This window comes from Bos indicus, chromosome X (assembly GCF_029378745.1).
Source record: "Bos indicus isolate NIAB-ARS_2022 breed Sahiwal x Tharparkar chromosome X, NIAB-ARS_B.indTharparkar_mat_pri_1.0, whole genome shotgun sequence".
Classification (NCBI taxonomy): Eukaryota; Metazoa; Chordata; class Mammalia; order Artiodactyla; family Bovidae; genus Bos; species Bos indicus.
In genome coordinates, this window is record NC_091789.1 from 38,784,086 (window position 1) to 38,924,037 (window position 139,952).

The 139,952-nt window shown below is 54.0% G+C and overlaps 3 protein-coding genes across 23 annotated transcripts; 2 read left to right on the forward strand and 1 right to left on the reverse strand.

Annotated features, from left to right (window-relative positions):
- Window positions 1–4,576: 4,576 nt before the first annotated feature.
- Window positions 4,577–66,446, forward strand: ATP2B3 (ATPase plasma membrane Ca2+ transporting 3). 10 transcript variants are annotated; one of them, XM_070785166.1, is made up of 23 exons: window positions 4,578–4,815; window positions 22,232–22,410; window positions 22,837–23,163; window positions 26,594–26,791; window positions 27,019–27,276; window positions 27,482–27,607; window positions 27,731–27,856; window positions 30,574–30,615; window positions 31,727–31,891; window positions 32,181–32,395; window positions 32,881–33,123; window positions 33,448–33,689; window positions 35,995–36,229; window positions 40,881–41,060; window positions 41,177–41,264; window positions 41,946–42,052; window positions 42,864–43,055; window positions 44,428–44,641; window positions 45,362–45,573; window positions 46,738–46,845; window positions 48,204–48,386; window positions 53,386–53,472; window positions 63,580–66,446. In XM_070785166.1, the coding sequence occupies exons 3-23, from the start codon at window positions 22,956–22,958 to the stop codon at window positions 63,898–63,900; spliced, it is 3,750 nt and encodes a 1,249-aa protein (XP_070641267.1). In that variant the 5' UTR covers window positions 4,578–4,815; window positions 22,232–22,410; window positions 22,837–22,955; the 3' UTR covers window positions 63,901–66,446. The 10 variants fall into 10 exon arrangements, with proteins under 10 accessions (XP_070641270.1, XP_070641267.1, XP_070641265.1 ...); XM_070785165.1 differs by lacking the exon at window positions 4,578–4,815 and adding an exon at window positions 21,805–21,964; XM_070785164.1 differs by lacking the exon at window positions 22,232–22,410.
- A 4,525-nt stretch (window positions 66,447–70,971) lies between these two features.
- On the reverse strand, window positions 70,972–80,614 carry CCNQ (cyclin Q). Of its 11 annotated transcripts, none has more exons than XR_011565427.1 (7): window positions 78,942–80,328; window positions 78,674–78,864; window positions 77,555–77,738; window positions 76,150–76,282; window positions 74,514–74,691; window positions 73,624–73,659; window positions 70,972–71,409 (listed from the first exon to the last, which is right to left on the reverse strand). XR_011565427.1 is itself a non-coding variant. In XM_019956220.2 (7 exons), the coding sequence occupies exons 3-7, from the start codon at window positions 77,722–77,724 to the stop codon at window positions 71,380–71,382; spliced, it is 657 nt and encodes a 218-aa protein (XP_019811779.1). In that variant the 5' UTR covers window positions 77,725–77,738; window positions 78,674–78,864; window positions 80,365–80,611; the 3' UTR covers window positions 70,972–71,379. The 11 variants fall into 11 exon arrangements, 9 of the variants coding, with proteins under 9 accessions (XP_019811779.1, XP_070641247.1, XP_019811773.1 ...); XR_011565426.1 differs by having other exon boundaries at window positions 70,972–71,469; XM_019956220.2 differs by lacking the exon at window positions 78,942–80,328 and adding an exon at window positions 80,365–80,611 and having other exon boundaries at window positions 70,972–71,469; window positions 74,514–74,741.
- Window positions 80,615–123,926: 43,312 nt separating this feature from the next.
- On the forward strand, window positions 123,927–131,674 carry DUSP9 (dual specificity phosphatase 9). 2 transcript variants are annotated; one of them, XM_070785435.1, is made up of 4 exons: window positions 123,927–124,037; window positions 129,080–129,481; window positions 130,664–131,113; window positions 131,364–131,643. In XM_070785435.1, exons 2-4 carry the CDS (start codon window positions 129,115–129,117, stop codon window positions 131,534–131,536), a joined length of 990 nt encoding a protein of 329 aa, XP_070641536.1. In that variant the 5' UTR covers window positions 123,927–124,037; window positions 129,080–129,114; the 3' UTR covers window positions 131,537–131,643. The 2 variants fall into 2 exon arrangements, with proteins under 2 accessions (XP_070641536.1, XP_070641535.1); XM_070785434.1 differs by having other exon boundaries at window positions 123,932–124,037; window positions 131,272–131,674.
- The last annotated feature ends 8,278 nt before the right edge of the window (window positions 131,675–139,952 follow it).

Genomic DNA, 139,952 nt, shown 5'->3' on the forward strand with positions numbered 1-139,952 from the left:
GAGCCATGTGCCACACCCATGTGAGCACCAGGGGGCGCACTCCTAGGAGGTTCAGGCCTCATGTGGACAGGATCCAGTGCCATGTACATCCACCTGTTCTGGCTTGGCCTAGGCTCCCAGCGGCGTGTCCACCCAGTAGGTCCCCTTGTATGCCTGCAGAGCCATGCCCAGATCGTAGCATGCAAGCTCAGGCTACTAGGAAGGACCGGGGACACAGCCGGTGAAGTCGGGGGACACAGATCTGCCCTAGAGAGGACGAAGGGAGGACAGTCCTCAGAGAAATGCCCCTTGGGTGGCAAGCCCATTGGGCTAAGCAGGAGGCAGGCTACCTCCAACCTGACGTCTCTGCCCTCGTCCTGCACCAGGGTCCTGGGCACTGGGCAATGGGAGCCAGGGCTTCCCTGAGCAGCCATGGGCCACTGACAGAACACGAGAGCCTGGATCTGTGTTTGAAGCCCCTGTGTGGTCTTTTGTCATGCTGGTGGCCCCGGGCAGCTCATACCAGCCCTGACCTGGCAGTCCATGCTGGGTCCCTTCAGTGCTAGAGCTGCCCAGGCCCTCTGGGGTGACAGGGGCCCTGTGTCACCCCTGGCAATGACGCTCTGCCCCAGGGGTCTGGCGTGGAACTGCTATCGCCTCTTCCTGAAATTCCTGCCCTCCTGAGACTGGAGCTGACGGAGGTGGGGGCCAGCAATGGATGAACACCGCCCTTCCCAGGTTCTCGGATTGGGGCCCTTCCACCCTTTGGGCCCTTCAGGAGGCAGGTTTTTCCTTTGGGGGACAGGAGGTGCTGTTCAGTGTGGTTGGCCCCATGATAGAATGCCACTCGTCGGCATCATAGCACTATTCTGGGCCATGTGTTCTATGGCCCCGGTGATCTCTGCTGAGCTGGGCAGGCTTGGGGCAAGGGCACTGGTGGGGGGCCAGGAGTCAGGGCCTCGATCAAGTCCCCTCGCTGGCGGGAGCTTAGGGCACCAGATCCTGGGGCACGGGTTCAACTCAGCCCCGCCCCCGCCCCCGCTGGGAATCATGCATTCTGTCTTCTCTCCCGGCCGCCCTGCCCTTCCTTCCCTCCCCACCTCCATCTCCCTCGGGGACATGGGTGCCTTGACAAGCCAGTGGGACCCATATCATAATGCTGGGAGGCGCAGAGCCGACCCCTGGGGTAGGGCCCCTGGGAACATGGCCCATGGACCCGGTGTGTCACCCTGCACAAGAGGTGCCAATACCCCACAGGCAGGACCAGAGTGCGGCTCTCAGGGACCCAGGGGACCACCCAGGCCACCCCACCATCCCACCTCCCCACTGCAGGTTTGGAAACCGGTTGGAAGGGAGGTCTCCGTAGCCAGAGTCCCAGGTCCAAGACCAACAGTCCTCTTAGCGTCAGTCGGCTATGGGGGGAATGGCAAGGTCCGAGATGACAGCAAGAAGAATGCGAAAGTGGAGAGTGACTGGCCTTTGAAAACAGCCTAAGGCCACATCTCTGGCAGCCCACAGCCTGCCAGGTACAGAGGGCTGTGATACTGGGCTGTGAGCTGGGGTGGGGAGTGATGGGTGGAGGGAAGTCCAGTTCCAAAGCCACAGTAACCTCCAGGGAAAGAGGGGGGAGGGACTGGGTCCAGCCAACCTTGAGTTGGACCGGGTCCAGCCTGTCCTTGGGTACAGCTTGGACATGAGGTGAGAGCTGGAGAGGGGGCAGGGGGCGGTGTGGGGCCCCCTGGGGAGCTCTGGGCATGCAGGTGTGACTTGCAGGAGGGATCTGACCCTGAGAGTGAGCTGGGGCCAGCACACACACACACACACACACACACACACACACACACATGCACACACAGGGCAATGAAAGTCATGGCAGCAGCTCGCTGGGGGCGGGCAGTCCCGTGAACAGAGAGGCCACCAGGGGCTGCCTGAGTGACCCAGGGCTGGGGTGGGGGACATTTCCCAGTCCTCCTGGCAGGTCAGGTGCCTTCTGGATGTGGCCGGGCCCTGCTGGAGCCTAATCTCAATCCACCGCTGGGGTTTAGACAAGTTGGGGCTTGTCCGAGGGGCAATCAGCCAGGTGTCTGAGGGTGGGGGCCAGGGCACCGAAAGGGACAGCCCCTCCTGAAGGGCCCAAGGGGTGGAGGGGCCCCAATCTGAGAACCTGGGAGGGGGGTATTCATCCATCGCTTGCCCCACCTCCGTGGGCTCCAGTCTCAGGAGGGCAGGGTTTTCAGGAAGAGGCGATGGCAGTTCCACGCCAGACCCCTGGGGCAGAGTGTCATTGCCAGGGGTGACACAGGGCCCCTGTCACCCCAGAGGGCCTGGGTAGCTCTAGCACTGAAGGGACCCAGCATGGACTGCCAGGTCAGGGCTGGTATGAGCTGCCCGGGGCCACCAGCATGACAAAAGACCACACAGGGGCTTCAAACACAGATCAAGTCTCTCGTTCCTGAACACAGGAGTCCAAAATCAGGGTATTAGGAGGGCTGCAAAAACTCACTCCTGCCTCCCTCTTAAAAGGACACTTATCACAACAGGTAGGGCCCACAGCTCGAGATGGTATGGCCCCTGCAGCCTGGGGTCTTCTCTGCCTGGTTGTCCTGGCCACCCCTGCGTCTGGGCCCTGGGGGGCACCTGCTCGTACCTGGAGCTGGTGGTCAAGCTGGGTTTTCATTGAGATGGGTGATGGGGTGCAAGCCTGACCCAGCCATCCACACCAGGGAAGAAGAGCCCCGAGTGCTCTGAGTATGAGTGTGTGTGTGTGTGTGTGTGTGTGAATAACTGAGTGCATACAATTGTGCACGAGTATGCGACTGTGTGTGAATAACTGGAGATGAGAGGGTAAAGTTGTGAGAATAACAGCATGTGTGCATGTGGGTGAGTGAGTATGAGTGAGCCCTGTGAGGCAGTAAGTATGGCTATGAGGAATTGTGGCTGAGCACTTGTAAGTGTGCACGTGTGAGGCTGTGACCATGGGTGAGCTTTGGTGTGAACGTGCATGCATAAGTGTGCATGTGTTCTGAGTGAGCATGTAGGAACATCAGTATGCGGGAGCATGTGTGTCACTGTGAGTGCGTCAGCATATGTGAGTGGCAGCATGTGTGAGCGTGTGTGTGTCACCATGTGTGTGTCAGCGTGTGTGACAATGTCATCGTGTAAGAATGTGTCCGCATGCAGGAGGATGTATGTCAGCATGTGTCAGAGTGGGTGTGTGTGTGCGCGCGCGCGTGCACCCACGTGGAACGTCTGAAATGAACCAGATCTCAAGGGCTGTCCAGAACTTCTTGCAGGAGGGACAGACTGTGACAAGGTGGGACTGTCCCCTGACCTGGGGAAGACCTCCTGCAGTGCCTTTGTGGCCTTTAGGTCCTGCCATCCTGGCACCTCCTCCCCGAGCTCCCAGCACCATCTTACGTCTCCTGCGGCCTTTACCCCAAGTTCCATGTCTTGAGTTCAAGCTCTGCCCACCAGCTCCCTGTGTCAGGGTCCCAACCACACCCCCAGCACCCAGCCCAGGCCTGGCACTCAGGATACCCTGGGACCCTGTTTGTCTGAGGCAAGAAAGAATTAGTGGCTGTGCCTGGGCCTTGTCTCCCTGCCTGCTCGAGGGTGATGATGCTCACTGGGGCCTGGCCCTTGTGTTCCACACACTCAGCCCCCGTCCTGTGCCACCCCCACCCTGTGGCACTCTGCTCACTGCTCACAGATGGTGGCAAAGGCCCAATCGGGGTATGCAGGCACTGACTGCCCCTGGGGTTGGGCAGCTTGGGGCTTTAAGGACCAGGGGCAGGGCTGGCCAGCTCCCACCTGGCCACTGGGTGGCCATGGGCACACACTTGAGTCTGTCTGCGGATGTCGCTACGCGTTTGGCCATACGGTGGCGATGGGGAGGAGGGGGTCTTCTCCACACTAGAGTTTGGTCTGTGTGTCTGTTTCCACGTGTCCGTGAAGGTGTGCTCTTGTGTGTCTGCCTCTGGGTGTTCACCTGTGTGCAGGATCGCCCTGGGTCCTGTATGATGATGTTTGTGTGATAACCTTTGGGGTCATCGACATTGAGACCCTGTCCCAAGCTCTGGCCACGCTCCCGGAAAACTGTTTAGATGTCTTAACTTCCAACCGTTAGCAGGTAGTTTCCTGAGAATAACCAACACCTCTGAAGCTACGGGATGGGGGTCGGGAGCCAGAAAAGAGCAAAGACCCCCAATTACAAGTTAGCAACTCAGCTTCAAACCCCATTCGACTGTCAAGGAGACAGACTCCGGGCGGTGCCCTGGAGAGGGACAGGCAGCCTGCCACTCTCGGCGCCCTTTCTCCCGGGTGCCAGGGTCCCCCAGTACCCAGCCTGAGCCCACCCCCATCCTTGGCAGCCGCCCTCCGGGGGTCAGTGCCAAACCGAGAAGGGCAGGCACCCCCGCGCGTCCTGGGCGCACACTGGACGCGGAGCTCCGGAGTCCCGTGGCTTGCGCCCCGCGGCCCCCGAGCCGCGCGCCGCCCCCCGCGCCGGCTCCCTCCTCCCTCCGTTCTCCTCCTCCCTCCCGCTCCCTCCCTCCTCCCTCCCTCCGGGCTCAGAGCTGCGGCTGGAGCCAAGCGCGCCGCGTCGCCTGCCGCTGCCGCTGCCGGTGCAGAGCGTGGGGAGCACTCAGCCGCAGCCTTCGGCCGCCGCGGAGGGTCGTGCAGGCGCTGCCGGCCAGGCCGCCCCGTGCCCGGGCCTTGCGGTCCCCGGAGCCGATCGTGGCCCGCCGGGCCGCCGGGCCGCCGGGCCGCCTGCCCGCAGAGACCAGAGACAGCGCCCGCCTGAACCGAGGCCGCGGGAGCGGCCGTGCCCATGACCGGGTAAGTGGTGCCCTAGACGCGCGGCCGCCGCCGGGGTGGGCGCGGGCGCGGGCGGAGCGGGCGGCCCGGCAGGTGGCCCGACCTGCAGGTGGAGGGACCCAGATCCCCGCTCGGAGCCACCTGCGCTCCGCGTCTGGCCTGCGTGTCCTTGTGGCACCGCGGCCGCGCGTCACTCCCGGGGGCCCTGGGTGGCCGGGCGGGCGGGCAGCGCCCCGCAACCTGCGTCCGGAGCCCCGCATCCTGCGCGCACGCGCATCTGCGTCTGGGGAGAAAGACCGCCGGGGGCTGCGGGCGGATCCAGGAAAAGGAAGGGGGGCGCACAGCCCGAGGTGGGGCGCCGGGCCTGGGCTGGAGCCGCGGCTTGCACACGCACCTTCTCGGAGCCTCTAGGCACCCCCTCCCCCACACCCCCGCATCCCACGCCCTCACACTGTATCATCCTTCCCAGACCCACAGACTGAGAAACCCTCACACGCTTCCACACTGTCTCCCCCCGCACACCCACACAGCTACTGGGCCGACCCCGCCGCCGGCCCGGGCAATGACGACGGGCAAGCAGCCCCGGCCACACTTGGCTAACTCCTCCATCACTCTGTGCGCCGCCGTCCTCCCCCTCCTCACCTGGGTGACCTTGGCCAGATGGCTTCTCCCTGCCGGGTCCTGCCGCGTTCTCTGAGGTTTCGGATTCTGGCATTTGGAGCACTGGTGTGGCACGTCCCCCCGAGGCTGGGAGCCCTGGGTCTCCTCTTTGCTCTCTGGCAGACTTGGTCTCCTTCCTGCCACTGGCCCCTTTAGGGCTTAGCGGCCTGATCAGCTGTGGATGGGTGGGGGCCTGGCATGGGGCTGGGAGAACCAGAGTCAGCCTTGGGGAGCTCAGGACGGGGGTCTGGTGAGGGGCTGGGAGAGACAGTGGTGATGTTCCGTGAAAGTACAGGGCAGGGCCGGGGCCCCGGAACCCAGCACTTGACACTCCTCGGGTCTGAGGCAGGGGAGTGGGGCCACTTGGTGGATCAAAGCTGAGCCTGTTGAGACCCAAACCTCAGGTGCATCTCTGCCAGCCACGGGGTCAGGTCTAGCCTGACCCCAACCATTCCAATTTCCCTTGGCTGCCCCAAGGAGCTGAGTGCCAGCCTGGGAGGCAGCCCCCTCCTTTGCCTCCCAGCTCTGTCCCCTCCCAACCCACTGGCGTCACCCCTCACCTATCGGTGAGCGTCTATAGGCAGGGACTGGGTAGTCATCTACACGGGGTGCTCGGGTGCCCAGTACAGGAGGCCTGACTCAGAGTGGGCATGGGTTTCTGCATGGCACATTTGCGACCTTGACCTCACGGAATCTGCAGAATCACCCAGGGAGGGAGGCCAGGCCCGCATTCTTGTCCCCATTTTCCGGACGGGATAATCGAGGCCCCAAGAGGGGAAGGGACTTGGGCTTGCATTTGCCTGGATGGGCAGGTGGCTGCTGGAGGAGCAGCTCCAGAGGTCCTGGCACAGTTCTCATAGGGTATCTAGACTCTCCGGCTGCATCTCAACAAACATCGCCACTGTTGCCATCACCCCCTTTCCCAGTGGGGGAGGCCAAGGCCACGTGGCTCCTGAGAGGGGAACTGGGGTGCAGACCTGGGCGGTGGGAACATCCGGCCTGCTCTGGCCCATGGAGGGAAGGGTTGGAGGTTGCTGCCCAGGCCTCTGAGGGTCTCAGTTGAGGCTCAGCAGAGGGTCTGAGGGTGGAGCCAGTCCCTGGAGAGCAAGTTGTTCGGAGGGGGCTGGGCAGCTGTGATCTGAGGGCATGGATTGTCCCCACTGCTAGCCTCAAGGAGGAGGGCCAAGGACACAGGCAGTCTGGATCACACCAACCTGGTCCATGCCTAGCGCCACCAGGTGGTCTGAGTGAAGGGGCAGGCATCTCTGGCATAGAAGTTGGGGGCTGGGGGAGTAACGCAGGCAGATGGAACCAGGGTGGCGTGGGAGGGGGCTTTGTGTAGAGCCAGAAGGGAAGCCAGTCCTCCGGGGAAGGAAGCCCCAGAGGTTAAGAGCTCTGGTGGCTGGCAGGCAGGGACTTTGCAGCAGGCCCCAAGGGGACAAAGAAGATGGCCAGAAGTGCCCCATTTTGGTGCCAGCTCTGGGCCTGCTGGTCTTTGTGACCTTGGCTAAGTCTCTTCCCGCTGCAGGCCCGGGGAGCCCAGGGGTGGGTCTTGGTGAACTCCGCTGACATTTGAGGCTTCAGAGCTGGAGCTTCAGAGGCTGAATCATTTGGGAGCGCAGGGAGGCCAGCCGTGACTCAGTGTGCGCTCTCCATCCAGTCCAGAGCAGCCTCTCCCGGTACGCGAGGAGGCAGCGAAGGGTGCTGGGGTCAGCAACAGCCTCTCTGCCCCTCCTCCAGCGTGGCTTTTAGAGAGAGACCCTTGTCTCCTTGGTGGGCAAGATCAGAGGGTCCTGGGCCCCTGGGTACTATGAGAGCTCAACTCCAGCTGGGACTCTCCCAGCTGGGCAAAGCCAGGCCCGGCTTCCTCCTACCACCTTACAGAGTTGTCAGCATACATGTGGACTTTGCCTGCTGCACTCCCTTCGGTTTGTAAACTGAGGCTGTGTGTATTTAACTGATGCCTGCTGTCTCTGTCAGAGGTCACCAACATGTCAACTACTGTCAGCCCTGACAGTGATAATTTGTGCCAGACATGGTGGTCAGGGCTTCCCAGACATTCTCTCACTTCAGTGAAACAACCAAATGAAGCAGCAACTGTTGCTGTCCCCGTTTTGCAGATGAGGCCAGTGAGGCCCAGAGTGCTTAGCAAGTTGCCCAAGGTCACACAGCCAGGAGGAGGTGCTCAAAGCCGAATTGGAAGGCAGGCCAGTTAGACTCCCGAGTCTGGTTTGTGAGTGTCGCCACTGGTTCTGTTGCCTCTGGGAGTCTGGGTGGAACTCAGCAGAACAGAGCGTTGGATGCATGAGCCTATTCGGGTCAAGGGCGCTTCCAGTCCTGGGAAGACCCTACACCTCACACCTCACTGAGTCTGCAGAATGACCCAGTAGCTGGGCCCCCAGCTACCCCCTGAGGGAAACAGACCAAATGTGGGGTTATATGAGTCCAGAACAAGTTGGGGGCACTGTATGCCCTTCAGTATTCTTCCCTGGGACCCCTCTAGGGCACCTCTACAAAAGTTGGTAGGTGTCTGCTGATACATGCAGACCTGGGCTGTAGCAGCGAAGGCAGACGGTTCGGTCTGACCCAGGGTGTGCTGCCTGTGAGATGGGCTCAGGGGGCCGGGCTCGGCGATGACTTTACTGGGAACAGCAGGCAGACCCTTGCACCGCACAGATGCTGCCTCACACGCTATGCTTCCCCAGAAGGCCAGTTCTTTAGCTGGTACCCCAACTGCTGGCTGTTTCTCCCTGCCCTGCCCTGCCCTGGTTAAGCTGGCAGAAGACAGGCCAAATGGTGCCTGGTTGCAAAGCCCTCCCCTGCCTGTGCACCTTCTGTTGGGTGGGAGGTGCTGGAAGTGGGCCTGGGAGTGCCGCTTGGAGAGCAGGATCTGAGCCCAAACATCCCCAGGACAGAGGAAAGAGGCTCCCCACCAGAGGAGTTGGGGCTGGGTGTCATCAGACTGCCCAAGCTTGGGAAGGGGATGAGGCCAAGGTTACGTGGCTAGGAGGTGGCAGAACCAACACCCAGAACCACAGGGCAAGGAGGACTGGTATGGCTGGCGGGGCAGAGCGGGAGGTTTCTACTGAGTCCCAAGTCCAAGGCAACTTGGGTCCACATCAGAGTCGTGTGAAGTGTGTGCTGCTGTGGTCAGTGTCCTTGGGGATCGCCTTACATAATGCGGTCCTGAGCCTGACTCAGTGTTGTGTAGGTGGCTCCTCAGTAAAGGGGAACCATTGTCTTCAGATGAGAAATGCGCTTCCTATAGCGGCCAAGGTTCAGTGTGGTAGCCACCAGCCACAAATGTGAGTGGATGAAAATTGCAGTTGAAAATTCCAGGCCTTGGCCACACACCATGCTTCAAGTGCTCAGAAGTCACGCAGAGAACATTTCCATCAGTCCAGGACGTTGTGTCACCCCATGCCACCTTAAAGCCAATGCAGACCGATCCTCATGGGGACCCTGAGTCTATTCCCACACTTACCAAGGGCCAGACCAGATGCGCCCACAGAACTGGGCAAACTGGATCTGTCTCCTGCCCTAGGCTTGGGATCTCTCACTGGGCATGCTGGAGGCACCTGGGCAGCTCTGCAGATGGGGGAGGCTCTTGGGTGGGTTTTTTTTTTTTTAATAATGCTTATGTCTTTCATTTTAAAATAATGCTCTTAACATGCATGCTTTTAACAGAAAATTCATGCAATGTTGAGAATTAGAAGATGTAGAAACAGCCCTCCCCATCCTATCACCAAAATGCCAGCCAGTGTTTCCCATTTCATTGGACTCATTTCTGCTCCGTTTTCTTTGCATGGGCTATTTATTTTCCCATTATTATAATTATACCGTGGGTACCATTGTCAAATCTATTTTTTACTTCACATGAGCATTTTCTTTATTGTAATTCCTTTCTAAATGATTTTTTTTCAAAATGGATATGGTTTAATTTTTTTAAGATTATGAAAGCAGTCAGTACTTATCGCACAAATAAAGTACTTGAATGAGGCAAAGAAGGAACGACACATGATGGTTCACTCATTCGAGAGCAATTTCTCAAGCACCCAGGATGTATCAGGGCGCTCCTCAGGGCTGTAATTACAATTTTTAATGGCTGAATAATATTCTCTAAGGAGACTGTAATTCGCTTAATTATTTGGCTATTTGTGGAGATTCAGGCAGTCGGATTCATTTCACTCTCCTCCGTGAGGCTCTGTTGAGCATCTAGGCGGGTAACTCCCTCTGTCCCAAGGACAGAGTGCCCAGACGGAAGTTCATTCTGCCAAATTCTGCTCCAAAGGGCTTTTCTGGGCGTCTGAACGGCTGGCTCACTGCAGACTTGCCAGCGTTAAGCTTTATAATCAAACAACCTGGCATAAATATCTACTTCAGTTTCTATGTCTTATTCCCGAGGGTGAGCATTTTTCCACGTTTATTGATTGTCTCTCTTCTTGTTGAGTGATTTGTTTCTTCCTCACCTTTATTTATGAAGGACCAAGTGTTTCTTCTTGCGGTTCTGGGTAAACTTGATCCGTGAAAGATACTGACAGTTTAGCATCCTGGTTGCAAATAGTTTTAAATCCCCTTTGTTCTTTGCCTTTTCATGTTTTCATGCAAAAGGTTAATGATTTCTGTCTTACAATTTTGTGTGTGTGATTCCTTCTATTGCTTCTAGGCTTACAGAATCCCTTACAGAAACCTGAGAACTGTCCAGAGCTATCTGGGTTGGCCCTATGTCTGTGTGTGTGTGTGGAGGAGGAAATGTCAAACCCCTCCAGTATCCTTGCCTGGAGAATTCCATGGACAGAGGAGCCTGATGGGCTATAGTCCATGGGGTCGCAAAGAGTTGGACATGACTGAGTGACTAACACACACACATACATTGCGTGTGTGTGAGTGAGCATATGTGTAGCTGCATTTTTAAGATGTCTAACTCTTTCATCCAGGGGTGGGCAAACTTTTTCTTTGAAGAGTCAGAGAGTAAATATTTTCCACCTGGCAAGTTACAAGATCTCTGTCCTGATTGTGGCTGTGTACCAATAAAACTTTATTCACAAAAACAGTTCACAGCCAGATTTGGCTTTGAGGCCAGAATTTGCCAAATCCAGTTTAATCCAAAAATAAAAAAGCATGTTGGGGAATAGTACGAGGTGAGGCTCCCGAGTGGTAAGCCATCATCTGCATTTCTTTTATTGAACCATTTGTTCCCTGGCTAATGTGTGATCTTGATGTCTGGTAGGGCCTGTCCCTGGGTCGTCTGCCCACACCCTGTATCCTTTGATACCTCACCTGCAGGTCCCACATGAGTTATCTGAAAGCAAAACTCCTTTGCTGTTCTTGCTTGCCTCTTTGTCCCCTGACCTTTAGAGCTGCTTGTCCAGTCCCTCGAATCAAGCTCTTGTTGTCTGGGTCTCTTCAGCCTCTGGAGCAAGGATGCTTCCCTGCAGACTTGGCTGGAGTCTGGCTCTCCGCAGACACTGGATTTTCCTCACAGAGGGACACAGGGGAAGCAGGGGTGGGTGGGAGAGCGTGATCAGAAGCAAAGGCCTACAGTGAGGATGGCCAGACGGCCCAGGGTCACCAGACCCGGCTGATTAAGAAGCAGGAAGACAAAGCTGGCCACCAAGCCAGGGGCTGGGAAACGCGGGCGTCGCTGCCGGCCACGTCCATCCTGGCCACAGGGGACCTCAGAGCATGAGGCTCTGGTCCTCCTGGCGCCCTTTGGAGTCACAGGTCTGAATCCAGGCCGGCCCTGAACACAGGTGGATGCCACCCAGCCGCCGTGGACCCTTCTTCCCGATGGGCCTGGGCACGTCCTCCAGCCCCAGACCACAGTGCGCTGGGCATCCCAGCACAGCCGCGTGCTGACACCCACCCTGGACCCCTCAGTGGTGAGGCCGGTGGCGGTGGGCTCGGGGCCAAGCCTCTGTGAGACGACCGCTGCGCAGCTCATGGTGGTGGGACCAGTCCGACCGTGAATGCTTGGTGCCCTCAGTTGGGGCACCCGCTTCCCTGCCTCGTCCGGGTGTCCAGCTGCCAGGTGGGCCCAGAGGGACCTTCCCTGACACCCGCTCCCCAGCCCTGGGCCTCAGCTCCATTCCTGCGAAGTGTTCTGTGTTAGTTTGGAGCCAGGGGCCTGGGAGGGAGGCTCGTGAGCCAGGGCCGAGGGTCTAGGCCCCTTGGTGCTGGGGTTCTGGCTGTACTGGGGGCCCCCCATCCTACCTGATCCCTCCCTCCTGGGCTGCTGACTGGGCCCTTCCTCCCAGGGCCCGGTGGGAGGTGCCTGAGTGTGCTCCTCTCCTCTGTCCTGGGGAGCACAGCAGAGCGAGGGTGCTCCCAGCATCCCCATCCACCCACAGGGCCAGAGGCCAAGGACTGGCTGGGGGCTGCTGCCTGGGACCCCGGCCCTGGCGGCCCCTGGAGAGGCCCATGCAGCTGCAGCTCTGGGTGGGAAGGGGGCGGTTTGGTCAGGGCCCCCGGCCTCCATCTTCTGACGAGGAGACAGCACTGTCATCTGATTGCAGGGGGTGCCAGACCTGTCCCCCCAATTCATCTGCCAGCATCCACCAGTCCCTTCCTGGCTCTCAGCCTTAGTGGGCCATGATCAGCCCAGTGGGGGGCACTCAGACCCTGTATTATTGTGATGGGGGCCCTCCTGGCTCTGCGTGACCCCCCACTCCCTCCCGAGCACCCGCCTGGGGCTGCAGGGCTTCACTGGAGAGGCTTCTGCATTTGTGTGTGGGGTCCTCCATCAGAGATAGCTTTCAGGACCCAGGAGCACACAGGGTCCATGATTCAGATGGCAGCCAGGCCCCTGCCATCTGGTGCCCTGGTGACCTTCAAATCCTGCCATGGCTGCCAGCTGGGGTTGGTAAGGATGCTGGAGCAGAGCCTGGGAGTCATGCAGATGCCCCTCCCTGGGCTGCAGCTTCCAAGCTGTCCTCCATGGTGGCACTACCATCCACTCTCTCCTCCTCTGTCCATGCTCGGCAGCAGGTCAGCCTGGAAACATGGTCCGAACACTCCGGTGTGCTAGCCTTTCGTGTGTGGGTCACAGAAGGTCAGCTGGACTGGACTGCAACATTCAGTCTGAACGTGTCTCCTCTGCCCCACCTAGCATCCTTGCCGTTCACCTGTCCCAGTGGGGTGCCCATGACCAAAGTCTTTGCTACATACTTGGTGTGGCCTGTGCCCAGGGTCGCTGTATGGTAATGATCCTCATCACTCCTTTCTCCTGGCCATTACACCTACCTCCAACCTCCGGGCAAGCTGGGTCCTATGAGGGACCCAAAGAGACCTGCTTTGCCATCACTCAGAGACCCCCTAGGTGGGGCCCAAGTTAGCCCACACATCTCTGGCCCCCCATCTGCAGCCCAGCCTTCTGGACTCTTCTGTTGGCCAAGGGGAAATAGGGGTTCCTCCCTGACGGTCCTCCAGCCCCTGACCTTGACTCGAAGAGTCCTTCCAAGCCTGCCTTCCCAAGGGGAGACAGAAAGCAGACCCTTCCCCACGAGGACCCATAATGGGGCCCCCCTCCATCCCTAGGAGGAAGCGTGTGTCCTGACAGTCTCCTTATCTAGTCCCCCTGGGCCTGCAGCATCCCATGGCCTCCAGCTGTCTGTAATTTCCTTAATTACCTGCTTAGGACTTGGCTGCTTCCGGTGGCTTGGAGCTGGTTCTAGGGAGTGGAAGCTGGCGGGGTGGGCACTGTGGTACCATGGACAGAGCCAGAGAGATTATTTTTTTTTTTTTTTCTTTTTTTTTTTGGTGGGGGGATCAGGATTGAGAGCCCCTCATTCTATCCACATGTTCTTGGCGATGAAAGCCTGGAGGTCAGGCCTCCGCAAGCCCCACGTGTGTGTTCTCTGCTCCTTGGGGGGCCAGAGGCATGCCCCAGGGGCCAGGCCCGAGTGCTTCTGGGTCTCCCCCACAAGCCCACCATTCCTGAGCCCGCCAGCCAGGCCCTGTTCTGCAGAACAGGCCCAGGACCTAAGTGGCTACCACCTGCTTTCAGGGTAAAGCAGGAGGGCAGAGTGTGGCAGCCTGGCATGTGGGGGCAGGGTGGCTGGCCCGGGCTCCCTGCTGCAATGCAGCGCTCTCCTGGCACGGCGGCCGTAATTGGATAATTAGTGTCACTATGCTTCCTGCCTGTGGGCTTCTCCACTCCTGCTCGCTCTTGCTGTCGCCTTCCCTGGCAGGAAACAAATGACTGCTCCCCCCACCTCCAGGGTAGAGTCATGACCCCCATAACGCTGCAAGGCCCCAGCAAGTAAAAGGGCTTCCCACTTCCCTCAGGGATGGAGGGGTACCCGGCAATGTGAGGCCACCCATGTAGGAGTGTGGACTTCCCCCCAGAAGCATCCTAGGGACTCAGCTCCTCTCCAGGCCCCCCACCCAGGCCTCGTGGTCCTCAGGAGGGATTTGGGGCCTGGGTCGGCTTGAGGATGGCCCCAGAAATGGGGAAGCATGTGAAAGGCCCCCCCAGGGGTCAGCCCCTGGCCAAGCAGAATGGTCTGCCCTCCCTGGTGGAGCCTGGTCCCAACCCGTGAATTCTGGTCTACAGGTGTGGCTGCTGGGCTTGAGAAAACCCTCCAGGGAAACGGGCCCCTGGGGCCCTTCCTATGTGGGCAGTGTGTGGTGGTAGCAAGTTCACAGCAATGGCACCAGGAGGAACAAGGCACCTTTCCCTGATTCCGAAGTGGAGACCAAGAGAGGTTGAGAGATTTGTGCCTGGCCTCACTCTAACCCCAACACCCCCAATCTCTGAGGTATATGGAAACAGATTTCCTGTCTGGTCACTTTGGTGAACTCTTTGAATTGGTTTGAACCACATGTTCATCACTTTTCTGGGCCTCTCTGGCCCATCACTTGGCAGATGAGCAATGTAGAGTTCTCCGCAATCAGACTACTTGAGTCCACATCGGCCACTGCTCATTGCTGGCGGTGTGATCCTTTTCTGTTTTAAGAATGATTTATTGACTGCAGAAGACTTTCGTTGCAGCCTGCAGGGTCCTTGATCCTCACTGAGACATGCAGGAGCTGCAGTTTCGGCATGTGACCTCCCAGTTCCCCAACTGGGGACCAAACCCGGGCCCCCTGCCTTGAGAGTGCAGAGTCCCAGTCACTGGAGCACCAGGGGAAGTCCCTGGCTTTTTGATCTTGAGTGAGTTCTTTAACCTCTGTGCCTCAGCAGCTTAGTCCTGATTTGGGGATAATGACTCCTCCCGCCTTCGAGGCTTGGGGCACAGAGGGAATGTGGAATTCCACCATGACACAGAAAGGTGCTCGGTATTGCCTGTGACCCGATGGCTTGTCTGTGTCTCTCTCTCCAGTACTCTGCTGGTTCTGTCTTCTCCTTTGCCTAGAACTTCTAGGACAACATCAAATGACACAGATGAGAGGGAGCCCAGTTCAGAACCACCCCATGTTCCAGGGAACCCATGGAAATGTCACAGATTAGCAGGTCATGGAAACTTCAGGGAGGCCTCCTGGCTCTCCGAGAACCAGAGCTGACTTTGGTCAGGGAGGTAAGGCAGGCATCTTACCTGCTGGCTGAGTTCCTCCCTATATACCTGAATTACCCAGGAGAGAGACTTAAGCTCTGTAACAGAGACCTAGCTTAATGAACATAAAAGTGAAAGGGAGAGAGGATTTCTTCTGTGCGTAAAAGTCTAGGGAGGCAACCTTGGGCTACTTGGCCATCAGGGAACTGGCTTCTTTGCATGGCATTGCCATCCGTGACATATGGATTCCACATGCCAGATGGAGCAAGAAAACTGCCTCTGCTCCAGTCTTCACATCAGCATTCCAGCCGGCAGGAAGGAGAGGGGCAGGGGAGAACACATCCTTCTCTTTAAGGACACAACCCTGAAGTTGGCTCTGTCCCATGTGCTGAGAACCCTTAGTGCTGCCTGAGAGTAATGCAGTTCCATGTCCCTTTTGCTCGCATTGGCCAGGATCTAGTCACATGGTCCTCCGTAGCCACACTGGAGTTGGGGGAGGATAGTTGTTAGCTGGATGACTAGACTCCTAGCTAAAGATTAAAATACGACGTGGGAAGACGGGAATAGAAATCAGGGAAAGTCTAGCAAGTCTCTGCCACGAGCTCTTGGGGATTCGTGAGCAGCTCCTAAGGCTGGATTGTCTGCTCTGGCCACACCACCTTCTGGTTCCTTTGGAGAACAGGGTGGGGTCAGCACCTCTGAGGAAGTGCACATGCGCAGCAAAGAGAGAGGGGGCACCCACGGAGGCCCTGGGGGCCACACGGCTTTCCAGAAGGGGACAAGAGTGGTAGCAGTGGCTGCCAGCAAGTCTGGCCTCTCAGCTCATCTGTTTCTCTGCCATGTATTGAGGCAGCCACACAGCTGAGGCAGGCTGTGGGTGGTGCTGAAAGCCCCCAAGGCCGCAGAGTTCGGGTGCGGGAAGGTCTGCTTAGGTCTCTATGCAGGCAGGTGCTGCTCCAGGAAGTTAACGTTCACATGGGCCAAGTGGTCAGCTGATCTGCCGGTCAAGGCAGTGGAAATTCTGTGATGACTGTATGACCTGGGGCACCACAGGAAACTAATCTGGATACAGAGCAAAGGGGCCACGTGGCCTCTTAGGTTTCTTAATTGTGGGAAAGCACACAGAACTTCCAATATAGCATCTTGACCATTTTTAAGTGTCCAGGTTGGCGGCATTAAGTACATTCACGTGGGTGTGCAACCATCCCCAGAACGGTCCATCTTCCCCAGTGGAAAATCTGCCCCATTAGACTCTAACTCCCCCTCCCCCAGCCTATGCCCCCTCCCCATCTTCCTCTCAGTCTAGGGTCTGACGATTCTAGGCACCTCATACCAGTGGAGTCATACGAGGTCTGTCCTTGTGTCTGGCTTCTCTCACTGACCATCACGCCTTGTCGGTTCAGCCGTGTTGTAGCAGGTGTCTCTTAAAGGCTGAATCACACTCCATTGTGGGGCTGGGCCACGTTCTGTATATCCAGGCATGCATTGATGGAGTCTTGGGTGGTTTTAAATGTTATAGTTATTGCGAATAAGGCTGCTGTGAACACGGGCGACGAATATCACTTCAAGGCCCTGCTTTCCCTTCTGTTGGGGAGATTTCCTTCTAGTAGGATTGCTGGATCCTGTGGTAATTGTACGTCTACAGTTTTGAGACCCACCCGAGGGCAAGAGCTGAATCAGGGAGAGCCCAGTCCCTGCCACCTCTAGGAATCCAGACTTGTGTTTCTCTGGATTCTAGAATCCTTCTGGAGTGGACTGTGCTCAGTAGGGACCTCCAATGTCCAGAGTCCATGCATCTGTGATTCGGTTGACCTCACGTGGTCCTTTGAGTCTGTCCCTGGGGCAGCCTGGGTGTCCTGGTCACAGCACGAAAGGGGCAGCCCCACGTAGGCGGAGACAGGAGCGGGTGCTGCGCATGAGTTTAGGGAGAGTATTGACCCTTTTCTGCTGTTATTGTTTTTGCCCAAAGCTGTTCCCTGGGAAAGCCACTTGGCGGGTGCACAGATTGTACCAGGAACAAGGGGGAGGGAAGGCATGGAGGTGGGGGAGGGGAGCTGGGCTGTCCCTTTAAATCTGTTTTCTCTGTTTTAGTTCCTTCTTTTATCCCATCCTCCTCCCTCCACTAGCAAAGTGTTGGAGCTGTGAGGGCCCAGGAGCTGCAGTGATGGCGCCTCTGAAATATTAATGAGGCTGTTCTCTGCCTCAGCGCCTTCCCCCCCCAGCCTCCCTCCCTCCCTCCCTGGCTGAAACCAGGCCTGGTCCTTGGATCCCTCCTTTCCCCTGCCCTGGTGGTCGTGGTCGCCAAGGTGCGTTGGGCAGAAGGGAGGGGGTGGGGCCAGCAGGAAGGCGAGGGCCTGGGCGGGGGTGGCTTGGGTGAAGTCAAGAGGGAGGGGGTGCTGGGACCCCCGGCCCACCTACCTGGGATCACGGGGATCTCCTGGGCAGGACAAGGGGAGGACACCCACTCCCCTGAGTCTCCAAGGGCTCCTGGCCCCAAGCTCATCTGCAGGTTCCAGGTGCCTGGACGTATGGAGAGGAGGGGACTGTTATTTCAAGAAATCCCCATGGCGAGTCTGTGTGCTCAGCCCCCTGGTCACCACACAGCTGGGTCAGCCAGAAAGGCACGTGCAGGGTGGGTGTCAGGTGGCATCTGGTGCCCTGGGACTCTGCCTCGGATGGGACTCAGATGGGACTGGGGACTCTACCGTGGGGGTTCTGCTCCCTGGCGGGGGTGTTCTCAGCCCCAGCTTACTGCCAGGAGGGCCCAGGGACTTCTAGCTGGTGCCACCAGCCACGATCAGTCCACCCCAGGGAGGTGGCAGTGCCAGTCACAGATGCCCAGTCAGCCCTGTGGGCGCAGATGTCCCCCACCCCTTGTCTCCTCCACGAAGACGTTGGGGAATCGGAAGGGCTATCTCTCCTGGCAGCCTGGGGTGGTCTGACCCTCCCTCTGGGGACATGGAAGGCAAGGCCTGGAGGTCTGAGCCTCAGTTTTGCCTTCTCCAAAATGGAGTGAAGGCGTCTCTTTGCCCTCCTGGGGTGTCTGTGAGGAGGCAGTGAGGGAAGCCTCTGGAGCCGGGGCTTGGGAACGGCAGCGCCCCCATCTCATTCAGAAAGCTCCTAGCTGCCCAGGGCCCCAGGGGGAGGGGGTTCACAGGAGGCAAAGTGGGGGACCCAGGCAGATTAAGTCAGAGGTGCTGGGACAGCTCCCAAAGCCAGTCAGTGGTGGCCAGGGAGGGCCAGCACAAGGCGGAGAAGACTCCTGGGTTTCTGGTTGAGTGGGCATGAGTCACAGGGCCCAGGGGCAAGAGACATCGGAAAATCCAAGAGTGAACTTGAGCAATCTCCAGCTGTGCCCCACGCGACCCCCCCACCCCCCCAGGTAGCAGCCTGTTGAAAGTCACACAACCAAGGGAGGTAGGTCAGGAAGCCCCCAGCAGGTCGGCTCCTGCCACCCCACCAGTGCCAGCCAGTTTGGGCCAGGATGGAGCAAAGGCCAGAAGGTCTGAGTCCCCTCTCCATGGAGGTTTACAATTCAACTAAGCCAATTAAAGTTTGAGAGATGGAAGTGTACAGAAATGGTATGTTCCCTGCCCTTTCAGTGCCTACAAACCGTTCTAGGCAGCCAGCCCAGGCCAGGAAGTCTCTGTCAGGCCTGCAGCCCTGATAGGCCTGATCACTTCTGCTCTTGGCCATTTCGGGATGACTGCTGTCCTTTTTTTCAGGCGGAGGGAGGCCATCTCCCAGGCTTATAGGGAAACCAAAGGATATGCTGTTTGGTATTGATCTTACTGATGACTCCTATACCTGGTAGCCTGTGGAGTTGATGAAGAGGAACGTTCTTAAGAGCACACTCTCCAACGTGGGAGGGTCAACTTATCATCCCTGCATCCCACCTCTCGAGGCCCCTGGCTTCTCTCAGACCACCCAGGCCTCCACTCACTCACTCGTCTAGGTCCCTGTCCCCAGCCACAGCCCACCACAAAGTGGGCTCCCCACCCACTCAATAACCACGTGTCTCAAAGAGATGATGACCCAAGCATAGGACAGACCCACTCAGGTCGGCGCCCTGGCAAACAGAGTGAAATAAAGATTTGGCCGTGGGATTCTAAACTCAGTGGCAGTTGGTTTGGGCGGGACTGTGTGGAGAACCATCCATGTGAATTGCCACTCAGGTTTATCAGAGGCCATCGGGGGAGAGGGGGACAGGACCATGTGCTGACCGGGCTACGGGATGGAGCTGACCAACCAGCACAGGACAGGAGCTGAGGGGGCCTTTAAAGAAATGTGCAAAAGGGAGGGCTAGGAGGACTGATGCTGGGGCATGCTTTCTGGGCAGTGCAGCTTGGAGGCACAGACTGACAACTCCTGAACCAGGCCATGTAGTGACCAGTCACCCAGCTGGAGGGAGACCTATAGGGTGGTAGACAGGGAGATCCCTGGGGCCTGCCTGGCAGGCGCTGAGGGCCAAGGAGTGGGCCACAGCTGCAGGCAGGAGGCCAGGCCGCAGCGTGGAGCAATGGCAAATCCAGCCAAGGGACCGCAGCGAGGGGCTAGGAGAGCTCTGTGCCCTCAAAGAAGGCCAGGCCTCAACTCTCGGCCTGTTCCCCTTACCAGGAGTCACTTTGGAGCCAGTAAGGCCACAGCAATGTAAGGAGCAGCTCAGAGCCCCGGTGTGGCTGGATCTGGGCAACCGCTGTTGCTTAATGGAGGAGGATGAAGGCACCCTTGGGTGAGCCCTGGTTGTCAGGGCCAGGAGGGAGGGTGCTGTGCCCTAGAAGGGTGCAACCTTCGCCTGGATGAGCCCACCTGACTCATGTGGGTGGGCCTGGGTGCCTTCCAACTGAGTCTTGTCTGAGTGAGTGTAGAGGCCAAAAGGATAAAAGGAACAGATTGTTCACCTGGCTTCCCTTTTAGAACAAAGCACTGGGGAGGTGGCTCAGTGGGGAGCCACAAAGGCACCCAGCTTGTCCTTGGGACCCCGGGGTCGAACTCACAAGATCTTGGAATGCAGGCCAGTGGCCTGCCTGCCAAGGGCATCACAGCCCAGGGTGAGTGCCGGCCGGAGCTGGGGACTCTGCTCAGGGACAAGTGACTCACATATTTGCCAGATGCCCCCCAGCCTCCCGAACTCATAGTACCCCCAGGTTGATCAAGCTGCCTGTCTGAGCCCTGGGATCAGACTCCTGAGGGTGTCGGTGCCCTGTCCATGGGCCCAGGGCTGATCAAAGCCGAAGCCAGGGCCTCCATAGATGGACAAGACCCCCCTCTCCCCTCCAGCAACCAACAGTCAAAGGGGCTGGGGTGACTGAGCCCAACCTGGCCAGTTTCATCCAGGGTGCTCCCTACTGGGAGTGTCGAGGCAGGGGCACAGAGCTCAAGGCAGAGAAAGCAGGGTGAACAGGTATCCCAGCACAGGCAGCACCTAAGCAAAGGTGGAGAAGGAAGCTGGGGGGGTGGGGTGACAGTTCGGGGCATCTGCAGAGGACTCAGGAGTGTGACTGACAGTCAGAAGCTGCCATTTCGGCCTCTGGCGCTTCCATAAAGAGCCTGCAGTCAGAAGCAGGAGACCCAGATGTCCCTGTGTCTCTGCCCCTTCACCTGGCCAAGTGACAAATAGGAGGGGGATTCCTGCCGTGCCTGCCTGGGTGGGTGGCGCCTTCACAGAGCATCCCAGAAAGAGCCCACCTGGCCTCAGACTAATGCCTGGAATCCTCGCTTACTTCAAGTCCCCTGAGCTCCAGGCGCACCCTGGGGTCCCCACTCCCCCTTCTCCTGCAGCCCCAGCCCTCATCTCCTGCCTCCCTCCCCTATTGTCCGTCATCAGTCAGCAGCCCTCTGCTTGGTGGTGGCCTCTGCCACTCTCGGTGGCATGGGATCAGCAAGCCCGGTTTCCTGTCTGGGACCCTGTCCTGTTACCTGCCTCCTTCCTGGTCTCAGAACACTCTTCCCTCCAGAAAGAATGGCTCACTCCTCCATCCCAGCCCCCAGCTGAAACTGTGCCCCCACCCCAGCACTCTGAAGCTGTTATGGCCATGTGTCTCAGCAGCAGGACCCTCTAGGTACCCACCTCCTGGCCAGAGAGTGCAAGGACCTGTTCAGTCCTGCCCACCCCTCCGTAGCCAGCAGGGATGGCCAGCACGGACACAGAGTAGGTGCTCAGGAAAGATCGGTCAGATGGCGAACAGGAGGGACAGGCAGTGGGGAGATGCGTGGGAGCCGGAGAGGACCATGCATTTGCGAGTCTGCCATCTTGTTCCCACGTCTTCTGGCAAGGAAGGCTGCTTCATGCAGAAACTGTCTAGAGTGTTAACACTTAAGTGCCCAAACTTTGACAACCTGGCTCACTTTAGATGGCCATTGGCTGAGATGCCTTTCAGACTACACCTCCGAGGCAGGGACCGCCTCAGTGTTCAGAGGAACTGAGAGCCCCTCTGTGTTCTGAGCCCCCTTGGGCCAGTGAGCAATGAAGGAAATGAACCTTGTTTCCCAGAGACCTTGGTCTCAGCCCCTGAGTACTGGGGCACATCCCTGCTCCTGGCATTGGCCGGCCTCTGAGAGCAGCCACGGCTCTCCTGAGATCAGAGGCCACACACCTCTCGGCCATTGTGTTTCCATGGGCAGATCTAGATCAGAAACCTGGGTGGGTAGCCAAGAGCTGCTTCCAAGAGGATCCTTGTGAGCCGGGAGCTTCCCCAAAGGTGAGGGATCCAGCCCAACTGAGCGACGTTGCCAGGAGGCATCTGCGCTGGTGTGAAGGCCAAGGCCACATGCGCTGAGACTCGTTCAGTCCTGGGAGCTTAGTGCGTGGCCTTGGCGATGCTGCCACTCCGCGCAGGCCACCAGCTGGGATGAGAGGAGGGGAGAGACTAGCTAGAGAAGCTCGAGACCCAGGACCAGACAGCCCAGCGGCCCCTGTGGCCCACACCACCAGACCCAGTGAGGGCTGCGGACGGGGCAGCCAGGGGTACCGGAGTTCCTTGGGCAAGTTTCAGGATGCTCCGTGGAGGAGGAAGGTGGATGGCCTGGGACTTAGCCCGCTGTTGTTAATTTCGGGGAGACCCCAGCTCCTCACTTTGCCATCTGGAGGGCCAGAGGGTGCGGGAGACGGGGTGGCACTGTGTTGTGGGGCAGGGCGACAGGGAAGTCACCCGTGACCTGTGGCTGTTTTCCGCTTTCTCCTCCGCTCTCCCCTTCCACTCCCTCCCTCCCTGCCTCCTTCCCCTTCCCTCTGGCCCTCTCCCCTCCTTTTCCCCTGCCCAACCCACCCTCTCCCTTCCTAGCCCTGGACCCCAGGTGCCCCCAGGGCAGCAGAAACACCCTGTGCACTAAGCCCTGACCTAGCGCCCAGCTGGCTCTGTCCATGGCTTGCCCTGTTCCCTGGACCCCCGCGGGCCTGAAACCTTGAGCCGCAGGGGCCCCGCCCGAAGACCACTGCCGTCAGGGAGGAGTCTTAAATCAGGCAAGCGAGGGAGTATGATGGAGCGTCTATGCCGGGGCAGGACCACCCACTGTTCGTTCCATCCCAACATGTCACGCCTGCTCCAGTGTGGGGGCCCAGGTGAACTTGGGGGACAGCGAGAGCCCCCATGTCCCAGGTTGCCTAGTGCTGGCAGCTGCAGGTCCCCACTGGGAGGCTCTCATTCTTCCTCCTGCCCCCAGTGGCAAGCCCTGCCAGCTTGTGTGCTTGTGGTGGGCAGGACTGAGGGGTAACCTGGCAGGCAGGCCTGGTAGGCATGAGGGCCTGGCCTGGCCTGGGGGTGGTGGGGGGGGCGGGGGAATTTTGCACCCAGTGAGTCGTGGCTCGACCTGAGTGCACATTTGCAGAGAACGTTCCAGAGAGGGGACCTTGGTTTCGTCTCAATTGTGCTTCTCACCTCCTCCCCAGGTGTCTGCACTTGGCCCCCCTGGCTACACCTCACCCCGGTGCTGGGACCTCGGGGGGCCGCCTGCCCCCGGCGGAGGCTGCACCTGCGAGAACACCCCCGCCCCCGTGCCACAGGCAGGATGGGCGACGTGGCCAACAGTTCCATCGAGTTCCACCCCAAACCCCAGCAGCAGCGGGAGGCCCCACATGCAGGTGGCTTCGGGTGCACGCTGGCCGAGCTGCGCTCCCTCATGGAGCTCCGGGGGGCCGAGGCACTGCAGAAAGTCCAGGAGGCCTATGGGGACGTGAGCGGGCTTTGCAGGAGGCTGAAGACCTCACCCACCGAGGGTAAGTCTGCCAGCAGGGCGGGTATGCCAGCGGTGCAGAGCCATTACCTCCCCACACTCCTCCCTGAAGAGGCTCCATAGCCCCAGGGCAGACAGGGCTTGCAGTCGCTTCCCAGAGGCACTCTTCACTAAACCATGACCACTATTGTGTCCTTGTGCCCTCCCTGGGCAACCATTTTCCCCTAGAGTGGGAGATGCTCTGCATGGGGCAATCTGCCCCGCTGCCCCCTGCCTCCATCACCAGTGGTTCCCACTCGCATCTCTTCTCTGGATGAAATAGCAATGAAGTACCCAAGCTGAGTAAGGGAGGAAGCTGGCACCGAATGGCACATGCTGGCAGGATGGGCCCTAAACTGAAACCTCAGCAAGGTTTCAGGGGCAGTGGCCCTTGACCAAGTGTTCCCCACGTGCTGTCCCCCTTCTGTGTCCTCCAGAAGGTTCTGGGCGTGGAGGCCTTATGGGTCTGCTGGGAGGCCAGGACCCCCTGGGGGCAGCCAGCCTTGGCCCCGGATTTCACCAGCTGGAGCATTTCTGGCCTAGCTGCCACCTCCCTGGCAGGGCTACTAGGGCTACCCCAGGCCGGTGCCAGGATGATCCCCAGCCAGCGCAGATGGATCCTGTCGGCCCTGTCTCAGCTGGCACACCTTTGTCCACCAGTGCCCTGGCTGCCGCCCTTGTCTCCTGCTCCCTGGCTCCATCTGTGTGCAGATGACACCAGGGCTGCAACAGGGGGTAAAGATGCGCCCCTGCTCCCCGCAGAGGAGGTGGGCCTGAGGCTGGGTGAGAGCACACCCACCTGGCCAGGTCAGGAGTACCGAGGACTTGCCTGCGTCCCTCCTGCTTTGTGCTCTCAAGGGCCCCAGCCTGGTGCAAGTGTGCGATCAATCAGGGGCAGATGGCTTGGCTCGGGGCCAGAGGATCTCTATCCTCCCCTCCTCCTAGCCTGTCCCCCCACCCCCAACTTGGGGCTGGGTGGAGGGAGGCCCAGGGTAGAGGGCCATTTAGCCACCAGGGCTCTGGCCTCTCCCAGATAAAAGGAAGCAGATGGGCTTCAGCTGGCAGCTCCTTCCTCTGCCTGTCAGGCCTTGTTAAATATTTAAAATGTCAAGGCCCCTGGGAACATGCCCGATTCTGCCACAGCGGCTCTGGCGCTCACCCGGTGGAGGAGCAGACCTAGAGAAGAGCAGGTGCCCAGGTGGGTGGCCCAGCCATGGCAGAGGGAGCCAGCCGGCCCGCTCTGCATCCAGAAGAAGGCTCAGGTCCCGGCCCACCTAGATGCTCCCACTGTCATTCAGACACAGTGACCTGAGCTCAAGGATTTGAGCGGGGTGGGGGGGGGGCGGTTGGAGAGCAGCTTAGCTGAGCCTCAGGGCCCCCACACACCCCCTGGCAAGGTTGGGAGGAGGCAACAGGCCAAGCAGGTGCATGCTATATTGGAGGAGGGGACTTTGGGTTTCCTCCCAGCAGTAAGTGCATCCAAGAAAATTCCAGAAGCTGGGAGCCTAGGCCAGGCTAGGGTGAGCGGCCCTTCCCCTCGCTGGCCTCCACTGACACTCATGGAAAGGAGAGGCAGATGAGCGGAGAGCCGCGCGATGTGGTCCTAATCCAATTCTGATGGCATCTGGCCTCTGGTCCGGGCAGGGTGCCCATCTGTGTCCATGCCAACCGCCGGCTGCTGCCCCTGCAGCCTAGACCAGGGCAGGACCAGTGTGTGCTCGGAACTGGAGGGGCTGCTGCTGGCTGTCTTGGGTTGCCCCCGTGAGCACTTCTCCGGACCCCGGCGCCAACAGGAAGGCCAAGGCCTCGGGCTGCTCTAGGGCAAGGGAGAGAGAGGCATTGTGGCAGCATCAAGGGCAAACCAAGGCCAAGGGACAGGCCAAGGGAGGGAAAGAGGAAACTCCTGGGGAAGGGGCCCTGAGTGCCCGGCTGGTCAGATGGGGCTGGGCAGGTAGCATGCAGATTCTTGAGGCGTGACAGGGGCCCAGGGGCTCTCTAGACAGTGGGTGGGGCCTCTGTGGTTCTTGGTGGCTCCAAGTCAGTGCCCTTTCCCAGAGTGGGGGTAGTGGAGACCCTGGGTGTCTGGGAGATTCAGAGTCCAAGAACCTTCTGAGTAGTAAGCCCACTTTTCATATCTTCTGTAGGTCAGGGGAGTGGGACACAAGCCCTCAGCTGGGTCCCCGGGCCCTTAGGAGCTGAGGTTCTCAGTTTCTCCTAGTGGGAGACCACAGCCTCCAAAAACTTGACCCGCGGCCAGGTCCAAGCACAGTGAGGCCAGCGGAGGAGGGCAGAGGCAGCTGTGGCTGCTGCTGGGGGGAGACAGTGTGTGGCCTCAGCCTAGCTCAGAGGGCGTGTTCCTGTCGGCCCTTCCACCCCGACGGGCTCCATCATCCCCTTCCCGGAAACCAGCTTTCCCTACCCAGCACATGCCCACCCTCCTTCTTTCAGACTCCTCTATACCACCCTCAGCACGTTCATCTTCTCAAGTCATCTGGAACCATGTCTTGTGTGGCTTTTCAAGCCAACAAGGAGCACCCCACGGGCTGGGATCCCAGCCCTTCTGGTTGCCCCACCCCAACTGCCACCCCTCCGCACTGGAGGCCATGGGAGTTGTAGCTCCTTAGGGCTGGCAACTGCAAGCCACGGAGTCCATGAGGTGTCAGTGTGGGGCCAGGCACTTGGGGGCGCCGAAAAGCCAGAAAGCTTTGGGGCGGAGGGGTCCTGTGGAACGGCCTGGAAGGAAGCCGAAGCCCAAGAGCCGAGGTGGGACCAGGGCACTGTGTCTGCCCCTGGGGTAGATGGCCAAGCGTATGTTTGGCCTTGGGAGGCAGTGGCCTGAATGCCAGTCCCATGTGGAAGCTTTCGCTGCCTTCAGGAATGAGCCTGAGGAGACTCACCCTGTGAAAGCAGAGATCCAAAGGCCTTGATGCTGACCTGGGTAGGAAGTGGGTTGTCCCAAGAATGAGAAGTCAGGCCACAGATTCTGAAATGAGTGCCTGGGGCCACCCCTTTGTGGGTGTGGATTTTGCACCCTGCATTCCCTCCCTGCCACCCCACACACAGCAGCTTGTGAGGATGCAGAGGGGGGTGTGAGCCCCTGGCCCCACCCAGACGTATGGGAGGGTGGTCCAGCCCTTCCTCATGCTAGGATCTCTGCGCTATCACGTGCTCGCACACCTGTGCCATCCAGACAGCTGGAGATGCTGCCTGCGCCCCCTATGTGCCCCCCAGGCTTTGCAGAAGGGCTCCAGGCGCTGGGCCAGTGCGGTTCTGCTTCCTGGGAGCTTTCAGTCTAGAAGGGGAGATGGGCGGATGTGGAGAAGGGAGCGGGGCGGGGGGCGGGGGGGGCGGGGGGGGGCGGGGGGGGCGGTGCGGGGCTGGTCTTTGCCATCGTCTCCGTCTGTGCCTCTGCTCTGCATCCCCGCACTACACAGGCCTGGCTGACAATGCCAACGACCTGGAGAAGCGCAGGCAGATCTACGGGCAGAACTTCATCCCCCCCAAGCAGCCCAAGACCTTTCTACAGCTGGTGTGGGAGGCCCTGCAGGATGTGACCCTCATCATCCTGGAGGTGGCTGCCATCGTGTCCCTGGGCCTCTCATTCTATGCACCGCCCGGGGAGGAGAGCGAAGGTGAGGGGTGGGGCGTGGAGGGGAGGGGCGCCGGGGGCGGGGTGTTGAGGGGGCGGAGCATGGGGAGGGGCGGACTCGGAGGGGCGGGGCGTGGAGGCACACCGCGGGGCCGAGGGCTGCACCACCGAGGGGCCGGAGGAGGGGAGGGTCCTAGGAGGTACCAAGGAGCCAGTGAAGGAATTCATCTGTCGCCTCCGTCCTTCCCTTCTGTCCTTGGGCGGGCGCAGCCTGTGGGAATGTGTCGGCTGGGGCCGAAGACGAAGGGGAAGCCGAGGCGGGCTGGATCGAGGGGGCCGCCATCCTGCTGTCTGTCATCTGCGTGGTCCTGGTCACGGCCTTCAACGACTGGAGCAAAGAGAAGCAGTTCCGAGGCCTGCAGAGTCGCATAGAGCAGGAGCAGAAGTTCACCGTCATCCGGAATGGGCAGCTCCTCCAGGTGCCCGTGGCCACGCTCGTGGTGGGAGACATCGCCCAGGTCAAGTATGGTGAGTGCACCCAGGGCAGCACCTCCAGCACACCCAGCTGGGTGCTTCTGTGGGCCTGGTTCCCTGGCAGCTGGACGACAGGACTGGGGATGGGTGGCTACCCAGGCCCAAGGGGACATCCTCTGGGAGTGGTGGGAGGCAGTGGGGAGGAAGGCTGCTCAGACGCACAGACGGTCTGTGGTTCTGGCTGCCTGGCCGACCTTAGGAGACCTGCTGCCTGCCGATGGCGTGCTCATCCAGGGCAACGACCTCAAGATCGATGAGAGCTCCCTGACGGGCGAGTCGGACCATGTGCGCAAGTCGACAGACAAGGACCCCATGCTGCTGTCAGGTGAGCCCCAGGGGAAGCAGGGCTCCTGGTCCTGGGAGGCCTGGGACAAGACCTGGAGGTGCTGAGCGTGCCTCCCAGCCCATGGTACAGATGTCTGTCTCAGCCTCTGTGTTGCTGTGCTAGGCACTCATGTCATGGAAGGTTCTGGAAGAATGGTGGTGACGGCTGTGGGTGTGAATTCCCAGACGGGCATCATCTTTACCTTGCTTGGAGCTGGTGGAGAGGAGGAAGAGAAGAAGGATAAGAAAGGTAAGGCAGCACTAACCGTTGTATGAAGCCTGCTGTCTCTTCTGAGCCTGCCTTCTGGTGGTCCCTCGCTCAACCCGTCCCTGCTGTGGCACTGACGAGAACCAGCCCTCGGCGGGTGGGAGCCCATACCCTCTCTCCTGGAATTCCTTTTGGAGGCCCCTCTTCTGAGGTCTTTTCCCCAAAGCCAGCACGTTGGGGCCCCCAGTCTTGTGTGAGACAATTTCCTTTGGGTGGCTGTGCCCTGAAGGCTTTCGGGAATATGTGCGCGGGCGCAGGTGTACCGGGGTGTGGGGACAGCCCTGCTTGAGCAGGAAGGGAGTTGGAGGGCAGAGACCAGCCACCCTGGCTTGGGAGAGTGCTTCAGGGCCATCCTTGAGGGGGGGGGTGTTCAGCCCCCATGGTGAGGTGCTGAGGGTTCCAGGCCACCATGACAGCTAGGTGTCACAGCTGAGGTGGAGGGCTCCCAAGTAGGAGGGCCTGGGCACCCTAAGGGCCATCACGGCAGAGGAAGCTGAGAGGGGGCTGGGGTCCTCACCCCAAGGGAAAGCACTGTCGAGGGACAGATGTCTTCAGAGATCCCAGCTCTGTATCCAAACTGGCACATGGCTACCCAGCTGCCTCCCCTTGCCACCATCCTGAGCCCCATACATGGCAGGTGACCCCCTCAATCCTCACAACATCTGCTTACAATTCACCTTGCACTGACCTGGATCTCCCCTTAGGCCACTCCTGTGACAAAGCAGGTAAGGAATGGCGTTTGCTCCATGTGCATCCCACCTCTGAGTGAAGCCCCCTGAGCCCACTAGAAGTACAAAGACACACACTGGTACAGAGGGACCATGTGCCAGATGCCTGTAGCCAGGGTCCTGCAGACATAGGCAGTGGGTCACCAGTCACCAGCTCCACCCCAGTCAATCAAGGCCACTGGGCCTTGAGCGCAGGTGGGCTCAGTCTGCCAGCCCAGGAACACGGGGACAGGTCAACGTAAGGAAAGACTTCCTCATGTCCCCCTTCCTGGGCCACTGTGTTCCTTGGAGGAGATGGTGAGCTGCTATTGCCTAGAGGCTTCCCAGGGCCCCAGGTCCTGGCAGCCTGGGCCTGGGTTCCCTTCGTGGGTTCCCCTCCCTGCAGGGCTCAGCCCAGTGTCTCTGCACAGGCAGCACCCTGGGGCCCCCAGGACTACCAGTGGGTGGGTAGGCAGGCCCCGGGCCTCCCCTAGGCTGGACTGGAGTCCCCAGTGACCCTCCAGTGACATCCTGATGGCTGCTTGGCAGGTCGCCCCCCTCCACGTTCCTTCCCGGGCTCCTCCCCTCCCACTAGGTCCCTTCAATGTCAGAGGCCTGAAGGCCTTGGTCCTAGGCCCCTTATCTTTGACCTCCAGCTCCCTGGGTCCCCGCAGCCCCGGCTCCTGTCCCCCGCTTGCTATGTCAGGTAGAACGTATCTCTAGCACCTGGCTTCCTAGAGGAAGGGAGCCCCGAGGGGAAGCTGACCTGGCCAGGCTCTGGGAGGGGGCGTTGTACCCACTACTGCGCACTGGAGATTGGAAGGTGGGGTCTCACTCTCTCCCCACCTCCGCTGTGATCCATCCTGCCTGCGGGCTTAGCGCTCCCTGACCACCAAAGCCTGTTTCTTGCCTTCTGGCCTGACTCCTCGTGGTCCTCTTTGGGCTGACTTGTCTTTCCTCCTCCTCCCCTCCCTTGGCTTCTGACCCCTCTGCAGGCCAGGTCCAGCCGTCATCTTCTGGCTGGGCTCATCTCAAACCTCCCTCCCTCCTCCAGAAGGCTCCCCCCATCACAGAGCAATACACCTTCCTCGTGCTGGATTGTCACCCACCCCTTCGCCTCTGAACGTGCCCAACCAACCCCCCATGAGGGTGGGGAAGGAGCCTCTCTTGATTGCCTGGAACCCCCCAGACTACACAGGATCTCCAGTGATCATGAGCTATTCTGTGGGGGCTGACGAAGCAGCCCACGCAAGCCCTTCCTGCCTGGGATCAGTGGTCTTTGGATGTAGGGCTGTCTGTGTATGGCTTCTGGAGAGCTCTCCTGGGTGTAGGTGAAGCAAGAGGAGCTGGGGTACAGAACCCGAACCCCCAAGCCTGAAGCCCCTCACCTGCTGGCTCTCCTGAGCCCTCCCAGTGGGACAGTCCTTGCCAACCTTGCAAACCAGAGGCACGGCTGGCACCGTTTACATTGACACGGGGAAGCCAGTCACTGCCACCATTCCTAGCAGGCAGCTTCAGGCTTTATGGTGGCAAAGCACATCAGCAAAGGATCCCCGCACAGATCCACCTGGGGTCCAGCCCTGATGCTCCCTCCAGTGCTGTGGGTGTCCTGAACCTGGCCAACTCCTCTCCCTCCACAGCTGTGCTGTGTAGAAAGCTGATCTCTAGGCCACTGGGCTTAGGAACCATCTAGGCCAGGGAACCGCAACCCTCCGAGCCCTGGATAGATACCGCTCCATGTAGGACCTGGGCTGCACAGCAGGACATGAGCCGTTGTCTTCCATGAAAGCGGTCTCTGGGGCTAGGAAGGTTGGGGACCACCGATCTAGGCAAACCCTTTGTGCTGGTTCTGGCCCATGGGTTCACCGCCCACCCCTCCTCCCGCACACACTGGCTGCAGTGTCTTGTGCCCCGCTGTCCCATGTGCGTGTGTGTTACCAGGGCCACGTGGTGTTCTCAAGTCTCCGTGTCTGTCGTTCCTCTCCGTTGTAGGCAAGCAGCAGGATGGGGCGATGGAGAGTAGCCAGACCAAAGGTAATGGGCGCTCTGCACTCAGGATGGGTGGCAGAGGGTGCCAGGCAGGGTGGGTGGGGGGGGGGCGCCCACCTCCGCTGCAGGGGCAGGACCTGGAGGCCAGGTGAGTGGGGTGGGCAGCCAGTCAGCAGACCCCGCCAGGAGTGCACAAAGATGGCCCATGAGCTCGCATCCTGGTGAGGGATCTGACGCTCCAGAAGACTCACCCAAGACCTTGTGGGGCCAATGGGTTCCCGGCTCATTGGCCTTTCTGCTGAGGCTTTGAGGCCTGCTGCCCTCTTGGATGAGGCAGACAAAGAGTTCAGAGGCTGCTGGTGGTTGGACGGGCGCTTGGGACTGGAGGTTAGTCCAATGGCCAGGTCTCAGGCTGGGACAGGGAGTGGCAGACTGCATTGGGGGCAGAGGCTAGAATGGTCCAGCTAGGTGGGATGTTGAGTGTCACTGAGGCTGCAGCTAAAGGGCTAGGAGATGGGGCCACAGGGATTGGCTGACCCCACAAGGTGGCAAGAGGCGTGCAGAGTCACTGAGAGCCCGTTGAGTGGAGACAAGGATGAGTGGCAGCGTTGGGTGCCCCCTCTGGGTGGTGGAGGGACCATAAGGGGTGGTGAGGAACACAGCACCACTAAGTTAGTGTGCACCAGGGGAGCTGTGACGGGACTGCTAGTTCCAGAGAGGAGGTGGACAGACAGCAAGTAGAGAGGAGCAAAGGCCTGAGCCAAGAGCAGGGGAGGACAGCACGGGGATTCTTGGGCCTCCCTGAGGGGAGTGGGGACATGGCTTCGACGCCAGTGTGCCAGAGTCAGCTCTGGGTTCTGGAACATTCCATGGACCCCAGGTCTCCGCTCTTGGGTATTGAGGCTTGGGGCATCACAGGACCGGCCACTCTGTGTGCATGCCCCAGTTAGCAGTGCTTCTGTCTGTCTTCTCTCCCCCTGCGAGGCCCCGAGAGGAGCATCTCGGTCCTGCCCTGGACAGTGCCCACTTCAGGAGGGCCTGGGCTGATGAGAGAGGAGGGCTGGCGTGCCATTGCTTGCCCTGTGAAAGCCCCCCTTGTAGCCGTCACCCCAGCAAGCAGGTCCTAACCTTGGCTTCGGGCTTCTCCTTTGTACAGCAAAGAAACAGGATGGGGCTGTTGCCATGGAAATGCAGCCCCTAAAGAGCGCAGAGGGCGGGGAGATGGAGGAGCGGGAGAAGAAGAAAGCCAATGTGCCCAAGAAGGAGAAATCAGTCCTTCAGGGAAAGCTCACCAAACTGGCCGTGCAGATTGGGAAAGCAGGTGGGGGCCGTCGATGGGGTAGCCGGGGGGCCACCTGGTGGGCAGGGAGGATGCTGGGTTCCTGGGCTTGAGGCTGGGCCAAAGAGAACAAGTGGGCAAGTGAAAAGGGATGGGGACCATGGGCCAATCAGCCAGGGGACCGGCCAGGGACACATGACAGCCTTCAGGGCCCGCTTCCGCCTCTTCTGGTGAGGATGGACTGTGACCCTCCAAGAATCCAGGGACAGGCTGCAGCATCCCTTATCTCTTCCGTCTTGCTCTCCCTTCCTGCCTCTACTGCCTGTGGCAGGGCTGGTGATGTCCGCCATCACTGTTATCATCCTGGTCCTCTACTTTGTGATCGAGACCTTCGTCATAGACGGCCGGATGTGGCTGGCGGAGTGCACGCCTGTCTACGTGCAGTACTTCGTCAAGTTCTTCATCATCGGTGTCACTGTGCTGGTTGTGGCTGTCCCAGAGGGCCTGCCTCTCGCTGTCACCATCTCCTTAGCTTACTCTGTCAAGGTAATAAAATCAACACACCATGGATACGAATCCCATGGTACCAGGATACAGAACCAGGACTCGAGGCACAAAGCCCTTAAGCAGCTTGAACAAGCAAGGACCAGATAAAGTTTGGGATCGCTCAGGGGCAGAATGGGGGGGCGGGGTGGCGAGCAGGGATGCAGAGCTGGGTTTGGACATCCTTGCCCAACCCGGCCTCCTGGACATGGGGGCACCACGAGCCAGCATCTGCCGGATGAGGGCAGGGTCCCAGGGGGGCAGGGAGTTGAGATGGGGGAAAAGATGAAGGACGACCCCTAGGACACAGGGGGGGAAGGCAAAGATCATGGTGGGTGGGGAACCCAAAGGGCCTGCCTGAGAGGGGGCACCGGGCAGGGGCATCATCCTGGCCCATCTGAGCTGTGCTTCTTGCTCCCTCACCCCCTGGGCCAATCCCCTCCCCCAGGACAGCTAGCTACCCAAGCCTCCATCTGTGCCCTTTACAGAAAATGATGAGGGACAACAACCTGGTCCGCCACCTGGATGCCTGCGAGACCATGGGCAATGCCACAGCCATCTGTTCTGACAAGACGGGCACACTCACCACCAACCGCATGACCGTGGTGCAGTCCTACCTTGGGGACACCCACTACAAAGAGGTTCCAGCCCCCAGTGCCCTGACCCCCAAGATCCTCGACATCCTGGTCCATGCCATCTCCATCAACAGTGCCTACACCACCAAAATACTAGTGAGCTGGGAGCCAGCGGTGGGCGGGCCCAGGCAGGGGCGGCAAAGCATGGCTGCTGGGTGGGCTGTCGCCAGGGGCTGGCTAGGTTCTCTTAAGGACATTTTTGAGCAGGGCCACAATCATTTCTGGGGTTCTGGGCTCCCTCCTCATCTGTGGACCCTGGGCAGGGCCTGTAGGTTCTGGAAGCCCTTCACAGCCCAGTGAATGGAGGGAAAGCTGCCCATCTAGTCCATGCTGGAGGCCAAGGCTGGCCTGGGGTCCAAGGACAGTAAGGTGGGTGGACTTGGGGCCCCCAGGGCCATGTTGGTTCTCCTCACCTCACAGCCTCCAGAGAAGGAAGGCGCCCTCCCACGCCAAGTGGGCAACAAGACGGAGTGTGCTCTGCTTGGCTTTGTCCTGGACCTCAAGCGGGACTTCCAGCCGGTGCGGGAGCAGATTCCCGAAGATAAGCTTTATAAAGTGTACACCTTCAACTCGGTCCGCAAGTCCATGAGCACGGTCATCCGCACGCCTGATGGTGGCTTCCGCCTCTTCAGCAAGGGCGCCTCAGAGATCCTGCTGAAAAAGTGAGTGGATGAGACGGGCTAGCCAAAGGCTATGGCGTTTCTGGTTTTCCTATTGCAATAGACAGTAGCCTGAAACTGGCCCTTTTAATCACTTTAAAGTGCATTCAGTCCCAGAACAAGTTGATAACCCCAAAGGAAACCCCGTGCCTATCCCCATCACCCCAGTTCTTGCAGGAGACTCGGGTTCAATTCCTGGGTCGGGAAGATCCCCTGGAGAAGGAAATGGATCTACTCCAGTATTCTTGCCTGGAAAATCCCATGGACAGAGGAGCCTGGTGGGCTACAGTCCATGGGGTCACAAGAGTCGGACACGACTTGGTGACTAAACAACCAAACAAATAACCAACAACATCTGCTTTTTTGTTTGTGAATTTACCTATTACAGACATTTCATATGAAGGGATCATACAGGATGTGTCACTTTGTATCTGGCTTCTTTCACGGAGCGTGGTTTGCAAGGTTCATCTGAATTGCAGCCCTTATCAGTGCCTCATCCCTTTCTGCAACGGAATAACATTCCATTGCATGGGCAGACCACCCTCTACTTATCCAGTTGTCCTGTTGGCAGACCGTTGAGTTGTTTCCACCTTTTCGCTACCGTGAGTTGTGCCACTTTGAAGGCTTGCGTAGAGTTTCTGCTTAAACACGTATTTTCAGCTCTCTTGGGTATATTCCTGGGAGCAAAACTGGTAACTCCATGTTTCATCTTTTGATGAATGCCAAACGGTTTTCCTCAGCAGCTGTCCCACTTTACCTTCCCATTATCAGTGCCTAAGGGTTCTAGCTTCTCATCCTCACTGAGTTATTACCTGATTATTGTTGCTGCTGTTGTTAGAGCCGTTGGGATCGCATGGCAGTTTTGACCTGCATTTTGCTGATGACTAGGGATATTGGTGCCTTTTCATGCGCTTATTGGTCATTTGTTTAGCTCCTTTGGAGGAATGTCTATTCCAGCCCTTACCCATCTTGGATCTGAATTCTTTGTCATTTTATTGTTGAGCAGTGAGAGTTTTCTGTACATTCTGAATATTAGATTCTTAACACATATCTGATTTCAAAGCATTTCCTCCCATTCTGTGGGCTGCTGTCTTTTCACTCCCTTGATAGATTTCTTGTTCCCTATCTTGATTTGTCCTTGGGTGCACAAATGTCTTTCAATTGGGAAGTCCAATTTATCTCTTCTCTTTTGTTGCTTCTGCCGGGTTCCTTGTAGAGGTTAGTGATGTTCTCAAGGTGATAGCAGTAATAGCAGCACAACTATGAATATACTAGGAGGAATTGCACGGGTGAATCATGTGCTGTGTGAATTAGATCTCAACGGAGCTGTTAGGAAGACTGAGGCAGTGCCCTGCCAAGTGCCCTGCCTGCCCCTACCCCTCAGCATTCACACCTTCCCTTGGCCTTGACCTCTGCAGCCCTCAAGCACCCTCCCCCGCCCACCTGGCTCCTCAGCTGCCTTCTCCAGAGGAGCTGCCTTCTCCAGAGGAGCTGCCTTCTAAGACTTGACCTAATTGTACCTCAGTGCTCACCCCTCCCCCCACCCCGCCTCCTTCTGGAGCCTTCAGGACAAAGGCCTGAGCAGAATCTCCACAACCAACATTTTTTCCTTCCTCACCAGTCTTCTTGGGGCCTCCACTTGTCCAATGGCCATGCCGGCCCCCGGGGATCAGGTTTCCTTTGCTCCTTCCTTTTCTGTGCCCAAATCCTGTCAGCCCTCCCCGTCCCAGCCTTTCTGGAGCCTTGGGTTTTTGCTAACATCCCCCCTCTTGCCCCAAAGCTCAACAGGGAAAACGCAACACACACACACACACCCGCCAGGTCCCATTGAATGTGCAAAGATGTGCTGCACAAGTGTCTGAGCTCCTGGCTCCCGGGGAAACAGAGTACCATCAACCTGGTGCCAGAACCAGAAGTCCTCAGTCAAGGTGTGGGCGGGGTCACCCTTCCTGGAAGACCTCCAGGGTAGGATGCTCCCTGGCGTGTCTCCTTGGTCTTCTTTGGCTTGTAGCTGCATCTCTCTAGTCTCTGCTTCCATCATCACACAGCCTTGTCCCTGTGTCTGTGTCTCTATGTGTTCACTCCTCTTTATAAGGACAGCAGGAATTGGATTGAAGGCCCACACTCATCCAGGATGACCTCATCTTAACTTGGCAACAAGCCTCTTTCCAAATAAGGTCACATTCTGAGGTTCTGGTGAGAACAAGGTGGGGGGTCTCCTAAGCCCCAGCAGCAGCAGAGCACCACCCCCCTCGGAGAAACCCTTTACCCTGCCTCACACCAGCTCCTCCCGCTCCATCCGCCCCAGGTGCACCAACATCTTGAACAGCAATGGGGAACTCCGCAGCTTTCGCCCTCGGGACCGGGATGACATGGTGAAGAAGATCATCGAGCCGATGGCCTGCGATGGGCTCCGCACCATTTGCATCGCCTACCGGGACTTCACCGCCGCCCAGGAGCCCGACTGGGACAATGAGAACGAGGTGGTGGGCGACCTCACCTGCATAGCCGTCGTGGGCATCGAGGACCCTGTGCGGCCCGAGGTAGCTTGTCAGGATGGCTGAGGGAGCCGTTCTTGTCTGCATGGGGCCTCGGCCTTGAGACACAAATGCAAGGAGGGGACTGTGCCTTCCTCCTGTCCTCCTGGCCATCACGACCTTCCCTGCCAGGCTTTCTAGGTAGAACACACGGCAGCCAGCCAGCCAGAGTTGGACCAGGTGAGGAAGGTGGACGATGGCAGAGCCTCAGGGGCATGGCAGCCATGGCCCAGTTCAGACCTCCCAGGCGTGCTGGAGCCCCCTTGTCCTCTGGTGCTGGCGCCCTTCAGGAGGCTCTGTACTGCCCTCTGGAAGGTCCCCTCTGGCTTGGCATCCATGCCTGGCTCAGGTTCTGCTCTCCCAGGGGAGAGAGGGCAGCAGGTAGAACCCTGATGGCTGCCAAGGCTAGCAGAAGTGATGGACCAGAGGGGATGATGAGGAGGGGAGGGAGGAGCCAGGGACAGCTGACTGGGCTCTGGTTCAGAGAACTGGGTACATGGTACTTGGGGAGCGCTGGGAGAGAGGAGGACAGTTCTCAGCTGAAGCTTTGATTGGGGCTGAGTGGGGTTCCGGACATCCCTATGGAGAGGTCACATGGTTAGGTGGAAAGCTCAGAGCAAAGGTCCTGGCCAGAGGGACATTGTCCGGAAGTGACTTTACATGACTTAGGATCATGAGGGTAGCCGAGCAGACGGTGGGAGAAGCCTGCAAAGGAAAGGGCCAGGCAGGGAGGTGAAACCATGGGAAACGTGTTGGCTGGAGCAAGAGGGCGGGTGGCCCACCCCACCCTGAGCTAAGCAGGTCCTGTGGGATGGCACAGGGAGCCAGTGCTTGGAGATGACTTCACTCAGAGCTTTCTTGAACAGGAAACACACCAACAGGGTAGAAGCTAATCAGGGCCTAGAGAGGAAGAGCAATGGGGAGAGGTGCATGTCCTTCAAGATGTGAAACCCCATCTTGGAGGAAGAGAGCCTACTAGACTGGCCCTGGAGTGGGCCCAGAGAAGGTGGGCAGTGGGTGGAGCTTCCCAGGAGAGCAGGATGAGAGGGTGCCATTGAGGGTGGTAGGGCCACCCCAAGGGACCCAGAGAACAAGCCTTTCCCCTCACCAGACCAAGGAGAAACTTTGAGGCAAAGAGGAGGGCTGTGTCCAGACAGCAAGCTGAGTCCTAAGGCCATGTGGCCCTTGCCTAGACTGACGGCCTCCCCCTCTGAACAGAGCCATTCACCACTGCTGTCCCCAGTGTCAACGGCAACAGCTCTACACTTTTCTACCCAGCTATCACAGACAGAGGAAGATGAGGTTCCCAGATTCCCAGGGCCATGGCCAAGGCCATGTCCACAGCATCATAACCAGGCCATCCGGCCCTTCCACCTCAGCCCCCTGGGCCAAGGAGCCCTTCCAGTTTCCCCTCATTTCCCCCATAAATATTCATTGCAAACTGAAGCTCTGGTCATCAATACAAAGTTGGAGGCCTGAGATGTATGCATACATCCTAAGACAGAACCGCAGAGGCAGGTCCAAGGTGGCTTGAGACTGGGGACTGGGGTGGGGGCTAGATGGAACAGTCCAGAAGGCAAGCATGTGGGTGGGGCAAGGCCTAGACCTTTCCCTGTTGGTGCTCTTCTCAGAGATACATTAAAAAAAATAATAATAAGTCTTCATCTTAGAAAAAACCTGGATAAAATTTCCAAGAAGGTCACCACGAAGGCTCAGCCTCAGTGGCTGCCCCAGTGGGCTGAATCAGAGGGGGAGAGCGCCTTCGAGGCAAAGTAATGGGGTGCTTGTTTAAGAACCAGAAATCGCCTTGGTAAAGGGGCCCTGGGGGCAAGATGGCTCATCTCTGGCTAGAGAATGGCTACATGAGAGGCTGGGCAGCAGGTGGCACCAACACAGCCAGGACGGGGAAGCCAGGCAGGACGCCCTCCCCAGCGACCATGGGGACCAGCCAGCAGGCGGTGGCCAAGGAGGACACCCTGTGTCCCAATGGCAGGCAGTAAGACTGATGGCACTGTTAGACTTGCCAGGATGTCTGTGGGCCTGGGACAGCTGCAACCCAAAGGTGGCCTGGCAGTGGCATGTCTCTGCCCCTGGGGGATCACTTGGCCCCTGTAGGCATGCTGTATTTATGCCAGAGGGGTGCGGGGGCTCATGCAGACATGAAGCCACCAGGCATCAGTGGACCAGGGCTGTGTCCATTGGGACAGCAGGGAGGCAGGTGAGGAAGGACAGTCACCCGATGAGGGAGAGGGCACCTACAGACGGAGGGGAGCTTCCTGCTACCTGCCTGGGAGGCCAAGGGTCTTTCAGACCAGACAGGGAGCCAGCGGGGCCACAGCCACGTGGAGACAAGCAGAGGCTAGATCGAAGATCCACGTGCTCAGGCACGTCATGACCACTGGGTGACAGCAGAGAGCCAGCTACCAGACGCTTCAGAGCCAGGAGGGAACTTGCTGGGAGGGTGTCTCCAGGCAACTCCCAAGGATCCCCAAAAAGCAGAAACGGTCCTGGATCGAGGCTAAGCAAGGAGACACACACATTATGGAGGGGGCGGGATGCAATGCCCCTTCCCGGGGCTGGGGCTTCTAGGCCACTTGGCAGGATGTGTAAGGTCACTCTGTCCCAGTCCTGGATACCCATCCTCTCCCTACTCTCTCCATGGGAGAAATCACAGCCACTACCCCCTGGTTTGGGAGGCCCTCAGCCTCCCAAGTGCCCCGATGTGCCAGGCCAGGGCTCCCCCACAGCCCACCTGGCCCAGCCTACCGGCCACCTGCCCTGAGGTCTCATGGATGCTCTGCCCCCCACCCTTGGCCCATGCTTCCCCGGCCACCACACATGTGTGTTCCGGATCACCCCTCTGTCCCCAGTGCCCAGGCCCGGTCGCCAGGCCACACCTGGGACATGGCGGGCTCTCTCACTCTCTGTCCCCAGGCTCACATTGTCCCCAGGCTCACATTGTCCCCTGGGCTTCCAGCAGTGCCCACTGGGAGCTCACAGAGGGTTGTGCTGGGGCCAGCGGACACAAGGGTCTCCCCAGGCTGCACCCCATGCCAGGGCCCCATCTGGGCATGTCACAGGCCTAGGTCTCACCTCCTAATCCAGTTCCCTGAGCTCTGAGCCTCCTGTCCCCTCCTGGCCCTCAGGCACTGTCGCCCTGGCTCCCCTCCACACTGCCATCTCAAGGCTCACCAGCCCATCCTCATCGAAAAAACAAGAGTGTCTCCACTCTCTGGGACAGGAGCACCACCTCCTAGTTGGTCTTCACTCCCTACAGCCCATTTTCCCCTCAGCACCAGAGGGATCTCTTGTTCTGTCTTTTCTGGAATCTACTCTTACATCAGGAAAATGGAGATGTGAGGAACCATAGCGATGGCCCATTTCTGCCTGAGAACACCTAATCATGTCAACCCTATGGCTCTAAAAGTCTTGAAAGTGAAAATGTTCATTACTTAGCTGTCTCTGACTCTTTGAGACCCTCTAGACTAACCCACCAGGCTCCTCTGTCGATGGGATTCTCCAGGCAAGCATACTGGAGTGGGTGGCCATTTCCTTCTCCAGGGAATCTTCCCCACCCAGGGATCAAAGCCGCATCTCCTGCCTTGCAGAAAGATTCTTTACCAAAGTTAGTCTTGTGTTAGTCGCTCAGGAGTGACTGACTCTGTGACCCCATGAACTATAGCCCCCCAGGCTCCTCTGCCCATAGGATTCTCTAGGCAAGAATACTGGAGTGGGTTGCCATTTTTTCCTTCAGGGGATCTTCCTGACTTAGGGATCAAACCTGCGTCTCTTACATCTCCTGCATTGGCAAGCAGATTCTTTACCACTGAGCCACATGGAAGCCCATCTGTGCGTGTATGTGTGTGTACGTGTGTGTGTGAATATATATATATATATATATGTGAAAGTAACAGTCACTCAGTCATGTCCAACTCTTTGCGACCCCATGGACTATACAGTCCATGGAATTCTCCAGGCCAGAATACTGGAGTGGGTAGCCTTTCCCTTCTCCAGGGGACCTTGCCAACCCAGGGATCAAACCCAGGTCTCCTTCATTGCAGGCAGATTCTTTAACATCTGAGCCACAAGGGAAGCTGTTAAAGTCTTAGGTTTTATATTATTTAAAAAATAAAATAAGAGATGCAGAGACAAGTCAATCAAGGCCTGGGAGGGGAGGCCCATGATGGCTCCTGCCATCCGATTGATGGGGCAACTGGGACCAGAAGTTCTTTTCTCATCCTTCTGGACCTCACAGATACGGTACCCCACCAGCTAGCCTGCTAATGGGACTGGACCTGGCTCAGCTGCTGTGGGTCTCCACTTCCCTGGTGGAAACTGGGTGATTTCTACAGTCACCTTGCTGGACACGGGCCCAGTGGTGCTGCTCAACAGCGTTCCCGTGGCTTCTCTTGGCCTTGTGCCTGGGGTCAGGGCCTGGGTCTGAGTTGTTGCTGCTCCCTGGGACTGGCACAGGGAAGAAGGCACCTGGTAGGGGATGGGGGACCCTGCTCCCTGCAGGTCAGGCCACTTCCCTCACCACCTCCAGGCCCCATGGTGAGACAAGGGGCACCACAAATCTGGACGGAGGAAAGGCTAGATCTCAGACACTGGTGCATCTGGCCTGGACAGCTGCACCCACCCATCTTATTCCTTGCAGGTCCCTGAAGCTATCCGCAAATGTCAGAGGGCTGGCATCACAGTCCGCATGGTGACAGGGGACAACATCAACACAGCTCGCGCCATTGCAGCCAAGTGTGGCATCATCCAGCCCGGGGAGGACTTCCTGTGCCTGGAGGGGAAAGAGTTCAACCGGCGGATCCGAAACGAGAAAGGCGAGGTAGTTCTCCGCCCATTAGTGCCCTGGCGGGTCCAGGGTTCTGGCACTTTCTTCACCCTGCCCCTTGGTTCAGCCCCTTCAAGACTCTGCAGCATCTACGTGCTTTCCCCTCCCAGATAGAACAGGAGCGTCTGGACAAGGTGTGGCCTAAGCTGAGGGTCCTGGCGCGATCATCTCCCACCGACAAACATACTCTGGTTAAAGGTAATGGAGTGGGCTCGCTCATCACCCTGCCTTCCCCCTGGCCCAGGTGGCATGACACGGGGGGGTGTGGCTGTCACCTCGATTGTGGGTCGTCTGCTCCCAGATGCCCAGTGCTGAGCTTCCAAGCGGGTGTCTGGGCCCTGCCTAAGAAGCAGGCTACTCAGCTCTAGACACGTGGCCCCTGGAGATTTTGTCTCAGAGGAAATCACTATGTCCTCCCCAAACCTCAGTTTCCTCATTGGGAAAATGGGGATAATAATGGAGACTCCCTCCAAGGGCTGAGTGGCCAGAGCTCGCCCCTCCACTCCCTTGCACTCACAGTATGAATGGAAGATGCCAGTAGGGGCCAGCCTCTCATCAGAGCAGATGGGCAAACTGGGGCCCAGGAGAAGGAGACATTTTTCCAAGTCACCCAGTGCCAGGCCCCTGCCTTGTACCAAATCCCACTGCCCTGTATTGTCTCATTGGGTGAGGGACCTGGGTGGGAGAAGCAGGATGCAGCTGCCAATCAAGGCACAAGACTTGGTCCCAAAGGTGATGGAGTGTATGGAGAGTTGGAGGCAGCGGGCTTGGTGGCAATCTCAAGGGCTTTCCAGAGCCAACTGGCCTCCCACAGCCCGGGGCTGGTCACCCGGGGCTGCAGATGGCGGGAGCCGTGCCCTGCCCCTACCTATGTTCCAGGGATCATCGACAGCAACACGGGTGAGCAACGGCAGGTGGTGGCCGTGACAGGAGATGGCACCAATGACGGGCCAGCCCTCAAGAAGGCAGATGTGGGCTTCGCCATGGTAAGCCACCTGCTGTGCCAGTCTGGGTCACCGTGCCAGGTGGTGCCCTGTGACAGAGGATGCATAAGCTTTGGGCAGGAATGTGGGAGCTAGCATTGAGGCAAGTTTCCAAGTGCCATACATTTCTTTCTCTCACGTTCTGATCACCTAGTCCTCTGCCAGTGATTTGTGCCAAGGTATTTGGTGTGATGGTACCCACGGTGACGAGGGACTGGCTGCATTGCTAGGGGGTCATGGGGACTTGCCTGCTGAGCATTTGCCTCACCATCTCCAGGTCCAGTCCGAGTGAACCTCAGCCCCAAGTATGATGAGCCGAGTCCCCACATGAGCTTTTCCTCTGTGCATCTCTCTCGTGGCTGAAATAAAGCTGGTTCTTTCTGTAAAAACAGCTGAGCAGGGTGGCCTTGGCACAAAACGGGCTATGTTTGGCTGCCAAAGGCAGAAACCAAGCAAGGCCTCTCCCAGCCCACCTCAAAGGAGGGGCGCAGCCCTTGGAGTGCAGGCACCGGGGGCACAGAGCAGTCCTTCCCAGGGCCATATCCAGAGGGGGCCCAGCCCCAGCTCCGGGCACTGAGGGAACCCAGCTGGGCAGCACCATGGTGACCTGTGTGGGCTGGGAAGCCATGTTCTCTCTCTGGGATTCCCAGGGGCCCCTTACACAGGGACCCGACAGAAGACCAGGGGGAGGCCACTGCAGGTGTGGTGTCTTCTTCATTTGTGAGCAAAACTTCTGTAGTACGAGGACACGTTTGGAGTGAGCAAGGAGGGCTGGGGAAGGGGCCTGTGGACATGGTATGTGTGTGCCCCCCAGGGCATCGCAGGGACAGATGTGGCCAAGGAGGCCTCAGACATCATCCTGACGGACGACAACTTCACCAGCATCGTCAAGGCTGTCATGTGGGGCCGCAATGTCTACGACAGCATCTCCAAGTTCCTGCAGTTCCAGCTGACGGTCAACGTGGTGGCCGTGATTGTGGCCTTCACGGGCGCCTGCATCACTCAGGTGGGTGCTGGGGCTTTCCCTTCCATGACCACAGCTCTCCCACCTGGTGTGCCTGGGCCTCAGGGCCCAGTGGTGGAAGCCAGGTTTTTCTTTGCTGCTGACTTTTTTTCCTTTTAGATAGAATTCACCTAACAAAAATTCACCGTTCAATGACTTTTAAGTACATTCACAGCACTGTGCCATCATCACCTCTGTCTAGTTGCATCGTGTTTTCATCACCCCGAAGGAAGTGCCATCCTCATCAGCAGTCACTCCCCACTCGCCTTCCACCACTTCTGGGCATTTCAACTCCATGGAAGCAAATCATAGGTGGTCATTTGTGTCTGGCTTCTTCACTTAGCACAATGTTCTTAAGGTCCATTCATGTTGTAGTAGGTACTTTATTCCTATGGATGGCGGACGATGTTCCATTGTATGGATAGACCACCTAGCTTTTCTGCATCCCTTCATCAGTGGGCATTTGGGTTGTTTACACCTGTGGCCACTGTAGACTTGTGTGTGCAAGTCTTGTCCTGTGTCTGCTGGGAACTCTGTGGTTAACCTCTGCAGGAGCCTCTTCCCCTTTTTCTGTCATCCAATTCTCCCCATTAGTGAGTATTCAGAATTTGTCTCTCTTTCAAAGGTATTTTTTAATTGAGATAAAATCCTCATGACACCCTCTGTACCATAATAGCCGTTTGAACCAAAGTGTACAACTCAGTGGTTTTTGATGCTGTCTCCATCTTATGCAACCGTTACCTCTACCTGTGCCCACTAAACAGCCACACTCCACTCTCCTCTCCCCCCACCCCTGGCACCCACCCATTTGCTTTCTGTTTCCATGGATCTGTCGGTTCTGGAAGTTTCATAGGAATGGACTCCTACAGGATGTCCTTGGTGTCTATCTTCTGTGAGGCTCATTTTTAACCAAGAAGTCAGAAGTGATGAGGAGGAAGGCCCAGTGCAGTTTCTACCTCTTCCTGGCCCATGGGCATGGGAGCACAGGAGAGCACCCATCCATCATGCTCTTTTATGGTCTGGGACAACTGACAAGGGGGTGGCAACCTCCTGCTAACAATTGGGACCACATCTTCTACATCAATGCCAGCAGGTGAGAGAAGTGAGACTAACAACATTTTAAGAGCAGCAATCTGAGAGCCAGTGAAAACTCTCTGCTCACCTTAAGGAAACATAGGGATAGAAATGTCAGAATGTTACGGGAAGGCTGGATTTGTTGCAATTTCACTTGAATTAAATTCCAGTGACATTGACCCCTAGCTGAGTTTCTTCCCAGGGCCAGTGACATTGACTCCTGCCTGAGTTTCTTCCCAGGGTGTGGGGGGGCCAGTGAGGGTTCCAGGCCCATGTTGGGGTGACTGGCTGCTCTCCACAGGACTCTCCTCTCAAAGCCGTGCAGATGTTGTGGGTGAATTTGATCATGGACACATTCGCCTCTCTGGCTCTGGCAACAGAGCCACCCACTGAGTCGCTGCTGCTGCGGAAGCCATACGGCCGGGACAAGCCCCTGATCTCACGGACCATGATGAAGAACATCCTGGGCCATGCCGTCTACCAGCTCACCATCATCTTCACCCTGCTCTTTGTCGGTAGGTTGATCCAGAGCCACATAAGTTCTGGCCCTGTGTAGCAGTGGAAGGGACAGGTACTTGGGAATCTGATTTCCAGTGAGGACCTCTCAGTCTTCACTTCACTGCTGTCCTGGGAGTTTTCTTCTGTGTCTGGCATCAGCAACTTTTATGCGATTCTTTTATTTACATGGAGTGGGATCGTCACTTCCTCTGTTTGTGGCCTCTCTGCCTGACATCAGGGGTCAGGTGACCCTTGGTGGCTTGGCTTTCAGCACACATTCCTGGGAGCAGACTTGAAGCTCAGTGTGGTGATGGTGCTGGCCGAGGGTAATACTCACGCAAAACGTCTTTTGGGGGCACCAAAAGACAGCCTCTGGGGATACTCTCATGGAACCTTTCTGTGCAATCTTGGGAGCAAAAGCTGTTCATGACTAAGCCAAGGTTGGTCCTTGTGACAGGACAGGCAGGGCAGAGGAGGGTCAGGCCTGCCCTGAGACTTCAGTTCCCATTCCTTCCCTAGCTCAAGTCAATGTGCAAATGGGTTTCATTGTCTTCACTCATGTCCTGGGGACACTCCTATCCTGGGTGACAGCCCCCGTGGTCAGGATCCGGCCTTTGCTGTGACCTAATGTGGATTAGCCCAGGGGTGCTAGGGGACTCATGACTTCCCCTGTATCACCCGGTGGGAGGTATCACCCACCTGGGTCCAGCTCTCCTCATGTGGCCCTGGGCTTGCAGGGGAGCTCTTCTTTGACATTGACAGTGGACGGAACGCTCCCCTGCACTCGCCACCCTCTGAGCACTACACCATCATCTTCAACACCTTCGTCATGATGCAGCTCTTCAACGAGATCAATGCCCGCAAGATCCATGGCGAGCGCAATGTGTTCCATGGCATCTTCAGCAACCCCATCTTCTGCACCATCGTGCTAGGAACCTTTGCTATCCAGGTAGGATGGGCGGCTCCACTGTTGGAAAAGGTGGGGGAGAGGGGACCATCACCCCACTCTCCACACCAGCCTTGGCTTCTCTTCCCCTCCTGCCCACATTCCCCAATGCCCAGCCCTCTGAGCATCTTCATCTTCAAAAGCCCTGGCCAGGCCCCAGGCTCACCTGTTTAGTTCCAGAGGGTTTCAGTGGATCTTCCACAGAGCTGACCTCACAGGTTTTCTCACAGGTTTGCCACTCCCATATCTAGCACTCGATTCCTTGGCAAGAGGCCACCCTAGCTCCAGAAGTTTCCTGTGGTGATTCTCCCTGTGCCAGGCTGGTCACTCAGCTCTCCAGGAGGTGCTGAGCATTCAAAATCAGGGCATACTGATAGAAAATGTGAGGCAGAGTGAGGCCAATAGGCCAGTTTTTTTTTTCTTGCAGTTTTCAGAGGAAGGCCTGCCACACCATGGGAACACCTGGGGAAGCACCCAGGCTTCTCGGGAGGCAGAGGGAGAGTGGGGAACGGAGGCAGGACCTATGACGTTGGGGGAGCAGGCTGAGGGTCTGATGGTATGAATAATTTCTGGGCTCTGGGGTGTATGGCTGTCTACCTCATGGTCTAAGACCTGGCCCTGGGTAGTTAAAGCAGGAGGACACTGGCCTGGAGGGTGAGAGTCCAGGTACAGAGGGAGTTGGAGTGCAAGCTCAGGACCAGTTGGTCTGGAGTTGGAAAGCTCGCCCTTGGGAAGAGGCCACCTCCCATGGAGCAGTGATGAGGCTGAAGGAGGCCCATTGGAGTGTCCAGCACCTAGCACATTCAGACACCATGTCCACAGAAGCTGGGGACTTGGCTAGCACAGCCAAGCCACACCTGCATGCTGGAAAGAGGATGGTCCAGGGCACCAGGGTCAGCAGGCTCCTGGCAATAAGCAAGGCCCTGAGCCCAACTGGCACGACACCCACAGCCTGTGGTCAGCTGGTCTGGGAAGCTTTTTTTTAAGCACTGGCTGAGGGGGAGATGAAGGGAAGGAGCCTGGAGAAAGGAATTCTCCCATGAATGGCCTGTCTATCTGGGTGAATCAGGAGGCCCTCTGACTCCCTGAGCTGGGCCCACAGGCAGGGGTGACCCGAGGGCTAGAGGTGCTGGCTGGACCCACCTCTTGCCCACCCCTCTCCCACAGATTGTCATCGTCCAGTTCGGTGGAAAGCCCTTCAGCTGTTCCCCACTGTCCACGGAGCAGTGGCTCTGGTGCCTGTTTGTCGGTGTTGGGGAACTGGTCTGGGGACAGGTAAGCATCTGCCTCTGCCACTTTTCCAGCCCTGTGCTCCCTTCCCAATTGTCTGAGTAAGTGCAGACAGCCCAGGGGCTCCTGTCTTGCCTCTGGGACAGGCCATGACCTAGGTGCAAAGCCACAAGTGACAGTATCAGTGGAGAGCATGCAAACGAGCATGGCCGGGATGTGACAGACCCTGGTAAAACCACCTGCCACTCCCTTTTCCACAGTAGGAGTTGAAAATTGTGCTTTAGAATTGGGTAACTTGGAAGATGCTCACATATTTGAAGCTACACAATACCTCTGTGAACCTTCAAGAGGACAAGAGAACATCTCAAGGGAAATGAGGAAATCCTCTGAGCTGACAGCGGGCAAGTCTCACACTTCTGGCTCTGTGGCTGCAGCTAAAGCTAGTTCCTAGTGCCAAAGGTTACATTAGGAAGAAAGGGCTTGGGTACTGGGGCTGGGCAGAGGCCAGGAGGGGCCAGATCAGGCCCTGGGAACACAAGAGGACCCTAAGGATATTTCTCCAGAGTTCTAGAACATTGGTGTAGGAGGCTGAGTCCAGTATGTACTTTATCCTGTGTCTCAGGCCACCTCAGGCCACCACATCAAAGTATCATAGACCGAGCAGCTTCAACGTCAGATGTTACTGTCTGGAGGTTGGACATTCAAGATCAAGCTTACATAGGGCAGATCCAGGAGGGAGCGGGAATAGGCTTCTAGGTCCCCACCACAGGACTGTCAGCAGCACGATTTCTCCTAAGAGCCACATGTGACAATATGCAAGGATACCATCACCAGGGAAGTTCCCCTGAGCAGTGCCGTCTGGGGACTTGAGGGGGAGTCACTCCTGGAGGCCTGGAGCACCCATGTGGCTCACCTCATTTTCTTGATCTCTGGGCCCCAGAGGTCAAGCTGGTATATGAGGTCCAGGCCCCTGCCAGAAATCACACTGCCGTGATTTCCAGCATTTCCATGATTTCCAGTGGCATAGACCACCGGCCTCAAGATTTCCAGTGGCATAGACCACCGGCCCTCAGCCGCTGGCAAACCAAGACCCACTCATCAGGCAGGGCCCTAAAGGTCTCCTCCTAGGAGCCAGGCCAGAGCCAGACCTTGGTCTGGTAAGGTGAGTCCCTTATGTCACATACTGTGTGGAAAGGTGACATGCATTGCTCCTCTGGGCACACACTGCCCCCTCACTGGGAGGAAGCCTTGAGAAAGTAGCCAAGAATGGTGCAGAGCAGGCGGGGGGAGCGGCCTTGGCCTGGGTCTGAGGGAGGGCCAGTGTGGGTTCCTTTCCGGACCCAGCGGCCCTCCCACTTCTGACAGTCACTTCTGCCTGCTGTCCCTCACCTCCGGCAATCCAGGTCATCGCAACCATCCCCACCAGCCAGCTTAAGTGCCTGAAGGAAGCAGGACATGGGCCCGGGAAGGATGAGATGACTGACGAGGAGCTGGCTGAAGGAGAAGAAGAGATTGACCACGCCGAGAGGGAGCTCCGCAGAGGCCAGATCCTCTGGTTCCGGGGCCTCAACCGGATCCAGACACAGGTAAGCCACTGGGAGGCTTGGCCAGTCCGGCTCTCACGCCTCGAGACAGGGGCCAGCAAGCCAGAGGTAGAGAACGGGTGAGATGAGCCTGAGACCAATAGGGCGGCCCTGGGGTCTGGTCGCCATGAGCACAAGGGCAGTTTCTTGGAGTGCCCAGCGACGGAATGTCAGTGAGAAGGCCTCTCCCTGACACCCCCTCAGAGCCCAGGTGGCCTCCCCAGAGTGGGTGCAGGTGGCAGCTAAGACTGTTTGCTGTGACCAAGAGCTGTGTCTTGGAGAGGTGAAGGCACAGGTCACCTGCTATTCGAATAGCTACTGGGACTTGTTTTATTTCCTGGGGGTGGTCCCAGGTAACGGGAAAGGGACCTTCTGAGGCCGAGGCAGACACCCACTTCAAATAGCCTTTGATGAACTCGCCATTTATTGGGTTATATTGTGAATTCTAGGGAAAGACTTCATTGGGATGCACACTCTGGCCACCAAGGTGATCCATTCTGTTCATCCCAATCTCCAAATGTCAGTGCTGGTCAAGGTCTAGGCCATCAGCGGCTGTCCTCTAGAAAGTCAGACAGTCGTGATGAGCACCCTGCTGGGGGCACTTGCGAAGGCTTCATGAGAGCCCGCCTGACAGAGCCACCCTCACTTCCTGCCCCCACCTCTTCCCGGCCAGCCTTCTTGCCAGAATGTTCCATACTTGCTGTGTCTCCGGGTCCTTCCCTGGCACTCCCTGGTGATTTCATCATGGCCTGACATCAGTCCTCACCAAGGTCTGCGAGACGTCCTCCTGGCTCCCGAGCTGGGCCATCCCTCCATTCCTCCTGCTGCCTCCCAGCGCCTTTCCGGAAGTGCAGTCCGCCCTGCTCTCCTGGCAACTTCCTGTCCCCTCTCCCTCTTCCTTGCCTGTCACTCCCACCCACTGTTGAGATCTTGGTCTGCCCCCGCCTCTTGGCTGTGACCCCAGCTGCTGGAAATCCCACAGGCCCTGGGGCGGGGTGGAGCGGGGAGGCGCCCATTCCCCACAGCCTGGCCCTCCTTGCGCAGCCTCCAGATGGCAACCACCTCCTCCTCTTTCTGGCCAGATACCCAGCAGCCCTGGGCTGGGGCTCTGCTCAGCCCAGACCACAGGCCCCACCACCCCGAGCCCACCTCCTCACAGCCCCCCAGCCGCTGATGGATGGCTGCATCACTTCTGCACAAGCCAAGAACCTGGAGCTGCCCCCAGCCCTTTTCCTGTGTCCCTGAACACTTGGGTGCATGGCCATTGCATCCACAGACCAGCCACCACCTGCCTCCTCCGGGCCTAATCACCCGTGTCTCTGCCTGGATTTCGGTTTCCTGTGTCCACCCTGGACCCCTGAAGCTCTTTGTCAACCTAGCCAGTCTGTGACACTTACTACTCCCTGCTTCTCCTGTGCGTTTCTCCACGCTCTGTACCGGACCCCCAGCCCCAACTGCCCTGAGCCAGCTCCAACTGCTTCTTCCCCTAGAGACCCACGGGAGGGAAGAACACTGCCCAGCCCCCGTTTAGGCAACTTCCCGCCGTGGGCCCCTTGGCCTGGGTGGGGACCTCAGCCCACGGCTCTCACTGGCATCTGCCTGCAGCATCTCACCCATCACCATGGATTCATCCCAAAGTGCCCTCCTGGTGTGCACAGCTCACTGGCTGCTCCCGCACAGACCTTGGGGTCCTAGCCTCCAGGCGCCCCTCTCTCCTCCCCGAGCACCGGCCAGAAGCTCTCAGGCTCTCTCCTAACCCATGCGCCCTGTGCCCCGAGAACCCCTGCTGCCTTTCCAGACTTCCCTCTCTGCTCCCCCATGCTACTATGCCTCCATGCTGGCTGCTGTCTGGGTCCCAGGCCCCCTTAGCTCCTCATCCCATGAAGCCTTCTCAGAGTCCACTCCCTGCTGCCACCAGGGCATACACACTCAGGGCAGCTGTGCCTACACTTGGCATCAGAGGTGGGCAGGATGCCCCGGGGGACTTTCCAAAGCTGCAGGATCCCGGGTCACCCAGAGCCTGGGATCCTATAGGGCTGGGTGAGGGGGCACCAAAGAGCACCATGTGAAGGAGCTCCCTGGGGTCCCAAGGGGCTTCTCCCAGCCTCTGGCTCATGCCTCCTGGCATCCCAAGCACCAGCATGGCCAGAGAAGGATGTCTTCGGCCCAGCCAGAACAGAGAGTGCCCAGTAGAATGGGAAGAGCCTCTGATGCCAGCTGTCTAGCTCTCCTCTGTGGCCTCCTGCTGCTCATCTGTGAGCCTCTACCCACCCTGTCCCGGCTCCGACTGGCTCTGGGGTGTCATGCCAGGCAGGTTGTGCAGCAGAGCCTATTTAATCCCATCAGTGAGCTGAAGACAGCAGCCCTGCCCCCATCTGAGGTGTCTGGGTGGAGGTCCCTGGTGCCCCAGCTAGCTGTGTCCCCTCAGACAGAGTCTGACACTTCTGACCCCTGCTTTCCACACAAGGAAATGGGGCCCAGAGAGAAGGGACCTACCTAAGGTCACTCAAGTCTCCCTCCCCTGGACTTGGTCACATTGAATCCTCCATGCTTCTCGAGAATGCTGAACCAACGTTACTGTAGCTCACTTTTTAAAAGTTCTTTTTTACTCAAAATACCTACTTGAACCGAGAAAATAAAGCCCAGGAAAATTAAAGTCCCTTAGGTTGTATACACCCCAAGCCAAGAGAACCATTGTCTAGGGAACCAGCCTTAGATTTATGACTTTTGCAAAATACAGAATTGCTCCCAAGATTTCAGAGGCCACCACAACTTTTTATGTTGCTAAATGGAGGCCTTTCCTAACCTGCTGCCCACCCATCATGACAGCGCACCAGCCAGGCAGGACATCATTTGAGAATGTGCAGCGCTGTGCTTAGTCACTCAGTCATGTCTGACTCTTTGCGACCCTATGGACTGTAACCCACCAGGCTCCTCTGACCATGGAATCCTCTAGGCAAGAATACTGGAGTGGGTAGCCATTCCCTTCTCCAGGGGATCTTCCTGATCCAGGAATCAAACCCAGGTCTCCCATATCTCAGGCAGATTCTTTACCATTTGAGCCACCAGGGAAGCCCAAGAATACTGGAGTGGGTAGCCTACCCCTTCTCCAGGGCATCTTCCTGACCCAGGAATTGAACTGGGGTCTCCTACATTGCTGGTGGATTCTTTACCAGCTGAGCTACCAGGGAAGCCCTCATTCCAGAATGAGTCCTCAAATCTAAGGACTTGGAGCTTTTCAAAGCACTCACGACATGGTCTATTTTGCATTCCATTATAAAGCAAAGAGAAGCTTCAGCAGTGACTGTGCCTTGTTCCTGGCCCAGTGTGGGGGCTTCTGGGATGGGGTGGGGGCGAGGGGAAATGATGTGGTATTTTGACTGATACCATCATCCCATCGGGACACCACCTGGAGAGGCCCAATCCGAGACAGGAAAGGCATTTTTTCCTTCCTTTGTTGCCTTTTCCACAGTAAGAGTCCCCTCTTGAGACAGACTTATCTCTGTAGCCTTAGAAACATCTCAACCTAGGGAAGAAATAGAAAGAGATGGCAACATCATGGCATGGGTCATCTTCCTTCAGTGTGTTGAGGAGCTCAGCACTGTGCCAGCCCTATGGGCACTCAGCAGTGGGCACACAACAATAAGTCTGTCTCACAGTGCATCCAAGGGTTGAAATGATGGACGTCTTCATTGTGGTTGGGATGGAGGGAGTCCGAGCACTCAAGCTGCCTTCTTCCTAGAGGCTGGACGTGTGTCAGACACACCACGGACCCTGGTGGCTACCACGTAGCCACCTGGGAGCTTGGGAGCAGGGGCCATGACCTCGGGCCCAGAGCAGGCAGCCAGTGTGCTCTGGGCTCCAAAAATGCATACTGCTCACATCATCCAGTGAACTCTCTAGAAATAGTTCTAGATAGGCACTTTCTAGAAATTGGACCTACCTTCTAACTCCAAAAAATTCCGTAAACACACACACACACACACACACAGACACACATAGCCCACCCAAGAGGTCATTCCCTAAGAAGCACTCCAAGTGTGTCACAGCAGGCTGGCGTCCCAGAATTTATACACACAGATTTCTGATGGCAGGACATTCATAGTGCCCACCCACCCACAGTTACCTGGAAACCCATGCCTGGCTTTGCTCCACCCCCCAGCCCCCCCCACCCACCCCCACCCCCTACCCCACCGCCAGCCAAAGGCAGGGTCGGGAAATCTGAAGACACTGTGTCTCTGGCAAGTTCACCCCCATGGCACTTCTTTCCCAAAGGCTCCCTGGAAGCTTAAAGGGTGAGGGCCAAAGCCAAAGCCATCTTTGCTCCCCAGACCTAGCTCTCCATTTTCCTCCCGCCCTTCCTGTGGCTCTGTGGGTAAGCATTCTGATAAGACAAAGCGGGGGCTTTGAGAAAACCCCTCCCCCTCTTGTAAAATCCATTCTTCCATTGAGATTTCCCTCTGAATACCCCTCAGTCACTTGGACGAGCCACAGGAGCAGAGTGATGCCAGGTTAGAGCCATGTAAGCAAGAACGGGTGGGGAAGGGCAGCTGTCCCCACCATTCACGACCTTGTTCCTAATGGGAGCATGTCACATCCCTCAGGTGTGTTGGGGCAGCAAAAAAGTTGAGCACTACTGACCTAGGATAACAAAGTATTGCCAGACACAGGTATTTATTGACGAGTGGCTTGCAATGAGCATATCGTGAATGCAAATGGCTCTCCCTAAAATCATTTGTGGTGCACCCGATCCATCACTAATCCCCGAGCGCCCCAAGTCTTCTGAGCCCAAATCATTCGCTCAGCAAACCGTCTCTTGATGGATGACGCAGAGGCCGAGGGCCTTGGCCACGGTCCCATCGGAAGCACCGCGGCGACCCCCATGAGGCTTTGCTGTCACGATATGCGCCCAGCATGGTCCCCGTCCCCACCTAGCCCCACCCCCGTGCGGTCCCCAGGACCACAGTGCAAGCCAACCTTTATCTCATTTTCTCTCCCACAGATGGAGGTAGTGAGTACCTTCAAGAGAAGCGGTTCATTTCAGGGTGCTGTGCGCCGGCGGTCCTCGGTCCTCAGCCAGCTCCATGACGTAACCAATCTTTCTACCCCTACTCACGTAATTCTCTCTGCTGCCAATCCCACCAGTGCCGCTGGGAGTGAGTCTTGAGTCCCCTTTTCTCTCATAAATGGCATCTCTGGGGAGGAAAAAGCCTCCAACTCTTCCTTCTCTTTTTTTTCCAGTCTTGCATCCTCCGCGCACCGTGGCTTTTCCGTTCTTTCTTTATTGCCCCGTTCAGTCCTTCCCACCAGATGGTGTGTCGCTCCAAAGCCATAGCCTCTTATGAAATGTACTGAATCCATGGCACTGCTGGACCTTCGTTCTTTTCTCTGTTTGGTTTATTTTATTTTATTTTTGTTTAGTGCTCCTTCTGTCATTGGTTTTCTTTTCTTGAACTGGTCTGCCTTTGCTGATGGTTCTTCACGAACTTGGGCCGTATTCTAGTGGCGTTGGGGACTTGGTGGGCACTTGGTCAGTGTTCTGCGGGGCAGAACAAGGTTGGCGTGTGGGCTCAGGGCCATCTCCGGGACTCGAAGGAGAAGCCTTTGCAGCATCTTTCGCAGTGGAAGAACTCAGCCCACCAACTGGGGACTAAAGAAACAGCTTCCAGAACTCTCCTTGAGGTGGTTTCCCAAGGCAGTAGACCTGAGCCACCAGGCATTAGAGGTGTCCCCAGGAGCCCTCCTCATGCCCCAAATCCACCCTCGGCCACATTTCCATTTGTCCCCAATGCATCTTTGCTCTTTCCAAGCAGGCTTCAGGATTGGAAGGTCTTAACCTGATCTGGTCCATACTCTCTGTCCTCCTTCCTTCGAGAAGTTGGGAGACATTGATTCCTTGCTATACGTTCCACTGAAAACTTCCCGCCATGTCATCACATTTAGAAAGGAACCCAGGGGCGGTCCTAAAGAGGTAGAAACTTCCACATTTGCTCACATTTCTTTACAAAGACAAAAGGAAAGCCATTGGACCATTGAATCCACTACCCCATGGTCCCCCGAATGACAATGCAAGGAACCATGTGCACCCCCCGCCACCCAGGGTCACCTACTTCTCATAACAAACTTGATGTTTTCAAAAACAAAACAGTGAACCTTCAGATATGAGCCTCTTTCCTTTCCTTCCAGTGGGACCTGGCAGCTCTCACTCTGAGAACACACCACTCCCCACAGACAGGAGTCGTTAACTATGCTTTTCCCACCAGACTCTGGGATTTTCTTTTACCTTGATTTCTTCTCTTTTCCTTTTTTTCCTTTGTCTTGTAGTTTTTTTATGGTTTTTTGGTTTGTTTGTTTGTTTGTTTTCTTCTTCTTCTTCTTCTTCTTTTTTTTTTTTTTTTTAGGAACTGGTGAGAGGTCCCGAGTGGAGGGCGTCCCTCCTCTTGCTTAAGCTATTGTTTCAGGCCACTCTGCCCTTTAAGGAAGGGATGTGGGTTGCACTGGTCCCCACTGGGGTTCACCTTGTCCCCTTTGGAAATGTCACACATGTGAACGCACACACACACACAAATGCATTCTCCATCCCACAGGCTACACATCCGGCTACCTTGAATGCTCACTGAGACACCCACCTGAGCCACAAGTACTGGCTGTTGGCCATCATGGGTGAGCTGGAAAGCTCCAGCCTCATCACACAGGGGAGTTGCCACCACTCCACCCAGAGAGACTTACAGGAGGCTTGGCCAGGGCCCACTGGGCAGCTGCTGCCCTCCCCCTGCCCCACTTCCTCCACGTGTTCCTTTGCCATCTCTCTCTGTGCTTTCTGTCTGTCTGTCTGTCCATCTGCCTGTCTGTCTGGGTGCCTCCAGCTTCCTCCCTTGGGGCAGTGTCTCTCCTGTGTCTTCCTTGGCTCCTAGTGCCTTCCTTCTTTCTGCGACCATGTGCCACAGCCCCCTTCCCACTGCCGGGAGCCCAGCAGTGTAGAGTAGGAGCCACTCTACAGGGACCCAAGTAGCTCCTGGCCAGAAGAAGGTTTGCTGTCCCTTCCACACCTTGTGCCACTGGGAGATGAGTGCCTTCGGCCTGCGGAGGGCTCTGATGTTCTGATTCACAAGGGGCGGCCTCAAAGGCACAGCACCTCGGAAAGGACCCCTCTGCAGAGGAAGATGCTGGATGGAGGACCAGGTGACACCAGGGGACATTCCAGATTCCAGATACTGCCCACCAAAACTGCTTCCTCCCACCATCACCGCGTGGCAGGTTGGCTTGGAACTCTAAACTGGTTCCCAGTCTGAGCTTCAAAGACCCTGAGAAATCACCAAGCCTGGCACCCACATCATGCAAATCAGGGGAAGGCCTGGTGGAGCAGAGGACAGCCCCAGGCCTTCAGTCTCTCTCTCAGAACTTACCAGTGGTCACGGGGCACAAGGTTTCCTCGGGAAAACCTGGCTCTTTCAGGAAGGCTCCTGTCCTCCTTGCCCACCACTTGGCCAGGCCGCGCCTCGTCCTGAGCACCACAGCCAGTCTCAGCCCAGTGTCACTTCTATGGAGAACCTCGGGCTGTCTAGGTGGAAGGCCCAGTCCAGGGTGTGGACGAGGATTCTGAAGGCCAGAATGAAACTTGACACAGATTACCCAACGCAGGTCCCAGCATGTAACATCAATGGAAGAAGTGGCCAGAGAATGTCCTCAGAATCTGAAGGGGAGGAGAATCCTTCCAAAAGATGTTTGGGGGGAGGCTAGAGATGCAGTGATCCTTGGGGCTCAACGTGCCCACATTCACAGCCACCCACACTTCCTAGTCAACCTCTGACATCCCCCTGAGCTGGGCTTCCCATGCCCATATGTGCTTGCGGGTCTTTGCTGCTCCTGAATTCAGGAGTCCTAACTCGGTCCCCACATCCCTGGTCAACAGGCAATGACCTCCCAGCTCCACAATGGCCTTAGCTGCCTCCTCCTTGCTCACTCAGCCATTTCTCCTGCCTGGCTCAGTGGCTGCCCCACCACAGCCATTTCATTCTTGGCCTGCCACCTCATTTCACAGGACCTCAGCCATGCTTGGCCTTGAGGCCTCCCATATGAGTGGCTTAGGGAAATTCATCCTTTACTAACCACCTTCAGTCTTTTGGAAATGAAAGGGGTGTGAAATCCTATCCTCTGTTAGTGTGTCAGTCACCCCCATTCCTGCCCTGATTACACTCTCACACAATAATGCTGGCTGTCAGGATGCCCAAGGTGGAGCCAGACAGGGAGTGTCTGTTCACTCAGGTTTACTTATAAGCAGCAAGCCCAGGGTGCCAGGTGGTTGCCCCCAGGTGTGAGGGGGGACACACAGACACACCCCAGGCCCTCCCCAGCCACACATCCAAAGCCCGTTCACATCAGCCCAGCCGTCTATACTCCAATGTTTACTGCCGCAGGGGCAGCTTGTGATTTTGGTCAGATGTGGCCAGAAGAACTCCCTCAGGGTGGTTTTGTTCTGATCAACTGTGCCAGAAACATATCATGGCAGTTGTTTTGTTTTGATTGGCTTTTGCAACATGAAAACATTCCATCCAACTTGGCAAAGCCCAGCTAGGTGGGGCCTTGGGTCTTCCATGGACATGCCCTTCTGGAGAGCAGGGAGTGTGCTCCTCACACACTCACAGAGCAGTAGTTAAGGCAGCCCCATGGAGGATGGAGGAAAGAGTCTTGCAAGTGAAAGCTGTCTCATTTGCTGGAGTTTGCTTCCTTCTCAGGAAATCCATTGGTTTCGAGCCAACTCTGCCCGTGTGGGTTTCTGGGAAGAGTGTATTGGCATTTGCAGTTGTCTCTTTGACAGTGTGCACACTGTCTCCACACTAGGAACAGTATCAACCCTGCCCAAGCCTTCATGCAGGTAGGGGCCCTACCATGTGGAAGGACCTTGCAGACAATTCCAAAAGCACACACCAGCCAAAAGCCTCAGGCCGACCCTGGAAGCCCTGCTCTGGAGCCCTTCCCAGTAGGCACTTCCAGGCCAACTGCAGGGGCTGGGAGCCAGGGCTGAGACAGCTCAAGAGACTTAGTTGAGATCCTGAAGCTGGAGATGGCTGGGGTGAGAGGCAAGGCCAAGCTCCCAAAAAGCCCAGGACTCTCCATGCCTGGGTCAACTGAGTGCAATGTTGTGCTGATGCCAGCCACTGAGGCTGGACTATCCCAGTCCTGGGCACACACACATGCCCACAGAATGGGGGGTAATCTTTACAACCTCATCAGCCACCAGCATTTTCGGTTGGCCAACACCCGCAAATCCATGTCTTTTGTTTGGGATTCAGTACCTCAGTGAAAGGGCCAACTCTGGAGTTTGCATTTTCACATCTCCTAATTCCATGGTTGAGGAAAGGGAACCTTCCCCTTGCTGTCCCCTCAACTGTGGTTCCATTACCTTACATGTCTTTGTGTTGCTTTCAAGTCATGATTCACCTTCATGCCTATGGGGAGGGTTTGGGAATTGAGAACCTGAAATTCATGGAGGCCTCATGGCTCTCCCCGGCTGCTGTGCTCGGAATTTGCTCTAAGTCCAAAGCCCCAATGCCAGGGAAGCTGCCAGCTTCCTTCCTCCTACAGAAAGTTCTGGATTAGTAGTTGGTCCAGAGCCAGGCATGTCCATCAATCATGCACAGGCTTTCAGGGAGTAGAGCAAGACAGGGCAGGAGTTGGCCGGAAGAATTCTGAGTTCTGTGAGCCTCATGCTGAGACAGGAGCAGAGGGTAGAGAGGATGTCAACCCCCCAGGGCCTGTTCATCCCACAGGACAGAAGGCATCAGGCCCAGTTTCTATTGTGACTGTTGTTATTGCTTTTAGTTTTCTCTTCTCTCCTTTTCTTCTCTTTTAATAGGGTAGGTGTTCCCTCAGTCCTTCACCATCCTGTCTGCTTTCATGGCCCTTCCCCGCCTCCACCAGCACCTCCATTGCAAACTCCAGCGATTAAAATTCAAAACCAAAGCACAGTCCATCCAATTTCAGCCATGACCTTCACAACCCTGCCTCCTCAGGCCCCAACTATTCATCAGTAGCATGCCCCCATGGCACAGTCTGACACAAGCACCCCTCCTCCGTGTGGCCCCAGTGGTCCTGCGGGTCAGGATCTCAGGGTGAGAAGAAGGTAGGCCCTGGGCGGCAGACAATAAAGAAGTAAGCTTGCACTCAGTGCAGATGCTCACCAGCCTCAGAACAAAAGGAAGAACAAGAGAAACGTTAGGGACGGCGGGGCCCCCCCGAGCCACCTTCCCCGCCAGCCAGGCGCTGTTTGGGATAAAGGTTGTCTGAGACAGCCTCTTAGAGGGTGGACTGTGAGCTGAGTTCCAAATGAGGACACAAGGCTGACGAGATGATCTGGTGGAAGAAAAGTCTAGGCGGGGGAAGGGGGCAGGTGTGATGGCCCTGTGGGACACTCAGGCTAACTGTTCTGAGCAACACGGGTAGAGAGTGCTGGTTGGGGGAGCTATGATGGGAGACATGTGCCAGTCCATGTGGGCCCCCTGCTCTCAGGGGTCTTATGTTCCAGTGACAGGAAACAGAGAATAAATAGGATGTGTGAGGTGTTTGAAGGTGAACTGTGCTGGGGAGAAAAGGAGGCAGAAGAGGTACCGGGCTGCTGAGGGAGATAGGTGGATTGCAGCTACACATGGAAAGAGGTGAAAGGGAGCCATGAGGCTCCCTGGGGAAGAGCCTTCCTGACACAGGGAACAGCCAGCGCAAAGGCCCTGAGGCAAGAGTGTCCCACTTGAGGAGGAGCCAGGGGGCTGCAGAAAGTAAAGGAGGAAGAGGAAGACAATGGCCCAAGGCAGGCCTTGGCAGTACTTTTCCTTTGAGGGACACAGGGCTACTGAAGGGTTTGGAGCACTGGAGGGTGTGACTCGGTCTGACTTGTGTTTGTTTGAAAACATGGCTCAGGCTTCCATGCCAAGAGAGAGTGGAGGTCAAGAGCGGCAACAAGGGAGGAGACATGGGAGTGGGAGGTAAAATTGAGGAAGCAGGCAGAGCCCTGAGTATGGACATAGAGATGGGGTCTCCTTACCAGACAGATGGCTAGAAGCACCCAGGAGATGCATGGACGTGGGTGGAGAAAAGGCCTGGATGACCCGGTGTCCAGCCTGGAAACAGGGGTTGGCGTGGAGAGCAAGGGGCGGAAGAGAACAGAGCCAAATGAAGCTGGGGTCCTCCGTAGCCACAGCTGGAAGGACCGAAGCACCAAGAGAGGGGCAAAGAGTAACCTAGATGAGGGATAGGGAGATGGCCGGGCGGCACGCCCAAGCAGTGAAGGAGAAAAAATGGCAGTTCTCAGATGCCAGGAGGTGGGGGTTGTGACGGGTCTCAGGAGAGATGGGGCAAGAAACTACAGCACGGCGTCCAGCCCCAGCCAGACCTGCCCTAACCTAGGAGTCCTCTTCGCTGGCTGGTGCTTTTCATGTCTTTCTTTCACCTTTAAATTATCTTACAGTCACCTGGACTTGGGCGGGGGGTGTCCCACACTGCACAGACTGGTGTGAGTGCCACCATGGTAGGACCCAGAGCTGCCTCAGCAGCTGCTGGGATGTTTGGAGTCCTCACCTGCTAGACACAAGGGCAGGGCCCGACTCAGTGTCAGACAAAAGGGATGGGGACAGGGAAGACCCCCAGGGACCCAGGGAAGATCCAGGGGCCCGGCCCCCAGCATCTCTGGGCTTGGGGATTGTGGTCCCCGGGAAACACAGCTGCAGTCATGGAGGTGGGAAGGGCTTCAATGGGGAGAGGTTTGAGAACTAGGGGCCGCAAGACATGCTGATGTTCAGCTCTGGGGTTGCAGTGCTGGGTGCCTCCAAGGTTCAGCCAGAGCCCTGCCCCCTGGATGGGAAGACAAGGCAACGGGCAGGGTCGGCAGAGGCAAAGCTGGGGGTCCCTCCAGGACCTCCTTCAGTTCAAGAGGCCCTATTAGCCATCCACAGGAGCTGCAGGGGCAGCAGGTGCCAGGAAGGGTGGGTCCTGGCTGCAGGTGGTCGTGGTACAGGGGGTGTTGATGGCATCGACTTGGGCTGTAAGCTGTGGGCAACACTGGCAGCCTTGAGCGCAGTGACATCCCTTTGGGGTTCTAGAGATGGAGAAGTGACCTGAGGGCCTTGCCCTGGCCTCTGGGACAGTCCCAGGCCAGGAGAGGAGCTAGGGCAGGGTGCTGGACCCACTTGGCTGTGACCAGGCTTTCACAGGGAGGCATCAACTTCACCATGGGGACATCCTCAGGCCCCCGGGTGTGAGCCCAGGCCTCCAGGGTGGTTCTGTCTTCCCAGTTCCCACCAAACCCACGTCCCAGAGGTTGGCTGTGCCCTTTGGTTGGAGGTGGCCTGAAAACACCCCATCGTAAGACCCATCTTGAGCCATTTGTTAAGAGCCCAAGATTGGGATACAGGGAAACAGAAGCTGGAGGGAAGCTGACTCACGGTCAGCTGTAAACACACTCAGGTTGACTTGAGCCAGAGGCACATGTTTGAGCGGGCAGCCCTGGCATTTCATGTTGGTGACTGAGCAGCTGCTCTGTGCCAAGCTTTGGCACCAGGCAGCAAAGAAGGCTACTGACAGGCATTCAAGTGAGTCTTTGAGTACAGCCTGGAGGACGGCCATGGCAAGGGTGGTCTGGGAGAGCTGAGGGTGAGAGTGAGCAGAGGCCTGGCCTGATCACATGACCCAGGCCCAAGGGAGGGCAAAGGAGGTGGCCAGGGCACCAGATGACTGCTAGTAAACTTACCACGAGGGCCACCAGGGTTGAGGGTGGCAGGATGCCACTGGCTCCCACTTCTGTGGCTTGTAGGGTGTGGCTGAGAGCCAAACCAAGTCCTCCAGCATGACCATGCAGCCAAGAAGCTGCCCATGGTTCCCCCACAGTCCTGGCACCAGAAAAGCCCCAAATAATGAGGCCACATCTGCCATGGCTACAAAAAGTGAACTGTTCCTTTTCATTTAAAAGGTCAAAATGACACTCAATTTTGGTGTCAGCCCCATCTCAGAAACCAGTCTGGGGAATGAAGGGGCTGACAACAAATGATGGCCATCTAGCAGCCAGAAGATGGGTCTTCACCAAATTCCAAGCAAATCCTCACAGGATTTAAGATATGCAATTAGAAAATTCCAATTTGATGGTGCAGTGTGGCTCATTTTTTGGCACTTGACTGTGAGGTTCTCCTGGTTTAAACTGATCACGGAGCACTGAGCCTGGTTGAGCAATGCCAACCCTGGTGTCCAGACACTGCTGCTGCTGCTAAGTCGCTTCAGTCGTGTCTGACTCTGTGCGACCCCATAGACGGCAGCCCACCAGGCTTCCCCGTCCCTGGGATTCTCCAGGCAAGAACACTGGAGTGGGTTGCCATTTCCTTCTCCAGTGCATGAAAGTGAAAAGTGAAAGTGAAGTCGCTCAGTCATGTCCGACTCTAGCGACCTCATGGACTGCAGCCTACCAGGCTCCTCTGTCCATGGGATTTTCTAGGCAAAAGTACTGGAGTGGGGTGCCACTGCCTTCTCCGGTCCAGACACTAGAGGGTAGCAAAGGACTCATTGTTAACAGTGGGATTCATGGTCAAAACCAAGGGGCAGTGAAGTTGTCCTATGAAGGGCCAGGGAGCAAGTACTTTTAGGTTGTGGTCCAAGTCACTGTGGAAACTACACGGCTCCGCCCTCCAACACAGCCAGACAAAATGCTCATAGGGATGGGTGTAGCCGTGGCCCCACTAAGACTTCGTTAACAAAACCATATTGAGGGCCAGAGTTAGCTCTTGAGCCACAGTTGCCAATACCTTCTCTAAACCAAGAAAATCCAACCCTAGCACCTTGAACTTGGAAGTAGCTTTAGAACTGACATGTGTCCATTCACTCACATAGGGAGGGTCTGGCCTCTGAATCTCAGCACAGGGCCAGCTGGTTAGCATGGGGCCAGCTTAGGGTTTCCCATCCATTCTGCCTTCTAGAAGCATGAGAGTGGCCAGGCTGGGGGCCTAAGGAAGGAGCAGAGAGAGGCAGCAGCTCTGCAGCTTGTAGACCCGACGAGACTTGAGCATGCATGGAAGTGAAGGCAGGGCCGTCAGAAGAAGCTGAAGGGCTAAGCCTGCAGGAGGTGTGAGGCTCAGGGCTGCCTGAGTGCAGCTGGAGCTGTGGTAGCAGGGGAGCAAGGCATTGTGGGAAGCTCTTTCCTGGGGACCTTTGTGCTGATCTGAGGCCTGCAGATGCCAGTGGGGTGGCCAGAGAACCTGAGAATGGGGCAAATATGGCAGATTCCAGGGACTGAAAGAAGTTGTGTGTCTTGGAGACTGAAAAGGGGGAGGGTGAGAAAGGCTAGAGGGGCGGGTTAGGTGCACACTCCAAAGGGTCTGTGAAAGGAAGTGATGACTTGGTCAAATGCTGGGCATCCGAGAAGGACAGGCTTGGTGGGTAGAAATCAAAAGTGGAGCCATTTTCCATCTTGGGTGCCTCCAGATGGGGGACTGGCAGGGGCCTGAGCCGCAGTCCCCTGGTTTCAGCCAGATGAGCCCTGGGCTGTGGCCAGGGCCAAGAGGTTGGCCTGGCAGTGTGGACAGGGAAGAGGAGGGACAGGGACAGGCCAGTGCTCTAGGCACCCTGGGACAGAGTAAGGAAGAGTGGAGAAGAGGGAGACAGAGAAACTGGTGAGGTAGGAGGGCCAGAAAGGGGCAGTGTCATGGAAGTTTCCAGAAAGAGGGGCAGTTGCTGAGGCATGGTAGCTGGGGTCAGAAGAGAGGACCTAGAGAAGTTGGAGGGGGACCCACTCAAGAAAGGCCTGCCGTGTGCCCAGAGGCTGGGGACTTTTCTCATGCCAGAAAGTTCCAGATTATTCGGAAAGAGAAAGTAGAGAGCCCAGGGCCCATCACATTCCCTTTTCCCAGTCAACTTTCTCAGCTCCCATGTTGGAATCCCCCTGCCAACCCCCCCACCCCCGTTGTAGCCAGCAGTCCACTGCATCTGTTGCTCTTGAGTTCCAGAATATCTACCATTTGTCCTGCATGCATGTCAGATGATGGGAGGTAACCGCACCCAGGCAGAGGGCTCCGACCGTTCTCTTCCAAAAGACCAATGTTTGTCATGCAGTGCCCCCTGCCATGGATGTGGGCATGACTGGCAGCGCCAGCTGGCTGCTCATGGTCTCCTTCCTTCTTCCTTCCTCCCCCTCTCCTCCCTTCCCTCCCCCATCCCCCTCCAGATTCGGGTGGTGAAAGCGTTCCGTAGCTCCCTCTACGAAGGCCTGGAGAAACCAGAATCCAAGACCTCCATCCATAACTTCATGGCGACGCCCGAGTTTCTGATCAATGACTACACCCACAACATCCCGCTGATTGACGACACGGACGTGGATGAGAACGAGGAACGCCTGCGAGCCCCACCGCCGCCCTCCCCCAACCAGAATAACAATGCCATAGACAGCGGCGTCTACCTGACCACGCACGGCACCAAGTCAGCTACCTCTTCACTGTTTTCTTCCAGACCCGGGAGCCCGCTCCACAGCGTGGAGACGTCCCTCTAAGCAGGACTGCTCTGGGCACACGCACCATGCACACACGCACACTTGGACGGGCGGGGTCACGGGCAGTGAGGACTGTTGAAGATGCCTGACCACCCTTGCCCGAAGCCAATCCATTCTAGGAGGGGGAGGAGGACAAAGGAGCGATCAGAGAGTGAGAAGAGTTGTGTGTCACACCCCCCTTTTTCTATGGAAGCTTTTTTAAATGAACACTGTCATTCCACCAGATGTTCACTGTTCGGGGCGTGCGGTGGGACAGAGGTCTCCTTGTCATTTTTTGGGGGGAGCACTCACTGCAGAGCAATTGGATCAACAGTTTCAACAGGGGAGCGCCACTCTGCAGGAAGGATGCTCTCACCCAGGTGGCCCACCAGCCTAGCACCCCCTCCCCAGGATGGGTGCAGTTGGTCTGTGTGTGCGTGTGTGCCTAGCCCCGTGTGCACGTATATACATGTGCGTGCACACAGAGGACCAGATGCATATCTCAAGAATAAGGAACTACTTATTGGCATGATATTTCCATTCCTCTTATCCAGTATTTTCATTTTGAAATTTCATTATTTATTGTGCCAGGGTCATTTTTTTTTTTTTTCAGGGAACTAGACTGCAAGAATATCCTTTTGGTTGCTTGGGGCCCACTTCACTGCTCCTCCCCCGAAAGTCCCCTCCATCCCTCATCCTCCCAGCACAGTTCCTGGGAGCAGGAAGGTCAAGGAAGGCAGGTGCAAATCAGAACACTGGGAACATTTGCACTTTGAGACCCCTGCCTATAGAGGAAAAAAAAAGTCAAAATTGTTCTTTCAAAGGAAAATACCAAAGTATTATTGAGAATGATCCCCTCCAGTAGGTAGAAGGGGGAGTTTTGCTTTTGGTTTCCTTTGGCTCCAACTCCGATTCTCTAAGTCCTGAATTCTGCCCAGTGGGTGGGTTTTCTTTGTCTGCATCTCCAACTTCAAGAGCACGAAGCCCGGCCCTGGACATGCCTGACCTCATGGGGACAATCCAGGAGAGCCAGGTCTGCAGGTGCCGCTGATGCAGAATGCAGAGTCAGAAAGAAAGCAGAGAGGGACCAAACCCAGGAGGAGCTGACTTGGCCACAGCGCAGACCTCAGCCCCCATTGGCACCTCCAGCTGGACTCCCACTCTGGTTTGGAGAATGCCAAGAAGTCTCTGAGCTGCCTCTAAAGAGACTTGGATCAGTTCTCAGTCACCCCTCGCCAAAGCACTCTCCTGACCCTGGTCTTCTCACTCAAAGATAACTATGACGCATGAGAGCATGGATTTGGGTCTGCAGCCACCTACAGTGACCTTGGGGATGCCAAGCCCCTGGGGGTGATGGTACCTCGTCTCTGTGGCTGTAATTGAGAAGGTGGGAAGCTGAGGAGGTCAGCTCTGCCATGTGGTTGGCTGAGCTCAAGTGGAGGGCTGGGCCTGGGTTCCCCAGACAGTTCCCTTGGGGGCCTCTCCTGGCAGTGTGGGCACCCAGCATGCCCTCCGTTTTCCTCGAATTTATGATATCCCAGGAGGGAAATGCAGAAAAAAGCAGTGGTTCTTTTACCTTCAGAATTCTTTTTCTGTCTCCCATTTTGCACAGAAGAGGTTGGGGTCCAACCACAGCCTGTGGCTGGGGCCTGGGAGCTGAGCCGCTGGGGGACAGCTGGGAGCTGAGGGGCGGAGAGGCATTAGCTAGACCACTGGCAAGGCTGGTTCGCCCATCCCGGGCCCATCCCACAGCCCCTCGCCAGGGCTGGTCTGACCTCGACCTGTGTCTGTGCACGTCTGGATGGGTGGTGTCCCAAGCGCGCCCAAGTCCCCACTGTTAACATAACACCATGTCACCCCTGAGCAGGAGTAGTCATATCTTGGGCCAAGGAATTTCGGTTAGAAAGGCAAATCCCACTTACAATGCCAGCTACAGATAACTTAAAGCCATCCCTTTTTTCCAAAGGGCACATTGAGAATGTTACCCATTTGTAAATTGTTCTCCAATGTCCTTGTTTAAACAACAACAAACAGGGCAACTCAATTTGTCGCAGGTCTGTGTGTTCTTAAACAAGAATTCAAATTGTAAATGTTGAAATGGAAGAAGATGCACACGGAACACTATGCTCACGGGCTTCTTTTCATCCTCTGTTGTAGACACACTGGTAGGACACATGGTTGACATATAGCGCAAGCCTCACTGCTGCTATCCAGTCGCCTCCTGTGCTTGGCGACCGTTTAGTCCCCGGGTGCCTTTCCACGGGGTGTGGGGTGCAGACCGCTGCTCTCGTTTCTGTGCGTCTTCAGACCAGGGGGCCCTGTCTCACTGGGAAGGCCCTCTCTCTAAAGCATTATCTTATACGGAATGGCTTGGTCAACTGTGTTCAGTTATTAAATCTGTTTTACATTTTTATCTGCCTGTTAAAAAAGATGAACAAAAATAACTTAATGAAGAAGACCACAGATGCATCATAATTTAAAGTCTGTAGTTGAATTTCCTAATTTTAAGACTAGACCAAAATTTCTGTATATTAAAAAAAAAAAAATGCAACGCTCCTACAATCTCACTCTGGGTAATGTGTGTGATTTATTATTTGGTGAATTCTCCTCTGAAGCTAGAGAGGTGGTGTTCTCCCCTTCATCAAGCTGGGGTGAGCCCCAGGAACAGCGGGGTTCCTGGGGGTGCAGCCACCTTGCTGATCCTAATGGAAGAAGGAGAGTGCTCAGCTCACCTGCTCTGTGTGGTCAGGCTTGAATGGTCTTGACCTGGAAGGGCCTCACCTGAATGTCCAGACTAGCATCCTCAGAGGTGGGTGGGGTGGGGAACACCACCCAAATGACAGAACCCTGGCACACATGCAGATGGTGTCTTTTTATTTTCACTGCTGCAAAGTACAGATAACATCACATTTAGCATCTTGACCATTTTTAAGTGTCCAGGTTGGCAGCATTAAGTATGTTCACGTGGTGTGTGGCCATCCCCAGAACTGCCCATCTTCCCCAATGGAAACTCTGCCCCATTAGACACCAACATCTCCTCCCCCAGCCCGTGCCCCCCATCCTACTCTCTGTCTAGGGTCTGACGACTCTAGACACCTCATACCAGTGGAGTCATATGGGGTCTGTCCTTGTGTCTGGCTTCTCTCACTGACCATCATGCCTTATCGGTCCAGCCGTGTTGTAGTGGCTGTCTTTTTAAGGCTGAAACACTCCATTGTGGGGCTGGGCCATGTTCTCTTCATCCAGGCATGCATCGATGGATGCGGGTTCCTTCTACCTTTTGACTTCTGTGAACTGCGCACCTGTGAACACGGGCGTACGTATATGTGTTTGGGCCTGTGTCTTCACTGCTTTTCAGTAGATACCTGGAAGTGGAATTGCTGGATCCTATGGTAATCTTTTTTTTTAAATTTATTTATTTATTTTAATTGGAGGCTAATTACTTTACAATACTGTAGTGGGTTTTGCCATACATTGACATGAATCAGCCATGGGTGTACATGTATCCCCCATCCTAAACCCTCCTCCCACCTCCCTCCCCATCCCATCTCTCAGGGTCATCCCAGTGCACCAGCCCTGAGCACCCTGTCTCATGCATCAAGCCTGGACTGGCAACCTATTTCACATATGGTAATATACATGTTTCAATGCTATTCTCTCAAATCATCCCATCCTCACCTTCTCCCACAGAGTCCAAAAGTCTGTTCTTTACATCTGTGTCTCTTTTGCTGTCTCACATATAGGGTCATCATTACCATCTTTCTAAATTCCATATATATATATGTGTTAATATACTGTATTGGTGTTTTTCTTTCTGACTTACTTAATTCACTCTGTATAATAGGCTCCAGTTTCATCCACTTCATTAGAACTGATTCAAATGCATTCTTTTTAATGGCTGAGTAATACTCTTGTGTATATGTACCACAACTTTCTTATCTATGCATCTGCCAATGGACATCTAGGTTGCTTCCATGTCCTAGCTATTGTAAATAATGCTACAATGAACATTGGGGTACACGTGTCTCTTTCAATTCTGGTTTCCTTGGTGTGTATGCCCAGCAGTGGGATTGCTGGGTGGTATGGCAGTTCTATTTCCAGTTTTTTAAGGAATCTCACACTGTTCTCCACCTATGGTAATCTTGTATTTACTTTTTGAAGGAACAGCCAGACCATTTTCCATGGCACCCTTTTCCATTCCCCCCAGCAGTGTACAAGGGTTGCCATCACAGATTTCCTCTTTAAACCAAAGCCATGGAAAGAAAGCCCGTTATTGCCCTCATTCACTGGCTCCGAGGGTCACTGCACCATTCATGCCTTCACACATCAGGTGTCTTTGAACATCTGTGCTGGGGCCATCTGTGCAAACAATTTGTCCTGGGGACAGCCAAGCTGCATGGCCCAGCCCCTCTGCCCCACCAGCAGAGCCACGAGGGTAACCCTGGCTCATGATTTGCAAATGACTCCTGTGGAAACAGGGCCCAAAGTCCCTGCATCCTGTTTCCTCGTATTTCTATTCCTCCACCGTGCACATCACCCTGGTAGACTTGGCAGTGCCAGAGGGAGCATTTTCCAGGGAAACTGCCAAGAAACAAGTAAAATGGCTCCTAAGCTCCCTCCCAACCACCTGAGGCCATACTTTCAGAAAAGGTCAAAGGCAAATGGCAGCAAACAGCAGAGAAACGAATAGCAAGAAGTTCTGGCTTCAATGATACATGAGGTCCTCTCAAATAAGAAGGTGAAGTCAGTGGGGGTTGGGCCAAACACCATATCAAGATAGCTGTGCCTTCTGGGGAGATATTACTCATCTATATCTGATTTCTGTTTTCCGTGGACTTCCATGAGCAAATAGGACTCAGGTTGCCAAGGGGAAAAAAAAAAACAACTGGTCATTCACCAATGCCCTGAGGCAGGGAAAATACTACAACACCCATCCCTTCACAAAGCTGGGAGCCATTTTTATCAGCAGGCAGCCTGGGAGCACAGGTGGTGCCATGAACTCAGGGGACCTAAGCTGCAGGCCTTTCTTCTCTCCTGGTTCTGGAGGCCAGAAGGCATATTCTAGTTTTCCCATTTCTGGCATCACTGGCAGTCCTTGGCTTATAGACAAATAAGTCTAGTTTCTGCCTGCATCATCATGGGGCCTTGTCCCTTTGAGCTTGTGTCTCCACCTGGAATGCGTCTGTCTCTCTCTCTTCTTATAAAGGACACCAGGCATATTGCACGAGGGCCACCCTACTCCTGTAAGATTGCATCTTACCTTGATGACACTACAAAGGCTCTATTTGCAAATAAGGTCCCATCTCCACAGGTTCTGGGGCTTAGGACGTGACCATGTCTTTGGGGGACAACAGACTCTCCATCCCAGCTACAAAAGAAGAGATGGAGAGATGGACTGAGCCCCTCCGAGGACCTGGCTTGCCCTCTCCTTTCTCTGGCTTGACAGGCCAAGGAAGTATTTATCGCTTTAATTAAGATGCGCTCTGGACTAAAAAGTTCCCGGAGGCCTGGGGTTCTAGAAAATCTTCATCTCTCATTATTGACCTTTTTGAACCTAAAATAAAAAAGGCAGAAGATCGTATCTCTTTAATCCCTATTATCTTTTACAAAGCCTCAGTAATAGGAAGCCAAAGCAAATAAAAGAAAACCACTCTGAACCAGATTTTAATTCATATTGTGTGACCAAACTGTCCTTACAAAGCAGAGCTGGCCATGTCACATATTCCCCAAAAGTGTCACATATGTCCCAATACCATTCCTTACCTCTGTTCCAATGACAACACACACAGACAACCCCTCAGTGATCTCCTAAGTCCCCAGGGCAGTGTGACAGATAACACACGTGGGTTGAGGGAGTTAAAATAGCTATCACACTCTGAAATGTTTTGGTCTAACCTGCTTGATTTACACAGTGGGAAACTGAGTCCCATTGAGACAAAGGAACTTGCCTGATACCTGATAATCGTTGAGAGGAAACTTAGGGCCACAAAACCTCCAGAGAGGCTGCTGTTAGCCCCGCAGCCCAGAGCTCACCCAGTTCAGCTCTGTGGCTCTCAGCTGGGGTGGGGACACCAAGGACAGAGCTAGTCAATGCAGGCCAGGCAAGTCCCAGGGTGGGGGGCTACACCCAGCCTGTGGGGAGAAAGGGGGTGATGGAAGCAAGGTGGTTTTTAGAAAGCACAAAGTGGAAAGGACTGGCAAGAAAGCCAAAGCCGCCTTCAGAGCCCAGCCAGGCCCTCACCCTCCACCATCCACACTCAGAGCCCAGCCAGGCCCTCACCCTCCACCATCCACACTCAGAGCCCAGGCCCAGAGCTTGGGCACCAATTCTGTCCTCAAAGGGAAGAACAAAGTGGAAAAGGGGACCTTGGCTCATATCCTTCACCTTGAAGCCAAATAACACAGTCACTTCATAACTCAAGGGAGCCCTACTGCCTGACTTAGCACCCAGGTATGACTCCTCCTTATGCCCCTGACCGAGTGGACCCCAAGTATGCCAACCAGCTCCCACACCTGTGGGTGCCAGAGGGCATGGTGGCCAGTGTCCAGAGCCCACGTTCCCTGGGTGACAAGCTCGGAAATGCAGTGAAGTGCCTGGGACAGTCCCCCAGGCCCCACACTATCATGGTGAAGGACAGTCCCACCAGCACGCGTGGAGCCTGGATCCTTTCTCCCAGGAAGAAGGACATTTGGGCTGGAGATTAACTAGACTCTGCATCTAGTCTCACTATCTCGGCACTTTAAAAAAAATCTGTAACTTTCTAGATACATTTTGGTCAGATCTAGATTTCTTGATCTCAAATGATAGTCCTTAACCTAAGTTCATTCACCAAGCAGAATTACTGCCAAGCCCTCCAAGTATCCCAGCAGAGGAAGAAGGTCACGTGGGCTCCTCTAGGGGGTGCCATTGTGACATGTGCACAAGTTGTGTCATCCTGCCCTTCCAGAAGTGGTGGAGGGTCTGCCCTTGGCACCTCAGGTTGTAGGAAGGGCAATTCTACCTGGAGAGCCTCTGAGGAGAAATCGAGTCTGGATGGTACCCACAGACCACTAGGGCAGCACGAGCTACAGAGCAAACACTGGGCATCTCAGTTGATTTCTATCATCTTTTATTACACAAAATAAAATTCCATCTATGTTGAACATTCATTCATACTTTCTATAAATTTGGCTTTTAAAAAATCCCCAGGGGTGCAGTCCCATAGCTTCTTAGATTTTCCTGCTGATAACATCACTCTTCAACGGCAGTCAGGTCCTCTCAAAGCACAAATGTTGATGCGGCGACTGGCCTTGAGCCGCCCCACACGGTACACTCTCAGCCTGCCCGCTGAAGGCGTGACTCTCGTCATTGTCCCGACCACGGCTGCTGGGGACAGTCATCGCCTTCACCAGCCCTCCCAGCTGGTCCTCTGGGGGCTGGCCTTCACGGCCCTTTGGCAGTGCTGTCCCCAGGCTGCCAAGCGTCCCGGGCTTCTCTTTGGGGAGGCCTGGACCAGGGCTTTAGGGGATCTCTGTGTCCATGGTATAAATCTGAATGAGATCAGACACAATGTTATCAATGGTTGGCTTGGTAAGGTCTTCACTAAACACCTAAAAAGGAGGAGAAGGAAAACAGGCTCTGGTTAGACTCCCTCTGGGTTAAACAAGGTACCTGCCACTAAGCACAGAACCACAGTACACAGGAGTGGAGATGGCATGGGGACTCTGCTATTGGAGACCATTCCAGACAGAAGAGGCTTTCGTGATCATCCAGCTCACACAGAAGAGGAGACTTGTCCTGGGTACATGGGGAGCTGGTGACAGAGCTGGGCCCAGATCACAGGCTCCTACCCATAGGCTCTCAGCTCCATGGTTTCTGGGGGGTCCATTTCCAGAAGTAGACTGGACACACCCCACCCTAGGCCAGCCCGCGAGGAACACATGGACCTGCTCTCTAGCCTGGACCAGACCACCTTTTTTTGTTTTCTTCTTGGTGGCAACACTTAGCTTGAGGGATCTTAATTCCCGACTAGGGACTGAATCCAGGTCCCAGCAGTGAGAGTGCAAGAGTCCTAACCACTGGACCACCAGGAAATTGCTCAGACTGCCCCTTGACTGTGCCACAGAGCTTATAAAATTGCAAGGTGAGTCCCCAGGGGCCCAAATGAAAGGGGTAACCCTGCCTGTTTCCAAGTAAGATCTGGCCCTGGCCCTGCTCCTGGGAAGGGACTGCTAAGCCCTGCCTGATGAGAGGGGGACCTGGGAGCTTGGACCTACTCTCTCCTGGGCCATACCTCCATTCCTCTTATCTTGGCTAATTTCAACCTGCATCCTTCCCCAGGAACTAACCCTGACACCCATAACCATGAGTATAATGGCTTTTCTGAACTCTGGGAATCCTCCCAGTGACACATGGAGCTTAAGGGTGCTTCTGGGGACCCCTGATGACACCAGAAGTAAAAGGCAAAACAAGGAGTCCCTGGTTGGATGCTGTGGCCCCCAGGCCTGGGGGTTGCTGCCTGGGCTCCAGGTCTGGGGCTGACCCGGGGCAAAAGCTGGACCTGAGTCCCCCCTGCTGCATGGACACCCAAGGAAGCTTGAACCCATCATGGGCTGTCATCTCAGGTGGGAGACAGTGACCTGGAAAAAACCCCGCCCTCCCCATCCAGCTCAGGAAGATCCAGCCATTCCCCTCCCACCCCCCCTACTCCCGCACTCTGGGTGGAAAATGAATATCTCAGAAACACGGGCTTGCTTGTCAGGATCCACTACCTGAATGCTTCTGGAGACCCCAAGCCAAGAAATGACCATTAAAAAGTAGCCCAGGGCCAAAATCTGGAAGCAACCCAAGAGTCCATCCACAGAGGATGGACTAACATGATGCAGACCAGCTATACCATGGAACGGCACTCAGCCTTAAAAAGGATGGAAATTCTGAGTCCTGCTACAACTCACTACTGCTTTAGAGCTGGAGCGTCATCCACCAAGAGGACCAACGCAGTTGGATGCCAAGGGCTGCCCCACTGCCACCACCACACCCAAGGGCAGACAGGCTTCGGGGGGATGTCAAGCCTCTCGAGCAGCGTGGGAAGCCCACCCAGAGCAGACAAGTGGCATCACAGAGGTGGCAGCTGGGAGCACGTGAGCAGGTGTCTCTCATCAGCAGGTAGCCTTCACATGCCCAGAGGGGGCCCAAGAGCTCCAGTGCACGGAGCCCAGAGCCACCCAGAGAGAGCAAAGAACAAGGGAAGTGCGGCTATGCTGCCCAGAGAAGTAGGCTCATCCAGGGGAAGTGTGTCACCCAGAAAAGAGGCCCACTACCTGATTCAACAGAGGGGGGACGCAGGGGGTCACACGATCTGGAAGTCCCCAAGAAGTCCAGCACAGAGCAATGCTTTTGTCCACACAGCCACCCTTCCCGCTTCCCCCTCCAAGCTGCCATCAGGCTACATCCAGCCTGAGGTTGGGGCCACAGATGCCTTTGTTCGACAACACTTGCACACCTACTACCCGCCAGGCCCAGGCACTGGGCTTGGGGCCGCTGATGAAGCAGACAAGATCCCTGGCTTCAGGAGAGGGGGAAGGACAGACAGGCAGGAAAGGACAATGAAGCACAGAGAGAAGCTGCTATCTCTGAAGAAGGGCAGCCTGGCGGAGGCGGGGGGCGGGGGGTGCTCAGGAAGGGGGAGGCAGCCACTGTAGGTTTGCAGGGGAGGGGTAGTGCACAAAGAGGGGGAGTCTTCCAGCAATTCAAAGTCTGCTCACATGGAATCTCATTCCAGGACGAGGAGGGACAATGAGCTTCGTTTCATGAAGAAAGGAACAGCAGATTTCAAGCATGGGAAAGGAAAAACAAAGAATGATCTCAAAATCCCATTTTAAGCAATGGTGGGACTACTGAGGGAAACCTGCTAGGACTGCATGCAGCCTTTCTGGCAGACACAGCTGACCCAGCTCTCAATAAACTGCTGCCTGGGTCCAGCTGGTCTTGAGGAGGAGGGCTGTCATCTATCTCCTCTATTTATCCATTCATCCACCCACCCATCCATCATCCGTCGACATTCCCGTTGTAACATCTATCCATCCGGCCATCCACTCATCACTGATCCATCTCTGTATCTATCGCCTATCTACCTACCTACCAGCCTAGGTAGTAAAACCTACCTACCAGCCTAGGTAGTAAAACCTACTGTCGTTTTAGGGCACCCCTGATACTTTGAATGTGATGCCAGACTTAGTGATGTCTCATCTACAGCAAGCTCTCACTCAATGCAATAAAAGTGCTTGCTTGAGCTCAGTAGTTCTCAACCAGGGGTGATCCCCTCCCCACCCCAAGACACTTGGCAATGTCTGGACACCGCTTGTGTTGTCTCAGCATCCAGTGGGTGGAGGCTAGTGATGCCACCCTGCACCCAACAATGCCCAGTGTGAACCCCTCAAACATCCACAATATCAAGGGGGAAGAGCCCAGCTTTGGCTATGGCAACAGGATATTTTCAAGCTTCAGGGTTCCCCAGTAGCCTGTATCTTTCTTTGTAGGTAATTACTACAAAGACATTTGACACCTGGTGTGGGGACTGCTGAAGGTCCTCAGGGAGGGAAAAGGCGGGGGCGGGGGGGGGGGGGGGGGACACACGCCAATGCAGTCACCTCACCTGCCACCATGGCTTCTCAGCCTCGGCCTCAGCAGGCACTTCGACCCCATAGGCTTGTAGGGCCAGGTGGATTACTGCCACGGCTATGTGCTGAGCCCGGAAGCGGAGGCACAGCCCCCCGTGGTAGCTGTCCTGTAGCAAGGCCCAGGCGGTGATGGAGACTGGGGTCCGCTGCCAGCTGTAACGGTTCAGCCAGTTCTTGAGCGAGACCAGGTAGTGGAGCAGGTACTGTAAAGACACGCCAGTCAGCTGCCCCCCACCATCACCTGCTTCCTTAACTGGGAGTCTGCAGGCCCTCCCCCTGCTGGCCTCTCTCTCCTAAATTGCCACGGTGTGTATACATCACAGATCAGATGTCGTCTCCCTGCCACCAGGTCCACCTCCACCAACCCTCGCCCCAGGTCCCCACGGGTTCGCCCTCTCTTGTCCTCTGAACCCAGCTCCTGAAACCTGCCTGGGCCTTTCTATCAACATGGCCCTGCTCTGGACACCATCAGCAATTATTCTGCTCCTCCCCTTGGCCCAGCCCAAACATAAAGCTTCAGAAACAGCAGCCTGATCTGCAGAACAGACCACAGCCCCCACGGGCCAGCCAGAGACAGGACATCAGGGGAGCTCAAGTCTCTGAACATCCTCCAGCTTGACTGTCAGCTCCTATTCTGCTTGAACACATGCTCTCCTTGAGCCCACGGGGAGGGGAGCCCTGCACTGTGCACTGACACAAACCACGACTGCTGAGCATCTCCACCATGGGTTCTGGGATTAGGGAGGTGGTGCGTGGAAGACATGGTAACAGGGGCAATAGGAAGGCCTCCATGGTGACCAAGTTGTTGTTTCATATGTTAACCAAGGCAGTGGCCACCAGTACATGTGACAAGCAAGCAACACCCGGAACTTGGGCAGGGGTGCTGTATCAGTGCCCACACCCTGACTGTTATCTTGTATTTATTCGAGTTTTGCAAAATGCCATTTGGGGAGGCTGGGCTATTTCCTCTGACTCCTTCTAAATCTACAACTCACTTGACAAAAATTCCAATGGGAAACAGACAAAATCACAGTGCAGAGGCCCACATCACAGTGCATCCCCCTTCTCTCTGCAGTCCACCCACAAATTACCCACATGAGGCCTCAGGCCCTCAAAGGAGTCTGCTGCAGGGCTACTTTCTGTGATAGCTCTGCTGTTGGGAGGAATGTGTTCCTAGCAGTGAAGTCAGTGACATGGCTTTTCTCAGGGTTTTTCTGCACAGATGAGCTGCGTGTGAGCTGTGAGGCGGAGTAGCAACTCCCAGGAACAGACACTCCAGCAGGTCATGAAACCAGCCTTGCCTCCGCTTTTGTGGGTCAGTGAACACACAACTTATATGGGTCTGGGGACAGACACAGGCTTCAGAGGGCACATGGATCCCAGCTTTCAGCCACAGCCGAGTGGGCAGAAAGGCAGAAGCTGAAATCAGAGCTGCCTGAGAACCCTGGGAGTGGGGATGAGACAGGCCACCCGAGCGTCACTGTGCCTCCTCGGGGCCCCATGTGGCTCCAGGCTCAGGTGACTGCACTTTCCGGATAAAGAGCAAAGACTTTCATGCCGCTGGGAACCATAAGTGACTGCTGCCCTTCTACCAACCCCCGCCACACGTACCTTGTGTGGGTGCTGGAAGGAGACCTGGAAACGCAGGACCCGCAGCACGAGCAGTTCGCACTGTACGATGCTGTCCCGGATCTCCCAGAAGCGCGAGTCCAGCTCCAAGGGGTCACTGCCCGGGTGGAAGTACCTGAACAGAGAAACAACATGGCTGGCAATAGAAGGGGGTGCCCCCAGGAGCCCCATCATGGGGCATCCAGATACACACACCAGAGCTCTTCTGCCATCGACGAGCATAGGGTCCACCTACATGTCTGCATAGGGGATAAAAACAGGAACCAGGGAGGAAAGAAGCTGCCTCCAGTGTCAGCCCCAGTGGCTGTGCCATGGCACTCAGCAAGACATGGGCTCTTTGCACCGGGGGTGGCAATGCCCATGGCACTCAGTCTGGGCTCAGGGAAGGTACTTAAACACAGGGATGATACACACTCAGAAACATAAAAGTATTTCAGCTATTTCCCAGATTGTCTTTCTTTCATTCCAGATCTTTCTGTCCTTGTGTACACCTTATTTGTCTACAAGACTCCCACCTACGCAAGATCACTAAGATGTACGGGAACAGGATTTACACTCGAGTGATCAGAACTCTCAGCCACTGAGTCATCATTCCCAGCTCCCCTCTCGTCTTCTGAGCTCCCCACAGAACCCACCTGGGTGCCCACATCCAATTAGTGAGCCCTACAACTTCCCCTCGTGCCCACCCGGCCTCCCTACTGGGCCCTGGCAATTACAAGTGGACTCCAGCTGCCCCCCCTGCAGTGCTCTCTCTGTTTTTTTCTCCTAGTCATTCTCAGTACATCGTGAACCTGTCATGTTTATGGGGTGGGGAGTGCTTTTCCATTAACTGTTTATTAAAAGAGAAGCAGCACAAAATAGCTTTCTTCCTTAACGATTACAGAGTTCCTAGAAGGGCTATGATGCACTGCTAGTCAGTAACTTTCCAGAAACTGCTTTCTCCCAGACCCACTGGGCCTTGGCGCAGCCCATCCAGCTGGCTGGACCCCCACGTTCTTCCCTAACAGGAACATGGCTACTCAGGCCCAGGGCTGTGAGAGACACTCTTGGGCGACTCTGACCATCTAAATAGGACAACGGCCCCAGAACCCAATTGCTTTGATCTGTCCTGTCCAAGACACCTTGAGAATCTTCTTTGGTGCCCCTCTGCAAGCTTCCTCTGCTCTAGCCTGTGACAGCCTCTTTCCACCCCTCTCTGTACACCATCAGGCCTCTGAGGTTTCCCCCAAATCTGGCCCCAGTTGCTGCTGCACAGGTTCCCCTAGACTTCTGACACTGCACTGACTTCTGCCTCTGCTGCTGGAGCTCCTGGCCCCAGTTCAAGGCCACCCAGGTGCCTCCTTCTGAATTTGACTGCTGGCACCTGGGAGACACTGGAAGCCGCTACCTGTTGGAAACATTGATGATGTCACGCGTGCGCAGATGTTGTTCCTCCACTTTGCCGGCCAAGTAAAGGGAAGACATGGCCACCAAGTAGGGATCGTAGGCATCCAGGTTGATCTCGCAGAAGAATTTATGGTAAATGGTACAGGCGGTGGCGATGGGGATGGACCGCATCCCTAGCTTGACACCTACCAAGAGAAAACACGCAGGGGAGAGCTTCATCCAGAGCTCACCCCCTGTGAAGTGTGAGGTGTGCCACTGAGTTGGGCACTGAGGGTACACACGCCTGCTCAGACACCACCGAGAGCCCAGGGCCCAGCTGACAGGGGATGCCGATCCTTCCACGGGGTCCTTGACCTGAGGAATTTAGAGGCAGGCTTGTCAGACTCTGACAGGCTAATGAGCCCCTGGAGGTCACACTCAAGTGCAGCCTTCCCTTCATAGCTCTGCAGGTTCCTCATGTCTCCCAAGCCCCCAAGGTTTCAAACTTCTCCCCGATCTGTTCCTGGCATATCCCTTTCTGCACATCTTGAAAGCATCAGCTGTGTGTCTGTTTCCATGTGAGGAAGCATTTAACTAGAGGTCACTCCCACCTCTGCAGCTCGTAACCAAAACCCTGCCAAGGTGACAAGAGGAAAAAAGGTCTCTGAGTGCCACACAGATGCCACAGATTCTGATGCACTAGGGTACTAGTCCACAGGGTCAGAAAAGGTAAGCAAAGGAAGCAGGGTGACTGCTAAAGGCAACCACAGGCCGAGCAGGAGAAAAGCAACATCAATGGCCACAGCCAGGCTTGAGGAAAGAAGAGCAAGATACTGAAAAGGGAACAGAAAGAACTCAAAAACTGGAGCATGATAGTTTGATTTAGGCCTTAAAAGCCCTAAATCCCTCAGAAAGCTACTAATGAAATCACTGCACTGGGTCACAGAACTAAAACAAATTCACAATGACCAGGGGAAGGTTAACTTGACACCCCACAGACTGAGGGAAGGTGGAGAATCACCAATGATCATTAAAATTGTGTTCAACATCCTCTACCTAAAAAGATGTATTAGTTCCCTTGAGCTGCTGGAACAAATTACCATAAACAAATTGGCTAAAAACAACACGTTTTTTCTCTTACAGGGCCGGTTCCTTCTGGAGGTTCCAGGGGAGAATCCATTTCCTTGCCCTTTCCAGTTTCTAGAGGTGCCTGCAACCTTTGGCTCGTGGCCTCTTCCTCCAGCTTCAAAGCCAGCAGTGCAGCATCTTCTAACTGTGCTTCCATCATCACATGGCCTTTTCCTCTGCCGTCTACTTCTCCTGCCTCTATATCTAAGGATGGGTTTGATTATATCAGGTGCAGCAGATCATCTAAAACAGTTCCCTGACATCAAGATGCTTAATCCCACCTGCAAAATCTCTTTCGCTGCATGAGGTTAACGGTCCCAGGTTCTGGGGATTAGGATGGGGCAATCTGTGGACCAGTATTCAGCCTCACACAGAGAGAGCAAGGGCATGTGCAAAACATGAGAAGAAGGACATATGCAAACATTTTAGCATTAGCTTTCAGCATTTAGCACTTAGTAAAACCTAAGCATGTCAAGGTTTAAACTTGACTTTAGACAGTGAAGTTCTATGCAGACAGTTCCTACATGGGACCCATCATTCTCAGAGATGTCAGATGAGGTGGTATTGCTACATGTGAGCCTCCAAGGGTAGCATGTTTTCCTGGTTTACACAGACCTTCCAAGCATATATGTGGCATATATGAGGGGCCACTGCCATCCTTCTTTATGCACTTTTCAAAACGTTTTGAAAATTAAATTACACACCACTGGGATTAATGGTCCTAAACTATTTCTCCAGAGTCCACTTATGTTGACTTGAAAGTAGACTCACTCAAACCGCTCTTCCCCAGAGTGTACATAAAGTAACAAAGATTGGAAACTATGTAGCACTTTTGACAGAGAAACAATGTTTCTATGGAAATGTAACTGGCTTCCTCCCCTGTTGGGAATAGCGGCGCTCAACACGACAGTGGACGCCGAGTCAGGGTTGCTGCTGCTGCTGCTGCTAAGTCGCTTCAGTCGCGTCCGACTCTGTGCGACCCCATAGACGGCAGCCCACCAGGCTCCCCCCATCCCTGGGATTCTCCAGGCAAGAATACTGGAGTGGGTTGCCAGTTGGAAACACTTAAACCCCTCTTCCACAGGGTGTACACAAAGTAACCAAGATCGGAAACAGCCTAGCATTTTTGACAGAGAAACAATTTTTGCACGGAAATACAACTGGCTTCCTAGCCTCAGTCTTGGGAGCAGGGGTGCCCAACAAGACAGGGGACACCGTGTCAGGGTTCAGAACGGAGGGTGTGCCTTGGGTCCTCGCTGTGACGGGACCTGTCAGGAGCGCCACCAATGGCATGTTCCAGAAGGTTTCATGTGACCAAGTGCCCGCGTACCCTTATGCTGGGAGACAGGTGTGTCGGAAGGCACCTCCTAAGCTAGGGCCAGTCCCTTGCCACATCCTCCCTGGGGCCTAGGTGCCAGTCGTGAAACGGCCAAAAGCCCAGGAGGCAGGGCGTGGCGTCAAGGCTGAGGCCAGAACCCACAGGCCTAGCCTCCGCTAGGGCAGGGTAGGCCGGGTCTCTGCCTTCCATTCAGCCACGCCAGCTCCGCGTCTGGCAGGTCCCCCTCCTCCGGGAAGCGGGTCCCCTACTCCAGTAGCCCCTGCCCGCCTGCTCGCGGCTCCCGTGACAGGCTGGGGGCCGGCTGGACGCAAGGGCAGCACTGCGGCTCCGGCCACCACGTCCCGCCCTCTTCCTGGCGCGGTTACCTGCCTCCATGATGAACCTTGTCACTCGGAAGTGTACCCTCGATTCAGGTGCCAGCCGCCCCTCCGAGCCCCGGGTCTCAGCCCCTCCTCCGCAGGTCCCGGGGCCGCCGGCCTCCATGAGGCCCCGCCCCACAGACCCAGAGCCCCTCACCGGAAGGAGAGGCGCCCAGACGCGTGGCGCCTGGCTCCCGGGGTGTCTTCGCCGCGGGAGCCGAGGTGCCGCCCCGCCCTGCCTGGGTCGACCCTCCCCACCCCCCCGGGTGAGGGCGCTGAAGGCGAGCCCGGCCGACTGCGCAGGCGCCAGATCAAGCGCAAGCGCACAGGCCCACCCTGTCAGGCGTCTGTCAGGCGACTGTCGCGCTCCCCGCCCCTCAGCCTGGACTCCGGACGTCATCCCGCGCCGCCTCAGGAGGCGTAGGCCCCGCCCCCGGAGACTCACACTCCGCCCCTGGGAGCCCACCGGCGGCCTCGGGGAACCCGGGAGGCTATTCCTCCAATGCGCAGGGAGGTTACTACAGTCCTAGGGCCAGGGTGCAAAAACAACTGCCCTAACGCCTGAGCGACAAGTTCCTACGGTGTCGCTCCGGGCTGATGGCCCAGTGTGGGGCCGAGGCGGCGCTTACCAGAGCTCACAACAGTGTCTCCCACCTGGACAAGACGTGGGGTTCAATCTCAGTGTTCCTAAAACCCAAATCCGGCTTTGCCAGAGTTTCCCAGACCTACAGATGACCCCCGAAGGAAGCGCTGTGCACAAAATGAGGACAGTTAGTAGGGCTGTTTGTGTCAGGCTTTTCCAGGGGCCCAGCATCCCTGGGGGACCTGCTTGTGGCTCTCATTTCCAGCCTGGCAGCAAGGGAGGAGATTAAATGTTTGCTCAATGAGTGTTAATTGAATATCCAGTTCCTAGTGCAATCCCATACTTCGTGTCTTCCACAAGTAGGAAATTCTGCATCAGGCATTAGGGATGTACAACCCCAAAGGGACCCCCAAGCTACTGATAGACAGTGCACTCTGGTCATTCTGATACAGCCAGACAGTTCCTATCATTTGAGAGAGTTTGGAAGGTTGAGAGGAAAAAGCCACCTTAAGGCCAACCTTTATCTTCTTTAGCCCCTCCCTAGTCAGTTTTCCCGACCTGGTCCTCTCTACACCAGCTGGCTTGGTTTCCTGGCACTGCTATAATAAATGACCAGAAAAGTAGGTGACTTAAAACATTAGAACTTTAAATCAAGGTGTCAACAGGGCCATACTCCCTCCAGAGGCTCTGTAGCAGCATCCTTCCTTGTCTCCCAGCTTCCGGTGGCCCCAGATGTTCCTTGGCTTGTAGCCGCATCATTCCAGTGTCTGCCTCTGTTGTCACATGGCCTCTTCCCTTGTGTCTGTCTCTTTTTTCTGCCCTATTTGTCACTGCATTTATGGACTAATCCAGGATGGTAGCAACTTGCAGTCCTTAATCACATCTGCACATCAGCATAGATCCTTTTGCCAAATAAGACCACATGCACACGGTTCCAGGGATGAGAACACGGACACATCTCTGGTGGGAGTGGGGTGGCTACCATTGCCCATGACAGCAGCCACCAAAGTGAGTTTTTTGCAGGTCAAGACTAAGGGGACCCTGCCTGGCTTAACAGCCTCCAGGGCCCCTTCACCTCAGGAGAAAGCCCAAGACCTTGCCTGACCTTCTAGTCCTGGAGAAGTCACCCTGCTAACTGGTGACTCGTGGCAAAGGCCTTGGGCAGCTCCCTGAAGGTTATGGTCTCTCTGCCAAGTGAAGGAACTGCTCCCCACATTTTCTCCCTGGCTCCCTCTGTCCAAGGCAAGGGGCAGGCCCTCTGGGCTGATTACCTCTGAGTGTGCGTGTGTGTGCATGCTTGTGAAAGGGCTTGGGGCCCCCAGCCTCCTGGCCTGGTATAACAAATGACCAGAAATCTAGGTGATCAAGTCATGCCTTGATCACTCCGTCACTGCTGTCTGTCCCTGGGACTAGAGCAGTACCCCTGACCCTTCCCAGTTCCCCACATCTGTGTAGGACGCACATGCCCCCTCCCTGAAACGCATGCACACACAGACGCACGCACGAGTCAGACACTCCCTCCTTGTCCACTGGGGTGTGCACGTGCACACACCCAAACTGTATCACTCTTCCCTCTGGCCCGCAGCCCAGCGGCCTGCCTGTCACCTCCTTGCCCATTGGGCTTGCTGCTTAAACAGTGCCCCTAGGATTCCTCCTTCTCCCCTGGGCCTTTTGTGGTCTGAGGAGTCTAGGCTCAGCGAGTAATAGGTGCCTGCGAATGTGACTCAAGGGAATGACTCAATGAACACATTAATTTTGAAAGCGCTGGGTCACAGGGCACCCTCCTGGCAGGCCGCCTAGGTGCAGCGGTTGCTAAGTGAATCATTCACAAGCCACCAATTGGAGCCAGCCAACCTCGGGGTAGCATTTCTTCTCTCACAGCAAGCCACATCCGCTATCGAGGCACTCCCTGCCTTGTCCCCCCTCATTCTGCCCCCCGACCTCACCTGGGGATCACCTCCAGGCCCCGCAGAGAGAAGATGGTCAATAAAGGCAGGGTAGACATCATCTCAGAAGAGGACTCTGTGATATTTGCCAAGACTCCTTATCTACCCCTGACCATGCTCCGTGACCCCAAGGGAGCCGCAGCCTCCTCACAAGGGGGCTGTCCACTAATGAGCGAGTGAGGGTGTCACACTGAAGCTCAAAAGATGAGGCAGAGGAGGGCAGAGGCGTTTGGGGCACAGAGGAAAGCTGTGCCCGGGCGGGATGTCGGGAAAGCCCACATGCTCTTCAAAGTCAGGGCTCACCTCCAAAGTGCCTGCCCTGCACACCTGCTCCCCAGGGGCCTCCACCCAAGAACCAATCAGTGGAAGCCCTGCCACTTTTCCTTGGAAACTTCTCACTCCACTATCACACTATCACCGTTTCTTCCCTGCCTCCCCTGCCCCCTGCCTCGTTGACACCTTCTGGGCCAGTGAAGGCAGCTGCTCAGGCCTCCCTGTGGGTCCCTTTCCCTGCCCACCCCCCACTGCCTTCCACCCACCCACCCTTCTCAACACCGCATCCTTGAAGCTACTTGTGTCCCTGGATTCCACGCTGTGCCCTTGGTCCCCCACCCTGCCCCACTCCATCCTCTTGGTCCATTCAGGCTGCTGGAACAAAACCACCAGAGACATGGATTTCTTGCAGTTCTGGGAGGCTGGAAGTCCAGGATGCCAGCAGGGTTGGGTTCTAGGGAGGACCCCCCCTTCTGGGTTGCAAGCCAGCCAGCTTCTCACTCTGGCCTCACAGGAGAGACAAGGCAAGGGAGCTCCTGAGATGCTTTTGGAAGGGGACTAATTCCACAAGGGCTCTGCTACATCATTTCCCAAAAGTCCACCTCCGGGTACCACCATCACCTTGGGCCTTCTGACTTCACCAGATCAGTCTGGGAGAGGGCCTATTCGGACCATAGCCCTCGCCAAGGTCAAGGGTCACGTCTGAGCTGTCTCCCACCTGTGGCCACCCGTTGCAGTTGACTGCTTGGTACATGGTCTGGCTCTATACCTGGACGGCTTTGAAGATTTGTACTCTGTGTCCCCTCAGGCACCACCCCCCACATCTGGGAAAGCTTTGAAGCCTTGTGCTCCCTGTCCCCCCACGTCTGGGCAAGCTGATCAGGATATCCTCCCCCCAGCCCCAGCCAGAGCAAAGAATCTATCATGCACTTGAGCTGTTTTCCCAGCACCCTGGGGGGCCTCAGACTCAAGCCAGGGATTTTTTTTCATAACCTCTTAGTGGGTGTGGGGCCATCAATCTCCACATCCAAATCACATTCAGGGTGGGGGTGTCCGTCTCACTTGCACACAGTGACCACAACACACGCCCTCCTGCCCCAAATGCTTTCCCTTCGGGGATTCCTGGGTTCCGGGCCTGTTCTCTTGGCTTGTCTCCTCCCTCCCGGATCAGCTGAGTGCCCGGTGAGTCGGGCTCAGGCCTGGTGCTGGGACAAAGCAGACAGTGTCTGCCTTCGGTAGCCTTGCCCTGGCTCCAGACACAACAACGTTTGTAAAAACGAAGTCCGATCAGTGCCCTTCCCTCTCCAAGCCCCCACAAGAGCCATACCGGCTGCCAGAAGACAGCTCTATTTACCCGGCAAGTGTCCTCCCAGGCACAAACACTGATGAGATTACAGTTTTTGGTTTATCTACTGCCTTGGATTATTTCCTTTGGACTACATGAGTTTCAAGTGAAGACAAACTCAATACGGAGAACAGTGGAGTGAGCTCTGAGCACCTATGAGATCTCCTATGAGGCCAAGTTGGGCCTGAGGAGAAGGGCTGAGAGTCAGCATGAGGGTCAGAAGATGCAATTCAGCCACAGACGTGCACAAAAAGCTGCCACGGATCCAGAGACAGAAAGTGGATCAGTGGGGGTAAGGGACCAACAAGCCACAGGAGGGACTGGTAACTGGCACAGGGGTTCTTTGAAGGCGTGATGGAAATGTTCTGGAATTAGATTATGGTGATGAGTGCATAACTCAGTAAATATGTTAAAAAAAATAACATGTTGAACTGTGCAGCCTAGATGAGTGAATGTTATAGTATCTGACATATCTCCATAGCTGTTAATTTTTAAAGGTCCTGTGCTCTTCAGAGACAAGTGAACTGACAGCTACTGCTACTGCTGCTAAGTTGCTTCAGTCATAACCAACTCTGTGCGACCCCATAGATGGCAGCCCACCAGGTTCCTCTGGCCTTGGGATTCTCCAGGCAAAAATACTGGAGTGGGTTACCATTTTCTTCTTTGGTGAACTGACAGACCCACCCTCAAAGTCCTGAAATAGGGCAGATAATGGCACACGGTACTTTGCTCCCCCTTGGGGAGGGGAGTTGAGTGGCTTGTTGGAGATGGGGGAACACCCAGGCCTGACACTTCCACACATCCAGGATCCACCGACCTGAGTGGGGGCTTGACCCGAGTGCCTCTCACCAGTGACTTTAACCCACAGGCCGTGTGACAATAGAGGCAGGGCTTAAGAGTGATGTGGCCACAAGCCAAGGAATGCCTGCAACAACTGGAAGCTGGAAGAGATACAGAAGGGAGAGATGCGGAAGGGTCCTTCCCTAGAGCCTTCAGATGGGAGGGAATCCATTTCTGTTGATCCAGTTTGCAGTCCTGTGTTGCCACAGCCCAAGGAAACTCACACAAAGGGGTGTGGGAGGGAGTAATTAAGCCCCACCTTGCCATCTGCTACAGAGACAGCAGAGAAGATGGATGTGGCTTCTGATGGTTGCGTGGGCCCCTCACAAGTTCTGCCAGTGGAGGGAAGAAGGCCTGAGAAGGGCATAATCTTTACCCCAGAGCACTGGAAAACAAAAGAGATAGAAAGACTGCAGATGAAGCAGTCAGATCCAAGAAGGTCAGGCGGCTTCTCAAAGCCTCCCAGCATGTGGATGCCAGCCCAAATGGGTCAGGGCTGTTAGCTCCAGGAGCTTAGAAAGGGAACTTCTCAACAGTTTGGTCATCCTTGCCAGGTGCCACTCTCCTGTATGCCTCTCTAGCCCCAGCCATCTCAATCTTTCTACCAGACCCTGTCAATGTCAATGCCCTTCCTGTGTTTGCGATTGCCAAGGCTCAAGGACACACCTATTGCTGTCTCTGCCCTCTGCCGGGACAGGGCAGTAATGCATCCCAGATTTTCCTCATGTGCATGCCCACCATCACTTGACCAAGTCTGTCTCTAAAGGTCTAAATCCCCAGGGAGAATCTGATGGGATGAATCTTTGTTATGAACACATAGCCCTCTGAAACAGGAAGCCACCTTTTGTCAAATCAGCAGCAGGGCGGGGTGGTGGGGCTCAGTGTCTGTACACATTCCTAGGTAAGCTGTGTGGGAGGTCGGCAGTGACCAGCATGCCAACCCAGGAGCCCAAGGACACCCATTTGGCAGGGTCAGTCTCAGCGCATCTGAGCCCACGACCTCAGGTATTACACTTTGTGCACCACCCCCATACACCCAGAAAGGGACTCAGAGAAAAGGGCGTCATCACCCACCCTTTTCAGTGGTCAGCCAGAGATATTGTCTTTGCTATTTGTTCACTGAGCAAGGAAATAAAGCCCTCAACTCTCTTGGCAGGCAGTCAGTAGAGATGGTCTAAATTGCTAGATGAAGAAATAGGTGGGGAAAAAGCCAGTTGTCTGGTGATGCACAGGCAAGTATCCGAAGAGTTACAGTATTACGTTGAAGGCAGGCCATTGAAATAGTGACAAAGTGTATCTAGACTGGAAAGGGAAAAATAAAACTACCTCTATGCACAGATAACACAATCTTATATAAAAAAATCCTAAGGAACACACACACACACAAACTACCTAGAGCTAATAAATATTCTACATCTTGGATGGACTATTTATTAGCTCTAGGTAGATTTGTATACTGCTCTTGTATTTCTACACAATACCTATGAACAATCAAAAATGAAATTAAGAGTTCTGTTCATAAGAGCATCAATTGAATAAAATACCCAGCAATAAATATAACAGAAGGAGGGCAAAACTTGTACAACAACATACTACTGAAAGATATTAAAGAAGATCTAAGTAGAAAGACATCTTCTGTTCATATATTAAAAGATTTTAATTGTTTAAATAGTAATATTCTTCAAATTGGTCTACAAATTCAATGCAATCGCTATCTAAATTCCAGTTGGCTTTTTGGCAGAAATTGACAAGCCCATCTTAAAATTCACACCGAAATGCAAAGGACCCAGACTAGCCAACATAATCTTGAAAAAGAACAAAGTTGAAGGACTCACACTTCCTGATTTTAAAACTTACCACAAAGCTACAGGAATCAAGACTATGTAGTACTGACACAAAGGTGGAGATACAGATCCACAAAATAGAAACCCATACTGCTTTGGTTAGCTGATTGTCAACAAGGGTGACACATTCAATGAGGAAAGAATAGTGTCTTCAACAAATGGTGCTGGGACAACAGGATAGTAGCCACATGCAAAAGAATGAAGTTAGACCCCTTCCCCACACCATATAGAAAAATCAACTCAAAATGGATCGTAAATCTAAATGTATTGTAACAGCTGAAACTATAAAACTCTTTTATAAAAAATAGACATAAATATTTGGGGACTTGGATAAGTTCATGGTTTCCTAGATATGATACCAATAAATAACAAGTAGATACATCATCAGTTCAGTTCAGTTCAGTCTCTCTGACTGTTTACAACCCCATGCACTGCAGTACTCCAGGCCTCCCTGTCCATCACCAACTCCTGGAGCTTTCTCAAACTCATGTCCATCGAGTCGGTGATGCCATCCAACCATCTCATCCTCTGTCGTCCCCTTCTCCACCTGCCTTCAATCTTTCCCAGCATCAGAATCTTTTCCAGTGAGTCAGCTCTTCACATCAGGTGGCCAAAATATTGGAGTTTCAGCTTCAGCATCAGTCCTTCCAATGAATATTCAGGACTGATTTCCTATAGGATGGACTGGTTTGATCTCCTTTCAGTCCAAGGGACTCTCAAAAGTCTTCTCCAACGCCACAGTTCAAAAGCATCAATTCTTCAGCACTCAGCTTTCTTTATGGTCCAACTCTCACATGACTACTGGAAAAACCATAGCTTTGATTAGACGGACCTAGACAGACCTTTGTTGGTAAAGTAATGTCTCTGCTTTTAATATGCTGTCTAGGTTGGTCATAGCTTTCCTTCCAAGGATCAAGCATCTTTTAATTTCATGACTGTAGTCACCATCTGCAGATTTTGGAGCTCCAAAATCACAGACACATTGTACTTCATCAAAAGTAAACAATTCTGAGCAGGGCAGCATGGCAGGGAGCTCCGACTGGCCACCCAGTGCTGAGGAAAAAAAAGATTCATGGCTGCCAGGGGCTGGAGGGAGGGGTACTGGGGAATGACCACTCAGTGAGTATGGGCTTCCTTTTGCAAGTAATGAAAATGTTCTGGCCTAAGAGAGTGGTGATGTTTGCGCAACCACGTGGTGATGGTGGTGAAGATTCTAAAAGCATTGAACTGTACACTTTAAATGAGTGAATTAGTATGGAAGTGATATTTCAGTAAAGCTCTATTTTTTAAAAATGAAAGCCAGAAGGGAACCCTTAAATTGTTTCTGCCCTGGGGCAGCTCTGTCTGGAAGGGAAAGTGAAGACCCCAAACCCTCATCTCAGAAACAATTGACTCCTGTGCTGTGGTTACGTAAGACGTCACCATGGAGGAAGCTGGAAGAAAGGCACGCAAGACTCCCCTGTACTGTCTTTGGAACTTCCTGTGAATCTATAACAATTTCAAAATAAAACCAAAAGATGTCTTATGGGGCTGGGCTGTTAACTCAAGGCTCTGTGTCCAACTTCATTCAGGTTGTTGGCAGAATTCATTTCCTTGAGGCAGAAGAACCAAGTTCCCTGCTTCCTTGACTTGTGGTCCCTTCATCTTCAAGCTGGCGAGTGGAGTCCTTCTCAATATCTTTTAATCTTTCTGACTCCCCTGCGGCCTCAGCCAACAAAGCTCTGCTTGTTAAGGGCTCCTGTGATGACACTGCCTAGCCAATAATCAAGGCTAATTTCCCCATGTTCAGGTCAATTGGTTAATAGCGTTAATTACATCTACAAAGTCACCTCAGCTGTGCAGCATAACATATTCATGAGTATGACATCAGAGGACCAAGGACGTGAGAGTCAAAATTCTGGCTATCACAGTGGGTTATTTAAAATCTATCTGGGATGTAAACCCCCAGGAGGGTGAGGGTTAGGCATTAGGTATTAGAGAGGAGGAGGGAAGCCATCAAAGAGTTGTCCCCAGTTTGGAAAAGCCTCAACAGCCATGAGGGGGGCTGCGGTCACCCAAGGAGAGGGGGCAGGTCAGCCAAGGAGGGTGGGGGCAGGTGGTGGGTGGAAAGAATGGCCTGGGGGAGGCCAGCTGCGGATGCTCTCAGAAGTTTTCCCACCCCAACCTTAGCCTGCAGTTTTCTCCTTGGATGTAGCATCCGAAGACCAGTCTCCTATCTCCTTGATCTCCAAAGGTCAAGGCTAGAAGGAATCCCAGTGAGTTGGGGGGCTAGCCTGCTGCCCTGAGCCCGGTGTGCTGGCCACAGCCTACCACCAGGGGGCAGAGTCGACTACATCAAAGGCCACACAGCTGGAGAGTGCAGCAGTGTGTGTCTAAGTGTGTGTACAGGCGTGTTGGGGGCACGCTCATTGCTGGGTTGAGTCTCTTCACCAACCATGTCAGAGCCTCCTCTGTGCTGCCACGGTGGCTGAAAGGCTCCTCTCTGCTGGACACAGGCTCTCAGAACAGGAAGAGCTCATGCAATCCGGTTGTTACCCTAGTCAACACCCAAAGCACCCATCTCCCCGGTTCAGGCAAAAGAAGGGATCCGACTGGGTGCTACAGACTGAGTCTTGTGGCAGCACAAACAGCCCTCTTTGGGGCCAGGAGTTGGGTCTCCTTCAGAGAGAGAAGGGAGCAGGCCACTTAACCAGCCCTCACAAACTCAGGTCCACCACCCTCCAAGCCAGATCTCAACAACTGAAATTCACATCAAAATGCAGAACTAGTGAATAACTGGGCTCAGGTCCCAGAAATAGGCTGCCCTTTCTACAGGGTGACGGGAAGATCCTCCCTGCTTCCTGTTGCCATGGTTTCCACTCTGCTACCAAGCAGCAGGCGCGGTGGAAGCCATTTCCCGCAACGGGATGCTGGTGCTGGCTGGATGTGCAGCTGCGGTGGCCAAAAGCAAGCGAGATGGCGGGGGGGGGGGGAACCTAGTCCCAGAGATCTCTCCCCAGGGCCAGAGAGTAAACATCAAGGCATTATACACTCCTTGAGCACACAGATCAAGAGGCCTTGTAAAAAAGACTACACAGAAAAAAATTCCAAATGCTAGAGCCAACACGTGCTTGGGCAGAAGGCACCGCTGGTTTGGACCCTGGGCATGAGTTCTTGGCACAGAGGAGCCCATTTCTCTTTTGGCCAGAACACGGTGAGTGGGAGGAATGTCTTGGGTGTCCACAGCCTGCAAGCACAACAGACTCTGGGGTCTCACCCTTATGCATCCTGCCATTTGGAACCTAGGAATTTCTGGTAGCTCTGAGCTGGGGGCCCCTGGGGCTGCAGCTTCCCTTTGGGACCCGGTCTGTTCTCCACGGGCCCAAGGATGCCCTGTAGGTGGCCTGCCACCCTCCCAGGAGAGTAGGCAAGAATCAGAGTCCCTCCAGTCTCCAAACCTGCAGGCAGCCACTGTGCCAACTCGGGGACCCTCTCTATACTCAGTTTTCCAAGACAACTCAGGGGCCTCACCTTGTCCCCACAGCCTTAGTTCTGGGAAAGGTCTCCTGGGACAGGGAGGGCACCATGGGGTGCTGGGGTGATGAGGCTGCCCCAAGGCCTGGCAGGGGGACTGAGCACTCAGAGCCTGGAACAGGAATCACACCCGGACCTGACTTGCAGCCGCCCTGGCACTTCCTGGGTCTCTACTGGTCATTCCCGAACTTTCCCCACCGGTGGAACTCACTCAAAAGGCTTTGTTTATGCCGCTCACCAGCTCCGCCCCCCCCCCAGGTCCCTACCCCCTCACCCCTGACTCATTCATTTTTCTAGTCCCTGGGGGCGATTAAAATTCAGCCCAGATTCACATCTCATTTGAAGCATCCCATCTGCCTCCCCAGGACTGGAATGCACCGGAATGGAGACAAGTAGCTCTGACCTCCTTTCCCCTCCCAATACCCCGCTGCCCCGCTCCTAAGGCTGGGGCCGGCCAGCCTTGTCTGGTGCCACCAGCCCAAGGTCGAGGTGGCAGGGGATGGAGGGGCTGTTCCATCCCTGACTGTAACTCCTGCTGAAAGGTTACCCCTTTCCCAGGGTGGGCTCAGCCCCTCCTCACCAAGGACTCAGGTGGCTGGCCAGCCCTGTCTTCTTGCCCCCTGCCATGTCCACAGCCCAGCCTCCTCTCCAGATGGGTGCCCCCTTCCCGACACTGGCCCTCTGGCCACCCACGATTCCTGCCCCCCAAGGCAGAGGCGAGCAGGGGTCCCAAGCTTTCCTTCTCAACATGCATTCTCAGTACCCCCTGGCCAATCGAGAGGGGCACTCCAGTAAGCCTCCTGAGACCCCAGTGGGGAGACGTGGGTACCCTCATTCCCAAGGCCACAGAGCCAGCTCTCCCCACACCTCACTCCAGGCTCAGAAGGCAGCTGGAAGAGTGGGGAGTGACACTCTCTGAGTCACCCCTCCATCGGGCTAGGGGTGACTAGCCTGATGGTGGGAGGTGACCCCCTACCACCATTAACAGCTTCTGAGCGAGGGAAGGGGGCAGAAAGAAGGGTAACAGGCTTTGCCCCCTAAAGATGGTGAAGGCTCTTGGTTGCTTGGTTGCTTGGGTAGGAGACTCAGGGAAGGCTTCCCAGGAGGATGCTAATGGAGAGACCTGCATGGAGCTCTCCAGGCAAAGGGAAAGGCAGAAACAATCCCAGGGAGGTGGTGAGGGTCCTTTCAGAAAGTACTGTGAGGCTGGGGCTGCAGCTATGGGGCCTGATTTTTTTCTCCCAAGTTGTCAGCATTTTAAGATGTAAAAAAAAAGCATTCCTCTAACTAAGGGCAGCACGCATTATTCTGTGTTTCTACAGCCATTGAAATGGATCTCCAGGCCAGCTTCACGGTAAACAGTAGATGGATTAACCCAATTAAATCCTCACCTATGTGAAGGACACACCATTTTGCCCCATTTTATAAAGGAGGAGGCTGGTGTGACCTGCCCAGGGTCAACGGCCAGGGACAGCAGAGCTGTTGGGTCCAAACCAGCCTTTCTTCCCTTTGCTCATCTCTGGAGTGCTTGAAGGACTTTCTTTTGTGTGTGTGTGTGTGTGTGTTGATATAAAGATCTTCCCCTACAGTTGTTTTGCTCGGGGAATAAGTATTCAGGGGTTTTGTACACCGCTTTGTGTCTCCCAGCCCTGTTTTCCTGTGTGGATTGGATGTGACAGGAAGGTACCGAGGGCAGTACTTCATCGCCCCACTTGCTCCTTCTCTGTGTAGATCCAGGCGGGCTGCTCTAGGAGATGCTTTACAGCTAGACATGGCTACTTTTGCAAGAAGAAGCAAAAGATCCCCCAGGAGAGCCGTCACCCCTAGCCCAGCACAAAGCAAGGCTTGGAAACACACTGCAGAGACAGAAGGGCCATCAGTGAATTGGTTTCCAAATGCTTCATTTTTTTAATTAGGCAAATTGATCATTAGAAAACTGATTAAGCTGGAGCCGCTGTTGGAATAAAAGGTGGAAATAAACTCCTTCATTTGAATTCCAAATGCAGGCTTGGAGGTGACCTGGTGGTTAGGCAAACTGGTTAAGGACGGGAAGGCGAAGGGACCCAGTGAGCGAACATAACCTTGACTCTTCCCTCCTCCCAGACCAGAGGCCCCAGGAGGTGTGGCTCCAATGTCCCATGCTGCCAACCCCGGGGGCCCAGGCCTGGGGTGGGGGCAAAAGAGAAGGTCTTAGGGGGCCTCTCATGGGCCCCACAGAACCCTCATTAGAGGATCAGGATGGGGGCAGGGGAACAGCAGACCAGGAGCATCTGAGCTGCAATTTACTGATGTGTGCAGAAGTCCTGTAGCATTTTAACTGTGGTACCGCCCTGCCTGGGGTTCCAGCTGCTGTGATTAGGACTATGGGCCCAGAAAACTGGGCCGTCCTCCCTGGGAAGGCGCCAGAGCCCGGCTTATGAAGTTTCCAGCCAGGACAGGATCCCAGCGCCTCACCAGAGATAATTCCGCAGAAGTCTTAGTCTCTAAAATTGTTTCTACTAGATAAAGAAAAAAGAAAGGAAGTGAAGTCTCTCAGTCGACTCTTTGCAACCCTGTGGACTGTAGCCTACCAGGCCCCTCTGTCCATGGGATTCTCCAGGCAAGAATACTGGAGTGGGTTGCCATTTCCTTCTCCAGGGGATCTTCCCCACCCAGGGATCGAACTCAGGTCTCCCATATTGCAGACAGGCGCTTTACCCTCTAAGCCACCAGGAAAGCCCACTAGATAAAGAGAAGGCACAAAAGAGTACCAACATGGTTCTTGGAGAATGTCTTGCTTCTAGGGTGGTAAAGAAGATTTTTGGACTTGGCGGAGGTGCTTAAATGAAGGGCCTGAAATTTTGAAAGCTTGCTTTTCCTTTTAAAATGTTTAACACTTTAGGAAACAATGAAGACTTCAAAGTAAAAATTGAAAAAAAAAAAAAAAGAGTACCAACAAAATGTACGTGGGTAGGAAGGTCAATGCCAGTAGGCCCTGCTTAGTCACTGCTCAGCTTGGAAAAAAGAAAGGTGACATTGCCTTTAAGGACCTTGGGTGTCCCTTCTTGTCCACCCCACCCCACTTCCCCCTGCTTCAGACGGGACCTCTTTCTTGAATTTTTCCTTATAGTCTCGCCACCTTTGTATGCGTCCATCCCCCAACAACACATTTCCTTTCGCCAGATTCCAAGTGTACATAAATGGAATCATGCTGTGTATATTCTTCTCGAACCTGCTTTCTCATTGAACATGGGAATCTTGAGACTCACCCATGCTCCCCCTTAAGAGCTGACGCTGAGTCCCATGGTCATCTTGATGGACAGTGGGCCCGAGTCTATCTTTTGTACTGTTACAAACAGGGTGGCTTGACACACTCGTGGACAGGTGTCCTGATGTTCAGGGTGAGTTTCTGTAATGATCACAGGCAGGGGGAGGCCCCTGGGCCACATATCACATGAGCCCTCCACTCTGTTAAGGATGGATGAATCACTTTCCCACGGCTTGTGGGCCTGCAGCCTCTGAGTTTTCTCGTGGTTTGCCCAGAGAGCCTGATATTGTCAGACTTTATCCTCCATGCAGATTACCAACTGTCCCAGGATTTTTCATTGAAAAACATCTGTCTCCACTGACCTGCAGTGCCAACTTCGTCATGCATTGAATTTCTCCACACGGCTCATCTGCTTCCACTGTCTCTATTCTGCCACCTTGGTCTGTTTGTCCCTCCTTTTGCTAAACTGCAGCTGCTTAAATGTTGTCCCTTTAGAATCCACCTCAGAATCTGCTAAGGCAGCTCCATCCACCTGACCATTTGCTTGCTCTTCCATATACATTTAAGAACTACCTTGTCAAGCTCCATTTTTAAAATGGCATTTAGGTTGCTACTGTAGTCAATCAATAAATCAAATGGAAATGTTCAAAACATGCTCAAAACTTTGATTTTTTGGAGACTTCTGGGTAGCCAAGATAATGGTGGCAAGGTCCATATATCTGAAACTCTCAACACAGCTTCCAAACCAAAAATCAGTTAAGAAAAACAAGAACAAATATGACCACACAAAACCCATGCCCCTCAGCATAACCAGAAGACAGACAGCATCCAAATTTTGAATTACCTAAAATAAATAAAATCACAAGGACAGGGGGAAATCTCTTAAAAAATGAAATACAAACAAAAACAAATGAAGCAACACATATATCAATGTATAACCACCCCAAAGGGGAAGAAAAGAACCAAGCCAGGTAACCTTTGAACACAGTCCTTGGCCTTGCTGCCCTTAAGTTAAAGACAAAGAACTACAAACAAATATTGAACTCCAGAGAGTAGCTTTCTTATTTGCAGAGATATGAGTTGACAATTCTGAAACTGCTTTCAGAGTGTTCTGGGGTTGAGCAAATACACACATGAATTGAGGGTGATGTGAGCCAGCTTTCTCAATGAGAGAAGGAAATTACAAGTAAGCAAGTGGGAAGAATGCTAGAGTGAACCTGGAATCAGAGATGTCAGTATGAACTCGTGGAGAAAGAGACAGAGAGATAGATCATTGATAGAGAAATAGATAGACATTAAATACTGATTGATAATACAGATGTGTGAAAGTGTACATATATATCCAAAGATATACATCTACATGGGCTTCTCTGGTGGCTCAGAGAGTAAAGAATCTGCCTGCTATGTGGGAGACCTGGGTTCAATCCCTGGGTTGGGAAGATCCCCTGGAGAAGGGTGTGGCAACACACTCCAGTATTCTTGCCTGGAGAATTCCATGGACAGAAGAGCCTGGTGGGCTACAGTCCATGGGTTCACACAGAGTTGGACATGACTGAGAGACTAAGCACATACATCTACATGTATGCATGAATGTGTTATACATAAATGTGTGTGGTGTGTGTGTAATTTCCCAATAGGTTTCTAATTACAACAATTATCCACTCAAAATGAACTAAGGATCCTAGGATAAATGGCAGATCCTAGGAGTAGGGGCCAGGGAAGGTCTGGAGGAATCTTAGAACATCCTGTTCCTCAAGAAGGTAAGGAATCCATGACTCTGTGTTGGTATAAATAAACAGGTAAATGGGGAGAGGTGAAGGGAAGTTCTTCTTCACAGTAAAACCAAAGAATAAGTGTGGAATGAATGATAGAACTGTAAAGGCACCATTTGGCAACCATCATACGAATGACTGACTCAAGTAAAAATGATCAGTGACTGAAAAAACTGCTGGGTGAAAGTTTGACGAAGAACTGAACGTTTAAATAGTCTCAAAATGTGGCCCACACACACAAATGGAAAATAATAGCAACTCAACAGGTGAGAAACCTGGCAGACATCCCATTAACTAAGCCATCAAAGTTACATCTTCACCAGTAATGGACAAACAGCCATTACGTGCCTCCATGTCTCATGTGCCACCACGTCGCTTCTCTGAAACGTCTACCAAAAGTGTAAAACCTGAATCTAATGGTGAGAAAATGTCAGACCAACCAAAACAAAGGATACTCTTTCAAATAATCGGCCTACGCCTTTGAAAAATGTCAATGCTGTAAACCACAAAGACCCAAGAACTGCTCCAGATTAAACGAGACTAAAGAGACATGGCAACTGAATGTAATTCATGATAAAATGTGTTCCTTTTCTAGAAAAGGCATTATTGGGACAATTGGCAAACTCTGATCAAGGGTAAGATCACAATATTGTTTCAGTGTTATTTTCGTGATTTTCATAACTGTACTGTACTGATCACTGAGGAAGGCTTTCTTATCTCCCCTTGCTGTTCTTTGGAACTCTGCATTCAGATGGGTATATCTTTCCTTTTCTCCTTTGCCTTTTGCTTCTCTTCTTTTCTCAGCTATTTGTAAGGCTTCCTCAGACAACCATTTTGCCTTTCTGCATTTCTTCTTGGGATGGTTTGGATCACTGACTCCTGTACAATGTCATGGACCTCTGTCCATAGTTCTTCAGGCACTCTGTCTATCAGATATGATCCCTTCTGTCTATCTGTCACTTCCACTGTATAATCATAAGGGATTTGATTTAGGTCATACCTGAGTGGTCTAGGGGTTTTCCCTACCTTCTTCAACTTAAGCCTGAATTTGGCATGGTCTGAGCCACAGTCAGCTCCCAGTCTTGTTTTTGCTGACTGTATAGAGCTTCTCCATCTTTGGCTTCAAAGAATATAATCAATCTGATTTCAGTATTGACCATCTGGTGATGTTCATGTGTAGAGTCATCTCTTGTGTTTTTGGAAGAGGGTGTTTGCTATGACCAGTGCATTCTCTTGGCAAAACTAAGTTAGCCTTTGCCCTGCTTCATTTTGTACTCCAACGCCAAACTTGCCTGTTACTCCAGGTATCTCTCAACTTCCTACTTTTGCATTCCAGTACCATATAATGAAAAGGACATCTTTTTTTGGTGTTAGTTCTAGAAGGTCTTGTAGGTCTTCATAGAACCATTCAACTTCAGCTTCTTCGGCATTAGTGGTTGGGGAATAGACTTGGATTACTGTGATACTGAATGGTTTGCCTTGGAAATGAACAGAGATCATTCTGTCATTTTTGAGATTACACCTAAGTACTGCATTTCAGACTCTTTTGTTGACTATGAGGGCTATTCCATTTCTTCTAAGGGATTCTTGTCCACAGTAGTAGATAGAATAGTCATCTGAATTAAACTCACCTGTTGTGGTCCATTTTAGTTCACTGATTCCTAAAATGTCAATATTCACTCTTGCTATCTCCTATTTGACCAATTCCAATTTACCTTGATTCATGGACCTAGCATTGGAGAGACCAAGGGAACATTTCATGCAAAGATGGGCACAATAAAAGAGAGAAACGGTATGGACCTAACAGAAGCAGAAGATATTAAGAAGAGGTAGCAAAAGCACACAGAAGAACTATACAAAAAAGATCTTAATGACCCGGATAACCACAAAAGTGTGATCACTCACCTAGATCCAGACATCCTAGAGTGCTAAGTCAAGTGGGCCTGAGGAAGCATTACTACCAACAAAGCTAGTGGAGGTGATGGAATTCCAGCTGACTTATTTCCAATCCTAAAAGATGATGCTGTTAAAGTGCTGCACTCAATATGCCAGCAAATTTGGAACCCTTGGCAGTGGCCACAGGACTGGAAAAGGTTAGTTTTCATTCCAATCCCACAGAAAAGCAATGCCAAAGAAAGTTCAGACTACCACACAATTGCACTCATCTCACACACTAGCAAAGTAATGCTCAAAATTCTCCAAGCCAGGCTTCAACAGTACATGAACTGAGAACTTCCAAATGTCCAAGCTGGATTTAGAAAAGGCAGATGAACCAGAGATCAAATTGCCAAAATCTTTTGGGTAATATAAAAAGCAAGAGAATTCCAGAAAAACATCTACTTCTGCTTCATTGGCTATACTAAAGCCTTTGACTGTGTGAATCACAACAAATTGTGGAAAATTATTCAAGTGATGGGAAAACCAGACCACCTTACCTGCCTCCTTAGAAATCTGTGTGCAAGTCAAGAATAAACAGTTAGAGCCATACATGGAACAATGGACTGGTTCAAAATTGGGAACAGAGTACATCAAGGCTGTATATTGTCACCCTGCTTATTTAATTTATATGCAGAGTACATCATGCGAAATGCCAGACTGGATGAAGCACAAGCTGGAATCAAGATTGCCGGGATAATATCAACAGCCTCAGATATGCAGATGACACCACCCTTATGTCTGAAAGTGAGGAGGAACTAAAGAGCCTCTTGATGAAAGTGAAAGAGGAGAGTGAAAAAACTGGCTTAAAACTCAGCATTCAAAATACAAAGATCATGGCATCTGATCCCATCACATCATCCAAATAGATGGGGAAACAATAGAAACAGTGACAGACTTTATTTTCTTGGACTCCAAAATCACTGCAGATGGTGACTGCAGCCATGAAAGTAAAAGACACTTGCTCCTTGGAATAAAAGCTATGATCAACCTAGATGGCATATTAAAAAGCAGAAACATTACTTTACTGACAAAGGTCTGTATACTCAAAGCTATGGTTTTTCCAGTCATCATGTACAGTTGCGAGAGTTGGACCATAATGAAAGCTGAGCACCAAAGACTTAATACTTTTGAACTGTGGTGCTGGAGAAGACTCTTGAGAGTCCCTTGAACAGCAAGATCAAACCAGTCAATCTTAAAGGAAATCAGTCCTGAATAATTGTTGGAAGGACTGATGCTGAAGCTGAAGCTCCAATACTTTGGCCACCTGACGTGAAGAACTGACTACTTGGAAAAGACCCTGATGCTGGGAAAGATTGAAGGCAGCTGGAGAAAGGGACGACAGAGAATGAGATGGTTGGATATCATCACAGACTCGATGGACATGAATTTGAGTAAATTCCAGGAGTTGGTGATAGACAGGGAGGCCTTGCGTGCTGCAGTCTGTGGGGTTGCAAAGAGTCGGACACGACTGAGCGACTGAACTGAACTGAACTGAACTGTGCTGAGATTGGAGAAAGTTTCTTGTTTTTAGGAAATACGCTCTGAAATATTTACAGATAAAGTAGCATCGTGTCTTAATTGATTTAAAAGATTCAGAAAATGTGTTATGAGTGTGTGTGTGTGTATATATATAGATAAAAGTGACAAGAATAAAGCAAACAGAGTAAAATGTCAACATTTGGGAAGTCTTTATGAAAGGTATAGAAAAAATCTATCTACTATTCTTTTTAACAACTATAGTGAGATATAAATCATATGCCATGCAATTTACCTATTGGGACTATGCTTAGGAGTGGAATTTCTGGATCATATGGCAACTCTATGTTCAACATTTTGAGAAACTATCAAACTTCTAAACCAGCTGTACCGCTTTACCTTTTTATCAGTGATGTATGAGGGTTTCAATTTCTCCACTTTCTCATCAACATGTTTTGTTCTTTTTTGCCACACTGAATGGCATTTGGGATCTTAGTTTCCCAACCAGCAATTACACCCATGTCCCCTGCAGTGGAAGCATGGAGTCTTAACCACTGAACCTCCAAGGAAGTCCCCGTTCATCTTTTTGATTCCAAGCATGCTAGTGGGTATGGAGTAGTATCTCATGATGTTTTGAAATTGCATCTTCCTGACAATTAATGGTGTTGGGCATCTTTCATGTGCTCATTGGCCACTTGTACATCATCTCTGGAGAAATATCTATTTAAATGCTTTGCCATTATTAGATTTGAATCTTTTGTCTTTTTATCATGAAGTTGTAAGGTTTCTTTTTATACTGTAGATACAAGCCCTCTGTCCAATATATGCCCCTGATCTATATCCCCTTTAATGCAATATATGATTTGTAAACATTTCCCCTCATTCTGTGGGTTGTGCTTTCACCTTCTTGGTAGTATCATTTGCGGCATAAAACTATTTAAATGAAGTGCAATTTATCTATTTTTATCTTTGGTCACTCCTGCTTTTGGTATCATATATAAGAAATCATTGCCTGATACAAGGTCATGAAGATTTACACCTATGTTTTCTTCTAGGAGATTTATAGTCTTGGCTCTCATAATCAGGTCTCTGATCCATTTTGAGTTACTTTTTGTGCATGGTGTGAGGTAGGAATCCAACTTTATTTTTTGGCAGGTGCATATCCAGTTGTCCCAGCACCATTTGTTGTAAGATCATTTTTTCTTCCATTGAATTGTCTTGGCTTCCTTTTCAAAAAATTTAATTCACCATAAATGTAAGGGCTTATTTCTGGACCTCAATTCTACTACATTAATTTATAAGTCTATCCTTATGCCAATACCATATAGTCTTGATTCCTGAAGCTTTGTTAGAAGTTTTGAAATAAGGAAGTGTGAGTCTTCTTTCTTCTTTTTTAAGATTATTTTGCCTGCTCTTAATCCCTTCCATTTCCATGTGAATTTTAGAATTGGCTTGTCCATTTCTGCAAAAACACCAGCTAGAATTTTGATAAGAATTGTATTGAATCCATAGATCAGTTTGGACAGTGAAAGCGAAAAGTGAAAGTGAAGTTGCTCAGTCGTGTCCGACTCTTTGCGACCCCGTGGACTGTGGCCCACCAGGCTCCTCTGTCCATGGAATTCTCCAGGCAAGAATACTGGAGTGGGTGCCATTTCCTTCTCCAAGGGATCTTCCTGACCCAGGGATCAAACCCAGGTCTCCCACACTGCAGGCAGATGCTTTAAACTCTGAGCCACCGGGGAAGCCCACAGTACTACCACTTTAATATCAGTTCTTTGATCTGTGAACATAGGATGTCTTTCTACTTATTTAGATCTTCTTTATTGTCCTTTAACAACATACTGTTGTACAAGACTTGCCCTTCTTTTGTTAAATTTATTTCTAAGCATTTTATTCTTTTTGTGATTTATAAATAAACTGTTTTCTTAATTTCATTTGGATTGTTTGTTGCTGTATATTGAAACAATTGATTTTAGTACCTTGATCTTGTATCCTACAACTCGCTGAGCTCATTTATTCATTCAAATAGCTTTTTAGTGGATTCCTTAGGATACAAAATCATGTCATCTGTGACTAGAGATAGTTTTACTTATTCCTTTCTAATCTGGATGCCTTGCATTTCTTTTTCTTGCCTATTGCCCTGGCTAGAAGCTCCAGCACAATGTTACCTGAAAGTGACAAGAGCCAACAACTTTGTCTTGTTCCTGATCTTAGGGGGAAAGTTTTCAGTCTTTCACCATAAAGTATAATGTTCAGTTCAGTTCAGTTTAGTTACTCAGTCGTGTCCGACTCTTTGCAACCCCATGAATTGCAGCACGCCAGGCCTCCCTGTCCATCATCAACTTCTGGAGTTCACCCAAACTCTTGTCCATCGAGTCGGTGATGCCACCCATCCATCTCATCCTCTGTCGTCCCCTTCTCCACCTGCCCCCAATCCCTCCCAGCATCAGAGTCTTTTCCAATGAGTCAACTCTTCGCATGAGGTGGCCAAAGTATTGGAGTTTCAGCTTTAGCATCAGTCCTTCCAATGAACACCCAGGACTGATCTCCTTTAGAATGGACTGGTTGGATCTCCTTGCAGTCCAAGGGACTCTCAAGAGTCTTCTCAAGTGCCACAGTTCAAAAGCATCAATTCTTTGGCACTCAGCTTTCTTCACAGTCCAACTTTCACATCCATACATGACCACTGGAAAAACCATAGCCTTCACTAGATGGACCTTTGTTGGTAAAATAATGTCTCTGCTTTTGAATATGCTATCTAGGTTGGTCATAACTTTCCTTCCAAGGAGTAAGCGTCTTTTAATTTCATGGCTGCAATCACCATCTGCAGTGATTTTGGAGCCCCAAAAAAATAGAGCCTGACACTGTTTCCACTGTTTCCCCATCTATTTGCCATGAAGTGATGGGACCAGATGCCATGATCTGATGGTTTTCTGAATGTTGAGCTTTAAGCCAACTTTTTCACTCTCCTCTTTCACTTTCATCAAGAGGCTCTTTAGTTCCTCTTCACTTTCTGCCATAAGCGTGGTGTCATCTGCATATCTGAGGTTATTGATATTTCTCCTGGCAATCTTGACCCCAGCTTGTGCTTCTTCCAGCCCAGCGTTTCTCATGATGTACTCTGCATAGAAGTTAAATAAACAGGGTGACAATATACAGCCTTGACGTACTCCTTTTCCTATTTGGAACCAGTCTGTTGTTTCATGTCCAGTTCTAACTGTTGCTTCCTGACCTGCATATAGGTTTCTCAAGAGGCAGGTCAGGTGGTCTGGTATTCCCATCTCTTTCAGAATTTTCCACAGTTTATTGTGATCCACACAGTCAAAGGCTGTACAAAAAAGATCTTCATGACCCAGATAATCACAATGGTGTGATCACTCACCTAGAGCCAGACATCCTGGAATGTGAAGTCAAGTGGGCCTTAGAAAGCATCACTACGAACAAAGCTAGTGGAGGTGATGGAATTCCAGTTGAGCTATTTCAAATCGTGAAAGATGATACTGTGAAAGTGCTGCACTCAATATGCCAGCAAATTTGGAAAACTCAGCAGTGGCCACAGGACTGGAAAAGGTCCATTTTCATTCCAATCCCAAAGAAAGGCAATGCCAAAGAATGCTCAAACTACTGCACAATTGCACTCATCTCACAGGCTAGTAAAGTAATGCTCAAAATTCTCCAAGCCAGGCTTCAGCAATACGTGAACCGTGAACTTCCAGATGTTCCAACTGGTTTTAGAACAGGCAGAGGAACCAGAGATCAAATTGCCAACATCCACTGGATCATGGAAAAAGCAAGAGAGTTTCCAGAAAAACATCTATTTCTGCTTTATTGACTATGCCAAAGTATGATGTTAGCTGTGTTTTTTCCTACATGCCCTATTTCACATTGAAGATGTTCCCCCCTCCACCGTTTATTTCTACTATTCTTGTAATCTTTCACATATTTGAAATTATGTTTAAAAAAGTTAAAGCAAAAAAATATGTATGTGTTCCAGTCCATGAACATAGCATATATTTCTATTGTTACTTTTATCTTTCCTTCAATGTCTTCTCAAATGATTGTAAATTTCTAAATAATGGTCTTACATGTCATTTTTTGTATTTACTCCTACATAGATATTTTATGCTATTGTAAACATTATCTTTCTTTTATTTATAAATTCTGTCCCTGCTTATTTTTACTGATTTATATCCAGAAACTGTGCTAAATTTTCTTATTAATTTGAATAATTTATCTGCAGAATCTTCAAGCTTTTTACACAAACTATCATAGCATCTGCAAAGAATTTCTAAATCTTCTTTTTTAATTTGGATTGCCCTACGGCACTGGCCAGGAACTCAAGTACCATGTCAAATGGAATTAGCCAGTAGCGTTATCTTGTATCTGACCTCAAATGTAATGCTTTCAACATTTCACATTTCAGTAATTTGGTTTTTAGCTGTTTTACCCAGATATATCTAGGTGCATATTTCTCTTCATTTATTCTGCAAGTAGTTTCTAAGCCCTCTTTAATTTGTGGTTTGAGGTACCCCCCACCAGTTTTGGGAAAGTTCTCAGCCATTAGGTCTTTTAATGCTGGTCATGTCCCCTTCCTTCTCTCCTCTTCTAATCATCCATTTGTTTAGCTCTGTATCCTGTCTCTCTTTCCCTCTTTTTTTAGTTTCCATCTCTTTGTCTCTCCCTAGTTTATTCTGCATAGTTCCTTCTGACTTACCTTCCAGTCCACTGATACTCTCTTTAGCTGTACATAGTCTGCTCTTATGCCCATCCATTTGTTTATTACTTTTGGTTACTGTCATTTTTAGTTCTAGAATTTTTAAGTAGCTCTTTTTATAGCTCCAGTTCCTTGCCATAATTGTCAATATTGTCAATTATATCTTTGAACAGTGTATGCTTAGCTATTTTCAAGTTTATATTTGATCATTCAAATATCTGGAGTCACAATCCATGACGCCATGAAAACTGAAGTTCAAGGTCACCAGGATCCACAAATATTCTCAAGACTGGCCTCAGCATTCTGTTTCCCTCTCTGAGTTTCTGTCTTGATTGAATTTTTGGACTCTGGGATTCCTTACTCTTTTACCATCTAACTGGTTCATTTAAAAGGATGATTTTTTAGATCTTTTATTCAGTGACTTTAGTTATTTTCATCAGAAAGGTCACACAGAACATCTAGTTTATAATGCTGAAAAAAAAAAACAGAAATCAACTTACACCTTTCTAAAAATCACAAACCTTGCATGTACTCTGTCATAAAAATGGCTTCCTTCTTGGTATTCTGATTGCAAAAATCTGGATAAATTCATCTAAGATAAATTTCTCTTTCTCTCATTCTTGTTTTTTTGTTAAGGGGTAGTAGTAGTAGTTTAGTCACTAAGTCATGTCCAGCTCTTGCGACCCCATGGACAGTAGCCCGCCAGGCTCCTCTGTCCATGGGATTCTCCAGGCAAGAATACTTAAGGGATAGCCTTGTGTTTTTCTTTAATAGATAGTTCTGCAATAATAATAATAATGATAATAAGAATGTCATAAAATGGCTGTCTCCACACTAGGTAATAACAGAGACCACATCAGTTAGCATTTAGGTTCAGTTACACATACAAGAAAAAACCTACTTGTGGCTTAACCAAGGAAGACATTTATTTGTTTTGTGCATTAATGAAGTCCAGAGGTAAAACACTCATGACTAGTATGGATATTTCACAAAATCACTAGCAATCAAGAATCCTTCCAGATCATTCCAACCCCCTGAAGTGTGGCCTTCATTGACTTGATCCAAAATGGCAGCCAGAGTGCCAGCCATAGCACCAGACAGAGATAAGGAAGAAAATAGAGAAAAGGGTGAACAAGGAGAATACCAGCACCTCTGAAAAGAATTTCCCAGAAGCAAAGCTAATTAGTTAATTAATCTCATTGCCAAGAACTGGTCATGTGGCCACACTCAATTGTAAAAGAGGCTCAGAAGTGTAGGCTTATCCTCAGACAGTCATGGGCCCAGCTAAAGATCGGTCACCACAGAAGCAACCAGCAGTCTCTACCGTAATTGCTACATCCAAAAAGCCAACTAGGAGGTGCAAGAAGAATTATAGAATCAAGAAATCACCATTCATAACTCAAAATAATGGCCCTAGATGGAGATCATCAATGCCTGCTGAAACTGCTGGGTGGACATTTGCTGTATCAGGTTGACCCCACCTGCACCTACCAGTCCATCTTGACTTTGAAAGTGGGCAGCTAGATGAGGTGTGTCTCCTGGTGTAAGATGTGAAGTGCTCAGCCCCACCTGACGTGTCACCTTACCAACAAAATTTAACCTGAATTTGATCACACGTCTTGCTCTACTTACCAGTTTATAGGAAATACAGGTGACGAACGACACAGTAGACACCACAAGGATGCCATCATCAGCCAGGATGGACTTGGTTTTTCAAGATCTTATAAGACATGAGAGGCAAATCAACTCTCTGCTAGGTGATCACCTTGCTGGTGCTCATATCTAAACAAACCAGTTATAAGAAGCCATCTTTCAGACAAAGAAAGTGTATATTAAGTGACATTAAGGACTATTTCTAACATCGATCATTAGGTGTGATCATGATTTGTGGGGTTGTTTTTATTTTTATTTATTTATTTATTTATTAAATTTAAATTTATTTATTTTAATTGGAGGCTAATTACTTTACAATATTGTATTGGTTTTGCCATACATCAACATGAATGTGGGGTTGTTTTTAGAAGCCAGTATCTGTTTTTAGAAGCCAGGATCTGTTAGAAATCCATAGATATGTCTTTATGTGTGAAATGATGTGAAGTCTACCATTTATTTTCAAATGATCCAAACTAGAAACGTGTGAGATCTTGGAACAGAAAAGAACATGAGTAGAAAAACTGGTGAAATCTACATGAAGTCTGGAGCTTAGTTACTGGTATTGTACCAATGTTCATTTCTCGGTTTTGACAAACATCTTGGGAAGGCCAGGGGTTAACAATAGGGGAAGCTAGGTAGGTGAGGGGAACCCAGGAGCTTCTGTACTATCTTTATCCCAGGGCTTCCCAGGTGGTTAAGTGGTAAAGAATCCGCCTGCCAAGCAGGAGATGCAGATTCGATCCCTGGGTCTGGAAGATCCCCTGGAGAAGGAAATGGCAACCCACTCCAGTATTCTTGCCTGGAAAATTCCATGGACAGAGGAGATTGGTGGGCTACAGTCCATGGAGTTGCAAGAGAGTTGGACTCAACTTGGCAACTAAACAACCACAAAATTATTCCACAATCAAAAGCTCACTTTGTGAGGACCCTCCTACACTGTAGGTAGAAATGTAAGTTGGTGTAGCCCCTATGTAAAACAGTAGGGAGATTCCTTGAAAAACTAAAAATAGAGCTGCTGTATGATCCAGCAATCTCACCCCTGCACATATATCCAGAGAAAATTATAATTCAAAAATATATATGTACCCCTATGTTCATAGCACCACTATTCACAATAGCCAAGACATGAAAGCAACCTAAATATCCATCAACAGATGAATGCATAAGGAAGACGTGGCACATGTATCCAATGCAACATTACTGAGCCATAAAAAAGAAAGAAATAATGTCGTTTGCAGTAAGACAGATGCAACTAGAGATGATCATACCAAGTAAGTCAGAAAGACAAAGACAAATCCCATATGATAACACTTATGTGTGGAATCTACAATATGACAGAAATGACCTTATCTATGAAACAGAAACAGAGTCACAGACATAGAGACAGACTTTTGGTTGCCAAGGAGGAGAGCAACAGGGAAGGAATGAAATGGGGTACTGGATTACCAGATGCAAACTAGTACACCTAAGGTGGATAAACAACAAGTTTCTACTGTACAGCCCAGGGAACTATATTCAGCATCCTGTGATAAACCAGAATGGAAAAGAGCATGAAAAAGAATATATGTGTGTGTGTTTATAACTGAGTCAGTTTGCTCTACAGCAGAAATTAACACAGAACTTGGGAGAGGGGGGCCTTGGCCTCCTGCCTGTTTTTTTGCAACTTCCTGTGAATCTAATTATTTTAAAATAATAAATTCCAAAAAAATACCTCAGGAAAAGAAAAATAAGGGTCAAAAGGAAAAACCCAAGCCAGTTGTTGATAACTGTTGACACTGGCTGGTCAGTCCCCAGGGCCTCATTAACGATTCTCTCCACCTTTGCTTAATGGCTGATATTTTCCGCAATAAACAGTTTTCTTAAGAGTCACTGCTAAACCAATGTCTGTTGAATGAATACATGAAGGATTAATGAATAACCACAGTCAAAACCTGCAGTTCTATAGATCATGGAAGCAAGAGCCAGGGAGGCCTTCTCAAGGCCACATGGAATCACAGTCCTTCTGATCTCCAATAACATTCTCTTAAAATATATTTTTTTTAAACTTTACATAAGCAGTATGTAAGCACATGCTTGTTGTTTTGTTTTGTTTTTTTTTAAAAAAAAGAGGGGGAAATTGACCATAAACTGAGGGCTGCAGCAGGGGGGCTTCCCTGGGAGATGGCAAAGAGAGACCCAGAGTGCCCACTGTGCTCAGGGACAGGGCCACAGGCAGCCAGATGGCCAGTCAGAGGACTCTGCCATGAGAGGTTTTCTTCAAGATGAAATCACTTGAATGCCTGGTGTGTTTGAACGTCTTGAGAGAACATTTACACACCGGGACGAGTCTTGGGTTGAATTAGTGATAAGTGCATGGGAAGCTAAGCAAACAGTCAGCCAGAGGACAATTATTAACTCCTGGGAAAACAAAATGCTGTGCAGAGGAGAAAAGTAACCATGGCTTGCTTGGCTTAACGGTGAATGGCATTTACGTGGCTGCATAATTTTCAAGGCTGGGGGGATCGGAGTGGGGGGTGGAGAGCTGAACCCTTGTCCTACAGAGAAGCTTGGAAGCACGGGATAGAGGGGTGAGGGGCTGCAAGGGCAGGGGTCAGGGGATCCTCGTGAGCCAAGGTTTGGGGGCAGGATGGAGGGAGGCCTTCAAGAAGGTTCTCAAGGTACAGTTGGGCCCGCTTCCCAAATGCTTCTTCCTTCCCCCCACCCTGGCCATCCCCGTGACCCACATAGCCCTTCACTCCCCACCCCCCAGCCCTCCAGATGGCCTGTCCTTGCTCCCCTGTGAGGCCAGACCCTCCACAGGGGCCCTGGGCCCCTCCCCGCTGGCCTGCTCTCTGTCACGCACTGAGCACGTGCCCAGCTGCAAACACAGCAGCCCCTCTGGGGACGAAACTCCCATCTGGCTACGTGCTGGACAGCGGCTAGGGTGGCCACCCCCCCACAGAGCTGCCGGGAGGCCCCATCCTCCACCCTGGCTGGGAGGACCCAGGAACCCTCCAGCAAGTCACTGCCTTCGGAAGCGGAGAGGGTAACACACTGTGGGTCTGATGGGGTGAATGGTGCACCCCCCCACAACTCTGAGAGACAGGTCCACATCCTGGCCCTATGAATGTGGCCCGATTGGACAAAGATGTGATGAGATTAGGCTCTGGAGATGAGAACATTCTGGAAGGTCGTTACCCCTTCGTGGGACCCTGAGGGCAGCCCCAGGACACTCCTCCGGGGGAGATGCGGATGTGGGAAAGAGCCCCTCTAAGCACCAGGAGAGTGATGGCTGATGCTCCTGACCATGGGCAACGGCTGGCGGCCATCACTTGGTGAGCATGCTGGACCCAGCAAGGTGCCCAGGTCATTCCCCCGACCATGAAGGTTGGGCAACTGGGACTCAGCACATGGGAACCCCTCCAGCCATCACCCCCCAGCCCCAAGCCTTCCGCCCATTTGATGGCCACTCACCCAGTGTCTACTGACACTGTTCTGGCCAAGGCCCTCCATGTCACCAAAGCTGGTGACTTCTGCCCTTTCCTTTCTTTCAACAATGACCCTCCTCCCTACAGGCCTGATGGCCCATCAACCTGTCTGCCTGTCTCTCTGCAGCCTCAGCTCCATGTTCCCTGGCCTTGATGAGGGGCAGGGGAGTGGTGGAGACCCAGGGCAGCCAAGCAGGCTGGTTCTCTGAGGCCTCCTTGGGTTTACATGCCAAGATGAGAACAGTGCAGAAACGGTACTGTGGGCAAGAGTGAAGGATGTAGTCAAGAGAGACACTGGATACACAAGGAAGGGATGGCCCCAGGGGCTCCCCCATGGGGATGGGGGCTGCAAGGGACAGTGTGCTAGGCTGAACCCAGCCTCAAAGCTGCTAGGCCACTGCCACCCAGGGCCCAGCCGTCACTAGAGGGGACCTGGCACAGCCATGCTGGCTCCAAGGGGCTCTGGGAGGGTGCCTGGGCTCAGGTTTCCCCTGAGCTTTGGGAAACTTGCCTTTCATCTAAGTCACCATCTGCCTGCCCTGCTTGAATATCAGCACCTCGACAATAGTTGCTTGGCTTTGTTGCCTGTTCTATCAGCTCCTAGCACAGTATGTGACATGCCAGAGGTACTTCACTATTTTTTGAATGAATGAATGAATGAAGAGGCCCATCACACCCTACAAGAGCAGGAAGGAGAGGGTGTTCAAAACCACGAAGCCTGGCCCCTGGGTACATATCACCAAAGCCCTCTTCCGGGTCCTTGCTGTCCATCTGTGGATCCAGGTCTCCTCCCCACAGTCAAATCTCGAACCACCTGCCTGGGGCCACCAGCCTCTGAGTTAATGCTCACCAGACATGGAGGCCTGGCTAGTCAAGGCTATGGTTTCTCCAGTAGTCATGTATGGATGTGAGAGCTGGACCCTAAAGAGAGCTGAGTGCCAAAAAATTGATACTTTTGAACTGCGATGTTGGAGAAGACTCGAGAGTTCTTTGGACTGCAAGGAGATCCAACCAGTCCCTCCTAAAGGAAATCAATCCTGAATGTTCATTGGAAGGACTGATGCTGAAGCTGAAGCTCCAATACTTTGGCCACCTGATGTGAAGAACTGAGTCACTGGAAAAGACCCTGATGCTGGGGAATATTGAAGGCAGGAGAAGGGGGCGATAGAGGATGAGATGGTTGGATGGCATCACCAACTCGATGGACATGAGTTTGAGTAAACTCTGGGAGTTGGTGATGGACAGGGAGACCTGGCATGCTTCAGTCCATGGGGTCGCAAAGAGTTGGACATGACTGAGCAACTGAACTGAACTGACGCATGGAGGCCACAGGCCAAAGGGCCAAGACCATTACAGGCTGGTGGTCCAGAGGGACAGGAAAGAGCAGGGGTGAAGAGGAGCTGTAGGGGAGGGGCAGAGGGAGGTTGCCCCGGGCCTCCCTCTCTCCATCCTGTCTCCCCTTATCTGAGACTAGCCCAGGATGGCCAGTCAAGGTTGCTGAGGCCCCGGGGAGGGAGCAATGGGGGAACTGACTGAGCTCAGCAGCAGGTTCTTGGGACGCCACAGGGGAAGGAACCTAGAGAAAGGGTCCAGGGTGAAGCTAAGACATTGGTGGGAAGTGGGCGAGCCCCTTAAGAAGGAGAGCATGGGCCGGCCATGGAGGCCAGGCCCAAGGAGGCCATGGGCCAATTTTGCTGGGAGCAGGAAGTGGATGTTGGTGCCATGTTAGCTGGTGGCAAAAAGGAGGGTGGAGGTTCTGCTGATGCACCAGCCAGCACCAGCCAGGGGTGTCCTGCCCTTATTGTGGCTGGGGCTAGGGGCTGCAGGCAGCCCACTGGGGTGTCCTCAGCTGGGCTGGGTGGCGACTCAGGAGCCTTGAGTTCACAGATCAACACCTTGTCCCCCAGGGGACCAGCTCAGAGCTGGTGAGGGCACGAGGTGGCTGCCAGGGCCACGTGGGGAAAGCAGGGTCCTGGGGTGGGAGCCAGCCTAGCTGACCATCGCCCTGGGGTTTTGCATCACAAGGAGGCAGAATCACCAGAAGAGAGAGAATGTGCGTCAACTCAGCACAAAGGTCAGGTGTGACTGGAGCTTGAGCCTCAGGGGTGGGTCAGACAGGAGAGCCGGGCTCACCCAGGGCTCTCCCCACCCCTGTCCGCGACCCACTGTCCCTGGCCCAGTCTGGCAGCCAAGCCGCTGATCCGTGGACCGAATCGCCCGCCCACCATCTCACGGGGATGCGAAGACACCTTGCCTCCCTTGTAGGGATCTGTCACGCTGCATGGTGCCCGGCTCCCCTTGCCCACCTCTGGAAGGGTCTAGAGAACCAGAAGCTGGCATAAGAGGGGGCAAAGGGAAGGCTCGGCGAGAGGCCACTAGCTAAAGTGTCCAGCCCCAAGGACTGGCATGTCTGTCTGCTTTTTGCTCAGCAGAAGCAAAGAGTTCTATGTGTGTGTGTGTGTGTACACACATGCACGTGTGCATGCAGGCAGCTGTACAGGGCAGGTGAGGCAGTATCCAGGAGCTCGCACTCACACTGTGAACGTGTGGGTGCATGTACCGTGATTTCAGGCAGAAGTGTGTGGGAGGGATGGGAGTGATCAAGGCCCAAAAATGTGTGTGTGTGTGTGTGTGTGTGTGTGTCCCAGAGACTCTAGGAGGCAAGCTGGCATCTGGGAAGCAGCCTTGGGATCTTGAACAAAGGAGAGGGGGCAGTCTTGGGCATCGCCTTCCCCAGAGTCCCCTTCTCTGATGTGGCAGCTGTGTGGCTCTGCACATTTGGTTTTTCTATGCCTCCAGCTTCATCTTTACCCCAAGTAGACACACACACATACGTGCCACAGGGAGTCTTTCTGAGTCCTTGAAGAGGTTCAGCATTTTCCTCCCTCCCTGCTCTTGCCCATGCTGTTCCAGCCTGGTACCACTTTCTTCCCTGCTCCACCCGGCGGACTCCTACCGCAAGACTAGGGTCTGGGGCCCACCTTCTACAGAGCTTTCCCTGTTCTTTCCCAGCCTGCGGATTTTGTTGACCACTTGTTGAAGGCAGTCCACTTCCTCCTGGTTTATCTGCTGCCGTGTCAGTAACTATTCCCAGACCTAGATTATCCCTGGAAACCAATCGAATCAGCTCATTCATGTATTCCACAGGCATTTGTTAGATGTCAACTAAATTATGCTTTCTCCTTAAAGATAAGCTCTTAGCTAACATAACTAATTATCAATTACTAGGTTGGGATGCATATTTGGGAAAAGTTATAATTTAGAGCAAGGTTTAAAGGAATACAATTAATTAAGAATAAGCTAAAAAGACATCCCTGCCAGTGATTAAGAGTCTGTACTTCCACAGCAGAGGGCAGAAGTTCGATCCTTGGTTGGGGAACTAAGATCCTGCATGCTACAGGACACAGTTTAAAAAAAAAAGAATAAGTTAAGAACCTTGTTTCAATGTAAACTAAGATTGCTGCTGCTTGTTAAAGCTGGGTCTGTCTCAGAGGTAAGATAAGGAAACACCTCTTTGTGATTTCTGATCAGATTGCCCAGCCCCATCCATACCTCTGCTATGCTGGAATTCCCAAGCAGGTGACAATGTCCACTCATGGCTACCTCCCTTTTCCATGGAGAGGGGCAGAAAAGAGTGCAGACTTTCTTTTCTTTTCTGTAATTTCAGTCTAGAATGGCCAAACAAAGTAAAACTACCTCCTCTGAGATGAGTTCCCTTGCTTTCCAAGACCCTCTAATTCTGCTGCATCCCCTAAATCATGAAAACTGTAACTGGTAAAAAAAAAAAAAATCATCTGCATAAAAATAAACAAATTCATCTCAACAACAATAAAAACTTATCATGATAAAAGACCAGTCCACCAAGAAGACACAGCATTCCTACATGTGCATGCACCAAACCACAGAGTTGCAAAATACGTGAGGCAAAAGTTGTTAGAACCAAAAAAAGGAACAGAGAAGTCCACAGTTACAGTTGGAGAGGTGAACACTCGTCTCTCAAAAACTGGCAAAAGAACGAGATAAAATCAACAAGGATGTAGAAGAACTCAACACCACCACCAATAAACCCTATGTAATAGACATTTATGGAGCACTCTACCCAATAATAGTTCAGTCGGTAAAGAAACTGCCTGCAGTGCGGGAGACCTGGGTTCGATTCCTGGGTCAGGAAGATCCCCTGGAGAAGAAAATGGCAATCCAGTCCAGTATTCTTGCCTAGAAAATCCCATGGACTGTAGCCCACCAGGCTCCTCTGTCCATAGGGTCGCAAGAGTCAGACACATCTTAGAGACTAAACCACCACCACACCACCACTACCCAATAATAGCAGATCCCCATTCCTTACAAACACCATGAAATATGTACCAAGACAGACCATATCCCAGGCCATAGAACAACCCAACAAACTGAAAAGAAGTGGATCATGCAGAGTTTATTCCCCAATCACGATAGAATCAAACTAGAAATCAGTAACAGAAAGATAACAAAAAAGGATCTCCAGACACTAAGAAACTAAACACACATCTAAATAATCCATGTGGGGCAAAGATGAAGTCTAAAGAAAAAAATTTAAATACACTGAAATGAAAGAAAATAAAATTCCAATATAGCAAATTCTGTGAGAGGCAGCTAAAGCAGTGCTAAGGAGGGATATTTATAGCAAAAAAAGAAGAAGAAGAAGAAGAAGAAAGATTCTTTCTCTCCCTTAAAAGGAATCAATTTATCAGAGGTAGGACAGTGCACAGAGTAAGGATAGACAATTTGCCTTGATTCATTCAATCAACAGTATCTGTCAGGCCGAAACCTTCACAAATTAATCGTTTACAATAATTAAAATCTGTCTATATCAGGAAGCTTGGAGACTTTAGCGCTTTTACATATCACTGGATCTAGATTTTAAACCAGAAGAGTTGCACTGAGCCCCAGGTCTGCTTCCAACTGAATTACTCTGAGAAAGCCATTCAAGTGTGCTGAATCTTGAACTCTTCATCTGAGAAATGCTAAGGCTATTTGCCTCATCACCAACTAGCATGTATTCAGACTGTCTAGCATCACCGACTCAATGGACATGAATTTGAGCAAACTCCGGGAGATGGTGAAGGACAGGGAAGTGTGGTGTGCTGCAGTCCATGGGATCACAAAGAGTCGGACACAACTGAGTGACTAACACTTTCTCACCTCACAGGGTATCTTTTAGCTTTAAATGATGCAATAGATGAGAAAGCCTTTCAAGAACTCTAAGGTTCTCCACGTCTGCTACACCTGTCATAACAAAGCACCACAAACTAGATGGCTTAAAATAATAAGATACTTATTGTGTCACAGCTCTGGAGGCCAAAGGTCTCAGATCGAGTTGTGTGTAGGGTTCTGCTCCTTCTGAAGGCAGTAGGGAAGGGTCTGCCCCAGGGGCCGCCCCTGGCTCCTGCTGGTGTGCTGGCAGGCTTTGATGCCCCTAGGTTTTACAGCTCCACATGGCATTTTCCCTGGGAGTGTTTGTGTCTAAATGTCCCCTATTGGGACTTCCCTAGCTGTCCAGTGGTTAAGACTCCATGCTTCCAGTGCAAGGAGAATGGGTTCCATCCCTGGTTGAGGAACTAAGATCCCACATGCTGCAGCAACAGATAAATCAATATCCCCCTTTCATAAGGATATCAGTCATAGTGCAGCTGTCCCCGACCTTTTTGGCACCAGAGACCGGTTTTGTGGAAGACAATCACTCCTTCCTGTGTGGCCTGGTTTATGGCCTAGGGGCTGGGGTCCCCTGATATTTAATTAGAGGCTCACCCCACTCTGGTATGACCTCATGTTAATTACATAGATGATGGCCCTGTTTCCAAAGACGGTCATATTCACAGGCACAAGGAGGTTAAGACTCAACATATGAGTGGTGGGAGGGGGACCATTCAACCCATAACAAGCCCTACACTAATGTCCTATTAGAACATTTTGGTCTTTTGCATCACTGTCCCTTTTGTTGGCTACACCTTATGTGGTCCAATTAAATCTTAATTGGATATATACAAGTGTGTGCATGTGTCTCAACCTTGGCAAGCTCCCTGGGGAGGTGAATGTATGCCCTGTGAAGGCTTGTGCACATTCATGTGTGGACACCACGTGACTGTCCTGATTCTGGGTTTGTGCTACCGTAGCACCACTGATGGAGCAAGTTTTAGCGCCGACACTGGAAGCCTCGGGTGCCCCTAACCTTCTCCCTTAGCCCACTCCGGGGCCCCTGTCAGCCTGAAAGCCAGCCAGGGTCTTGGTGGACACCCGGTGGGGTTCCATGCAGTCTTGTGGGCACCCTGGCCCTCATCTCTTGGAGAGATGTGCTCTCTGCCTGTCCGCTTCCACACAGCTGACAAGCACTCACACGAGGCTCTGGTTTCCGCAGTAACCAAGGCTGGTGACTGGTCACAGAACCTGCAGCAGAGGTGTCCCAGGGATACAGACAGGATGGCATGGCAACTCATCCTCCCTCCAGCCCCTGCCCACCTTTCCTCTGCATTATATGCCCAGCAAGCGCCTTCAGGCAGGTTGGGGGTGAATGGCCCCATCCTCAGCAACCACACGCTCGGCCCTCAGGTGTGGGTAGGAGCCACCCCGGGGCCCCGGCCAGCTGCCTGGACTGGAAAAGGGATGTGTGGGCAGTTGGAGGGTTCTGGGAGAGATGGCTGGCAGTGTGGGGGCACCTGGGCCAGCAGGAGTGTCCAGACTCCGTGACCAAGCCTGCGGGCTGTGGGTACAGCCGGGCACAGAGGAGGGAGCCAAGACAGTCATCGGAGCTCAACCCCAGGAATTCACAGTCCTCACCTGGAGGAGGAGGACAACCCAGGACAGGGAGGGGCCCTGGAAAGTGGCCACAGCTGCAGGAGCCAGCCCCATAGTCAGACAGCTGTGGGCCAGGGTTTGGGGTGCTGGGAAGGTCCATGTGGGGTTATACATCATTCACTCAGGAGACATCTGTGGAGGGCCTGTGGTGCCCAGGCCCGATGCCAGGTGAGGTGGAGCCCAGAGGCACCTGCAATGGGGGCGCTGGGCTCACCAGCTGCCTGGGCAGAGGAGCAGATGACAGACAGGGAAGCCCTGCAACACAGTCCATCAGGGACACAGACCAGCCTTTCCCTGGGTTCCAAATCTCCTCCTTCCTGGTGCCCTGAGCTCCCTCCTGGCCTGCTCCTGGCCAGATGCCCACTAAGGCCGAGAGCCAGGAAGGGGCTGGTGGATGGTGGGGGATGAGTTGGGAGGACAGGCCTGGCACCCCCTGCAATGAGATGACAGTGCTGCCTCCTGCTCAGAAGAGGGAGGCCAGGGGCCCTGGCCAAACCGCCCCCTTCCCACCCAGAGTCGCAGCCATGACTGGAGGCCTCCAGGGCTGGGGTCCCAGGCAGCAGCCCCCAGCCAGTCCTTGCAGAGGGCACTGAACATTCACGGTCAGGCTGGTCCCACCACCACGAGCTGCCCAGCGGTCGTCTCACAGAGGCTCGGCCCAGAGCCCACCACCACTGGCCTCGACCCTGGTAGGTCCAGGGTGGATGTCAGCATGTAGCTGTGCTGGGATGCCCAGTGCCCCATGGTCCAGGGCCAGAGGACGTGCCCAGGCCTGTCAGGAAGAAGGGCCCACAGTGGCTGGGTGGTGTCCTGCATTCAGGGCCGGCCTGGACTCAGACCTGCAACTCCAAAGGGAGCCAGGAGGACCAGAGCCCCATGCTCTGAGGTCCCCTGTGGCCGGGATGGAGGTGGCTGGTAGTGACGCCCGTGTCTCCCAGCCCCTTCCTTCGTAGCCGGCTTTGTCTTCCTGCTTCTTAATCAGCAGAGTCTGGTGACCCGGTTCAGTTGTCTAGCAATCATAGCCAGGTTCTTGAATCCATTCATTCCTGGGGTACACACACACTACAGGAGCCCCATCCCAGAGCCAGGCTGGGCGCTCCATGCTGGAGAGGGACACCACCACGATGTGGCCTCTGTCCCCAACTGTTCTGTACCAGTGAAGGAAAGAAAGACAATGTGCCCTTACCAGGCTGATAAGGAGCTGCGACACTAAGTGGTGGTGGTATGGCAGGTGAAGTCTTTAGGAGATAACAGGGTGGGGGGAATGTATTTTGCACGTGGGCTGACATGCACTGGGGGCAGCGGGCTGGCTGTAGTGGGCTGAAGAGTGGCCTTACAGAACACGTGTGTGCCTGGAGCCTCAGAGCGTCAGCTTATCTTGAATAAGGCCAATGGACACGAGACAGCTGGTACATTCTGGCAAGCACCGGAACTGCAGTGGGGTTGCAGAAGATTCCTGAGAGAGGGGAGCTGGAAGGTAAGAGGTCACACAGGACCATGTGAGCCGGCTGAAGTGCTTGGACTTTGTCCCCAAGTCCACAAGGCCACTCAGGGACATTGAACAATGCTGGGGGGTGAGGTGGTAAGAGCCTCTGCTTTACGAGAGTCACCATGTCCACCCTGTGGAGATAAGGGCAGGACTGAGGAAGGGTCTGGCCAGGGACAGGAGGGCAGCACGTGCCCACTCTTTAGGTGAGAACCCAGCAGGAGGTGGCAACTCGAGGTGGGAGGGGTGGCGAGAAAAGGGAACTGAATGATGGCCCTGAGGCTGGGATCTGGGCAACTGAGGGGAGACAGTGAGTTCCCTGTGGCAAAGAACACATCTGAAGGGCCATGGGTCATCCAGGGAGCCATGGAGACTATGATGACACAGTCATCACCCAGGAAAGGTGAACACGTTGAAGTGAAAGTGTCAGTCGCTCAGTCATGTCCGACTGTTTGCAACTCCATGGACTGTAGCCCACCAGGCTCCTTTGTCCATGGGATTCTCCAGGCAAGAATACTGGAGTGGGTTGCCATGTCCTCCTCCAGGGGATCTTCCCGACCCAGGGATTGAACCTGGGTCTCCTGCATTGCAGGCGGATTCGTTACTGTCTGAGCCACCAGGGAAGCCCACCCAGAACAGTAGTGGAGGCCATCCCAGGGGTACACTCAGGGGGAGAAGAGGACTCAGAGCCTGAGACAAACTTGACAGAAATGGCGAGAGTGGTGGGAAGCAAACCTGGAGGGCAGAGAAGGGTGGGAGGGACATAGGAAGGCACTTCTGAAGGTGACATCTGGGACAGTAGCTGAGGGGATGGGACAGCGGACCCCAGCTCTTCTGAGCCTGGATGCCAGGGGACTGGGACTACAACTGCTGCTGGCTTTGACTCAGCAAGGGCAGGAAGTCCAGGGAGCTCTCACCTGATTGGCCTGAAGATGCCAGGTCATATGGGTGGCAAAGGTACCCACTGGAAGGGTCAGGCCTCAGCTGGGCTCCAGAAGACTGATGGAGCTTTGGATTGGCCACTGAGGATGGTGGGAAAGGAAAGTGGCCAGGGACAAGTAGGGGATCCACAGGGTACCAAGTGGAGAGGGGACTAGGGTTACGGGAGAAGCCTGGAGATGCAGGGGTTCAAATGGACAGGACAGGACAGAGGTGGGAGCCCAGACCCAAGGCCCCAGCGGTGAATCCAAAACCAGGGAGTGAGAGGTGGGTTGATTGAGAAGAGCTTCAAAGGTCCTGGCATTCAATGGGAAGATGGACACGTCACATCTAGAAGCCATCACCTTGAGAGGCAAGGTGATGATGCCAACCAGCCTTGGGCTCTGGGAAGTGCAGTGAGCAAGAACATGCAGGAGTGCTTTTCTTTAGACATTTTATGTTATTTGCCATAGCTTTTTAAAAAATTTCATAAGGTATTTCCTTATTTTATTGAAATATAGTTGATTTACAATGTTATGTTAGCTTCAGTATATAACCCAGTGATTCAGATACATATATATACACATATATGCATATATATACATATACTCTTTTTCAGATTGTTTTCCCTGATACGTTATTACTAAGTATCATGGAAAGACCTTTGAGAGCAATTTAGAGACTTGGGTGGAGGCAAGGCTGGTGCTGGAAGGACAGGGCCAGCAGTGAGGGGAGAAGACACAGAGATGGGGAGGGAAGGCTTGGCTAAGACAGAGACAGCATCCCAAGCTGTCACTGAGAGCAAGAGCACAAGACCTCGGGGACTTCGTTCTGTTGACTAGGAAGAGTCCTCTCAGGTTTATAGACGTGGGGACTCCATCGTTGATTCCCTCTTCTCTTCTGGGGCCACAGAGAACAGGCAGCTCAGGCCAAGGATGCCATAGGGAGGTCAAAGTCCCAGTCACAGTCCCTGTGGCTCCGGACAGGTCCCAAGAGCCAAGTCCTGCAGGTTGACACATTGGGCTCTAGGTTACACTCATGGTCCTGCCCACGCCAGCCCCAACATGGGTCCCTAAAATGGAGGTGCAGTGAAGAGAGGCCACCATGGCTAGGAAACCAATCTCAGGCCTTGGCTTTTCTCTCTGTGATAGTGAAATGGTGGTGGGGGTGGTGGGCGGCAGGGGGCAGGTGGCAGGTACTGAGGAGGGGTGAACACACCGTGTTGGAGGGAGACAGCTCTGAGGACCCCTGTGAGGAACCCCCGACTCCTCACAGCCTCTTGCCAAGAGGGCCAGCTTCAAGGGCCTGAGGAGGCATCTGCAGGGAGAGAGTGACCCTCCCCCGGCTCTGCCGCCATCAGGCCTTGGCCTTCCCCTCGCTCTTCTTCTGTCTCTCCTCTTTGTGAGAAGCGGATACGGCAAGATAATAGGCACTCTCTAAATTTAGATGGGAAAAATCCCCACAGAGTTGGTAGAGATACCCTGGGCCTTCCTTGTGGCAAGCCTCTCGAGTACGAAAGTAGGGAGGGGGCGGCAGCGGGGTTGGTGGGGAGGGGTGCTTGGGGACAGGGAGAGGGACAATGACAGAAGTCCTCATCTGGGCCAGGGTGGGCCTGAACTCACAGGCAGGCCAGGGCCTCTCCACAGGCCGTGTGCTGCCATTTGGGACTGTGTGGACCACTCACCACGGTTTCTCTGTGACCTGGAGCTCCGTCCTTCCTCGCTGGGGCTGTGTCACTGGGTCCCCTCCTGACATCGCGAAATCTTGAAATCTGTGAGAAAGATGGGCTTGGACCTGAGCCCCAACATCAGAGGCTGGGATCCTCAGCCTCATCTCTCAGGGCCTTGGTTTCCTCATATGGAAGCTTTGTGGCCCTTGTTCCTGGCACGGTGACCAGAAAAAGCCACTGTTCTCATTATTTAAGGGTCCCACGAGGGGGCCTTCTGGGCCAGCAAGGAAGGCTGGCTCGAAACTTGGTGACAGCAAGGCTTCAAAGGGCAGCAAGTGTGACTTGACGTGGCAAAAGCCCACCCGAGTCCCCCTTCCAGGGGCGAAATGGCTCCAGGCTCGCCCTGTGCAACACCCTCCCCTTGACTCTGGCAGCTTAAGCATTGATGCCATAGCCAAGGGGCAGGTCCCTGACCTGGGCCCTGGCCCCCTCCTGACTTAATTGATTCCAGTCACTGCTGAGGTGTTCCCAGACCAGACTAGGGTGGAAAGCTCCCATGACGGGAAGAGACGTGTGCAGAGCTGTGCTCAGCACCCCTGACCCCAGGACAGCAGTGACCTAGCCATCCTGCTAGCAGGCCTTGGTCTGGGTGCAAGGAGCTCCCGGGACCCAGGCTGGCCTTGCCGTATTGGGAAGCAAGGTGGTCGATCTGTGATACAGGGAATCAGACCCCTGAGGATGAGGACATGAGAAAAACCCACAGTGTCCCCAGAAGCCCCTCCCGGCCCCCCAAAGAACTGAGCCAGAGCCAGGGGCCTGAACCCACTGTTCTGTTTAACACATTCCTTCCTGTGAGGTGATGGCCTCTGTCAAGAGCCATGTTCCTGGAGGGAGGACAGGGAGATGTGACCAGAGACCCCAGTGATGGCCTCACTCACAGAGGCCATCATCAGAGCGATTGGTGACAGGTCCCGCAGCAGGGGATGAGAGACAGGGCTGAAAGGGGCCGTATCTCCTGGCCTGTCCCTTCCACCTTTCTGGTTCCCCTCTCCTGGCCCTATTCAGCCCTCTGTCTCATCCCCTCCCACCACTGGCCCCCAGTTCCCTCCCGCCTCCCTTTGCCGGTCCAGCCAATGGGCATGGGAGTCTGGCTATCTCCCAGTAAAAGAATTATATCATCTGAAACGTACATCCCGACACGCGTGCTGCATGGCTTCTTGGGAAGACAAGTACCGGGAGCCCGCGCGGCTGGCCAGAGGGGGTTGATAACCAGGTTATCGAACCTGAACGGGAGGCCTCCCAGAATGGGGATGTTAATGGCTCCTGAGGTCCTGGCCCCTCAGAAATCAATCGCTGCTGCGCTGCACACACTGCCTCCCTCCTGTCTTCTCTGTCCCTTTCACCTGGGCTTCAAGCGCCAATCTGAGAGCCATCACTGGGTTATTTGGTTTCCAATGCCCGCAGGTGGTCCTGCCAGGGGGGCTGCGGTGGGCAAGTGGGGTGCCCCGGAACAGGGCCTAGGATGTGCTCCCGGAGGCATGGCAACTGGTAGCGCGAGATGCATCCAGAAGATGCTGGCTAACGCGCCTCTGAGGGGGGAGGGGCAGTGAAGCCAGTTCCCCAGCGGTGGAGGGGCGGCGGCGGCCTGGGGGGCGGTTGTCATGTGAGCAAATGGCTTCAGCGGAGGATATTGCGCTCGGTGGGACCCAATGGTTGCCCAGAAATAAAGGCTCACGTGTACGTGCACCCAAACGCCAGTGCTCTGGGGACGCCAGGGCCTCCATGCAAGGACCCAGTGAGACGGGCCTTTCTTCAAAGCTTCAATTGTCTGAAAAGTGACCCAGAATCAGGACCTGGAAAAGCTGCATATTCACAGGTACGGCCACCTTCAGCCACGGTGCACGGGGGCGCATCCCGGCCACTGCCCAGTTTTCTGCTCCTCCACCCTGCACAGGCAATTTCTGCTGCGTGTCTGGGGCGGGTGGGGGGCTTGGGGGGGTTCCCAGTGGAAGAATCAGGGAGGCCACAGAGGAGAACCCACCATGAGGTTTCTGTTAGGACCTGAGCATGCAGGCTTGGCTGCTTCAGAGGCAGGCCCAGCTATGCCTTCAAAACAGCCTCAGTTCTGACATGGCTGGCCTCTCACTCAAGTCCTCTTCGAGAAGGTTCTCCAGCTCATCCCTCAACAGGATCACAGGCTAGGCCTGGCTAGCCAAGCCCCTGAGAATGAGGCAGGTGGCCCCCATTTTCCCAGGCGGACCAGGTCTGTGTCCTCGGAGCTCCCGGGACTGGCCCGGTGGTTCAGGTTAGCTTTCTTCGCGTCCAGTGCTGGGTGGGTCTTGTTGCCTGGAGTGCAGAGGCCCTGTGGGAGGGCTGGGATAGCAGCTCTGCAGGGGTGAGGGTGGCATCATCCAGTCCAAATGTTCCTCCTCCAGCCGTTCAGCCCTGAGTCACTAAAGCACAGAATTGGGCGGGGGGTGGGGGTAGTTCTCCAACCTTTCAAGAAACTCCTCTGTGAGTCAGCTCCCTAAGCTTTTGCAGGGGGCCGAGTGCCCAGAGCCAGGGGCATGGCTGCCATGTGTCTTCCCCAAATGGGAGGGTCCCCAGGGGAGCTGGCCCCCATCTTTTCTGGTTACCATGTATTTTGCCCCTTTGACAGATCAAAATGGTCCTATTGCTGAACGGCATGCCTTTAAGCACAGGTTGCTATCTTAGCAAAGGGCCCTCTGACTCCAGGACAGTTGGCAGCGTGGACGGCACAGAAGCACAGGGTAGAGTGGCAGGATCCACCCAAACCACCATGGGTTTCGTTTGCCCACCTGCATGCCATCGTCTTGGCAGTTTGATTCCACGCCAGCCCCTGGGGCCTTGCTGCTGAATGGGAGGTGAACGATCAGCCCGGCCCACAGATGCACCTGCCAGTGACGGTAGCCCCGAAAGGCCCAGGCGCTGGAGAGGGGAGGGTGGCAAGGGCAGGCACGTGATGAGGGCTGAAGGAGGCCAAAGGGCAGGCTGGGCCTGCCAGGCTGGTGGCATCTGGACCCTGCCCCAGCTCCCACACCTTGGAGAGAGACTGCTGCAAAGCTGGTGAGGGCCCTTGGAGATGGTGAGGTCTGCTCCATCCCCAAACACGCAGCCTCTGTCCTCTCTTTCCCAGGGGTGATGACTCAGGGGGATTTAGGCTACCGCTGGCATCCCAGCCCTCCCTGCATCCCCCTCCACTCTGGCCCTGTCACCACACAGCGGCGTGACCCCCGGGAAACCACTGCTTCAGTTTCCCTAGCTATAGCAGGGGACCCGTCTCCTCCAACTGCCAGATGGGTGTAAAAACCAAAGGAGGCCCGTGATGGTGGGGGGCCCTGGCCCGAGGGCCAGAGGAAAGCACCCCAGGCCTGCAGACAGCACCTCCTCCCTGACCCACCCCCACCGTCCTGGCCGCACCCCTTCCAGGCACTCAGGCCCCAAAGCTCTAGGAGCCAGAATCTGATACGGGAGGATGGCAGAAGACAGGAGTCAGGGGACCGCGGGTTGGGCGCTTCGGATGCTCTCACCCGGACCTTACACCTTAGCCCCTGGGACATCAGGAGGTGGCCCCTGGGGCCGAGCTGTGTCTGGTCCTCGATGGCCGCAGGAGTGCCAGGGCGGACTGTTCCAGGCAGCCCAGCCCAGGCCCAACTGAGGTCAGGGCCTCCCACCCAACTCCGGTGGCCCAGGCTCAGAGACCCCGCGGCGAGGCGGCTGGGAGCCGGGGCTGCTGGGGCATCCCCCCGCCCCCGCCGAGAGGGGCCGCCGGGGGCAGAGCGGGCGGCGGCGGCAGGTGGGAGGCAGGCGGGCGGGGGAGGTGGGAGCAGACGCCGGGCAGGCCGCGGCCCCTCCCCGCTCCCTCCTCGCGCGCCTCCGCCGGCGACATTGCCCCTCCTGGGCAGGGGGCGGAGAAGACGGCGGCAGGAGGGGAGGAGGCGGCGGCGGCGGAGGCGGGATTTGGAGTTTCCCTCCGCAGCGGCGGCGGCGGCGGCGGCAGCAGCCCCTCGGCTCCAGGCGAGGCCGCCGCCCGAGGCTCCGGTGGCGCGCGGCGGCCGCGGCGGTAGCGCTTCCCGCCGGCCCGGCTTTTGGAAACTTCCCGGCCGCGACGCGCGGAGCCGGCGCAGGAAGCCGAGCGGAACGGAGGTGAGCTGGGCACGCGGCGCCCGGGCACCCACCCCACCCCCACCCAGCCTGGCCGCCCCCCCGACGTGTGTGCGCCTCCGCCCTGCGCCCCCAAAGTCTCTCCAGCGCGCACCCCGTCAGGCCGACGCACGCGCCCCTGGGAGACCCACTCAGTGCGCCCGCCCGTGCACCTCCCGTGTCGATGGCCACGCACACCCCCTGACACACGCGCGTGCACAAACAGTGCACCGCGGACCCAGGGCCCTGCAGTGCACGCCCCGGCAGCCGCTAAGTCACCATCGACTACTGTCCCCAACTCAGGCCAGCACCCATCCCAGACGCTGCCACGCCTCAGTACACACCCAGGCGCGCGTGAGCGTGCGCGCGCGTTCACACCACACACACACACACACACACACACATACGCACACACACACATAGATACCCAACACATCCTTGGGATATCTGCACTAACACAGCTCCCCTCGCCGGCCCGCACCATCTCCAACTCCCCATATGCTCATCACAGACACCCCACCCACGTTCCCAGTCCAGAGATGCTGACATCTACCCACCCCTGGACGAAGCCCCAACAGGAACCCCCGCCCAGAGGCCGTCGCCGCACTCCTGAAGCCCAGCTGGCTCCCCAGGCCTGCACCTCGTACACCCCCAATATGTGCACACCTGCGGGATTCTGGCTCTTGGGCACCCTGGCCTGCCCCCATGGCACATAGCCCTGCACGTCCTCTAACACATTTCAGTCCCTCCCTCCAACACCTGGCACACCGGTTCTGGAGGCTGCAGCATTTGGTGGCATCTCTGCCAGGCGCCACTGGCTTGCCTTTGCAGCAGCGGTTCACCACCCTGAGGCCCCCCCAGGTGGCTCCCTAAACAGGCCCCGAGTCTCCCCAGCGACTGACTTGGCCTGGTCCCTAAAAGATAAGGAAGGCACTGGGGTGCAAGGTACCGTACTTAGATGGGGGAGGGCAAGGGAGAGGCAGGCAATTGAGATGGAGGCCACCCAGCTGCGGCCAAAGGGGCCCCAGGTGTTGGCACGCACGTAGTAGGTGGATTTCCTGGAGGCAGGAGTCGGAGTGCCCGTGTGTGTGCCCGTCCGTGTGTGTGTGTGTGTGTGTGTGTGTGTCCACCTGCCTGTGCGGTGGGGGGGCGGCGGGGGGAGGAACCGCGTGCGCACGTGTGCTTCTGTGTGTCTGGGTGAGTGACCCGCTGAGGGAGAAAGCCACCCCCCTGGGCTCCCTGGTGCAACAATTGATTTCATTCATTCATGCCTTCTTTGTTCACGAGCATTTCTTCCGTGAGCACCGCATGCCAGGCCCTTCCCTGGGGGGCTGGGGCCAGCTCGGGGCCGGGCACACACCCGCTCCTGCCTTGGAGGAACTCCCAGTCCCGCCAGGAGGCCGACCCGGCAAAGCAGAGAGCCATCACCGCGGAAAGTGGATGTGGAGGAAAAGACACTGGATTTGCCCGGAGCGCTGTGGCTGGGAGTTCTAACCGGGCTGGACGGCCCAATTGCCGCCACTGGGCCGGCGGGACCCAAGTGTTTGGGGGTGGGGGCGGGCGTGGGGGGGCAGGCGGGGCGCCGCTCTCAGGAGGCTCCCGGGCCCCGGGGGCGCATGGGCAGCGCGCTAGAGGCCTACGGGCAGCGGCGTTTCCGCGGCCTCCGAGGGGCACTGCTTGGGCTGGGCGGAGGCCAGGGGCGCCCTGCAGGAGAGGAGGGCGGGCAGCGGGCGCAGCGCCCATCCTACAGGAAGCGCGCAGCCGAGCTCCGCCCGCTTGAGGGGGCCTGGGGAGGCCACTGCGCGCCCGGAGCGCGCGCGCGCTTGGGGAGTGGGTGCGGGGCCCAGGGTCGGCGCCCCTACCCCAGCCGGCGCTGCGGGGGGGCCGGCGAGGGTCGGGGGAGGGGGGCTTGGCGGCGCTCAGCCCTGCACTGCGGAGGTGGCAACAGGTTCCAGGATGTCTTCCTGCTGCTGGCGCAGCGGGCGCTGTTGGCGCTGGGCAGCGAGCACTTTGGTGATTGAACGCCCCCCGCCTCCCCTTGAAGGCTCACTCTCGCGCGGCTGACCAGCAGAGATCTGGGCAAGGGGCAGACCCGCACGACCCCCGCCCAGGGGCAGAATTTGCCTCCCTGGCCTGATGCTGGTCCCCTCCCGCAGGGAGCCGTCTCCAGAAAGCAGGCCTTGGCACCGCAGGGTGACCCTCTCTCCAACCCCCTGAGACCACAGCACCAGGCAGGAGCGGGGGTGTGTCTCTCCCTCTACCTCCCCGTGCAGGGCGGCCACCCCAACTCTGGCGACTTGGCCAAGCCAGACACACCAGGCTGGCACATCCTGGAACCCCTGGGTGCCTTCAACCCCAGCCCACTCCGGGGTCCTGCCCACAGCTGCAGCAGGCCTGGAGGGACCACCCCCCCCCACCCCCCCCCACCCCCGCCCCGGGCCTGGTGGCTTCCCACCTCTGCCTGTGGGAACTGGGATGTGAGAGAAACGAAATGCACACACACAACCCCCCCAACTCGGCTCCAGCCTAGCTGGTAACCTCAGGGAACTGAGGTCTGGAGCACAGAGGAGGGAGACAGAAACCTGGGGGAGGGGGAGTGAAGAAGGAATAGAATCAGGACAGGCTGCAGAGGAGGCAGCCCAGGCTAGGGGCGAGGGGACCCAGCCTAGCTGCCCAGGGCCCCTGGAGCCAGGTGATGGGACTAGTGGCCCACTGGGCTGGGAAGGGAGGCAGGGTAGGAAGGGGCAACCGGAGGCCCCTTTGAGGCAACCTGGCTCTCTGTGACCTGCCCTCTCCCCAGCAATACCTCCTGCCTTTTCCTATCCTACTTTATGTTCTGATCAGTGACCTTCCAGCAGTTTTGCACCTTTCACTCCTTAGTTACCTCTCTTATGGTACCCATCCTGTGTGCATAGCTTTACCTTTGTTTACTTAGTTCCTTGGGGTACATTCCCAGTGTGGGGTTCTTCCCAGCTCTGGATGTATATTACCAAGTTAATTTCCAAAAGAGTCACACCAGCATACCTCTAGCAATCAGCAACAGAGTAGCATGCCCATCTCACATGGGTATTCTCAGTCTGAGAACATTGGAAGTGTTACCTTGTTTTCTGTCATTGTTAGCTGGGCTTTTAAATTTGTTTTCCTTCCCATGCCTGAAGTTGTACCTTTCTCCAAATGCCTTGCACCAGTTGCATGTGCTCCTTCATGCAGTCTTTTCTGGTTCCTTGCCCATGTACCTATAAGAGTCTCAACTTTTTGATTCATTTGTATGAGCTTTCTTTTATCTGCTGTACACTTTCCTTCAACTGGCCTATTTGCTTTAGGGCTTTAAGAAAAAAAAGGGGGGGACATAGACCAGACTTTTCAGAAGCTCCGCCACCTCATTTCATTGTCTCAGAATTTATCACACCTGGTATTCTCTCATTCCATCCCTCGGTTTATTACTGACCTGTCCTGCTGGCCTGGGAGTGCCTTGCAAGCAAGGGCCCAAGTGTGCCCTGCCGGTTCATCGTCCTATGTCCACAGAAGGTTCTGGAGGCCACTGTGGAGCCTTTGCTGCAGGGCAGGGCTGAGGGGAGTTGAGGCAAACAGGCCTGGAGATGGGGAGAGGGCTTTGAAAGCCCTGATGGCGACCTGGGCCAGCACAGGGGCAGAGGGGACAGTACAGAAGTGAGAGACATTTCAGTAGAAACGCCTTGACTCTTGACTAGGGAGGCGGCAACCCGAGAAGCCAGGCTGACTTCCAGGATCAGTAGGGCAGGCTCTTGGAGTCTTTGGCCTGGCTCATGCCAGTGAAGCTACTGGGGTGCCCCAAAGCTGCCCTTTGCCTGCCTAGCCTTCCAGCTAGCCCTGGGCCGAGTTCTGGCCAGAAGGCAGCAGTAGATTTGTGGTTCCGCTTTCTTTTCCCCTCCACCATTTCCCTGGCAGCCGTGGTGATGAGCCTGTTATATGGATGAAGCCACTGAAGTCCAGTCCCAGGACCAGATGGTCCAGGGGCACCCCAAGTGAGCCTGGCTGGAGGTAGCCTCTGGGGCTGGGGCACAGGGCTCTTGTCCACACCCCTCCCCCTGCCTCCAGGGGCCTGGCTGGCGCCGGCCAGGGGAGCTGCAGTTGGTCCCCTGCTGGGCCCCTGACCTGCCCTTGGCCTCTGCCCCTGGCCCTGTCCCGCTTGGGTGGAAGCCCCGGCCCAGCGGGCCACTTGCGGGGCCCACTCACCAGCTTTCAAGGGCACCCGTTGGCTCGCTGGCCCCCCTGAGCCCGCCCCCGCCGCCCCGCCCCTCCAAAGGCAACTCCACGTCCAAAGGCAACTGGCTTCCAAGGTGGGAAGCTGGGTCGCAGTGCCAGGAAGCTGCCGGTGCGCGCAGGCGGCGGTGGACTTGTCTCCACGTGCGGCGCGCTCTTTCTGCCATCCTTCCCTCTTCCCAGTGGCCGGGGCCGGGGCAACCCAGCCCGGGAACGACGCCCCTCGAGCCGCGGTGGCTGTGTCCAGGACATCCGCGAGCGATCGCTCGCCGCGGGATCACGCTCCAGGTCTCTCCTTTTGTTTTCTCCGGGTGGAGTCGGGCAGCCCCGAGAGGTCCCGCCTGCCGAGGGCCAGCGCCTGGGCACCGCCTTTATCTCCCCGGCCCCGGCGGGCCGTGGGGACAATCTCGGCCTAGAGCCCCTCTCCCCGCCGCCCCTCAGCGCACGCGGTCCCCCCCAGTCGGAAGCTGAAAAGCGGGGGGTGATCGGGGGCGTGAGAGACGCAGGAAGGGGTCTGAACTCCTCCGAAGGGCCAGGAGGGACCCTAGCGGCTCTCAAAGGGGGCCGTCGGACGCTCAGCCTTGCTCGGCTGGGGCACCTCTCGCATTTCCCTTCTCCGGTGGGGCACTCGAGTGGCTGCCTGGGGCATTTTTCTTGGGGCGCACGGGGGTGCCTTTGGGCATGCCGTGGGAGAGGCAGGAGAAGATCCGGCGATAGAGGGACTCCCCCGCGAGACCCCAGGCGCCCTGTTTCTGGGCGCGCAGATCGCGGGCTCACGTCTCGTGCCTTCCCTCTCTCCGCAGCTCCGGAAGCCCGACGTGCCGGGAGCCGCGAAGCCATGGAGGGTCTGGGCCGCTCGTGCCTGTGGCTGCGCCGGGAGCTGTCGCCCCCGCGCCCGCGGCTGTTGCTGCTTGACTGCCGCAGCCGTGAGCTCTACGAGTCGGCGCGCATCGGTGGGGCGCTGAGCGTGGCCCTGCCCGCGCTGCTGCTGCGCCGCCTGCGGCGAGGGAGCCTGTCGGTGCGAGCGCTACTACCGGGGCCGCCGCTGCAGCCACCGCCCCCCGCCCCGGTGCTCCTGTACGACCAGGGCGGGGGCCGGCACCGGCGCACCGAGGCCGAGGCCGAGGAGTGGGAGGCCGACTCGGTGCTGGGCACTCTGCTGCAGAAGCTTCGGGAGGAAGGCTACCTGGCCTACTACCTACAGGGTAGGTACCGGTGGTGGGCGGCGGGTGGGCACCCGTCTGGGGAGGACCCCTGCCCGGGGAGCACAGGACCCCACCTTCGGAGGGCCATCCGAATCCATCTGATCATGGGCGAGCCCGACCTCCTGTGGTCCAAAGTGGAGATGAGAGTCTGTCCTCCTCTGAGCGTGACCTTGGGGAAGCCCTTCACTCTTGGGAGCCCCAGTTTCTGAGCCTGGAAAATGGGAGAATCTGATCTGACCTGGCTCCGGGAACCCCAGCGGGTCCCTATCGCCCCCCTCCCCCAGCTGCTCAGCCATGGGTGAAGGAGGCTGGAGCCCCAGGACAAATCTCCCCTGCTCACCGAAGGGTCTGGAAGGGGGAGGGGAAGACGGGGGCTGGCGGGGCGGGGGCGGGGGGGTGGACGACAGGGAGAGAAGCTGCAACGGCAGAGACCTTCCCCGCTTCCCCTCCCCCTGCCATGGTCAGCGCAGGGCTGGGGGAGGCGATGGACAGACACAGACGTGTTGGCTCCTTGCCAAGCCAAACACACCCTCTGCCTCAGAGATCCAGGATAGAGACAGGATTTCCAGGAACCTAGACCCCTCTCCCCATTGAGGAGGGTCATTGTACTGTCCTCCCTTGCTCAATTCTGAATGTGCAGAGATATAGAAATATAGAACCTGTTGGATTTCTAGCGCCGCCCACCCCCCCAAGTCCGAGGAAAATAGTAGTTATTTGGAGATGGAGATGTTCCCTTCTGAGCACCTTGGGAACATCCAGGTGGCACGCTATACACTCTCCCAGGCTCTCTGAAGAGCACGCAGACGTGGCTGTGCCCTGGCCCCTGATCTCCGGAATCACTCAGGCAGACAACTCACATCTGAACCTTTCCTCGTCTTTAACTGATGCCTGCTGTCCTTCCCAAGGCTGGCACTACGTGTTGAGCCCTCACGCCCGCCTTGGCTTGGCCCCAGGGATGTGAGATCCTCTTTGGTTTGCCGTCCAGAGGACCGGCTCCAGAGACACCACTTGGGACACCACGTAGGTCAAGGCTGCTCACTCCTGAGTGCCCCTTGGGTACATCTGCCCACCCACCTCTTCAGGCATCAGAAGGATCTAGGATTGCATCCCTAACCCCAGCCAGGGCACTTAGCTGCCCGGGAGGCTACCTCAATGGGCCCCTCGTTTCATCCCCTCTCCCAGGTGGCTTCAGCAGATTCCAGGCCGAGTGCCCTCACCTCTGTGAGACCAGCCTCGACCGCCAGGGGGGCCCGAGCATGGCCCCACTGCCCAGCCCAGTGGTGGGGCTGGGGGGCCTGTGCCTGGGCTCCGACTGCTCTGATGTGGATTCCGAGCCTGACCGTGATGCCATGAGCTGCGGCCTGGATTCTGAGGGCGCCACACCCCCCCCAGCGGGGCTGCTGCCGTCCTTCCCTGTCCAGATCTTGCCCAACCTGTACCTGGGCAGTGCCCGTGATTCAGCCAACGTGGAGAGCTTGGCCAAGCTGGGCATCCGCTACATCCTCAATGTCACCCCCAACCTCCCCAACCTCTTCGAGAAGAATGGCGACTTTCACTACAAGCAGATCCCCATCTCGGACCACTGGAGCCAGAACTTGTCCCAGTTCTTTCCGGAGGCCATCGCGTTCATTGGTGAGTCCACTCCGCCCTCCCCACTCCTTCCCCAGCCCCCCCAGGCCTGCCTTCCCCCTGGGCCCAGCCCAGGATGGCCCTGCTGGGGCCAGGCAACTCCTAGGATGTGATCCCCGTGATGGGCCATCTCACACAGGGCCCCCATCTGCCCCCACTAGACGAGGCCTTGTCGCAGAACTGCGGGGTGCTCGTTCACTGTCTGGCGGGTGTCAGCCGGTCCGTCACTGTCACCGTGGCCTACCTCATGCAGAAGCTGCACCTCTCGCTCAACGATGCCTACGATCTGGTCAAGAGGAAGAAGTCCAACATCTCGCCCAACTTCAGCTTCATGGGGCAGCTGCTGGACTTCGAGCGCAGCCTGCAGCTGGAAGAGCGCCGTGCCCGGGAGAGGGGCAGCGGGGGGCAGGAGTCAGCCGCCTCTGATCCCCCCTCTTTCTTCACCACCCCAACCAGCGATGGTGTCTTTGAGCTGGATGCCACATAGGGCCCCAGGGCACCCTCCAGCGGGTGTGCCCAGCCCAGCCACCCACGTGCTGGGGAGGAGGCCAGAGGGGGCTTGGCCTAAGCGGGGGCGGGGTGGGGGGAGGTGGGGGGAAAGCACAATACCTCATTCGGGGCTGTGGGATGAGGCAGAGGCTGGGGACCCCCTCCAGGGTGGCGGTGGGGACAGCCCTGTCCTACCCACTGGAAACATCCACGGGGAATCCTATTAAACGTGCCTACGGGCCAGGCCTGGGGCCACCGGCCTGACCCGCGCCACTTTGGGGCGGAACCCCGCTCCAGAACCTGCCTGTTCTACGACTGTTACTTTTCTTTTGTGGGGGGTGGTTGGAGGTGGGGGGTGGATTCCCATTCCGAGGGACGATTCCAGGTGGCTGCCGGTTCCCAGGGCCCAGGAGATGTGTGCTTGGCCAACTCCCGAGCCTCCCCGGGGTCTCCCATTCAGGAAGCACATGGGCCTCTTATGGCCACAGGGACCTGCTCCCAGCCCCACTCCTGTTGCCCCATGGCTAGACCACCACCACCACCAGCATAGTCACCTGCTGCTCCTCCACAGGGGCCTGAGGTCTCCTGGGATGGGGGGGGGGGGGGACTCCCAGGGGACATGACCTGGAGACTCAGCAGCCACCCCGCAGCCACAGGGACCATCCGTGTCTGGGTGCGCTCTTCACCAGGAGCCGCTGGGCAGGTTCCTGGCCTCACATCTGGCGCCCTGACTGTTTATCCACTTGACATTTGAAAAGATGCTTTTTTTTTTTTCCTCTTCCCCCAGATGTCTTGACAGGATCACTGGGGCTCTTTGTGACTGAGGGTGGTCAGACTGCCGCCGGAGGAGATGGGGGTCTAAGCAAGAGCTGGGTGGGGAGGGGGAGAAGACAGCCTGGAATTTGCTGCTGTGGGTCCCACGCAGCCCTGGTTGGATTGGGGGGTGGGGAAAGGGCCAAGCGTCACACACACACACACACACGGTCATTCACTGCAGTACATCTCCCTGATGAGCAGCCTGTGTGCATGTATGTCTGTGTGTCCACGTATCAGCACTTGCACACACACACCCTCTTGGTTTACGAACCCAGCCTGGGACCAGCAGTCCCTGTGGCCAGGCCATCTCACCCTGGGGAATCCACAGCGTGGTTGCTTTCTTTAATTGTTCCTCAATAAATGGTTTCTGTTGAGATCCTGAGCACCTTGGAGAGTCTGGAGGGGAAGGTGGGGAGGGAGGCCTGGGGAAGGGGGTGCATGGGGGATTCGCACACCACACCCTGTCACCACTGTCATGTGCCATCCAGCATCCACACTGCCCAGCCTCTGGCTGAACCCCTCCTGTACTCACAAGCCACTGAACTCCAACTCCGTGCCCCATGGCTTGGGACTAGGGCGCAGGCTGCAGACTAGCATGCAGCTGCAAGTCAGAGGCCTCCTGCTCATGGTCAGCTTCCCAGAGTGGGAGGGAGGCACTGAGATCTGGTGATGCAGCAAATGACGTCAGGTCCCCAGGGTGGCAAACAGACGAGGGGAGCAAGGGCTCGGGTGTGACCGTGAGGGGTGGGCACTTGAGCCCCGAGACTCAGTGCGGAGCCAAACCCAAGCCCCAGGACAAGGAGATGGAGCCACAGGAAGACCCAAGCTGGTGAGGGATGTGGGAAGACTGCTCGTCCCAGCGTGCGGCCCTCTGGCTGACACAGGGTGGAGTTGGGACTCCAGAGGCTGGGGCTGGGGGCTGGGGGAGCATGCGGAGGCCACTGGGTCACCTGAAGCGACAGCAGGGCCTTGTTCCTCTCTGGCCTCCTCCAGGGCCTTCTGCACACTGGAGCTGGAGCAGCCATTCTAAAGTCACAATTCCCGTTGACAGAGACACAGCTGGAAGTGGAAGGGAGCTGGAGGGTGGGCAGAAACAAGCACGGTGTGAGAAGTCACTGGAGACTTTATGGGCAATGTGGCCCACATGTCTAGAGCCACCCTCCTGGTCCAGAACCTTTAAAATGGAGAATGAACCTAAAAACCTGTTTGCATGAATGGCTGAGCTGGTAGGGAAACAAGTGAAAGCCTCCAAGATCAGGAATGATACTTGAGTCCAGAGAAGTAAGTCAGCTCTGGGGCCAGCACCTGACCCAGGGGCATCTACACCCAGGAGCCAGAGCCCATCCTTTCTCCTGAGACAGCTTTCCATGGCTTTCCAGACACCAATCATGGGATGGGAGATACCGCCTGGGCCCACACATAAAGCCAGGACTTTTGAAGGGTGGTGCTGTGCTCTCAACAGGTGTCTTCAGCACAGTATCCTGCCCCCCACCCCAAGATGGCCTCATGGGAATCCTGGAATCCTGTGCATATGGCAAAAAGGGACTCTGCAGATGTGATTAAGTCACGGATCTTGAGATGGGGAGATTGTCCTGGGTTACCCAGGTGGGCCCTAAATGCATCTTTATAAGGGAAAGAGGGCCACAGGAGAGTGAGATGAGATGCAATGATAGAAAAGAGGTCAGAGTCAGAGAGATTCCAAGATACAACACTGCTGGCTTTGAAGAAAGATGAAGGGGACCCAGCCAAGGAATGTGGGTGCTCTCTAGAAGGTGGAAAAGGCAAGACAACTGATTCTTTCCTTGAGACTCTTCAAGGAATGCAGCCCTGCCCACACCTCAATTTTAGCTCAATTAAATCTGTGTTGGATTTCTGACCCTTTTAGAAGTAAAATCTCCAAAGGTTCATGGGGAATCTTGGTTCCCAACCAGAAACTTGATTTCCCATCCTGCCTTGTAGCTAATTATGGCCAAGTTCTTCCATGATATCTGCTTCTCCATCAGAACCCTTAGCGTATTTATCACAGTATTTGAAATGACTGGTCTGGTAATTCCAACATCCCTGCCATAGCTGAGTCTGGTTCTGATGCTTGCTCTGTCTCTTCAAACTGTGGAGGGTTTTGCCCGTTAGTGTGCCTTGCAATTTTTTGGTTGAAAGTCAGGCACGATGTCCTGGATAAAGGAGCTGCAGGAAGGAGGTCTTTACTTACTAGTGGTGGAAGGGGAAGTGTTCTGCAGTCCAATGGTTAGCTCTCAGTGTTTTGGTGAGCCTGTGCTTCTGGGTTGTGATCTTCGCAAGTGCTTATCAGTGCCCCCTCTCCAAGGTGGGCTAGGATGGCTACAGGGGGCTGAAGTTGGATATTTCCCTTCCCCCAAGTCCCTTAGACTCTAATAAAACCCCAATAGGTCAGACTCTGGTATAATGGTTTGTCTTCAGAGCAGGCTTTGTTAAGAACAGAATGCTCTGGTGTATTTCAAAGTATCAACTTTCCCCTCTCCCCCAACTGGAAACATGAGGAGATTGTTCTCCAGTATTCACTCTGAGAATCTGATGGGGCTCCTAGAGGTAAAACTCACAGAAGTGTAGGAGGTGAGAACCTCCCTAAGATTAGGCTCCTTGCAGTTTTTAACTCTCATACTTCTCCACACTAGCCTCCAGCAAATCATTAGTTAAAGCTCAGGTTTTCCTACCCCAACACTGTACCCACTCACAAGTTTCTGCTCTGGTAAACTGTGGTTTTCTGTATCCACCTGTCTGTTTCTTCAGTTTTGTGAGCAATACTTTGCCATTTGACCTCTGTTCTCTAATGGATCTAAAAACAGTTGTTGGTTTTTCAGTTTGTTCAACATTTTCTTGTTGTTGGCATCAAGTGATGACTCCCAGGCTCCTCACGTGCCAGATAATAGACTGGAAATTCCCTGGGTCTGTTTTGATTGGCTGATTCTTTATCATTACAGATTACATTTTTATGCTTCTTCTCTCTCAGTCAGAAAGTCTTGGTGGTGGAGTTCACCTCTTTTGTTTCCTTTCTCTCTGGTACCACCAGGTCTTCACCACCTTAAAACGGTTGATTCATATATCTGCCAAGTTTTCCAATCATGTATGGAGAGAGGGAAATTCTGGACCATGTTATTCCTTCATGGCCATATCAGTATTAACTTTAAGCTTTGTTAAGACAAAAATGCATGCTAGGTTTTCTAGAGTAATTGCTAAAAGAATATAAATAGAGTATACTACTTTCAAACTAGTAGAGGAAAATATCATATAATAACAAGGAAAAAAATCTCAATTCAAAAGTCAAAAGAGGAAAATAAAGAAATAGAAACATTGGAATAAGTAGAAAGCATAAAATAAAATTTTAGAAATTAGGCCAAACATCACTAAACAAAATCGACTAAATTCTTCAATTGAAGACAAGATTTTTAAAAATCCACCCATAAGCAGTTTGTAGGAGGGACATCTAGAGACTTCCATGGTGGTGCAGTGGTGGAGACTCCATACTTCCACTGCAGGGGGAATGGGCTCAATTCCTGGATGGGGGACTAAGATCCCCCATGCCACGCAGCCCAGCCAAAAAAAAAAAATAAGAAGAAGAAGAATACACAAAAATAAAAATTAAAAGACTGGTACATCTAAATGATAGGACAGAAAAGGAAAATATTGAAAAGTCAGGACTTCTAGCTATGGCCAAATGAGGATATCAACAAATAACCTCAAAAAAAAAAAAAATAAAGCTGGACAAAGCTGACAAATACCTTTATGATCTAGAACTTAACCAAAGGTATATAATAAAATGAGAAGTTGAACTGTGGGAATCTGTGGCATTCTGGCCTAGAGTTGCTCCCATCCTTCCCAGCTCAGTTTGTCATGGAGGTTCTACCAGTACAAGGCAGCTCAAGAAAACCAGCAGCTTCTCTGCCTAGGTTTGAAGGGGGCTAAGTCAATTTGGTGGGGAATATCCACACCCAGGGACATTGTCAATGGAAATAAACTTCTCGGGGGAAGACCAACAGGGAAGGGCCAACAACTCAGCTCTACTAGACAGGTTGTGAATGTGGTTGGGGCAAGCGTGTTCCTGACTAGTTGGAGAATGGAGAGGTCCCAATCTAATCATGTTTCCTGACTACACTGAGGCTATACACATGTATGTAGGAGATTCAAAGGCGTCAGGGGAAAGAAAACCCTGGGAAGGCCTGAAAATAACCTGAACGTTGAAAGAACTCCCCTGCCCACACACAGATACATCAGAGCACACAAGCCTTAGTGGCCTGAGATCTTTCAACATAGTTTCTGACTAATCATTGACTGGCCACTAAGCTGGACAGATATGCGGCAGCCCCTAGGAAACCAGGCTTACATTTTAAACTGTTTTTTTTTTAATTCAACAGAGACACCACTGACTGCAGCTGGGGGTGGGAGACAGTACAGTTTCACAGACTTAGTGCAAAAAAGTTACACAACAAAGAAACAAGTACACACACACACACACACACTGAAAACTACTTCTAGGGGTAAAGGGAATATCATAATCCAGAGTTGATAGAAACTATATTCCAAATCCTGAAAGATGATGCTGTGAAAGTACTGCACTCAATATGCCAGCAAATTTGGAAAACTCTGCAGTGGCCACAGGACTGGAAAAGGTCAGTTTTCATTCCAATCCCAAAGAAAGGCAATGCCAAAGAATGCTCAAACTACCGCACAGTTGCACTCATCTCACACGCTAGTAAAGTAATGCTCAAAATTCTCCAAGCCAGGCTTCAGCAATATGTGAACTGTGAACTTCCAGATGTTCAAGCTGGTTTTAGAAAAGGCAGAGGAACCAGAAATCAAATTGCCAACATCTGCTGGATCATGAAAAAAGCAAGAGAGTTCCAGAAAAACATCTATTTCTGCTTTATTGACTATGCCAAAGCCTTTGACTGTGTGGATCACAATAAACTGTGGAAAATTGTGAAAGAGATGGGAATACCAGACCACCTGATCTGCCTCTTGAGAAATCTGTATGCAGGTCAGGAAGCAACAGTTAGAACTGGACATGGAACAACATACTGGTTCCAAATAGGAAAAGGAGTTCGTCAAGGCTGTATATTGTCACCCTGTTTATTTAACTTATATGCAGAGTACATCATGAGAAAAGCTGGACTGGAAGAAACACAAAGTGGAATCAAGATTGCCGGGAGAAATATCAATAACCTCAGATATGCAGATGACACCACCCTTATGGCAGAAAGTGAAGAGGAACTAAAAAGCCTCTTGATGAAGGTGAAAGTGGAGAGTGAAAAAGTTGGCTTAAAGCTCAACATTCAGAAAATAAAGATCATGGCATCCGGTCCCACCACTTCATGGGAAATAGATGGGGAAACAGTGGAAACAGTGTCAGACTTTATTTTGGGGGGCTCCAAAATCACTGCAGATGGTAACTGCAGCCATGAAATTAAAAGACATTTACTCCTTGGAAGGAAAGTTATGACCAACCTAGATAGCATTTTCAAAAGCAGAGACATTACTTTGCCAATAAAGATTCGTCTATTCAAGGCTGTGTTTTTCCTGTGGTCATGTATGGATGTGAGAGTTGGTCTGTGAAGAAGGCTGAGCACCAAAGAATTGATGCTTTTGAACTGTGGTGTTGGAGAAGACTCTTGAGAGTCCCTTGGACTGCAAGGAGATCCAACCAGTCCATTCTGAAGAAGATCAGCCCTGGGATTTCTTTGGAAGGAATGAAGCTAAAGCTGAAACTCCAGTACTTTGGCCACCTCATGTGAAGAGTTGACTCATTGGAAAAGACTCTGATGCTGGGAGGGATTGGGGGCAGGAGGAGAAGGGGACGACAGAGGATGAGATGGCTGGATGGCATCACTGACTCGATGGACGTGAGTCTCAGTGAACTCCAGGAGTTGGTGATGGACAGGGAGGCCTGGTGTGCTGCAATTCATGGGGTTGCAAAGAGTCGGACATGACTGAGCGACTGATCTGATCCGATCTGATCTGATTGTCTAAAATGTTCAATTTGGGGGGACCTCCTTGTTGTCCAGTGGCTAAGTCTCCACACTCCCAATGCTGGGGTCTCAGGCTCCATCCCTAGTCAGAGAATTAGATCACACGTGCCACAACTATAGATCCCACATGCCACAATTAAGACCCAGCACAGCCAAAGAAATAAATATTTGTTTAAAAGTTCAATTTTCAACAAAAGAATTGTATAACATGCAAAGAAACAATAAAGTATGATCCACATTAGGGAAAGAAGTCAGCAGAAACTGTCTCTGAGTGTTTCCAAATGCTAGAATTGGCAGATGATAACTTCAAAGCACATATTATAAATAGGTTCAAAGTACTAAAGGAAGCCATGTTTAAAGAGTTAAAGGAAAGTATGATGACAACAACAAATCAACAAATAGAGAGTCTCAATATGGATACACAAATTAAGAAATGATAACTAAATGAAAATAGCTTTAAATAGTGCAATAATTGAAATGACAACTTCTTTAGAAGTATTCAAGAGTAGGTTCAAGATGTCATAAGAAATTACTACTGACCTTGAAAATAGATCAACAATATTAATATACACTATACAATCTGGAGAATGGAGAGAAAAATGATAGCACTTCAGACACCTCTGGAACAATATGAAACATTCTAAAATATGTGTATTGGGGGGTTTTGAAGAACAAGGTCAGAATAAGTATTTGAAGAAACAAGACCAAAACTTCCAATATTTTATGAGAAACATTAATCAGATCCAAGAAGTTCAATGAACCCCAAATAAGATAAAGAGATAGTCATAGACACTTTGCAGTCAAACTGTTGAAAGCCAAAGATAGACAATTTTGAAAGGAATAGGAGAAAAATGACCCATGTAGAAGAAAACCATAATAAAATTAACAGTTAACTACTCATCAGAAATAATGGAGGCCAAAAGACAGTGAAGTGACATAATCAAAGAGCTGAAAGAAAAGAAGAGTATCCATCAAAAATTCTGTATCTAGCAAAACTATACCTCAAAAAATTGAAGGTTAAAAAAAGACATTTCCTGGTAAACAAAGACTGGGAGAATTCATTGCTACTATACTTCTTTTGGAGAAGGCAATGGCACCCCACTCCAGTACTCTTGCCTGGAAAATCCCATGGACAGAGGAGCCTGGTAGGCTGCAGTCCATGGGGTCCCTAGGAGTCGGACACAACTGAGTGACTTCACTTTCACTTTTCACTTTCATGCATTGGAGAAGGAAATGGCAACCCACTCCAGTGTTCTTGCCTGGAGAATCCCAGGGACAGGAGAGCCTGGTGGGCTGCCGTCTCTGGGATCGCACAGAGTCAGACATGACTGAAGCGACTTAGCAGCATACTTCTTTACAAGAAATACTAAAAAAAAGTCCTTCAGGCTGACACCAGTTAGTAAGTTGAATTCATAAGAAGAAATGAAGAGGAGCCAAAATGATTAAAATCTGGGTTAATACAAATGTCTCTCCTAACTTTCTTCTCCTAACTTCTTCAAAAAAAAGTAAGATTGTATTGATATAAAGCAATAGCTATA

What these genes read in the sequence shown, in the direction of transcription:
- ATP2B3 (XM_070785166.1), top strand. Translation starts at nt 22,956, where the DNA reads ATGGGCGACGTGGCCAACAGTTCCATCGAGTTCCACCCCAAACCCCAG. An exon ending in CAAACATACTCTGGTTAAAG is followed by an intron (nt 41,265 to 41,945) that starts GTAATGGAGTGG and finishes CCTATGTTCCAG; the next exon opens with GGATCATCGACAGCAACACG. An exon ending in TAGGAACCTTTGCTATCCAG is followed by an intron (nt 45,574 to 46,737) that starts GTAGGATGGGCG and finishes CCTCTCCCACAG; the next exon opens with ATTGTCATCGTCCAGTTCGG.
- CCNQ (XM_070785146.1), bottom strand. Translation starts at nt 78,964, where the DNA reads ATGCAGCGAAAGAGATTTTGCAG. An exon ending in CAGCGAAAGAGATTTTGCAG is followed by an intron (nt 78,865 to 78,941) that starts GTGGGATTAAGC and finishes ACCCATCCTTAG; the next exon opens with ATATAGAGGCAGGAGAAGTA. An exon ending in ATCATCAATGTTTCCAACAG is followed by an intron (nt 76,283 to 77,554) that starts GTAGCGGCTTCC and finishes TTCTCTGTTCAG; the next exon opens with GTACTTCCACCCGGGCAGTG.
- DUSP9 (XM_070785434.1), top strand. Translation starts at nt 129,115, where the DNA reads ATGGAGGGTCTGGGCCGCTCGTGCCTGTGGCTGCGCCGGGAGCTGTCG. An exon ending in CCTGGCCTACTACCTACAGG is followed by an intron (nt 129,482 to 130,663) that starts GTAGGTACCGGT and finishes CCCCTCTCCCAG; the next exon opens with GTGGCTTCAGCAGATTCCAG. An exon ending in GGAGGCCATCGCGTTCATTG is followed by an intron (nt 131,114 to 131,271) that starts GTGAGTCCACTC and finishes TGCCCCCACTAG; the next exon opens with ACGAGGCCTTGTCGCAGAAC.